Raw genomic sequence first — 144,179 nt, 5'->3', positions numbered from 1 at the left:
CCTCGCAACCAACGCGATAAAGGGGTTGTCAATCCCTTCACGGTCACTTACGAGAGTGAGATCTGATAGAGATTATAAGATAATATTTTTGGTATTTTTACGATAAGGAGTAAAAGTAAAGAAAGCAAGGTAAATAGTAATGGAAATAACGGGAGATTAATATGATGGAAAATAGACCCGGGGGCCATAGGTTTCACTAGTGGCTTCTCTCAAGATAGCATAAGTATTACGGTGGGTAAACGAATTACTGTCGAGCAATTGATAGGAAAGTGCATAATTATGAGAATATCTAGGTATGATCATGTATATAGGCATCATGTCCGTGACAAGTAGACCGAAACGATTCTGCATCTACTACTATTACTCCACACATCGACCGCTATCCAGCATGCATCTAGAGTATTAAGTTCATAAGAACGGAGTAACGCTTTAAGCAAGATGACATGATGTAGAGGGATAAACTCATGCAATATGATATAAACCCCATCTTTTTATCCTCGATGGCAACAATACAATACGTGCCTTGCTGCCCCTGCTGTCACTGGGAAAGGACACCGCAAGATTGAACCCAAAGCTAAGCACTTCTCCCATTGCAAGAAAGATCAATCTAGTAGGCCAAACCAAACTGATAATTCGAAGAGACTTGCAAAGATAACCAATCATACATAAAAGAATTCAGAGGAGATTCAAATATTGTTCATAGATAATCTTGATCATAAACCCACAATTCATCGGATCTCGGCAAACACACCGCAAAAAGAAGAGTTACATCAAATAGATCTCCAAGAGAATCGAGGAGAACTTTGTATTGAGATCCAAAGAGAGAGAAGAAGCCATCTAGCTAATAACTATGGACCCGAAGGTCTGAGGTAAACCACTCACACATCATCGGAGAGGCTATGGTGTTGATGTAGAAGCCCTCCGTGATCGATGCCCCCTCCGGCAGGACGCCGGAAAAGGCCCAAAGATAGGATCTCATGGATACAGAAGGTTGCGGTGGTGGAATTAGGTTTTCGTGGTCGCTTCTGATGGTTTGGGGGTACGTAGGTATATATAGGTGGAAGAAGTAGGTCGGTGGAGCCACGAGGGGCCCACGAGGGTGGAGGGCGCGCCTAGGGGGGTAGGCGCGCCCCCTACCTCGTGGCTTCCTCGTCTATTGCTTGACGTCCACTCCAAGTCCTTTGGATCACGTTTTTTCCGAAAATCACGTTCCCGAAGGTTTCATTCCGTTTGGACTCCGTTTGATATTCTTTTTCTGCGAAACACTGAAATAGGCCAAAAAACAGCAATTTGGGCTGGGCCTCCGGTTAATAGGTTAGTACCAAAAATAATATAAAAGTGTATAATCAAGCCCATTAATCATCCAAAACAGAATATAATATAGCATTGAACAATCAAAAAATATAGATACGTTGGAGACGTATCAAGCATCCCCAAGCTTAATTTCTGCTCGTCCTCGAGTAGGTAAATGATAAAAAGAGAATTTTTGATGTGGAATGCTACTTAGCATAATTTTCAATGTAATTCTCTTATTTGTGGTATGAATATTCAGATCCGAAAGATTCAAGATAAAAGTTTAATATTGACATAAAAGTAATCATACTTCAAGCATACTAACTAAGCAATTATGTCTTCTCAAAATAACATGGCCAAAGAAAGTTCATCCCTACAAAATGATATAGTTTGTTCATGCTCCATTTTCGTCACACAAGAATGTTCTCATCATGCACAACCCCGATGACAAGCCAAGCAATTGTTTCATACTTTAGTAATCTTAAAAAAAATTCAACTTTCACGCAATATATGAGCGTGAGCCATGGATATAGCACTATGGGTGGAATAGAGTATGATGATGGGGGTTATGTGGAGAAGACAAAAAAGGAGAAAATCTCACATTGACGCGGCTAATCAACAAGCTAGGGAGATGCCCATCGATTGATGTCAATGCAAGGAGTAGGGATTGCCATGCAACGGATGCACTAGAGCTATAAATGCATGCAAGCTCAACAAAAGAAACTAAGTGGGTGTGCATCCAACTTGCTTGCTCACGAAGACCTAGGGCATTTGAGGAAGCCCATTGTTGGAATATACAAGCCAAGTTCTATAATGAAAAATTCCCACTAGTATATGAAAGTGACAAAACAAGAGACTCTCTATCATAAAGACCATGGTGCTACTTTGAAGCACAAGTTTGGAAAAAGGATAGTAACATTCCCCCTTTTTATTCTTCTTTTTTTGGGCCTTTCTTTTTTTATTTGGCCTTTCTCTTCCTTTTTTTGGGAGAATGCTCTATGAATGATGATCATCACACTTCTATTTATTTACAACTCAATGATTACAACTCGATACTAGAACAAAGTTTGACTCTATATGAATGCCTCCGGCGATGTACCGGGATGGGCAATGAATCAAGAGTGACATGTATGAAAAATTATGAATGGTGGATTTGCCACAAATACGATGTCAACTACATGATCATGCAAGGAAATGTGACAATGATGAAACGTGTCATGATAAACGGAACGATGGAAAGTTGTATGGCAATATATCTCGAAATGGCTATGGAAATGCCATAATAGGTAGGTATGGTGGCTATTTTGAGGAGGATATAAGGAGGTTTATGTGTGATAGAGCGTATCGTATCACGAGGTTTGGATGCACCGGCGAAGTTTGCACCAACTCTCAAGGTGAGAAAGGGCAATGCACGGTACCGAAGAGGCTAGCAATGATGGAAGGTTGAGAGTGCGTATAATCCATGGACTCAACATTAGTCATAAAGAACTCACATACTTATTGCAAAAATCTACAATTCATCAAAAACCAAGCACTACGTGGATGCTCCTAGGGGGATAGATTGGTAGGAAAAGACCATCGCTCGTCCCCGACCGCCACTCATAAGGAGGACAATCAAAGAACACCTCATGTTTCAAATTTGTTACACAACGTTTACCATACGTGCATGCCACAGGACTTGCAAACTTCAACGCAAGTATTTCTCAAATTCACGACTACTCAACTAGCACAACTTTAATATCACTACCTCCATATCTCAAAACAATCATCAAGCATCAAACTTTTCTTAGTATTCAACGCACTTATAAGAAAGTTTTTACTAATCTTGGATGCCTATCATAGGACTAATTTCTCAATTTAAGCAAATTACCATGTTGTTTTGTAGGACTCTCGAAATGATATAAGTGAAGCATGAGAGAACAATAGTTTCTATAAAACAAAACCACCACCGTGCTCTAAAAGATATAAGTGAAGCACTAGAGCAAAAACTATATAGCTCAAAAGATATAAGTGAAGCACATAGAGTATTCAAATAAATTCCGAATCATGTGTGTCTCTCTCAAAAGGTGTGTACAGCAAGGATGATTGTGGTTAACTAAAAATCAAGGACTCAAATCATACAATACGCTCCAAGCAAAACACATATCATGTGGTGAATAAAAATATAGCTCCAAGTAAAGTTACCGATGGACGAAGACGAAAGAGGGGATGCCTTCCGGGGCATCCCCAAGCTTTGGATTTTTGGTGTCCTTAGATTTACCTTGGGGTGCCTTGGGCATCCCCAAGATTAGGCTTTTGCCACTCCTTGTTCCATAATCCATCAAATCCTTACCCAAAACTTGAAAACTTCACAACACAAAACTTAATAGAAAATCTCGTGAGCTCCGTTAGCTAAAGAAAACAAAACACCACTTCAAGATACTGTATTGAACTCATTGTTTATTTATACTGGTGTTAAACCTACTGTATTCCAACTTCTCTATGGTTTATAAACTCTTTTACTAGCCATAGAGTCATCAAAATAAGCAAACAACACACGAAAAACAGAATCTGTCAAAAACAGAACAGTCTGTAGTAATCTGTAACTAACGCAAACTTCTGGAACTCAGAAAAATCTCCAAAATAGGACGACCTAGATAATTTGTTTATTGATCTAATGCAATTGGAATCAGTATTTTATCATGTTCTGGTGATTTTTAACAATTGTTTTTTTGAACAGAAAGTTTCTGGAATTTTCAGCAAGATCAAATAACTATCATCCAAGAAGATCCTATAGGTTTAACTTGGCACAAACACTAATTAAAACATAAAAATAAATCTAACCAGAGGCTAGCTCAAAGATTTATTCCTAAACAGAAGCAAAAAATTAAAAACTAAAAATAAAATTGGGTTGCCTCCCAACAAGCGCTATCGTTTAACGCCCCTAGCTAGGCATAAAAGCGAGGATAGATCTAGGTATTGCCATCTTTAGTAGGCAATCCATAAGTGGCTCTCGTAATAGATTCATAAGGTAATTTAATCTTCTTTCTAGGAAAGTGTTACATGCCTTTCCTTAATGGAAATTGAAATCTAATATTCCCTTCCTTCATTTCAATAATTGCACCAATCGTTCTACGGAAAGGTTTACCAAGAATAATAGGACATGATGGATTGCAATCTATATCGAGAACAATAAAATCTACGGGCACATAGTTCCTATTTGCAACAATAAGAACATCATTAATTCTTTCCATAGGTTTCTTAATGGTAGAATCCGCAAGGTGTAAGTTTAGAGAACAATCATCAAATTCGCGGAAACCTAACAAATCACACAATGTTTTTGGAATCGTGGAAACACTAGCACCTAAATCACACAAAGCATAGCATTCATGATCTTTAATTTTAATTTTAATAGTAGGTTCCCATTCATCATAATGTTTTCTAGGGATAGAAACTTCCAACTCAAGTTTTTCTTCATAAGATTGCATCAAAGCATCAACGATATGTTTAGTAAAAGCTTTATTTTGACTATAAGCATGAGGAGAATTTAGCTAGGATTGCAACAAGGAAATACAATCTATCAAAGAGCAATTATCATAATTAATTTCCTTGAAATCCATGATAGTGGGTTCATTGATATCTAAAGTTTTGACCTCTTCAATCCCACTTTTACCAAATTTTGCATCAAGATCTAAAAACTCTGAATTTTTGGGATGCCTTTTAACTAAAGTTGACTCATCTCCAGTCCCATCATTATCAAGATTCATATTGCTAAACAAAGATTTAATAGGGGACACGTCAATAACTTTTAGATCTTCTTCTTTATTCTCATAAAAAATAGAAGAACACGCTTTTACAAAGAAATCTTTCTTAGCACGCATCCTAGCGGTTCTTTCTTTGCACTCATCAATGGAAATTCTCATAGCTTTGAGAGACTCATTGATATCATGCTTAGGTGGAATAGATCTAAGTTTCAAAGAATCAACATCAAGAGAAATTCTATCCACGTTCCTAGCCAATTCGTCAACTTTAAGCAATTTTTCTTCAAGCAAAGTATTGAAATTATTTTGCGAATTATTAAACTCTTTAACACTAGTCTCAAAATCAGAGGGAATCTTATTAAAATTTCCATAAGAATTGTTGTAGGAATTATCATAATTATTAGAGGAATTACTAGGGAACGGCCTAGGATTAAAGTTTCCTCTATACGCGTTGTTACCAAAATTATTCCTACCAAAAAAATTCACATCCATAGATTCATTATTATTCTCAATCAAAGTAGACAAAGGCATATCATTAGGATCAGAAGAGACACTCTTATTAGTAAACAATTTCATAAGTCCATCCATCTTTCCACTCAAAACATTAATTTCTTCTATCGCATGCACCTTTTTACTACTAGATCTTTCGGTGTGCCATTGGGAATAATTAACCATAATATTATCTAGGAGTTTAGTGGCTTATCCTAAGGTGATTTCCATAAAAGTGCCTCCCGCGGCCGAATCTAAAATATTTCTAGAAGCAAAATTCAATCCGGCATAATTTTTTTGTATAATCATCCACAAATTCAAACCATGAGTAGGGCAATTGCGTATCATTAATTTCATTCTCTCCCAGTGCAACATGTTCATGATTAAGTTGCTTAAAATTCATAATATCGTTTCTAAGAGAGATGATCTTAGCGGGAGGAAAATACTTAGAGATAAAAGCATCCTTGCACTTACTCCAAGAATCAATACTATTTTTAGGCAAAGACGAAAACCAAGTTTTAGCACGACCTCTAAGGGAAAATGGAAATAGCTTTAATTTAACAATATCATTGTCCACATATTTCTTCTTTTGCATGTCACACAAATCAACAAAGCTATTTAGAAGGGTAGCGGCATCTTCACTAGGAAGGCTGGCGAATTGATCTTTCATGACAAGATTCAGCAAAGCAGCATTAATTTCACAAGATTCAGCATCGGTAAGAGGAGCAATCGGAGTGCTAAGAATATCATTGTTGTTGTTATTGGTAAATTCACACAATTTAGTGTTATCTTGAGCCATCGCGACAAACAAGCAATTTAACACACGAGCAAACAAGAGCAAGCGAAAAAGAGGCGAACGGAAAAAAGGGCGAATAAAACGGCAAGGGTGAAGTGGGGGAGAGAAAAACGAGAGGCAAATGGCAAATAATGTAATGCGAGGGATAAGAGCTTGTGATGGGTACTTGGTATGTCTTGACTTGTGCGTAGACTCCCCGGCAACGGCGCCAGAAATGGCTCGTTGACGGGAAATCAAATCTTGACTTGACTTGGTGTGAGCCTCCCCGGCAACGGCACCAGAAATCCTTCCTGCTGCCTCTTAAGCACTGCGTTGGTTTTCCCTTGAAGAGGAAAGGGTGATGCAGTAAAGTAGTGTAAGTATTTCCATCAGTTTTTGAGAACCAAGATATAAATCCAGTAGGAGACTACGCTTGAGTCCCACGCACCTACACAAACAAATAAGAACCTCGCAACCAACGCGATAAAGGTGTTGTCAATCCCTTCACGGTCACTTACGAGAGTGAGATCTGATTGAGATGATAAGATAATATTTTTGGTATTTGTATGATAAAGAGTAAAACTAAAGAAAGCAAGGTAAATAGTAATGGAAATAACGGGAGATTAATATGATGGAAAATAGACCCGGGGGCCATAGGTTTCACTAGTGGCTTCTCTCAAGATAGCATAAGTATTACGGTGGGTAAACGAATTACTATCGAGCAATTGATAGAAAAGTGCATAATTATGAGAATATCTAGGTATGATCATGTATATAGGCATCACGTCCGTGACAAGTAGATCGAAACGATTCTGCATCTACTACTATTACTCCACACATTGACCGCTATCCAGCATGCATCTAGAGTATTAAGTTCATAAGAACGGAGTAACACTTTAAGCAAGATGACATGATGTAGAGGGATAAACTCATGAAATATGATATAAACCCCATCTTTTTATCCTCGATGGCAACAATACAATACGTGCCTTGCTGCCCCTGCTGTCACTGGGAAAGGACACCGCAAGATTGAACCCAAAGCTAAGCACTTCTCCCATTGCAAGAAAGATCAATCTAGTAGGCCAAACCAAACTGATAATTCGAAGAGACTTGCAAAGATAACCAATCATACATAGAAGAATTCAGAGGAGATTCAAATATTGTTCATAGATAATCTTGATCATAAACCCACAATTCATCGGATCTCGACAAACACACCGCAAAAAGAAGAGTTGCATCAAATAGATCTCCAAGAGAATCGAGGAGAACTTTGTACTGAGATCCAAAGAGAGAGAAGAAGCCATCTAGCTAATAACTATGGACCCGAAGGTCTGAGGTAAACTACTCACACATCATCGGAGAGGCTATGGTGTTGATGTAGAAGCCCTCCGTGATCGATGCGCCCTCCGGCAGGACGCCGGAAAAGGCCCCAGGATGGGATCTCATGGGAACAGAAGGTTGCGGCGGTGGAATTAGATTTTCGTGGTCGCTTCTGATAGTTTGGAGTACGTAGGTATATATAGGAGGAAGAAGTAGGTCGGTGGAGCCATGAGGGGCCCACGAGGGTGGAGGGCGCGCCCCCCCTACCACGTGGCTTCCTCGTCTGTTGCTTGACGTCCACTCCAAGTCCTCTGGATCACGTTTGTTTCAAAAATCACGTTCCCAAAGGTTTCATTCCGTTTGGACTCCGTTTGATATTCTTTTTCTGTGAAACACTAAAATAGGCAAAAAACAGTAATTTGGGCTGGGCCTCTGGTTAATAGGTTAGTCGCAAAAATAATATAAAAGTGTATAATAAAGCCCATTAATCATCCAAAACAGAATATAATATAGCATGGAGCAATCAAAAATTATAGATACGTTGGAGACGTATCATCCTCCACCGGCTACTGTTCAACCAGCCCTCCACGGGGTCCTGTTCATCCAGCCCTCCACGGGGCCCTGTTCATCCACCGGCTCGATCGATCGGGGTACTGTTCATCCAGCGGCAACGGCCTCTACTACCACGGGTTCCTGTTCATCCAACCCCCACCGGGAACTGTTCATCCAAACCCCCCAACAACGCTCACTGTTCATCCAGAGGCAGCATTGATCAGCTTCAGTTAGCAGCAGTAGCGAAGGAATCACTCGGGTTCAGTTAACAGCAAGGGATTGATCGATCGCTCGGGTTCAGTAACGTGTAGCCTGCAGTGCAATCGCTCGGGTTCAGTTAGAGCCCAACGCCTCGCACACACGCGTGTACGTACGAGAGAAACGCGCATCGCTCGGCCCCCGACCACCCACCGTAACCGGAAACTCCCCTATATTTTCCTCGCCCTCGCTTCTACCACGGTTTTTTCCGTCATGGACGGCCCAATGAATGTCATGCAGCTGCGTCTCCGGCCCGCCCATGACGAAAAGCCTATTTTCTGTCATGATTTTTTGTCATAGAAGTAGGACCCCACCACATCTATGATGATACCTGGTTTTGTCACAATTATCGTCATAAAAGTGTCATAAGCATGACAGGAAAAAAACTCGTTCAGCCCAAAATGTCACGGATGTGTCTTTTTTTTTGTAGTGCATTGATGTGTATTACAATTGTTTAAAGGATTTATTTTGAACATATTTCGTATTTTAAAAACATGATCTCGTTAATCTCACCTAAAGTGAGATACTATACTAGTCTCCCCTGATAGAAACCTCAATCCAAAGGGAAAATGCTAAAATGGCGCTAAAAGGGGCTAAAATGGGACCGCGTCTATGTTGTGACTGTGCTATCATCTAGTAACCCCCTAAACATCCACTTTCCTACATCGTAGTAGCACCCATTACGGTCTGCAGCCTTTGGTGATCGAGCTCCATGAAGCCTGGTTTTTTGAAAAAAAAATCAAAAATTGCATTTTAAGTTTCAAAAAAATCTGAACTTTTATTTGCATGGATATATGGATGTATACACATGCGTGCAGATTTTCAGGAGAAAATATATTGACATGCAAGCTACAAAAAAAATACAACTTTAAGATTTCAAAAACATGAACAGTGTATGTACTGTTCGCTAAAAAAAACAGTACTCCCTTGGGTCCAAATTAATTGATGCAGTTTTAGTATAGCTTTGTATTAAAGTTGTGCCTATTAGTTTGGATCAGATGAAGTATAAGTTATAACTTTTGTGTAAAAAAAGAAAGGTAAGCGGATAATCGATCATGCCAAAAGGGAGAACCAAACGACTGAACATGCATCACCTCATCAAGCTGGCCAGGAGACCCAAGGGACACATGGAGACAACGAAAGTGTGACTACACGGTCAACAGCGACGGCGATATCGACCGAGTCGACGATGAACTGTCCCAAAGCTGTGGCTCGGACATGCACACGCAGCTTCCACTGTATTAATCGTCATCCCTCCTCAGAGGTACTCTAAATGCGTAGATTGATCGCTCAGCGGGTCATAATTAAGATGGCCCTGGCATGAGCCCTAGGACGAGACCAGCTAGCTGTAGCTGATGCAACCAACCTCGGTGAGAAACACCAGGAATGCAGGGGCTGCATCTGCACAGCTAGCTAGGGCGTCGCTAGAGAACATCACGTAAGATTCCCGGCTCTGTCCCCCTCGTCGTCTCGGGCGTGACACGGACAATCCAACTTACACTATTTGCGCCCTCTAAAACTGAACTGCTGCGTACGCGGGTCGTGCACTGCGGTCTGGACCGATTTAAAATGCCATGTCCTGACCTACCTAACCTCTTCTCCGTCAGTGGATCGATCGTGCAAACGCGTGATGGGCAGCCGCGCATCACACTGCTCTGGCGATCGGAACGTTTCGATCGTGCCAAACCCCCGACGAACCGCGTACACTCTGAACAGAATGTACAGGATCTATCGCCGAATGGGCGCAAGCATATACGTAGTATACTAGCAAGCAAGATCGGTATGTAATGTACATACAACGGTGTCAGTTATCCACATGTACGTACGTGGAGGATCGTGTATACCATATGCACACGGACAGGGAGCAAAACGTATGGAACAGTCCTTGCCGTTGTCGAGCCTGGTACTTGGTACTGAGTAGTAAAGACCGAACGGCTAATCTTTGTGGGCCACACTCACATGCATGCATGCATGCATGCATGCAAGTATATAAGTCCCTGATTTGTTTTTGCACGCGATGCATGCATATCTTCAGCGCAGCGCCACATAATTCAAGCCTACCAACCTCTACCTTACATCGTCTCGATCTGTAGCTCAGGAGAAGGTACCTGGTGCCCATGTCGCCGTTGGCCTTTTGATCACAAAAGGCCATCAAGTGGATCGGCAAAGAATATATACACACAAAAAGCAGGCGCCAATCTTCTGCTCGCCCTCCGAAAGCGTTTAGATTCAGCGAGAAGCTTTGGCCGTGGCATGTGCACGGCTCATGGCGGCCACGGCCAGCGCGAGCGTCCGTACGCGCGCCCGCCGGCTTTGTTTATTAGAATGGCCACGGAATGGGGCGGTGATGGGGGGAGAGAGATAGAGAGCGATCGAGGCATCGGTTGAGATCACGTACACACATGCGAGCCTCAGCTAGCGACCATGATTTTGGCGATCACGGCGGCCATGATTCCTTCATGCGCCCGCACAAGAACCCTAATCATTATTCGAGCCGATCGATCGAAGGCGCGCGCAGAGGCTCACACACGCGAACCAAATCCCTTTATTCCCGAGAGATCCTGTCTTAGGCCTAGGAGATTTCGTTCCATATTCCCCATAAAGATTGAGGCCTTGAGCTTTACCAGTACACTAGCTGGTAGTACGTACTCAACTACTCACTACCCTCTTAGTCTTAACAATGGATATATGGACGTGTCAAGGATGATGATAGCAATATGCTTGACAACCATGCAGAGAGATAAGTGCCTGGTAGCTAGCTACCTAGTGTGGTATTGAAGCAACAAAGTGGCATGCATGCTGCTTGCTTTGGCACATGTAAGCCTGTGGTCCTGCCCAGTTTAGCGAGCCCATCATCTCTAGTTGCCTTTCTCCTAGCTGGTTCTGGTTCACTGTTACAACACACACTCACACACATACATGTGCGGCACTTAGCTTAGAGTGTTCTCTAGTGCAAGCTAGCTACAAAACAACGGCAAGAAATTGTCCCATGTACATGGCATGGCATATCATCATTGCCTCATGGACACATTTCCCTTGGATATGTATGTTGCAAACAAACTAATTGCCTTAGAATCTGACTAGGATCCACACGGGCTCGTACATTTCTGTCCCTGTCTTCCCCCGCCTTTCTCCGGCTGTCATTTACGCATGAGTTTGAACACTTCGGCTCCAAAAGAGTGAGAGAAATGATGCGTTATCTCGTCCTAGCTATTCCCATTTCTAGATAAGTGTCAACACTTCAATGGAGGACATGGGCATATATGTTGTTGCATGCATGATGCATCGTCCATCGGGATATCCCGTGCAATGATGATCTTGCTCTTGTAGCGGCTGCACGTTGGGCTGGCTTTGCTTTTGGTTAGGTCGGTGGTAGCACACCAGGCTTTTGTGTAGCAAGGATGGGATGGGCCTACAAACCGTAGGAGGGGGGGAGCCAACTTAATGCAACGGAGACAGACAAGAATGATCAAGCCCCTATCGCCTCTTTTTTATGCTACTCCTACACGGAGGACCACAAAGTTGTGGGGCAGTTGTACAAAGTTGAATTGTCAGGGCACGGAAAGAAATGGTGAATAGTCTCAAAATTACCCTCCCAGTAGGACCATTATTGCGGTTTTGCCACTCCCAAGAATTTGTGTTATGTCACCCACGGGTAAGTCTGAAATGCAGTACTACCGAGCATTTGACAACCTTTTTACTTGTGATAATTTTTAAGATGTCCCACTTACTAGGGCATAGGCGTAGCGAGTATAGCAATATTGAAAATATTCGGATTTTCTAATTCTCATCTAGAACAGAATTAACAAAGTCTCATCTAATCCTTGTGTCTTTGATTTTGCACGGAGATTCATGCTGACTTTCTCTCTTTTTTTCATACTAGTGTTATCTAGATGAGGCATAGTTCTTCTCAAATGAACTGCAAAAATGTTTTGTATTATAGGACGAAGGTAGTGTATGAGAGCTAGACATACCCGAAATTATTATATAGATTAAAGAGAGATTCTCTCTCTCTCTCTCTCTCTCTCTCTCTCTCTCAATATAAAGACTTCCACATAATCTATGCATGATCATTCGAGATGTAAATCTTCTTAGATTGCTAGAAAACCTAAAACCATACTTACTGAAGAAGAATATTCCTAAAATATGACAAACTTTTTTTGCAGGGGAAATATAAACAATCTTTGAAGGAACGGGTGGTGTAATGGAAGTGATTAGACCCAGCAGGGCCGCCGAATTTGTGCAGGTTCAGACATGCATGGAAGTGATTAGAAGGTCGCCTAAATATGGAAAGATGGCACCCCCGCCACTTGCCTTCACCATACAATCTAACCTACACTTCAGTTCACCGAGTGCCTAACTGATCATCATTTTCACTATGGTTTTGTGGGAGAACTTGAAGCCCCACACTTACAAAACATGAAGGAAAATGTGTCTCGTTGTTAGAGAAAAGTGGTTATTTATCTGTTGATTCTTTCTATGTAGCTCTCATATATTACTACTCATCAAGTGCATTCACCTTTTAAGAATATTTGAAAACACGAATATCCTTGGAAATATTAAAGCCAGATTTCATGTGACTAGTAGTGAAAAAAAATTAGTATGCTCACTAAGGACAATTTCCTGAAAATAGTACACCCACTAAGAATTGTTTTTTGTTGTAACATGGATGATTGTATTGCCCCATAGGGCGCGAGCAAAACACCAAAAACCAAAGATAATATGAGCATAAAAGAGAAAGGAAAAAAATATAAATCAAAGCCCATATGGAAGAAGGGAGCACATCAATCCCATGGCTCACTATGCCCATGGACCAAAACCTCTCCATCTCATGGATGAAGTGCTTAGACCAAATACCCTTGCCTTTATCCTTCCCTTGAGGATATTTTGGGTCTTTTGTAGGTAGACCAAGAGGCCCCTACTTTTCATTCCCCACAAAGGGTATTAGTGATCATTATACAAGTCCAAAGGCTTATATGAGGCACCCCATGGGTCATTTGTAGCTCATCTTTCATATGAATCAAGTGTTTGTTGGGGAACGTAGTATTTCAAAAAAATTGCCTACGATCACGCAAGATCTATCTAGGAGAGGCATAGCAACGAGCGGGGAGAGTGTGTCCACGTACCCTCGTAGACCGAAAGCAGAAGCGTTTATTAACGTGGTTGATGTAGTCGAACGTCTTCGCGATCCAACCAATCAAGTACCGAACGCACGGCACCTCCGCGATCTACACACGTTCAGCTCGGTGACGTCCCTCGAACTCTTGATCCAGCTGAGGCCGAGCAAGAGTTCCGTCAGCACGACGGCGTGGTGATGGTGATGATGAAGTTACCGGCGCAGGGCTTCGCCTCAGCACTACGACGATATGACCGAGGTGTAAAACTGTGGAGGGGGGCACCGCACACGGCTAAGAGATTGTCTGTTGTGCCTTTGCGTGCCCCCCTCCCCACGTATATAAAGGAGGGAGGGAGGAGGAGGCCGGCCAGGAGGAGGCGCGCCCAAGGGGGGGAGTCCTACACCAAGTAGGATTCGCCCCCCCCATCCTATTCCTACTAGGAGAAGGGGGAAAGAGGAGGAAGAGAGAAAGGAAAGGGGGGCTGCCCCCCCCCCCAACCCCTAGTCCAATTCGGTTTGGGCTTGGGGGGCGCCTCCCTGGCTGCTGCCTCCTCTCTTCCACTAGGGCCCATGAAGGCCCATCACTAGTAGAAAACGGAGCTTTATTACCGGTTCGTCTGCAACCGGCACTAAAGGGTGGAGACTAAAGCCCCCCTCCCTTTAGTACCGGTTCAGCACGAACCGCCACTAAAGGCCCACCACGTGGCGTGAGCTCACGCCGTGGTATGGGGGACCTTTAGTACCGGTTGGTAACACCAACCGGTACTAAATGTTTGTTTTGAATTTTTTTTATTTTCAATTTTCTGAATTATTTGATGATTTAGTCTCTAATCACCACTCTTAACTACTCAAGTGTGGATCACTCATTCCAAACCGTCTAACTTCCCAGCCGGTCACCCATCCTCTCACTACTCCAGCCTGAGCACGCTTAACTTCGGAGTTCTATTCCCCCTGGTTTCCAAGTATGCGCTTGTTGTTTTCCTGACAATAGTAAGCTGTCAATCCTATTAACCCTCAGGAGTTTAGCTTGAGCATTAGGTCACACGTTTCACCGTTTGAGTTTGAAACTATTATTCTAAAAAGTAACAATTATTTAGTAACACTAATATTTCTTGAATAAGTAGTTTGACCATAGTTTAACCACAGTTTGACCAGATTTCACCAAAATTCAAAAAACTGCAATAATTATTTAGTAACACTAATATTCTTGAATAATTATTTAGTAACACTAATATTTCTTGAATAAGTAGTTTGACCACAGTTTGACCAAAATTCAAAAAAACTGAAATTTGAGCATATCTTTTTTCCCTTTTGGAATTTGAGGATTCTAAAAATTTGCAAACAAGCCTGTGGCTGTCAAAATTGGATGCGGATTTTCGTGCTGAACATTTTGATATATTATACTTTTTTCCCGACATCGTATGCAAAAGATATAGTCGTTTTACTTTTTCATCGCACTTTTTTGCAAAACATGTCCAAATTTATTTATTTTTTAATTTCCCTAACTTGTAGATGTAGTAACATAACTACATCACGAAGGATTTCAATTTTTGAAGTTTTTATCGTTTTCATTTGTTTTATTCAAAACTGAAATGGCGATACACGGGGAGGGGGGTTAGAGTTTGAAAATTGCCCTATAGCCCCGATTTGTGTCTCCAACCGGGACTATAGGTTAGACCCCTTTAGTGCCGGTTCGTGGCACGAACCGTTACTAAAGGTTAGCCCTTTAGTACCGGTTTGTGCCACAAATCGGGACTAAAGGGGCTCGTGGGGCCCCGCCCTGACGCCAGCCTGCCACCACCCCTTTAGTACCGGTTCGTGGCACGAACCGGTACTAAAGGTTCAACACGAACCGGCACTAATGCATAGCCATTCGAACCGGGACTAATGGTACCATTAGTACCGGGCCAAAATCGAACCGGGACTAATGTGTCTCACATAAGGTCCTTTTTCTACTAGTGCATTAACCCCCCGGGGGGTTCCGGTAACCCCCCGATACTCCGGAAAATACCCGATACACTTTGGAACTATTCCGGTGTCCGAATATAACCTTCCAATATATCTATTTTTATGTCTCAACCATTTTGAGACTCCTCGTCATGTCCGTGATCTCTTCCGGGACTCCGAACAACCTTCGGTACATCAAAGCACATAAACTCATAATACGAATCGTCATCAAAATTTAAGCGTGTGGACCCTACGGGTTCGAGAACTATGTAGACATGACCGAGACACATCTCCGGTCAATAACCAATAGCAGAACCAGGATGCTCATATTGGCTCCTACATATTCTACGAAGATCTTTATCGGGTAAACTGCACAACAACATACGTTGTTCCCTTTGTCATCGGTATGTTACTTGCCCGAGATTCGATCGTCGGTATCACCATACCTACTTCAATCTTGTTACCGGCAAGTCTCTTTACTCGTTTCGTAATGCATCATCCCGCAACTAAGTCATTAGTCACATTGCTTGCAAGGCTTATAGTGATGTGCATTACCGAGAGGGCCTAGAGATACATCTCCGACAATCGGAGTGACAAATCCTAATTTCGATCTATGCCAACACAACAAATACCATCAAAGACACCTGTAGAGCATCTTTATAATCACCCAGTTATGTTGTGACGTTTGATAGCACACTAAGTTTTCCTCCGGTATTCGGGAGTTGCATAATCTCATAGTCATAGGAACATGTATAAGTCATGAAGAAAGCAATAGCAATAAACTAAACGATCATAGTGCTAAGCTAACGGATGGGTCTTGTCCATCACATCATTCTCTAATGATGTGATCCCGTTAATCAAATGACAACACATGTCTATGGCTAGGAAACTTAACCATGTTTGATTAATGAGCTAGTCTAGTAGAGGCATACTAGGGACACTCTGTTTGTCTATCTATCCACACATGTACTAAGTTTCTGGTTAATACAATTTTAGCATGAATAATAAAAATTTATCATGATATAAGGAAATATAAATAACAACTTTATTATTGCCTCTAGGGCATATTTCCTTCAGTCTCCCACTTGCACTAGAGTCAATAATCTAGATTACGTAGTAATGATTCTAACACCCATGGATTCTTGGTGCTGATCATGTTTTGCTCGTGAGAGAGGTTTAGCCAATGGGTCCGCAATATTCAGATCCGTATGTATCTTGCATATCTCTTTGTCTCCCTCCTTGACTTGATCGCGGATGGAATTGAAGCATCTCTTGATGTGCTTGGTTCTCTTGTGAAATCTAGATTCCTTTGCCAAGGCAATTGCACCAGTATTGTCACAAAATATTTTCATTGGACCCGATGCACTAGGTATGACACCTAGATCGGATATGAACTCCTTCATCCAGACTCCTTCATTTGCCGCTTCCGAAGCAGCTACGTACTCCGCTTCACACGTAGATCCCGCCACGACGCTTTGCTTGGAACTGCACCAACTAACAGCTCCACCGTTCAATATAAATACGTGTCCGGTTTGTGACTTAGAGTCATCTGGATCAGTGTCAAAGCTTGCATCGACGTAACCATTTACGACGAACTCTTTGTCACCTCCATAAACGAGAAACATATCCTTAATCCTCTTCAGGTATTTCAGGATGTTCTTGACCGCTGTCCAGTGATCCACTCCTAGATTACTTGGGTACCTCCATGCTAAACTAATAGCAAGGCACACATCAGGTCTGGTACACAGCATTGCATACATGATAGAACCTATGGCTGAAGCATAGGGAATGACTTTCATTTTCTCTCTATCTTCTGCAGTGGTCGGGCATTGAGTCTGACTCAACTTCACACCTTGTAACACAGGCAAGAACCCTTTGTTTGCTTGATCCATTTTGAACTTCTTCAAAACTTTATCAAGGTATGTGCTTTGTGAAAGTCCAATTAAGCGTCTTGATCTATCTCTATAGATATTGATGCCCAATATGTAAGTATCTTCACCGAGGTCTTTCATTGAAAAACTCTTATTCAAGTATCCTTTTATGCTATCCAGAAATTCTATATCATTTCCAATCAACAATATGTCATCCACATATAATATTAGAAATGCTACAGAGCTCCCACTCACTTTCTTGTAAATACAGGCTTCTCCAAAAGTCTGTATAAAACCATATGCTTTGATCACACTATCAAAACGTTTATTCCAACTCCGAGATGCTTGCACCAGTCCATAAATGGATCGCTGGAGCTTGCACACTTTGTTAGCATCCTTTGGATCGATAAAACCTTCTGGTTGCATCATATACAACTCTTCTTCCAGAAATCCATTCAGGAATGCAGTTTTTACATCCATTTGCCAAATTTCATAATCATAAAATGCGGCAATTGCTAACATGATTCGGACAGACTTAAGCATCGCTACGGGTGAGAAAAGGTCTCATCGTAGTCGACTCCTTGAACTTGTCGAAAACCTTTCGCAACAAGTTGAGCTCTGTAGACAGTAACATTACCGTCAGCGTCAGTCTTCTTCTTGAAGATCCATTTATTCTCTATGGCTTGCCGATCATCGGGCAAGTCAACCAAAGTTCACACTTTGTTCTCATACATGGATCCCATCTTAGATTTCATGGCCTCAAGCCATTTCGCGAAATCTGCGCTCATCATCGCTTCCTCATAGTTCGTAGGTTCATCATGGTCAAGTAACATGACTTCCAGAACAGGATTACCGTACCACTCAGGTGCGGATCTTACTCTAGTTGACCTACGAGGTTCGGTAGTAACTTGATCAGAAGTTTCATGATCATCATCATTAGCTTCCTCACTAATTGGTGTAGGAATCATTGGAACTGATTTCTGTCATAAACTACTTTCCAATAAGGGAGCAGGTACAATTACCTCATCAAGTTCTACTTTCCTCCCACTCACTTCTTTCGAGAGAAACTCCTTCTCTGGAAAGGATCCATTCTTAGCAAGGAATATCTTGCCTTCGGATCTGTGATAGAAGGTGTACCCAACAGTCTCCTTTTGGTATCCTATGAAGACACATTTCTATGATTTGGGTTTGAGCTTATCAGGTTGAAGTTTTTTCACATAAGCATCGCAGCCCCAAACTTTAAGAAACGACAACTTGGGTTTCTTGCCAAACCACAGTTCATATGGTGTCGTCTCAACGAATTTAGTTGGTGCCCTATTTAACGTGAATGTAGCCGTCTCTAAAGCATAACCCCAAAACGATAGCGGTAAATTAGTAAGAGACATCATAGATTGCACCATATCTAATAAAGTGCAGTTACGACGTTCGGATACACCATTACGCTGTGGTGTTCCGGGTGGCGTGAGTTGCGAAACTATTCCGCATTGTTTCAAATGAAGACCAAACTCGTAACTCAAATATTCTCCTCCACGATCAGATCGTAGAAACTTTATTTTCTTGTTACGATGATTTTCCACTTCATTCTGAAATTCTTTGAACTTTTCAAATGTTTCAGACTTATGTTTCATCAAGTAGATATACCCATATCTGCTCAAATCATCTGTGAAGGTCAAAAAATAACAATACCCGCCGTGAGCCTCAACACTCATCGGACCGCATACATCGGTAGATATACCCATAAGTCTGTTGCTCGCTCCATAGTTCCGGAGAACGGATTCTTAGTCATCTTGCCCATGAGGCATGGTTCGCAAGCATCAAGTGATTCATAATCAAGTGATTGCAAAAGCCCATCAGCATGGAATTTCTTCATGCGCTTTACACCAATATGACCTAAACGGGAGTGCCACAAATAAGTTGCACTATCATTATTGAACTTATATCTTTTGGCTTCAATACTACGAATATGTTTGTCACTACTATCGAGATTCAACAAAAATAGACCACTCATTAAGGGTGTATGACCATAAAAGATATTACTCATATAAATAGAACAACCATTATTCTTTGACTTAAATGAATAACCGTCTCGCGTCAAACAAGATCCAGATATAATGTTCATGCTTAAAGCTGGCACCAAATAACAATTATTCAAGTCTAAAACTAATCCCGAACGTAGATGTAGAGGTAGCGTGCCGACGGCGATCACATCGACTTTGGAACCATTTCCCACGCGCATCGTCACCTCGTCCTTTGCCAATCTTCGCTTAATCCGTAGTCCCTGTTTCGAGTTGCAAATATGAGCAACAGAACCAGTATCAAATACCCAGGCACTACTGCGAGCATTAGTAAGGTACACATCAATAACATGTATATCAAATATGAAGGAAATATGCCCTAGAGGCAATAATAAAGCATTATTTATTTCCTTATATCATGATAAATGTTTATTATTCATGCTAGAATTGTATTAACCGGAAACATAATACATGTGTGAATACATAGACAAACAGTGTGTCACTAGTATGCCTCTACTTGACTAGCTCGTTAGTTTCCTAGCCATAGACATGAGTTGTCATTTGATTAACGGGATCACCTCATTAGGAGAATGACGTGATTGACTTGACCCATTCCGTTAGCTTAGCACCCGATCGTTTAGTATGTTGCTATTGCTTTCTTCATGACTTATACATGTTCCTATGACTATGAGTTATGCAACTCCCGTTTACCGGAGGAACACTTTGTGTGCTACCAAATGTCACAACGTAAATGGGTGATTATAAAGGTGCTCTACAGGTGGCTCCAAAGGTACTTGTTGGGTTGGCGTATTTCGAGATTAGGATTTGTCACTCCGATTGTCGGAGAGGTATCTCTGGGCCCACTCGGTAATGCACATCACTATAAGCCTTGCAAGCATTGTGACTAATGAGTTAGTTGCGGGATGATGTATTACAGAACGAGTAAAGAGACTCGCCGGTAACGAGATTGAACTAGGTATCGAGATACCGACGATCGAATCTCGGGCAAGTAACATACCGATGACAAAGGGAAAAACGTATGTTGTTATGCGGTCTGACCGATAAAGATCTTCGTAGAATATGTGGGAACCAATATGAGCATCCAGGTTCCGCTATTGGTTATTGACCGGAGAGGTGTCTCGGTCATGTCTACATAGTTCTCGAACCCGTAGGGTCCGCACGCTTAAAGTTACGATGACAGTTATATTATGAGTTTATATGTTTTGATGTACCGAAGGTTGTTCGGAGTCCCGGATGTGATCACGGACATGACGAGGAGTCTCGAAATGGTCGAGACATAAAGATTGATATATTGGACGACTATATTCGGACACCGGAAGTGTTCCGGAGAAGTTTCGGATAAAACCGGAGTGCCGGAGGGGTTACCGGAACCCCCCGGGAAAGTATTGGGCCTTAGTGGGCCTTGAGGGGAGAGAGAGGGCAGCAGCCAGGAGGTGGCGCCCCCCCTCCCATGAGGAATCCTAGTTGGACTAGGAGAGGGGGGCGCAGCCCCTCTTTCCCTCTCCCTCTCCCTCTCTTTCCTTTCCCCCCTCTCTTCCTAGTTGGACTAGGAAAGGGGAGTCCTACTCCTACTAGGAGGAGGACTCCCCCCTCTCCTTGGCGCGCCTAGGGCAGCCGGCCTCCCCCTTGCTCCTTTATATATGGGGGCAGGGGGGCACCTCTATACACACTTGATATACGATATTTTAGCCGTGTGCGGTGCCCCCCTCCACCATATTACACCTCGATAATACCGTTGCGGAGCTTAGGCGAAGCCCTGCGTCGGTGGAACATCAACATCGTCACCACGCCGTCGTGCTGACGAAACTCTCCCTCAACACTCAGCTGGATCGGAGTTCGAGGGACGTCATCAAGCTGAATGTGTGCTGAACTCGGAGGTGCCGTGCGTTCGGTACTTGATCGGTCGGATCGTGAAGACGTACGACTACATCAACCGCGTTGTGATAACGCTTCCGCTGTCGGTCTACGAGGGTACGTGGACAACACTCTCCTCTCTCGTTGCTATGCATCACCATGATCTTGTGTGTGCGTAGGAAATTTTTGAAATTACTACGTTCCCCAACAGTGGCATCCGAGCCTGGTTTTATGCGTTGATGTTATGCACGAGTAGAACACAAGTGAGTTGTGGGCGATATAAGTCATACTGCTTACCAGCATGTCATACTTTGGTTCGGCGGTATTGTGAGATGAAGCGGCCCGGACCGACATTACGCGTACACTTACGCGAGACTGGTTTCACGGTTGCGAGCACTCGTTGCTTAAAGGTGACTGGCGGGTGTCTGTCTCTCTCACTTTAGTTGAACCGAGTGTGGCTACGCCCGGTCCTTGCGAAGGTTAAAACAGCACCAACTTGACAAACTATCGTTGTGGTTTTGATGCGTAGGTAAGAACGGTTCTTGCTAAGCCCGTAGCAGCCACGTAAAACTTGCAACAACAAAGTAGAGGACGTCTAACTTGTTTTTGCAGGGCATGCTGTGATGTGACATGGTCAAGACATGATGCTTTATTTTATTGTATGAGATGATCATTTTTTGTAACCGAGTTATCGGCAACTGGCAGGAGCCATATGGTTGTCGCTTTATTGTATGCAATGCAATCGCCATGTAATTGTTTTACTTTATCACTAAGCGGTAGCGATAGTCGTAAAAGCAATAGTTGGCGAGACGACGACGATGCTACGATGGAGATCAAGGTGTCGCGCCTGTGACGATGGTGATCATGACGGTGCTTCGGAGATGGAGATCACAAGCACAAGATGATGATGGCCATATCATATCACTTATATTGATTGCATGTGATGTTTATCTTTTATGCATCTTATCTTGCTTTGATTGACGGTAGCATTATAAGATGATCTCTCACTAAAATTTCAAGATAAAAGTGTTCTCCCTCAGTATGCACCATTGCGAAAGTTCTTCGTGCTGAGACACCACGTGATGATCGGGTGTGATAGGCTCTACGTTCAAATACAACGGGTGCAAAACAGTTGCACACGCGGAATACTCAGGTTAAACTTGACGAGCCTAGCATATGCAGATATGGCCTCGGAACACGGAGACCGAAAGGTCGAGCGTGAATCATATAGTAGATATGATCAACATAGTGATGTTCACCATTGAAACTACTCCATCTCACGTGATGATCGGACATGGTTTAGTTGATATGGATCACGTGATCACTTAGAGGATTAGAGGGATGTCTATCTAAGTGGGAGTTCTTAAGTAATATGATTAATTGAACTTAAATTTATCATGAACTTAGTCCTGATAGTATTTTGCAAATTATGTTGTAGATCAATAGCTCGCGTTGTTCCTTCCCTGTGTTTATTTTTGATATGTTCCTAGAGAAAAATTATGTTGAAAAATGTTAGTAGCAAAGATGCGGATTGGATCCGTGATCTGAGGATTATCCTCATTGCTGCACAGAAAAATTATGTCCTTGATGCACCGCTAGGTGACAGACCTATTGCAGGAGCAGATGCAGACGTTATGAACGTTTGGCTAGCTCAATATGATGACTACTTGATAGTTTAGTGCACCATGCTTAACGGCTTAGAATCGGGACTTCAAAGACGTTTTGAACGTCATGGACCATATGAGATGTTCCAGGAGTTGAAGTTAATATTTCAAGCAAATACCCGAGTTGAGAGATATGAAGTCTCCAACAAGTTCTATAGCTAAAAGATGGAGGAGAATAGCTCAAGCAGTGAGCATGTGCTCAGATTGTCTGGGTACTACAATCGCTTGAATCAAGTGGGAGTTAATCTTCCAGATAAAATAGTGATTGACAGAATTCTCTAGTCACCATCACCAAGTTAGTAGAACTTCGTGATGAACTATAGTATGCAAGGGATGACGAAAGTAATTCCCGAGCTCTTCGTGATGCTGAAATCGACGAAGGTAGAAATTAAGAAAAACATCAAGTGTTGATGGTTGACGAGACCACTAGTTTCAAGAAAAGGGCAAAGGGAAGAAGGGGAACTTCAAGAAGAACGGCAAGCAAGTTGCTGCTCAAGTGAAGAAGCCTAAAGTCTGGTCCTAAGCCTGAGACTAAGTGCTTCTACTGCAAAGGGACTAGTCACTGGAAGCGGAACTACCCCAAGTATTTGGTGGATAAGAAGGATGGCAAAGTGAACAAAGGTATATTGGATATACATGTTATTGATGTGTACTTTACTAGTGTTTATAGCAACCCCTCGGCATTTGATACTGGTTCAGTTGCTAAGAGTAGTAACTCGAAACGGGAGTTGCAGAATAAACAGAGACTAGTAAAAGGCGAGGTGACGATGTGTGTTGGAAGTAATTCCAAGATTGATATGATCATCATCGCACACTCCCTATACTTTCGGGATTAGTGCTGAAACTAAATAAGTGTTATTTGGTGTTTGCGTTGAGCATGAATATGATTTGATCATGTTTGTTGCAATACGGTTATTCATTTAAATTAGAGAATAATTGTTGTTCTGTTTACATGAATAAAACCTTCTATGGTCATACACCCAATAAAATGGTTTGTTGGATCTCGATCGTAGTGATACACATATTCATAATAATGAAGCCAAAAGATGCAAAGTTAATAATGATAGTGCAACTTATTTGTGGCACTGCCGTTTAGGTCATATTGGTGTAAAGCGCATGAAGAAACTCCATACTGATGGGATTTTGGAATCACTTGATTATGAATCACTTGATGCTTGCGAACCGTGCCTCATGGGCAAGATGACTAAAAACGCCGTTCTCCGGAACTATGGAGAGAGCAACAGATTTATTGGAAATCATACATACAGATGTATGTGGTCCGATGAATATTGAGGCTCGTAGCAGGTATTATTATTTTCTGACCTTCACAGATGATTTAAGCAGATATGCGTATATCTACTTAATGAAACAGAAGTCTGAAACATTTGAAAAGATCATATAATTTCAGAGTGAAGCGGAAAATCATCGTAACAAGAAAATAAAGTTTCTACGATCTGATCATGGAGAAGAGTATTTGAGTTACGAGTTTGGCCTTCAGTTAAAACAATGTGAAATAGTTTCAATACTCACGCCACCTGGAACACCACAGTGTAATGGTGTGTCCGAACATCGTAACCGTACTTTATTAGATATGGTGCGATATATGATGTCTCTTACCGATCTACCACTATCGTTTTGGGGTTATGCATTAGAGACGGCTGCATTCACGTTAAATAGGGTACCATCTAAATCCGTTGAGACGACATCTTATGAACTGTGGTTTGGCAAGAAACCAAAGTTGTCGTTTCTTAAAGTTTGGGGTTGCGATGCTTATGTGAAAAAGTTTCATCCTGATAAGATCAAACCCAAATCGGAAAAATGTGTCTTCATAGGATACCCAAAGGAGACAGTTGGGTACACCTTCTATCACAGATCCGAAGGCAAGACATTCGTTGCTAAAGAATGGATCTTTTCTAGAGAAGGAGTTTCTCTCGAAAGAAGTGAGTGGGAGGAAAGTAGAACTTGATGAGGTAATTGTACCTGCTCCCTTATTGGAAAGTAGTTCATCACAGAAACCAGTTTCTGTGACGCCTATACCAATTAGTGCGGAAGTTAACGATGATGATCATGAAACTTCAGATCAAGTTGTTACTGAACCTCGTAGGTCAACCAGAGTAAGATCCGCACCAGAGTGGTACGGTAATCCTGTTCTGGAAGTTATGTTACTAGACCATGACGAACCTACGAACTATGAAGAAGCGATGGTGAGCCCAGATTCCGGAAAATGGCTTGAGGCCATGAAATCTGAGATGAGATCCATGTATGAGAACAAAGAATGGACTTTGATTGACTTGCCCAATGATCGGCAAGCCATTGAGATTAAATGGATCTTCAAGAGGAAGACGGCCACTGATAGTAGTGTTACTATCTACAAAGCTAGAATTGTCGCAAAAGGTTTTCGACAAGTTTAAGGTGTTGACTACGATGAGAGTTTCTCACTCGTATCTATGCTTAAGTCTGTCCGAATCATGTTAGCAATTGCCACATTTTATGAAATCTGGCAAATGGATAAACAAAACTGCATTCCTTAATGGATTCATTAAAGAAGAGTTGTATATGATGCAACCAGAAGGTTTTGTCAATCCTAAAGGTGCTAACAAAATATGCAAACTCCAGCGATCCATCTATGGACTGGTGCAAGCATCTTGGAGTTGGAATATACACTTTGATAAGTTGATCAAAGCATATAGTTTTATACAGACTTGTGGTGAAGCCTGTATTTACAAGAAAGTGAGTGGGAGCACTACAGCATTTCTGATAAGTATATGTGAATGACATATTGTTGATCGGAAATAATGTAGAATTATTCTGCAAAGCATAAAGTTGTGTTTGAAAGGAGTTTTTCAAAGAAAGACCTCGGTGAAGCTGCTTACATATTGAGCATCAAGATCTATAGAGATAGATCAAGACGCTTGATAAGTTTTTTCAATGAGTACATACCTTAACAAGATTTTGAAGTAGTTCAAAATAGAACAGTCAAAGAAAGAGTTCTTGCCTGTGTTACAAGGTGTGAAATTGAGTAAGACTCAAAGCCCAACCACGGCAGAAGATAGAAAGAGAATGAAAGTCATTTCCTATGCCTTGGCCATAGGTTCTATAAAGTATGCCATGTTGTGTACCAGATCTATTGTATACCCTACACTGATTTTGGCAAGGGAGTACAATAGTGATCTAGGAGTAGATCACTGGACAGCGGTCAAAATTATCCTTAGTGGAATAAGGATATGTTTCTCGATTATGGAAGTGACAAAAAGTTCGTCGTAAAGGGTTATGTCAATGCAAGTTTTGACACTAATCTAGATGACTCTAAGTCTCGGTCTAGATACATATTGAAAGAGGGAGCAATTAGCTAGAGTAGCTCCGTGCAGAGCATTGTAGACATAGAAATTTGCAAAATACTTACGGATCGGAATATGACAGACCCGTTGACTAAAATTATCTCACAAGCAAAACATGATCACACCTTAGTACTCTTTGGGTGTTAATCACATAGCGATGTGAACTAGATTACTGACTCTAGTAAACCCTTTGGGTGTTGGTCACATGACGATGTGAACTATGGTTGTTAATCACATGGTGATGTGAACTATTGATGTTAAATCACATGGCGATGTGAACTAGATTATTGACTCTAGTGCAAGTGGGAGACTGAAGGAAATATGCCCTAGAGGCAATAATAAAGTATTATTTATTTCCTTATATCATGATAAATGTTTATTATTCATGCTAGAATTGTATTAACCGGAAACATAATACATGTGTGAATACATAGACAAACAGTGTGTCACTAGTATGCCTCTACTTGACTAGCTCGTTAATCAAAGATGGTTATGTTTCCTAGCCATAGACATGAGCTGTCATTTGATTAACGGGATCACCTCATTAGGAGAATGACGTGATTGACTTGACCCATTCCGTTAGCTTAGCACCCGATCGTTTGGTATGTTGCTATTGCTTTCTTCATGACTTATACATGTTCCTATGACTATGAGATTATGCAACTCCCGTTTACCGGAGGAACACTTTGTGTGCTACCAAACGTCACAACGTAAATGGGTGATTATAAAGGTGCTCTACAGGTGGCTCCAAAGGTACTTGTTGGGTTGGCGTATTTCGAGATTAGGATTTGTCACTCCGATTGTCGGAGAGGTATCTCTGGGCCCACTCGGTAATGCACATCACTATAAGCCTTGCAAGCATTGTGACTAATGAGTTAGTTGCGGGATGATGTATTACGGAACGAGTAAAGAGACTTGCCGGTAACGAGATTGAACTAGGTATCGAGATACCGATGATCAAATCTCGGGCAAGTAACATACCGATGACAAAGGGAACAACGTATGTTGTTATGCGGTCTGACCGATAAAGATCTTCGTAGAATATGTGGGAACCAATATGAGCATCCAGGTTCTGCTATTGGTTATTGACCGGAGAGGTGTCTCGGTCATGTCTACATACTTCTCGAACCCGTAGGGTCCGCACGCTTAAAGTTACGATGACAGTTATATTATGAGTTTATATGTTTTGATGTACTGAAGGTTGTTCGGAGTCCCGGATGTGATCACGGACATGACGAGGAGTCTCGAAATGGTCGAGACATAAAGATTGATATATTGGACGACTATATTCGGACACCGGAAGTGTTCCGCAGAAGTTTCGGATAAAACCGGAGTGCTGGAGGGGTTACCAGAACCCCCCGGGGAAGTATTGGGCCTTAGTGGGCCTTGAGGGGAGAGAGAGGGCAGCAGCCAGGAGGTGGCGCGCCCCCTCCCATGAGGAATCCTAGTTGGACTAGGAGAGGGGGGCGCAGCCCCTCTTTCCCTCTCCCTCTCCCTCTCTTTCCTTTCCCCCCTCTCTTCCTAGTTGGACTAGGAAAGGGGAGTCCTACTCCTACTAGGAGGAGGACTCCCCCCTCTCCTTGGCGCGCCTAGGGCAGCCGGCCTCCCCCTTGCTCCTTTATATACGGGGGCAGGGGGGCACCTCTATACACACTTGATATACGATATTTTAGCCGTGTGCGGTGCCCCCCTCCACCATATTACACCTCGATAATACCGTTGCGGAGCTTAGGCGAAGCCCTGCGTCGGTGGAACATCAACTTCGTCACCACGCCGTCATGCTGACAAAACTCTCCCTCAACACTCGGCTGGATCGGAGTTCGAGGGACGTCATCGAGCTGAACGTGTGCTGAACTCGGAGGTGCCGTGCGTTCGGTACTTGATCGGTCGGATCGTGAAGACGTACGACTACATCAACCGCGTTGTGATAACGCTTCCGCAGTCGGTCTACGAGGGTACGTGGACAACACTCTCCTCTCTCGTTGCTATGCATCACCATGATCTTGTGTGTGCGTAGGAAATTTTTGAAATTACTATGTTCCCCAACAAAATATACCTTCCACTTTGCCATCCTTCCTATACGCCAAATACTTGGGGCAATTCCGGTTCCAATGACCAGTCCCTTTGCAGTAGAAGCACTCAGTCTCAGGCTTAGGTCCAGACTTGGGCTTCTTCACTTGAGCAGCAACTTGCTTGCCGTTCTTCTTGAAGTTCCCTTTCTTCCCTTTGCCCTTTTTCTTGAAACTAGTGGTCTTGTTGACCATCAACACTTGATGCTCCTTCTTGGTTTCTACCTCCGCAGCCTTTAGCATCGCGAAGAGCTCGGGAATTGTCTTATCCATCCCTTGCATATTATAGTTCCTCACAAAGCTTGTGTAGCTTGGTGGTAGTGATTGAAGAACTCTGTCAATGACACTATCAACCGGAAGATTAACTCCCAGTTGAGTCAAGTGATTTTGGTACCCAGACATTTTGAGTATATGTTCACTGACAGAACTATTCTCCTCCATTTTGCAGTTGTAGAACTTATTGGAGATTTCATATCTCTCAATCCGGGCATTTGCTTGAAATATTAACTTCAACTCCTGGAACATCTCATATGCTCCATGACGTTCAAAACGTCGTTGAATTCCCGGTTCTAAGCCGTAAAGCATGGCACACTGAACTATCGAGTAGTCACCAGCTTTGCTCTGCCAGGCGTTCACAACGTCTGGTGTTGCTCCTACAGCGGGTCCTGCACCTAGCGGTGCTTCTAGGACATAATTCTTCTGTGCAGCAATGAGGATAATTCTCAAGTTACGAACCCAGTCCGTGTTGTTGCTACCATCATCTTTCAACTTAGCTTTCTCTAGGAACGCATTAAAATTCAAAGGAACAGTAGCACGGGCCATTGATCTACAATAGCATAGACATGCAAAATACTATCAGGTACTAAGTTCATGATAAATTAAAGTTCAATTAATCATATTACTTAAGAACTCCCACTTAGATCGACATCCCTCTAATCATCTAAGTGATCACGTGATCCATATCAACTAAACCATGTCCGATCATCACATGAGATGGAGTAGTTTTCAATGGTGAACATCACTATGTCGATCATATCTACTATATGATTCACGCTCGACCTTTCGGTCTCAGTGTTCCGAGGCCATATCTGCATATGCTAGGCTCGTCAAGTTTAACCCGAGTATTATGCGTGTGCAAAACTGGCTTGCACCTGTTGTATGTGAACGTAGAGCTTATCACATCCGATCATCACGTGGTGTCTCGGCATGACGAACTGTCGCAACGGTGCATACTCAGGGAGAACACTTATACCTTGAAATTTAGTGAGAGGTCATCTTATAATGCTACCGCCGTACTAAGCAAAATAAGATGCATAAAGGATAAACATCACATGCAATCAATATAAGTGATAGGATATGGCCATCATCATCTTGTGCCTTTGATCTCCATCTCCAAAGCACTGTCATGATCACCATCGTCACCGGCTTGACACCTTGATCTCCATCGAAGCATCGTTGTCGTCTCGCCAACTATTGCTTCTACGACTACCGCTATCGCTTAGTGATAAAGTAAAGCAATTACATGGCGATTGCATTTCATACAATAAAGAGACAACCATAAGGCTCCTGCCAGTTGCCGATTACTTTTACAAAACATGATCATCTCATACAACAATTTATATATCATCACGTCTTGACCATATCACATCACAACAAGCCCTGCAAAAACAAGTTAGACGTTCTCTACTTTGTTCTTGCAAGTTTTACGTGGCTGCTACGGGCTTAGCAAGAACCGTTCTTACCTACGCATCAAAACCACAATGATTTTTCATCAAGTGTGCTGTTTTAACCTTCAACAAGGATCGGGCGTAGTCACACTCGATTCAACTAAAGTTGGAGAAACAGACACCCACTAGCCACTTGTGTGCGAAGCACAGCGGTAGAACCAGTCTCATGAACGCGGTCATGTAATGTCGGTCTGGGCCGCTTCATCCAACAATACCGCCAAATCAAAGTATGACATGCTGGTAAGCAGTATGACTATTTTTGCCCACAACTCTTTGTGTTCTACTCGTGCATATAACATCTACGCATAGACCTGGCTCGGATGCCACTGTTGGGGAACGTAGTATTTCAAAAAAATTGCCTACGATCACGCAAGATATATCTAGGAGAGGCGTAGCAACGAGAGGGGAGAGTGTGTCCACGTACCCTCGTAGACCGAAAGCGAAATCGTTTATTAACGCGGTTGATGTAGTCGAACATCTTCGTGATCCAACCGATCAATTACCAAACGCACGGCACCTCCGCGATATGCACACGTTCAGCTCGGTGACGTCCCTCTAACTCTTGATCCAGCTGACGCCGAGGGAGAGTTCCGTCAGCACGACGGTGTGGTGACGGTGATGATGAAGTTACGGCGCAGGGCTTCGCCTAAGCACTATGACGATATGACCGAGGTGTAAAACTGTGGAGGGGGCACCGCACACGGCTAAGAGATTGTCTGTTGTGCCTTTGGGTGCCCCCCTCCCCACATATATAAAGGAGGGAGGGAGAAGGAGGCCGGCCAGGAGGAGGCGCCCAAGGGGGGGAGTCCTACTCCAAGTAGGATTCGCCCCCCTATCCTATTCCTACTAGGAGAAGGGGGAAAGAGTAAGAAGAGAGAAAGGAAAGGGGGGCACCCCCCAACCCCTAGTCCAATTAGATTTGGGCTTGGAGGGTGCGCGCCTCCCTGGCTGCTGCCTCCTCTCTTCCACTAGGGCCCATGAAGGCCCATTAACCCCCGGGGGGTTCCGGTAACCCCCAGGTACTCCAGAAAATAACCGATACACTTCGGAACTATTTCGGTGTCTGAATATAACCTTCCAATATATCAATCTTTATGTCTCGACCATTTCGAGACTCCTCGTCATGTCCGTGATCTCATTTGGGACTCCGAACAACCTTCGGTACATCAAATCACATAAACTCAAAATACGAATCGTCATCGAACGTTAAGCGTGCGGACCCTACGGGTTCGAGAACTATGTAGACATGACCAAGATGAAGGAAATGTGCCCTAGAGGCAATAATAAAGTTGTTATTTAAATTTCCTTATATCATGATAAATTTTTATTATTCGTGCTAGAATTTATTAACCGGAAACTTAGTACATGTGTGAATACATAGAAAAACAGAGTGTCCCTAGTATGCCTCTACTTGACTAGCTTGTTCATCAATGATGGTTATGTTTCCTAGCCATAGACATGTGTTGTCATTTGATGAACGGGATCACATTAATAGAGAATGATGTGATGGACAAGACCCATCCGTTAGCTTAGCACTATGATTGTTTAGTTTGTTGCTATTGCTTTCATCATGACTTATACATGTTCCTCTGACTACGAGATTATGCAACTCCCGAATACCGGAGGAACACTAAGTGTGCTATCAAACGTCACAACGTAACTGGGTGATTGTAAAGACGCTCTACAGGTGTCTCCGATGGTGTTTATTGGGTTGGCATAGATCGAGATTAGGATTTGTCACTCCGATTGTTGGAGAGGTATCTCTGGGCCCTCTCGGTAATGCACATCACTATAAGCCTTGCAAGCAATGTGACTAATGAGTTATTTGCAGGATGATGCATTACGGAACAAGTAAAGAGAGTTGCCGGTAACGAGATTGAACTAGGTATGGTGATACTGACGATCGAATCTCGGGCAAGTAACATACCGATGACAAAGGGAACAACATATGTTGTTCGGTTTGACCGATAAAGATCTTTGTAGAATATGTAGGAGCCAATATGAGTATCCAGGTTACGCTATTGGTTATTGACCGGAGAGGTTTCTCGGTCATGTCTACATAGTTCTCGAACCCGTAGGGTCCGCACGCTTAACGTTTGATGACGATTGGTATTATGAGTTTATGTGATTTGATGTACCGAAGGTTGTTCGGAGTCCTGTATGAGATCACGGACATGACGAGGAGTCTCGGAATGGTCGAGACATAAAGATTGATATATTGGAAGGTTATATTCGGACACCGGAATAGTTCCGAAGTGTATCGTGTATTTCCCGGAGTACCGGGGGGTTATCGGAATTCCCGGGGGGTTAATGGGCCTTCATGGGCCCTAGTGGAAGAGAGGAGGCAACAGCCAGGGAGGCGCCCCCCAAGCCCAAACCTAATTGGACTAGGGGTTGGGGGCGCCCCCCCCCCTTTCCTTTCTCTCCTCCTCCTCTTTCCCCTTCTCCTTGTGGAAGTAGGAAAGGGGGGTCTGAATCCTACTTGGAGTAGGACTCCCCCCCCTTGGGCGCGCCTCCTCTTGGCCGGCCTCCTCCTCCCTCCCTCCTTTATATAAGTGGGAGGGGGCACCCCATAGACACACAAGTTGATCTTTAGCCGTGTGCGGTGCCCCCCTCCACAGTTTTACACCTCGGTCATATCGTCATAGTGCTTAGGCGAAGCCCTGTGCCGGTAACTTCATCATCACCATCACCACACCGTCGTGCTGACGAAACTCTCCCTCGGCCTCAACTGGATCAAGAGTTCGAGGAACATCACCGAGCTGAACGTGTGCAGATCGCGGAGGTGCCGTGCGTTCGGTACTTGGATCGGTTGGATCGCGAAGACGTTCGACTACATCAACCGCGTTACTGAACGCTTCCGCTTTCGGTCTATGAGGGTATGTGGACACACTCTCCCCGCTCGTTGCTATGCTTCTCCTAGATAAATCTTGCGTGATCGTAGGAAATTTTTTGAATTACTACGTTCCCCAACAGTGGCATCCGAGCCAAGTCTATGCGTAGATGTTATATGCACGAGTAGAACACAAAGAGTTGTGGGCGATAATAGTAATACTGCTTACCAGGATGTCATACTTTGATTCGGCGGTATTGTTGAATGAAGCGGCCCAAACCGACATTACATGACCGCATTCATGAGACTGGTTCTACCGTCGTGCTTTGCACACAGGTGACTAGTGGGTGTCTGTTTCTCCAACTTTAGTTGAATCAAGTGTGACTACGCCCGGTCCTTGTTGAAGGTTAAAACAGCACACTTGACGAAAAATCGTTGTGGTTTTGATGTGTAGGTAAGAACGGTTCGTGCTAAGCCCGTAGCAGCCACGTAAAACTTGCAACAACAAAGTAGAGGACGTCTAACTTGTTTTTGCAGGGCTTGCTGTGATGTGATATGGTCAAGACGTGATGGTATATAAATTGTTGTATGAGATGATCATGTTTTTTAAAAGTTATCGGAAACTGGCAGGAGCCTTATGGTTGTCGCTTTATTGTATGAAATGCAATCGCCATGTAATTGCTTTACTTTATCACTAAGCGGTAGCGATAGTCGTAGAAGCAATAGTTGCCAAGACGACAATGATGCTTCGATGGAGATCAAGGTGTCAAGCCGGTGACGATGGTGATCATGTCGGTGCTTAATTTGGATATGGATATCAAAGGCACAAGATGACGATGGCCATATCATATCACTTATATTGATTGCATGTGATGTTTATCCTTTATGCATCTTATTTTGCTTAGTACGGCGGTAGCATTATAAGATGATCTCTCACTAAATTTCAAGGTACAAGTGTTCTCCCTGAGTATGCACCATTGCGACAGTTCGTCGTGCCGAGACACCACGTGATGATCGGGTGTGATGAGCTCTACGTTTACATACAATGGGTGCAAGCCAGTTTTGCACACGCAGAGTACTCGGGTTAAACTTGACGAGCCTAGCATATGCAGATATGGCCACGGAACACTGATATACATGTTATGAACGCCTGGCAGAGCAAAGCTGATGACTACTCGATAGTTCAGTGTGCCATGCTTTACGGCTTAGAACCGGGACTTCAACGACGTTTTGAACGTCATGGAGCATATGAGATGTTCCAGGAGTTGATGTTCAGCAAGACCACTAGTTTCAAGAAGAAGGGCAAAGGGAAGAAGGGGAACTTTAAGAAGAACGGCAAGCAAGTTGCTGCTCAAGTCAAGAAGCCCAAGTCTGGTCCTAAGCCTGAGACTAAGTGCTTCTACTGCAAAGGGACTGGTCACTGGAAGCGGAACTGCCCCAAGTATTTGGCGGATAAGAAGGATGGCAAAGTGAAAGGTATATTTGATATACATGTTATTGATGTGTACCTTACTAATGCTCGTAGTAGCGCCTGGGTATTTGATACTGGTTCTCTTGCTCATATCTGCAACTCGAAACAGGGGCTACGGATTAAGCAAAGATTGGCTAAGGACAAGATGACGATGCGCGTGGGAAATGGTTCCAAAGTCGATGTGATCGCCGTCGGCACGCTACCTATACATCTACCTTCGGGATTAGTTTTGGACCTGAATAATTTTTATTTGGTGCCAGCGTTAAGCATGAACATTATATCTAGATCTTGTTTGATGCGAGACGGTTATTCATTTAAATCAGAGAATAATTGTTCTTCTATTTATATGAGTAATATCTTTTATGGTCATGCACCCTTGATGAGTGGTCTATTTTTACTGAATCTCGATAGTAGTGATACACATATTCATAGTGTTGAAGCCAAAAGATATAAGTTTAATAATGATTGTGAAGCTTATTTGTGGCACTACCGTTTAGGTCATATTGGTGTAAAGCGCATGAAGAAACTCCATGCTGATGGGCTTTTGGAATCACTTGATTATGAATCACTTGATGCTTGCGAACCATGCCTCATGGGCAAGATGACTAAGACTCCGTTCTCCAGAACAATGGAGCGAGCAACAGACTTGTTGGAAATAATACATACTGATGTATGCGGTCCGATGAGTGTTGAGGCTCGCAGCGGGCATCGTTATTTTCTGACCTTCACAGATGATTTGAGCAGATATGGGTATATCTACTTGATGAAACATAAGTCTAAAACATTTGAAACGTTAAAAAGAATTTTAGAGTGAAGTGGAAAATCATAGTAACAAGAAAATAAAGTTTCTACGATCTGATCATGGAGGTGAATATTTGAGTTACGAGTTTGGTCTTCATTTGAAACAATGCGGAATAGTTTCGCAACTCACGCCACCTGGAACACCACAGCGTAACGGCGTGTCCGAACGTCATAACCGCACTTTATTAGATATGGTGCGATCTATGATGTCTCTTACTGATTTACCGCTATCGTTTTGGGGTTATGCTTTAGAGAGGGCTGCATTCACGTTAAATAGGGCACCATCTAAATCCGTTGAGACGACACCATAGGAATTGTGGTTTGGAAAGAAACCCAAGTTGTCGTTTCTTAAAGTTTGGGGCTGCGATGCTTATGTGAAAAAGCTTCAACCTGATAAGCTCGAACCCAAATCGGAGAAATGTGTCTTCATAGGATACCCAAAGGAAACTGTTAGGTACACCTTCTATCACAGATCCAACGGCAAGGTTTTTGTTGCTATGAATGGATCCTTTCTAGAGAAGGGGTTTCTCTCGAAAGAAGTGAGTGGGAGGAAAGTAGAACTTGATGAGGTAATTGTACCTGCTCCCTCATTGGAAAGTAGTTCATCACATAAATCAGTTCCAGTGATTCCTACACCAATTAGTGAGGAAGCTAATGATGATGATCATGAAGCTTTTGATCAAGTTACTACCAAACCTCATAGGTCAACCAGAGTAAGATCCGCACCAGAGTGGTACGGTAATCCGGTTTTGGACATCATGTTACTTGACCATGACGAACCTAAGAACTATAAGGAAGCGATGATGAGCCCAGATTCCGCGAAATGGCTTGAGGCCCTGAAATCTGAGATGGGATCCATGTATGAGAACAAAGTGTGGACTTTGGTTGAATTGCCCGATGATCGGCAAGCAATAGAGAATAAATGGATCTTCAAGAAGAAGACTGACGATGACGGTAATGTTACTATCTACAAAGCTCAACTTGTTGCGAAAGGTTTTCGACAAGTTCAAGGAGTTGACTACGATGAGACTTTCGCACCCGTAGGGATGCTTAAGTCTGTCTGAATCATGTTAGCAATTGCCGCGTTTTCCGATTATGAAATTGATATGTCTCCATCGTATCTACTTTTCCAAACACTTTTGCCCTTGTTTTGGACTCTAACTTGCATGATTTGAATGGAACTAACCCGGGCTGACGCTGTTTTCGGCAGAATTGCCATGGTGTTATTTTTTTTGCAGAAATAGAAGTTCTCAGAATGACCTAAAACTTCACGGAGAATATTTTTGGAATTAATAAAAAATACTGGCGAAAGAATCAACACCAGGGGGCCCACACCCTGTCCACGAGGGTGGAGGGCGAGCCCACCCCCCTGGGGCGCGCCCCTGCCTCGTGGGCCCCCTGAGGCTCCACCGACCTTAGATCTGAACCTGTTATGTTTTCATGAATATATGTGAGTTCTTGATCCTATCTTGCAAGTCATTAGTCACCTACTATGTGTTATGATCCGGCAACCCCAAAGTGACAATAATCGGGACCACTCCCAGTGATGACCGTAGTTTGAGGAGTTCATGTATTCATTAAGTGTTAATGATTTGGTCTGGTACTCTGTTAAAAGGAGGCCTTAATATCCCTTAGTTTCCAATAGTACCCCGCTGCCACGGGAGGGTAGGACAAATGATGTCATGCAAGTTCTTTTCCATAAGCACGTATGACTATATTCGGAATACATGCCTACATTACATTGGTCAACTGGAGCTAGTTCTGTGTCACCCTAGGTTATAACTGTTGCATGAGGAATCGCATCCGACATAATTATCCATCACTTATCCAATGCCTACGAGCTTTTCACATATTGATCTTTGCTTAGTTACTTTACCGTTGCCACTGTTACAATTACTACAAAACTGCTACTGTTACCTTTGCCACCGTTACCGTTACTTCCATACTACTTTGCTACTAAATACTTTGCTGCAGATATTAAGTCTTTCATCTGTGGTTGGATTGACAACTCAACTGCTAATACTTGAGATAATTCTTTGGCTCCCCTTGTGTCAAATCAATAAATTTGGGTTGAATACTCTACCCTCGAAAACTGTTGCGATCCCCTATACTTGTGGGTTATCAAGACTATTTTCTAGGGCCGTTGCCGGGGAGCATAGCTCTATTCTTTGAGTCACTCGGGATTTATATCTGTTGATCACTATGAGGAACTTGAAAGACGAAAAAATCAAGATTTATCCCTCAACTACGAGGGGAGGTAAGAATCTGCCATCTAGCTCTGCACTTGATTCACCTTCCGTTATGAGTAAACTTGCTTCCCCTACTCCTGCTATTGATTCTGATATGTCGCATGTTATTGATGATGCCACTTCTGCTTTGCATGATACTTATGATGAAACTACTTCTATGCTTGATAATACTGTGCCATTAGGTGAATTTCTTGATGAACAACTTGCTAGGGTTAGAGAGAATGAAATTATTGAAACTGATAATATCGATGAAAGTGATGATGAAGATTCTCCCCCTAGATATGAATTGCCTGATGTGCCTGAGGGTTATGTTATGGATGAAGAAACTCCTAGAGACCTTTTTGCTTGCAAAGATAGATATGATCTTAAGAAACTGTTAGCTAAGCTGAAAGAAAAGTCTTTGAATGCTAGAATGAAATATGACCCTACTTTTGCTACTTCACCTATCTGTATTTCTGATAAGGATTATGATTTCTCTGTCGATCCTGAGTTAATTACTTTGGTTGAATCTGATCCTTTTTATGGCTATGAATCTGAAACTATTGTGGCACACATCTTACTAAATTAAATCATATAGCCACCTATTCACTCATGAGGAAAAAATTCATTACTACTATATCCTTAAGTTATTTCCGTTCTCATTAAAGGCTGATGCTAAAGCATGGTTTAATTCTCTTACTCCTAGTTGTGTGCGTAGTCCCCAGGATATGATTTATTACTTCTCTGCTAAATATTTCCCCGCTCATAAGAAACAAGCTGCCTTAAGGGAAATATATAATTTTGTGCAAATTGAAGAAGAGAGTCTCCCACAAGCTTCGGGGAGGCTTCTCCGATTACTTAATGCTTTGCCTGATCATCCTCTCAAGAAAAATGAAATACTTGATATCTTTTATAATGGACTAACTGATGCTTCCAGAGACCACTGGATAGTTGTGCTGGTTGTGTTTTCAGGGAAAGAACTGTTGATCAAGCTGAATTGCTATTGAATAATATGTTGAGTAATGATAATAATTGGACAATTCCTGAACCAACTCCTAAACCAACTCCGAAGAAAAGGGGTATTCTATTTCTCAGTCCTGAAGATATGCAAGAGGCAAAGAAATATATGAAAGAAAAGGGTATTAAAGTTGAAGATGTCAAGAATTTACCACCTATTGAAGAAATACATGGTCTTGATAACCCGACACAGGTAGTAAAGGTAAATTCTCTCTGTAGATTTGATGAAGGTGATATTCCTCGTTATAAGTCTGCTAGCCAATGCTTGGATGAGTTTGATAATTTTACTGTTAAACAAGAAAACTTCAATGCTTATGTTGGTAGACAATTGAAACGAATTGCTTATATGATTGATCACTTGGGTGATTATATGTCTAGAGTTAAAGGTGAACTTAAACTTATTAGTAAACATGCTTCTATGGTTACCACTCAGGTAGACCAAGTGCTTAAAGCTCAGAATGATTTGCTCAACGAATTAAATAATAAGCGTCGGATTTCGGGTTCCGGCAAAACCTTCGAGGTTCGAACACTGGGGTGTGCACGAAGATCTCTCCTCCCCCTAGCACTCTCTCTCACCGCGGTCTCAAGGCTCAGCGCAATGAACTCTCAGAACAAAGGGACACAAAATTTATACTGGTTCGGGCCACCGATGTGGTGTAATACCCTACTCCAGTGTGGTGTGGTGGATTGCCTCTTGGGCTGAGGATGAACAGTTACAAGGGAAGAACAGCCTCATGAGGAGAGGTGCTATTGTGCTTGGTGAGTTTGTGTGGATGAGGATGATCTGAATGGTCCTCGGATCCGTTGCCCCCTCCCCTCCTACTTTGGTGGCTAGCCCTATTTATAGAGGCCCTGGTCCTCTTCCCAAATGCTGGCGGGAAGGGATGCCACAACGGCCAAATTTGAAGGGAGACAACTAGTACAAGTTATCCTAACTAAAGGTGGTCTTCGCCTGCCAAAGGCTCTGGTGGTGACGCCGTCTTGGGCTCCACGGTGACCTCCATCCTCTCGTCCTGCTGATTTTGGTCTCGTTGCACCGATATGGAAACCTTTGCCTGATGCCTCAGGACTCCTCGCCTGCGCTTGCCTCTTTAACACCAAAGAGGAAATGAGCTACGCGCGCTAGCGCCCACCTGGCCCCGGTCGTCATGGCTTGCGTCACAGGAACCTCGCGAGGTGCCCCTTGCCTTGATCTCTCTGCCCCTCGCGAGCCAGCCTGGTGAGACCGCCCCCAAGGAGGTCTTGCGTCGTCCGCCTCGCGAGCCTTGGCCCCTCGCGAGGGTCTTGAGTGTTTGCTGGTGAATATGGGTCGTACAGGGCTGCTGATCGAGCCACGCCGTGGGCCGCAGGCATGCAAGTCTAGGGACCCCCGTTGTTGGGGAACGTAGCAGAAATTCAAAATTTTCTACGCATCACCAAGATCAATCTATGGAGTTTACTAGCAACGAGAGGGAAGGAGTGCATCTACATACCCTTGTAGATTGCGAGCGGAAGCGTTCAAGAGAACGGGGTTGATGGAGTCGTACTCGTCGTGATCCAAATCACTGATGATCCTAGCGCCGAACGGACGGCACCTCCGCGTTCAACACACGTACGGAGCAGCGATGTCTCCTCCTTCTTGATCCAGCAAGGGGGGAGGAGAGGTTGATGGAGATCCAGTAGCACGACAGCGTGGTGGTGGAAGTAGCGGGATTCCAACAGGGCTTCGCCAAGCGCTGCGGGAGGACGGAGATGTGTCACGGGAGGGAGAGGGAGGCGCCAGGGCTTAGGTATTGCTGCCCTCCCTTCCCCCCACTATATATAGGGCCAAGGGAGAGGGGGGGCGCAGCCTTGGCCCTTCCTCCAAGGAAGGGTGCGGCCAGGGAGGAGTCCTTCCCCCCAAGGCACCTCGGAGGTGCCTTCCCCCTTTAGGACTCTCCCTTTTCCTTATCTCTTGGCGCATGGGCCTCTTGGGGCTGGTGCCCTTGGCCCATATAGGCCAAGGTGCACCCCCTACAGCCCTTGTGGCCCCCCGGGGCTGGTGGACCCCCTTGGTGGACCCCCGAACCCCTTTCGGCACTCCCGGTACAATACCGATAATGCGCGAAACTTTTCCGGCGACCAAAATAAGACTTCCCATATATAAATCTTTACCTCCGGACCATTCCGGAACTCCTCGTGACGTCCGGGATCTCATCCGGGACTTCGAACAACTTTCGGGTTACCGCATACTAATATCTCTACAACCCTAGCGTCACCGAACCTTAAGTGTGTAGACCCTACGGGTTCGGGAGACACGCAGACATGACCGAGACGACTCTCCGGTCAATAACCAACAGCGGGATCTGGATACCCATGTTGGCTCCCACATGCTCCTCGATGATCTCATTGGATGAACCACGATGTCGAGGATTCAATCAATCCCGTATACAATTCCCTTTGTCTATCGATATGTTACTTGCCCGAGATTTGATCGTCGGTATCCCGATACCTTGTTCAATCTCGTTACCGGCAAGTCTCTTTACTCGTTCCGTAACACATCATCCCGTGATCAACTCCTTGGTCACATTGTGCACATTATGATGATGTCCTACCGAGTGGGCCCAGAGATACCTCTCCATTTACACGGAGTGACAAATCCTAGTCTCGATTCGTGCCAACCCAACAGACACTTTCGGAGATACCTGTAGTGCACCTTTATAGTCACCCAGTTACGTTGTGACGTTTGGTACACCCAAAGCATTCCTACGGTATCCAGGAGTTGCACAATCTCATGGTCTAAGGAAATGATACTTGACATTAAAAAAACTCTTAGCAAATGAACTACACGATCTTGTGCTAGGCTTAGGATTGGGTCTTGTCCATCACATCATTCTCCTAATGATGTGATCCCGTTATCAACGACATCCAATGTCCATGGTCAGGAAACCGTAACCATCTATTGATCAACGAGCTAGTCAACTAGAGGCTTACTAGGGACATGGTGTTGTCTATGTATCCACACATGTATCTGAGTTTCCTATCAATACAATTCTAGCATGGATAATAAACGATTATCATGAACAAGGAAATATAATAATAACCAATTTATTATTGCCTCTAGGGCATATTTCCAACAGTCTCCCACTTGCACCAGAGTCAATAATCTAGTCCACATCACCATGTGATTAACACTCATAGGTCACATCACCATGTGACCAACATCCAAAGAGTTTACTAGAGTCAACAATCTAGTTCACCTCACTATGTGATTAACACTCCATGTGTTCTGGTTTGATCATGTTATGCTTGTGAGAGAGGTTATTAGTCAACGGGTCTGAACCTTTCAGAACCATGTGTGCTTTACGAATATCTATGTCATCTTGTGGATGCTACCACACGCTACTTGGAGCCATTTCAAGTATCTGCTCTACTATACGAATCCGGTTTACTACTCAGAGTCATCCGGATTAGTGTCAAAGTTTGCATCGACGTAACCCTTTACGACGAACTCCTTTTCACCTCCATAATCGAGAAAATTCCTTAGTCCACTAGATACCAAGGATAAGTTCGACCGCTGTCATGTGATCCTTTCCCGGATCGCTATTGTACCCCTTGACCAACTCATGGCAAGGCAGACTTCATGTGCGGTACACAGCATAGCATACTGTAGAGCCTACGTCTGAAGCATAGGGGACGACCTTCGTCCTTTCTCTCTCTTCTGCTGTGGTCAGGTCTTGAGTCTTACTCAATACTCACACCTTGTAATACAGCCAAGAACTCCTTCTTTGCTGATCTATTTTGAACTCTTTCAAAATCATGTCAAGGTGTGCGTTCTTTGAAAGTATCATCAGGCATCTTGATCTATCTCTATAGATCTTGATGCCCAATATGTAAGCAGCTTTATCCAGAAATTCCTTTATGCTTTCCAGAAATTCTACATCATTTCGGATCAACAATATGTCATTCACATATACTTATCAGAAATGTTGTAGCGCTCCCACTCACTTTATTGTAAATACAAGTTTCTAACAAACTTTGTATAAACCCAAAAACTTTGATCACTCTATCAAAGCGTATATTCTGACTCCGAGATGCTTGCTCTAATCCATGGAAGGATCGCTGGAGCTAGCATACCTTTTAGCATCCTTAGGATCGACAAAACCTTTCTGATTGTATCACATACAACCTTTCCTTACGAAAACTGGTAAGGAAACTTGTTTTTGACATCCATCTGCCAGATTTCATAAATGCAGCTAATGCTAACATGATTCCGATGGACTTAAGCATCGCTACGGATGAGAAAATCTCATCGTAGTCAACTCCTTGAACTTGTGGAAATACTCTTTGCCACAAGTCGAGCTTCATAGACGATAACATTACCGTCCACGTCCGTCTTCTTCTTAAAGATCCATTTATCTCGGATTTCATGGCTTCTAACCATTTGTCAGAATATGGGCCCACCATCGCTTCTCCATAGCTCGTAGGTTCAATATTGTCCAACAACATGATATCTCAGACAGGATCACGTACCACTCTGAAGTAGCACGCATCCTCGTCGTCCTACGAGGTTTGGTAGTGACTTGATTCGAAGTTTCATGATCACTATCATAAGCTTCCACTTCAATTGGTGTAGGTGCCACAGGAACAACTTCCTGTGCCCTGCTACACACTAGTTGAAGTGACGGTTCAATAACCTTATCAAGTCTCCACCATCCTCCCACTCAATTCTTTCGAGAGAAACTTTTCCTCGAGAAAGGACCTGTCTCTAGAAGCAATTACTTTTGCTTCCAGATCTGAAATAGGAGGTATACCCAACTCTTTTGGGTTTTCTATGAAGATGCATTTATCCGCTTTAGGTTCGAGCTTATCAGCCTGAAACTTTTTCACATAAGCATCGCAACCCCAAACTTTTAAGAAACGACAACTTAGGTTTCTCTAAACGGTGTCGTCTCAACGGAATTGCGTGGTGCCCCTTTTAAAGTGAATGCGGTTGTCTCTAATGCCTAACCCATAAACGATAGTGGTAATTCGATAAGAGACATCATAGTATGCACCATATCCAATAGGGTGCAGTTATGATGTTCGGACACACCATCACACTGTGGTGTTCCAGGCGGTATTAATTGTGAAACACTTTCCACAATGTCTTAATTGTGTGCCAAACTCGTAACTCAGATACTCATCTCTATGATCATATCACAGACATTTTATCCTCTTGTCACGACGATCTTCAACTTCACTCTGAAATTACTTGAACCTTTCAATAATTCAGACTTGTGTTTCATCAAGTAAATACACTCAGCATCTACTCAAATCATCTATGAAGTATAACGATATCCACTGCATGCCTCAGCACTCATTGGACTGCATACATCAAAATGTATTACTTCCAATAAGTTGCTCTCTTGTTCCATCTTACTGAAAAATGAGGCCTTTCAGTCATCTTGCCCATGTGGTATGATTTGCATGTCTCAAGTGATTCAAAATCAAGTGAGTCCAAATGATCCATCTGCATGGAGTTTCTTTATGCATATATACCAATAGACATGGTTCGCATGTCTCAATCTTTTCAAAAACGAGTGAGTCCAAAGATCCATCTACATGGAGCTTCTTCATGCGTTCTATACCAATATGACTCAAATGGCAGTGCCAGAAGTATGTGGTACTATCATTACTATTTTATATCTTTTGGCACGAACATGTGTATCACTGCGATCGAGATTCATTTTAGGTGCAAGACCATTGAAGGTATTATTCAAATAAACAGAGTAACCATTATTCTCCTTAAATGAATAACCGTATTGCGATAAACATAATCCAATCATGCTCAACGCAAACACCAAATCTCGATAGTATAGGGAGCATGCGATGCTTGATCACATCAACCTTGGAAACACTTCCAACACACATCGTCATCTCACTTTTAGCCAGTCTCCATTTATTTCGCAGCTTTTATTTCGAGTTACTAACACTTAGCAACCGAACCGGTATCTAATACCCTGGTGCTGCTCGGAGTACTAGTAAAGTACACATTCATATAATGTATATCCAATATACTTTGTCGACCTTGCTTGCCTTCTCATCTACCAAGTATCTAGGGTAGCTCTGCTTCAGTGACCGTTCCCCTTATTACAGAAGCACTTAGTCTCGGGTTTGGGTTCAACCTTGGGATTCTTCACTAGAGCAGCTAATGATTTGCTGTTTCATGAAGTATCCCTTTTGCCCTTGCCCTTCTTGAAACTAGTGGTTTTATTAACCATCAACAATTGATGCTCCTACTTGATTTCTACTTTCGCGGTGTCAAATATCGCGAGTTGCTCAAGGATCATCATGTCTATCCCTGATATGTTATAGTTCATCACGAAGCTCTAATAGCTTGGTGGCAGTGACTATGGAGAACCATCACTATCTCATCTGGAAGATTAACTCCCACTCGATTCAAGTGATTGTAGTACTCAGACAATCTGAGCATATGCTCAACGATTGAGCTTTTCTCCCTTAGTTTGCAGGCTTAAGAAACTTGTCAGAGGTCTCATACCTCTTGACGTGGGCACTAGTCCGAAATCCCAATTTCAGTCTTCGGAACATCTCATATGTTCTGCGACGTTTCAAAAACCGTCTTTGGTGCCACAATTCTAAACCGTTAGCATTACGCACTGAACTATCACGTAGTCATCAAAACGTGTATGTTAGATGGTTCGCAACATCTACAGACGACGCTGAGGTTCAGCACACCGAGCGGTGCATTAAGGACATAAGCCTTCTGTGCAGCAATGAGGACAATCCTCAGCTTACGGACCCAGTCCGCATAATTGCTACTACCAACTTTCAACTAAATTTTCTCTAGGAACATATCTTAAATAGTAGAACTAAAGCGCATGACATAATTTGCAAAGACCTTTTGACTATGTTCATGATAATTGAGTTCATCTGATTCATGAACTCCCACTCAGATAGACATCCCTCTAGTCATCTAAGTGATACATGATCCGAGTCAAACTAGGCCGTGTCCGATCATCATGTGAGACGGACTAGTCATCATCGGTGAACATCTCCATGTTGATCGTATCTGCTATACGACTCATGTTCGACCTTTCGGTCTCTTGTGTTCCGAGGCCATGTCTGTACATGCTAGGCTCGTCAAGTCAACCTAAGTGTTTCGCATGTGTTCCGAGGCCATGTCTGTACATGCTAGGCTCGTCAACACCCGTTGTATTCGAACGTTAGAATCTATCACACCCGATCATCATGTGGTGCTTCGAAACAACGAACCTTCGCAACGGTGCACAGTTAGGGGGAACACGTCTCTTGAAATTTTTAGTGAGGGATCATCTTATTTAAGCTACCGTCGTTCTAAGCAAATAAGATGTAAACATGATAAACATCACATGCAATCAAATAGTGACATGATATGGCCAATATCATTTTGCTCCTTTGATCTCCATCTTCGGGGCACCATGATCATCTTTGTCACCGGCATGACACCATGATCTCCATCATTGTGTCTTCATGAAGTTGTCACGCCAATTACTTCTACTTCTATGGCTAACGCGCTTAGCAATAAAGTAAAGTAATTTACATGGCGTTATTCAATGACACGCAGGTCATACAAAAAATAAAGACAACTCCTATGGCTCCTGCCGGTTGTCATACTCATCGACATGCAAGTCGTGATTCCTATTACAAGAATATGATCAATCTCATACATCACATATATCATTCATCACATCTTCTGGCCATATCACATCACATAGCACATGCTGCAAAAACAGGTTAGACGTCCTCTAATTGTTGTTGCAAGTTTTTTTTGTGGCTTGTATAGGTTTCTAGCAAGAACGTTTCTTACCTACGTAAAACCACAACGTGATATGGCAATTTCTATTTACCCTTCATAAGGACCCTTTTCATCGAATCCGTTCCGACTAAAGTGGGAGAGACAGACACCCGCTAGCCACCTTATGCAACTAGTGCATGTCAGTCGGTGGAACCTGTCTCACGTAAGCGTACGTGTAAGGTCGGTCCGGGCCGCTTCATCCCACAATGCTGCCGAAACAAGATAAGACTAGTAGCGGCAAGAAGAATTGGCAACATCGACGCCCACAACTACTTTGTGTTCTACTCGTGCATAGAAACTACGCATAGACCTAGCTCATGATGCCACTGTTGGGGAACGTAGCAGAAATTCAAAATTTTCTACGCATCACCAAGATCAATCTATGGAGTTTACTAGCAACGAGAGGGAAGGAGTGCATCTACATACCCTTGTAGATCGCGAGCGGAAGCGTTCAAGAGAACGGGGTTGATGGAGTCGTACTCGTTGTGATCCAAATCACCGATGATCCTAGCGCCGAACGGACGGCACCTCCGCGTTCAACACACGTACGGAGCAGTGACGCCTCCTCCTTCTTGATCCAGCAAGGGGGGAGGAGAGGTTGATGAAGATCCAGCAGCACGACGGTGTGGTGGTGGAAGTAGCGGGATTCCAACAGGGCTTCGCCAAGCGCTGCGGGAGGAGGGAGATGTGTCACGGGAGGGAAAGGGAGGCGCCAGGGCTTAGGTATTGCTGCCCTCCCTTCCCCCCACTATATATAGGGCCAAGGGAGAGGGGGGGCGCGCAGCCTTGGCCCTTCCTCCAAGGAAGGGTGCGGCCAGGGAGGAGTCCTTCCCCCCCAAGGCACCTCGGAGGTGCCTTCCCCCTTTAGGACTCTCCCTTTTCCTTATCTCTTGGCGCATGGGCCTCTTGGGGCTGGTGCCCTTGGCCCATATAGGCCAAGGCGCACCCCCTACAGCCCATGTGGCCCCCCGGGGCTGGTGGACCCCCTTGGTGGACCCCCGGACCCCTTTGGCACTCCCGGTACAATACCGATAATGCGCGAAACTTTTCCGGCGACCAAAATAAGACTTCCCATATATAAATCTTTACCTCCGGACAATTCCGGAACTCCTCGTGACGTCCGGGATCTCATCCGGGACTTCGAACAACTTTCGGGTTACCGCATACTAATATCTCTACAACCCTAGTGTCACCGAACCTTAAGTGTGTACACCCTACGGGTTCGGGAGACACGCAGACATGACCGAGACGACTCTCCGGTCAAGAACCAACAGCGGGATCTGGATACCCATGTTGGCTCCCACATGCTCCTCGATGATCTCATCGGATGAACCACGATGTCGAGGATTCAATCAATCCCGTATACAATTCCCTTTGTCTATCGATATGTTACTTGCCCGAGATTCGATCGTCGGTATCCCGATACCTTGTTCAATCTCGTCACCGTCAAGTCTCTTTACTCGTTCCATAACACATCATCCCGTGATCAACTCCTTGGTCACATTGTGCACATTATGATGATGTCCTACCGAGTGGGCCCAGAGATACCTCTCCGTTTACACGGAGTGACAAATCCTAGTCTCGATTCGTGCCAACCCAACAGACACTTTCGGAGATACCTGTAGTGCACCTTTATAGTCACCCAGTTACGTTGTGACGTTTGGTACACCCAAAGAATTCCTACGGTATCCGGGAGTTGCACAATCTCATGGTCTAAGGAAATGATACTTGACATTAGAAAAACTCTTAGCAAACGAACTACAAGATCTTGTGCTAGGCTTAGGATTGGGTCTTGTCCATCACATCATTCTCCTAATGATGTGATCCCGTTATCAACGACATCCAATGTCCATGGTCAGGAAACCGTAACCATCTATTGATCAACGAGCTAGTCAACTAGAGGCTTACTAGGGACATGGTGTTGTCTATGTATCCACACATGTATCTGAGTTTCCTATCAATACAATTCTAGCATGGATAATAAACGATTATCATGAACAAGGAAATATAATAATAACCAATTTATTATTTCCTCTAGGGCATATTTCCAACACCCGTTCCCAAGACGCCGACAGTAGCCCCCGGGCCCAAGGCGCGCTCGGACTTGGCTTCGAGCCGAAGCCAAGGGGCAAGTGCGAAGCGTCGCGGGCCCCAACAGCATGCGGCCTTGGTTGACGTGTGACGATTAATGAGACGTGGGCGTCTCCGCTTCCCTACGCAGCCTTGATATCTGCCTGGATAGGCGGCCACTGTGACTTACATAGTTAACCCCCATTGCTGGTGACGCGCCCCTCCAACTCTCCTGCCTTTCCGAAACAATAACCTCTTCTTCCAATCTGTCCCGAGCTCGGCCCTCCTTGTTGCCATGGCGCCCCGGCGAATGGAGAAGGGAAAGAAGAAGTCTCAGTCTTCAGTCAGGCCACCCCCGGCCGTTGAACCCACCGTGGGCCGGTCGTTGGTGCTCAACCAGGAAGCCATGGACAGGGTGTGCCCTGCGCTCGCCGCTGACTTCAATAAATGGGGGAGGATGGCGGCCTGGCCCGCATCCCTGGCCTCCGTTGACAGGACAACCACCGAGGTCCAATTCTTCATCGACGCCCTGTGGGCTGCCCTGGTTCCTTCCTTCTCCGCCTTCCTCTACGCCGTGCTCTCCCACTATCAGATCCATATGTTGCACCTGGATCCCCAATCAGTCTCCCTTCTTGCCGTTTTTGCTTTCGTATGCGAGGCCATGGTGGGCATTCCCCCTTCCGTGGCCCTATTGCGCCATTTCTTCTCGCTGCACCTGACTAGCCCTTGGCAGTGCTCGGGATGCTTGAGCTTCCAGACCGTGGCTGCGATGCTCGGGGATTGATTTTGAGATTCCACCATCCACAAGCGAGTTTCGGACACGGTGGGTGTGGTGGACGTCGGTGTGCTCAGCCCCTTGCTCTCGCCCCCATTGGCGCCCGCCATTCCCAGCTCCGGCTGGGGCCACAAGATGCTCGCGGACCCCCGCCTTGCCTTCGTCTGGCTCCGGTTGAAGAGGCTAAAAGATCTCAGCATGACTGCGCCCATGGTGGTGAAGGAGTTCCTCCAATGCCGCGTCGCCCCACTCCAGCGCCATTCTCGGCCGATGTGGGCCCTGTCCGGCGGCCAGGATCGCATGAGGCTTCAGGAATCGGGGCTTCCGCCCGAGGCACGAAGAATGGTGCTCGAGGTCCTGACGGGTGACCCCTCGCCAGACGATATGCCATAGGAGAGCTGTATTTTGTACTGCTGCTCAAACAGGGTGGAGTTTGCGGGGCAGATGCCCCGCTTCGATGAATGGGGGCTGCGTCCAGTCGGCCTTGAGGGGCCCTGCGAGAACCCTATCTCCATGGTCCCCCTCCTTGCCGCTAGTGCCAAACTTGCCCCAAGAGTGGATGCAGGGGGGCGAGCACCGCTGGAGGCCAGAGGTGCGGGTGCTGAGGCATCGACACCGCTCGAGGCTCCCGAGGTGCCATTCCCAGGAACCCGTGACTCTTGCCTTGGGGTGACAGCTGAGGGGGCGATGCAATCCGCTGCTCCTGAGGCCGAAGCCTCCGAGGTCTCAGCGGGTCATCATGAGTCAGAGCCCGAGGGCTCTCCTCAGCCCAGCACTCCCGAGGTCGTCTCCTCGGGCGGCTCACCAACCGCGCCCCGCGTTGGTTGCCGCGTCCAACGCTTCGGCCGGCTCCATCTGGACTTCGATGCCCTTCGCAAGAGGAAAGGGTCTCCAAGCTGCAGCAGTGATGCCTTCCGGCCATTGAAGCAGAGGAAGTATATCGCCATAGACGAGTGAGTACCTTATCTTTCTAATTTCTCGAGTGCTGCTTCCCCTCCTGACAGTGGCTCCTCAGGGTCCCTTCTGCTAAGGCCGCGAAGTCTCCGGGGAAGCAACCTCCTCCTGCCTCGAATCCCCCGCTGGCCTTGAGCGCCCCAAGCCAGCATGCCGCCGGCGCGAGGTTGGCCGGAGAGGCAAACTCGCTAGCCTGGCGCCTCGAGCCCGCGCCTTTGCCGTCTCTCCTTCGTGGCCTCGCCTCGGGTGTGGCAAGCATGTCGAGAGCTCCTCCTCTGGTTATGGATGGCGGCTGGATGGCTTCAATCCTGGCTTCTTCTTCGAGCAACGGGCCTCAACCCATCTGGGCCCCTGCCAAAGCCTGGTCGGTGACCCAGGAGGCGCCAGCCCCCAGCCCCTGCTGAAAGGGGGTGAGCCGCTTCGGATCCCGTCGGGAACCCCCGTGGTGGAGGACGGACCCGGTCGCGTGCTTAAGTTCGCGCACGAGTGGAGTGTCGTCCGCCACGAGCTCTTTCAGGAGGCAATGGGCGCGATGAGCCGGCTTGGCGGAGAACTCGTAGATGTTGACGCGCGCCTTGAAGCCGAGGGTCTCCGGCTGGTGGAGGAGTGGCATCAACTGAAGGTGGCTATCAACCTTGGGCGCCTTCAGCGTGAGCACGCCAATGCGAAGGCTGAGGCATCCCTGGCAACCTCATGCGAGGCCAGCGCCCGAGCCTTGGAGGAGGCCAGGGAGGCAGACTGTCGCCGCGCGATCGCTGAGGAGCGCAGGCGGGAGCTCCTGGCCTTGAACGCCTCCTTGGAGCAGCAGGTGGAGGCGCGCAAAGCCGCCTTAGCGTCGATGAAGGGCGCACCGTCCGACGAGGAGGAGATCTTGAGGCACGAAGAAGCACTGCTGCTGGAGGCCACGGAGCGCAGCCTCGAGCTCGAGCGGTCGGAGATGAGGGAGCGCCAAGTCGACCAAGCAGAGGATGTCGTCGGTGCGTGTGAGGCCAAGGCTCAGGAGGAGGTCAACCGCCGGGTGGCCGAGGCTCACGTGGCCCTCGCGGGCAGGTACAACCTGAAGCTGGCGCTCGTGGAAGCCGAAGCTATGGGCAGGACCACTGCCCTCAAGTCAGCACTGGCTGAAGCGGAACAGCGCGAGAAGGCTGCCTCGGCCGCCCTGACCTCTGTGCAGGCCGAGCTGGCCTCCGCCCATGCCGAGCTGCTCTCTCTTCAGCAGCGGGTTGCCAGCGCCGAGTCCTTCACGCAGCAGAGCAGGGAGGAGGCACTTCGCCGGCAGACGCTACTGTGCGAGCACGCTCCCATGCTCCGGGACCTCAGGACGAAGGCCAACCAGGCACTTGATACCATCTGCGATGAGCATGCCCCTCATCCCCATGCCAAGGATTACGCCAGCCATCTCCGCTTCTTCACTGATGTTGTGGCGCGCCTGGAGAGCCGTGCTGAGAGGGCTCACGAGCTTGTGGACGAAAAGAGCCGAGGCCTTCTCGGGCGCGCATTCTCCTGCGTCTTCAGCCATCTCGTGAACACCAATCCTGACTTTGACTTTGACGCCGCTATTGCCCCAGTGCCTGAGGCCATGCGGGGCAACCTAGCGTGCTGGGTGGACGACAACGTGGACGCTCTGGTTAGGGCCTTTGCTTCTGATGACGACGCGGTGGTGGTCGCGGCAGACGAGGGCGCCGTGGTTGATGACAGCGAAGATAACGTCGGCGATGGCGCCAGCAGTCTATCCGGGAGCGGTTCGGGAGATGAGGTGGGCGCCATGTCCGACTGAGCCCGCACTCCTTTGTTTTGAACCTGCACGCGAAAGCTTGGGACCGGCCCTTCACATTGTAAGAGAGTTTTGGAAAGGGGGAGCCCCTTATGTAAAATAGACTACCATTTTACTCCTTAGGCCAGGTTAAAAAACACATTTTTGTGTGCTTGCGAGCCCCCTTGCAGGTTTGCCGCTTTAACTTACTGTTGTGACTTACTTTGGTCCGGTCGGGCTTCAGGCTGACTCGGTAGCTGCGAACTTCTCCTAGGGGGAGTCCCCTTGCGAGCTAATGAAGTTTTAGTTTTCAAAGGGGGTCCGCCAGCCAACCCGAGAGGGCCTCGCGAGGAACGAGCGCCAGTGAGGGCAGGACGCGCGCATGGTGCGTGTACGTTGCTGTCAGCCCCCGCTCGCGAGGCGCTCGGAGGGGGGGGACAACTGATACGTCTTCGTCGTATCTATAATTTTTGATTGTTCCATGCCAATATTCTACAACTTTCATATACTTTTGGCAACTTTTTATACTATTTTTGGGACTAACATATTGATATAGTGCCAGTTCCTGTTTGTTGCATGTTTTATGTTTCGCAGAAACCCCATATCAAATGGGATCCAAACGGGATAAAAACTGATGGAGAATATTTTTGGAATATTTGGGAAATATGGGAGGAAGAATCAACGCAAGACGGTGCCCGAGGGGGCACGAGGCAGGGGGGACGCGCCCCACCCCCCTGGGCGTGCCCCTGACCCTCGTGGGCCCCCTGTAAGGCGGTTGCTGCTCTTCTTTGGCCGCAAGAAAGCTAATTTTCGGAGAAAAATCTGGGCCAAGGTTTCAATCCAATCGGAGTTACGGATCTCCATATATATACGAAACGGTGAAAGGGCAGAAGCCAGGAGCGCAGAAACAGAGATAGACAGAGAGATAGATCCAATCTCGGAGGGGCTCTCGCCCCTCCTATGCCATGGAGGCCAAGGACCAGAGGGGAAACCCTTGTCCCATCTAGGGAGGAGGTCAAGGAAGAAGAAGAAGAAGAAGAAGAAGAAGGGGCCCCCTCTCCCCTTCTCTTCCGGTGGCGTCGGAACGCTGTCGTGGCCACCATCATCATCACCGCGATCTTCACCAACACCTCCGCCATCTTCACCAACATCTCCATCACCTTCCCCCCTCTATCTACAGCGGTCCACTCTCCCGCAACCCGCTGTACCCTCTACTTGAACATGCTGCTTTATGCTTCATATTATTATCCAATGATGTGTTGCCATCCTATGATGTCTGAGTAGATTTTCGTTGTCCTATCAGTGGTTGATGAATTGCTATGATTGATTTAATTTGCTTGTGGTTATGTTGTTATCCTTTGGTGCCCATCATATGAGCGCGCGCGTGGATCACACCATAGGGTTAGTTGTATGTTGATAGGACTATGTATTGGAGGGCAAGAGTGACAGAAGCTTCAACCTAGCATAGAATTGATGCATACGGGATTGAAGGGGGACCAATATATCTTAATGCTATGGTTGGGTTTTACCTTAATAAATGTTAGTAGTTGCGGATGCTTGCTAATAGTTCCAATCATAAGTGCATAGAATTCCAAGTCAGGGATGACATGCTAGCAGTGGTCTCTCCCACATAAAACTTGCTATCGGTCTAGTAAAGTAGTCAATTGCTTAGGGACAATTTCGCAACTCCTACCACCACTTTTCCACACTCGCTATACTAACTTTATTGTGCCTTCATCTAAACAGCCCCTAGTTTTTATTTACGTTCTCTTTATTATCTTGCAAACCTATCCAAAAACACCTACAAAGTACTTCTAGTTTCATACTTGTTCTAGGTAAGGCGAACGTCAAGCGTGCGTAGAGTTGTATCGGTGGTCGATAGAACTTGAGGGAATATTTGTTCTACCTTTAGCTCCTCGTTGGGTTCGACACTCTTACTTATGGAAAGAGGCTACAATTGATCCCCTATACTTGTGGGTTATCAAGACCTTTTTCTGGCGCCGTTGCCGGGGAGTCATAGCATGGGGTGAATATTCTCGTGTGTGCTTGTTTGCTTTATCACTAAGTAATTTTTTATTGCTGTTCTTGGTTGTTCTTTTTCTTTAGTTATGGATATCGAACACGAAATAAAAAAATTAGGTGTACTTCTACTCATGGAGATGGGGAACCTCCTAAAACCCTCGATGATCATTATGTGAAAAATATTATGTACTACTTTGATAATCCTGAGAAAACCTCATTCAATTATGTAATGGGAGACACGTTGGATCAACGTGAATACTTTAGGGATTATCGCTTGACTCGAAAAGGGAAACTATTATGGGATCAAATTTATATGTTGAAGTGGTATGCTAGGCAACTATGCTTGAGATATGATTATACTTGTTGCTCTAGGATGAAGTCTCCACACCTTACCTTTTCATGCAAATTTAATGATAATGAAACCTTGGCTTCTTATGCTAGAGGTATATATGATTACTATGATGTGGAACAAATATAAGAATTTGTTGCTTTTATGGGTGCTTATGAAATTGAATCTATGTTCAAAGAGTTGAAAATCTTTATGATGCTGTTTATAGACCTGAAATTTTAGCTATCCTTAAATATTGCTATGAGAATTATGAATACAATGCCGATATTGATGCGTATATTGAGGAATCCTCCGCTGTCCAAGAAGAGACTAATATTTTGCAGGAGTTTATGGAAGAAGAAATTGGTGAAAGTGTGAGCTCATTGGATGAAAAAGATGATGAGGAATACCAAAAAGAAGTAGATCAGTTTTTTTCATTCTTCAAGAACTTCATATCTTGCCGAGATCTTCATCCCTAAAGATACTTTACAATAGTATTATTGGAGTGGATACACAACTCACAAAAAATACAAGAAGTCGACTAGGCGGACTGGTCTGAGTGAAGAGAAAAAAAAGCCCAGCGAAGAACAAAAGGAGGAAGAGCGGATTAGCTACCCGTGCCCGCCTTCTAATGAGAGTAACTCTTCAACTCACACATTGTTTAATTTCCCTTCGTGCTTACCGAAGGATGATTGCTATGATGATTGTTATGATCCCTTGAATTCGTTTGAAATGTCCGTTTTTGATGAACTTGATGCTTGCTATGCTTGTGGCAAAGATCCCAATATGAATGATGCTTATGGAGATGAACTTGCTATAGTTCCTTATGTTAAACATGAAATTGTTGCTATTGCACCCACACATGATAGTCCTATTATCTTTTTGAATTCTCCAAACTACACTATATCGGAGAAGTTTGTGCTTATTAAGGATTATATTGATGGGTTGCCTTTTACTGTTGCACATGATGATTTTGATGAATATAATATGCATGTGCTTGCTGCTCCTACTTGCAATTATTATGAGAGAGGAACTATATCTCCACCTCTCTATGTTCCCAATATGATAAAATTGCAAGAAACTGTTTATACTATGCATTGGCCTTTACTAGGTGTGTATGAATTGCTCTTTTATGACATGCCGATGCATAGGAAGAGAGTTAGGCTTCGTCTTTTCTTGATATATGTTGCTTTGTGCTCACTACTAAATGCTAAATCATTGATAATTAAAATTGGCTTTGATATACCTTGGGATCCGGGTGGATTCACTACTTGAGCACTATATGCCTAGCTTAATGGCTTTAAAGAAAGCGCTGCCAGGGAGACAACCTGGAAGTTTTAGAGAGTCATTTATTTCTATTGTGTGCTTTTATAAAGTTCAAAAATAAAAATAATGTGCCAAGGTTTGCCTTTAGGATGTTTACAATGCTTGTTGGTTTGTGCGGTGTAGGACAGAAAATTTGGCTGTAGTGCATGATTTTTAATTTTTTTACTCGAACATCAAATGGTTCTGATTCTTCTTGTACTGTCTTTCTATACAAATTTTTTATTTGTCCTAATTTTGGCAGAATTTTTCAAGTATCAGAAGTATGGTGAATGTTCAGATTATTACAGACTGTTCTGTTTTAGACAGATTCTGTTTTTGATGCATAGTTTGCTTGTTTTGATGAAACTATCAATTTATATCAGAGGATTAAGCCATGGAAAAGTTATATTACAGAAGCTATAATGCAAAAACAAAATATGAATTGGTTTGCAACAGTACTTAGAGTAGTGATTTGCTTTATTATACTAACGGATCTTACCGAGTTTTCTGGTGAAGTTTTGTGTGGATGAAGTGTTCGATGATCGAGAAGGTCTCGATGTGAGGAGAAGAAGGAGAGGCAAGAGCTCAAGCTTGGGGATGCCTGCACCCCAAGTATATTCAAGGACACCCAAGCGTCTAAGCTTGGGGATGCCCCGGAAGGCATCCCCTCTTTCTTCAACAAGTATCGGTATGTTTTCGGATTCGTTTCGTTCATGCAATATGTAAGTCTTGGAGCGTCTTTTGCATTTAGTTTTTATTTTTATTTTATGCACCATGCTGGTATGAGGTAGTCCTTGGTTGATTTATAGAATGCTCATTGCACTTCACTTATATGAGTATGGCTTTATAGAATGCTTCATGTGCTTCACTTATATCATTTGAAGTTTGGATTGCCTGTTTCTCTTCACATAGAAAACCGCCATTTGTAGAATGCTCTTTTGCTTCACTTATACTTGTTAGATCGTGGGCATATCTTTTGTAGAAAGAATTAAACTCTCTTGCTTCACTTCTATTTATTTAGAGAGTTGACGGGAATTGGTCATTCACATGGTTAGTCTTAAAATCCTACATAAAACTTGTAGATCACTGAATATGATATGTTTGATTCCTTGCAATAGTTTTGCGATATAAAGATGGTGATATTAGAGTCATGCTAATGGGTAGTTGTGGATTAGTAGAAATACTTGTGTTGAGGTTTGTGATTCCCGTAGCATGCACGTATGGCGAACCGTTATGTAACGAAGTCGGAGCATGAGGTATTTATTTATTGTCTTCCTTATGAGTGGCGGTCGGGGACGAGCGATGGTATTTTCCTACCAATCTATCCCCCTAGGGGCATGCGTAGTAGTACTTTGCTTTGAGGGCTAATAAACTTTTGCAATAAGTATATGAGTTCTTTATGACTAATGTTGATTCCATGGATTATACGCACTCTCACCCTTCCATCATTGCTAGCCTCTTCGGTAGCGTGCATTGCCCTTTCTCACCTCGAGAGTTGGTGCAAACTTCGCCAGTGCATCCAAACCCTTGATACGATACGCTCTGTCACACATAAACCTCATTATATCTTCCTCAAAACAGCCACCATACCTACCTATCATGGCATTTCCATAGCCATTCCGAGATATATTGCCATGCAACTTCCATCATCATCATATACATGACTTGAGCATTTATTGTCATATTGCTTTGCATGATCGTAAGATAGCTAGCATGATGTTTTCATGGCTTGTCCGTTTTTTGATGTCATTGCTATGCTAGATCATTGCACATCCCGGTATACCGCCGGAGGCATTCATATAGAGTCATATCTTTGTTCTAGTATCGAGTTGTAATATTGAGTTGTAAGTAAATAAAAGTGTGATGATCATCATTATTAGAGCATTGCCACATCATAAAAAAATAGGCCAAAGAAGCCTAAATAAAAAAAAGGGCCAAAGAAGCCCGCAAAAAAAGAAAAAAAAAGAAAAAGGGGAAATGTTACTATCCTTTTACCACACTTATGCTTCAAAGTAGCACCATGTTCTTCATGATAGAGAGTCTCTTATTTTGTCACTTTCATATACTAGTGGGAATTTTCATTATAGAACTTGGCTTGTATATTCCGATGATGGGCTTCCTCAAATGCCCGAGGTCTTCATGAGCAAGCAAGTTGGATGCACACCCACTTAGTTTCCAGTTTGAGCTTTCATACACTTATAGCTCTAGTGCATCCGTTGCATGACAATCCCTACTCCTCACATTGACATCAATTGATGGGCATCTCCATAGCCCGTTGATTAGCCGCGTCGATGTGAGACTTTCTTCTTTTTTGTCTTCTCCACATAACCCCCATCATCATATTCTATTCCACCTATAGTGCTATATCCATGGCTCAAGCTCATGTATTGCGTGAGGGTTGAAAAGGTTGAAGCGCGTTAAAAAGTTTGAACCAATTGCTCGGCTTGTCATCGGGGTTGTGCATGATGTGAATATTTTGTGTGGTGAAGATGGAGCATAGCCAGACTATATGATTTTGTAGGGATAACTTTCTTTGGCCTTGTTATTTTGAAAAGACATGATTGCTTTATTAGTATGCTCGAAGTATTATTGTCTTAATGTCAAATGATAGACTATTGCTTTGAATCACTCGCGTCTTAATATTCATGCCATGATTAGATTATGTGATAAAGATTATGCTAGGTACCATTCCACATCAAAAATTATTATTTTTATCATTTACCTACTCGAGGACGAGCAGGAATTAAGCTTGGGGATGCTGATACGTCTCCGTCGTATCTATAATTTTTGATTGTTCCATGCCAATATTCTACAACTTTCATATACTTTTGGCAACTTTTTATACTATTTTTGGGACTAACATATTGATCCAGTGCCCAGTTCCTGTTTGTTGCATGTTTTATGTTTCGCAGAAACCCCATATCAAATGGAATCCAAACGGGATAAAAATGGACGGAGAATATTTTTGGAATATTTGGGAAATATAGGAGGAAGAATCAATCCAAGGGGGCACGAGGCAGGGGGCGCGCCCCTGACCCTCGTGGGCCACCCGTAAGGCGGTTGCTGCTCTTCTTTGGCTGTAAGAAAGCTAATTTTCGGAGAAAAATCTGGGCAAAGGTTTCAATCCAATCGGAGTTACGGATCTCCATATATATACGAAACGGTGGAAGGGTAGAAGCCAGGAGCGCAGAAACAGAGAGAGACAGAGAGATAGATCCAATCTCGGAGGGGCTCTCGCCCCTCCCATGCCATGGAGGCCAAGGACCAAAGGGGAAACCCTTCTCCCATCTAGGGAGGAGGTCAAGGAAGAAGAAGAAGAAGAAGAAGGGGCCCCCTCTCCCCTTCTCTTCCGGTGGCGCCGGAACGCTGCCGTGGCCACCATCATCATCAGCGCGATCTTCACAAACACCTCCGCCATCTTCACCAACATCTCCATCACCTTCCCCTCTATCTACAGCGGTCCACTCTCCCGCAATCCGCTGTACCCTCTACTTGAACATGCTGCTTTATGCTTCATATTATTATCCAATGATGTGTTGCCGTCCTATGATGTCTGAGTAGATTTTCGTTGTCCTATCGATGGTTGATGAATTGCTATGATTGATTTAATTTGCTTATGGTTATGTTGCTGTCCTTTGGTGCCCATCATATGAGCGCGCACGTGGATCACACAACAGGGTTAGTTGTATGTTGATAGGACTATGTATTGGAGGGCAAGAGTGACAGAAGCTTCAACCTAGCATAGAAATTGATGCATACGGGATTGAAGGGGGACCAATATATCTTAATGCTATGGTTGGGTTTTACCTTAATGAACGTTGGTAGTTGCGGACGCTTGCTAATAGTTCCAATCATAAGTGCATAGAATTCCAAGTCGGGGATGACATGCTAGCAGTGGCCTCTCCCACATAAAACTTGCTATCGGTTTAGTAAAGTAGTCAATTGCATAGGGACAATTTCGCAACTCCTACCACTACTTTTCCACACTCGCTATACTAACTTTATTGTGTCTTCATCTAAACAGCCCCTAGTTTTTATTTACATTCTCTTTATTATCTTGCAAACCTATCCAAAAACACCTACAAAGTACTTCTAGTTTCATACTTGTTCTAGGTAAGGCGAACGTCAAGCGTGCGTAGAGTTGTATCAGTGGCCGATAGAACTTGAGGGAATATTTTTTCTACCTTTAGCTCCTCGTTGGGTTCGACACTCTTACTTATCGAAAGAGGCTACAATTGATCCCCTATACTTGTGGGTTATCAACAACAGACGCAAAATCTCAAAACAAAGCGCGAATCCAGAAACTCACTGAGTTGACACAAGCGAAAAAGGATGCTCCCCACAAAATCGAAATGCAACTTTAAATCCAAGATCGAAAGGCTGCAAATTCAAGCTTCAAAAAAGAAAGAGAAGCCAGAAGCAAATAGCCGCGTCCGGCACCTAGCTAGTCTTCTTGTCTTCGAGTCTTCTCACCAGCACGGAGCTAAGTGCTTTCACAGGCCGTGAGCATAGTCATTGGGGGACAGTGTCGACGGCCAGCGCGGAGCATGGTGCTTCCACTAGGACGTGGGCGGGAGCCCCCGAGGCCCGAGGGCGGCACTCCGGAAACTCCGCGGCGTGTAAAGCCCCACTCATTATTATGTGAGAGTGTCACGAGCGGAGACCTCCATAGGCGTGAGCCTTGCTTCATATCGCCAGACGAGGGCCCCGCCTTGCGCCACCCTCGACCACCGTTCGGGCGTCCGGAAACCAGGACGATGCCAAGGGGCAAAGGGGACGCTAGCGGCGCCCTCGGCGACCACGGGCCCTCTGTCGGGCCCTCTGTAGAGGGCCTACCCCCGGGCGACGCCTTGCTCCGTGCGATGCGGGGAGGGGCCTTGCTACCGGCTCCTCCCACGCAGCCCCCATTGCGCTTCCCTGGTGAAAGGGGGGCTGCCGTGCTGGGGCCGTCGTCCACCGTTGTGACCTGATTCACTTGCAACCCATGGTTAGCGTAAGCCTGCTCCTGAGAGATTAGTGGTACCCTGTAGCTGTTGTCGCCGGCATGGTCGGCGAGGTTCCCAGGTGGCTCCTAGAAGGCCTCAACTTCCAGCGTCTCCTCTTCCCAACTCGGCTCAAGGAACGTGCCGGGGTCATCTTTCGGCGTGTGCTCCTGGTCCATCATGCGGGGCACATAGGCCTCCGGAGCCGTCGCCCCGGAAACCTCGCTGAAGTGCCCCGCGCTCCACGTCGCCCGGCCCGGCGCGCTGCTCCGAGGGTAGTAGGGCGGCATCCTACCGGGACCGTGGGTGGCAATGCTCACGCCTGCGCCCATCAGGGGAGGCACAGGTGCGATTGGGTGTCCGGCGCCGTTGGTCGCGTCGATGCCGACGAAACCTCCTGGTGCGCCCGGGAGCACGCTGGTGTGACGAGGCCCACCGTGCGATCCGGCCGCAGCCTGAGGCGTATGCAAGGAGCAGAAAAGTGGCGTACCCCTGGTTGCGGCGTCCAACAGCTCGGCAACGTGCTCCAGCAATGCATCTCGGCCGCTCTCCATCAGTCGGCATCGCAGCAGCTCCCGCGCCACTGTGAGCGCGGCCCTCATGTTCGCTTGTTCCCGTCGGGTGTGCGGCGCCATCGCCGCAGCGTAGCTTGAGGCCCTTGCGGGGGCCCGCGCGTACCGTGGAGTAAGGGTGGACGGCGTCAGACCGCGCCGCCCGCGCCCCACAGCGTTTGGCGGCGCGCATGCCGCCTGGAGTGCGGGTTGAGGTATTCTTGGGCGGACGACGCCGCCCTGCCCAGTGGTCGGCGTCGGCCCTCAGGTTGCCGGACATCGGCGCTGCAGAGTGCTGGCGGGTCTGCTAATGGAAGAGAGGCTTTGGCGCACCCCTACCTGGGGCGCCAAATGTCGGATTTCTGGTTCCGGCAAAACCCTCGAGGTTCAAACACTGGGGTGCACACGAAGATCTCTCCTCCCCCTAGCACTCTCTCTCACCGCGATCTCAAGGCTCAGCGCGACGAACTCGCAGAACAAAGGGACACAAGATTTATACTGGTTTGGGCCACCGATGTGGTGTAATACCCTACTCCAGTGTGGTGTGGTGGATTGCCTCTTGGGCTGAGGATGAACAGTTACAAGGGAAGAACAACCTCCTGAGGAGAGGTGCTCTTGTGCTTGGTGAGTTTGTGTGGATAAGGATGATCTGAATGGTCCTCGGATCTGTTGCCCCCTCCCCTCCTACTAGGGTGGCTTGCCCTATTTATAGAGGCCCTAGTCCTCTTCCCAAATGCTGGCAGGAAGGGATGCCACAACGGCCAAATTTGAAGGGAGACAACTAGTACAAGTTATCCTGACTAAAGGTGGTCTTCGCCTGCCAAGGGCTCTGGTGGTGACACCGTCTTGGGCTCCACGGTGACCTACATCCTGTCGTCCTGCTGATTTTGGTCTCGTTGCACCGATATGGAAACCTTTGCCTGATGCCTGAGGACTCCTCGCCTGCGCTTGCCTCTTTAACACCAAAGAGGAAACAAGGACACTGCGCGCGCTGGCACCCTCCTGCCCCGATCGTCATGGCTTGCGTCACAGGAACCTCGCGAGCCAGCCTGGTGAGGCCACCCCCGAGGAGGTCTTGCACCATCCGCCTCGCGAGGGTCTTGAGTGTTTGCTGGTGAAGATGGGCCGTACAGGGCTGCTGGTGGGGCCATGCCATGGGCCGCAGGCAGGCAAGTCTAGGGACCCCCGTTCCCAAGACGCCGACAATAAGAAAAATGATAATGCTGTTAGAGTTGTGACTAGAGGGGTAGAATGACTCAGGAACCTTTGTATCCTGAGGGCCACCCTAAGAGAATTGAGCAAGATTCTCAGAGAACTAATGTGGATGCACCTAGTCCTTCTAAAAAGAAGAAAAAGAAAAATGATAGGACTTTGCATGCTTCTAGTGAACCTGTCGTTGACACACCTGATAATCCAATGAGATTTCTATTTCTGATGCTGAAACACAATCTGGTAATGAACATGAACCTAGTGATCATATTAATGATGATGTTCATGATGATGCTCAACCTAGCAATAACAATGATGTAGAGATTGAACCTGATGTTGATCTTGATAACCCACAATCAAAGAATCAACGTTATGATAAGAGAGACTTCGTTGCTAGGAAGCATGGTAAAGAAAGAGAACCATGGGTTCAGAAACCCATGCATTTTCCTCCTAAACCATCCAAGAAAAACGATGATGAGGATTTTGAGCGCTTTGCTGGAATGATTAGACCTATCTTTTTGCGTATGCGTTTGACTGATATGCTTAAAATGAATCCTTATGCTAAGTACATGAAAGATATTGTTAAAATGAAAGAAAGATACTGGAAGATGAAATTTCCACCATGCTTGCTAATTATACTTTTAAGGGTGGAATACCTAAGAAACTAGGAGATCCAGGAGTACCAACTATACCATGCTCCATTAAAAGAAACTATATTAAAACCGCTTTATGTGATCTTGGAGCCTGTGTTAGTGTTATGCCTCTCTCTTTATATCGTAGACTTGATTTGAATAGGTTGACACCTACTGAAATATCTTTGCAAATGGCTGATAAATCAGCTGCTATACCTGCCGGTATTTGTGAGGATGTGCCTGTTGTGGTTGCAAACGTTACTATTTTAATGGACTTTGTTATTCTTGATATTCCCGAGGACGATAGTATGTCGATTATCCTTGGTAGACCCTTTTTGAATATTGTAGGGGCTGTTATTGATTGCAACAAAGGCAATGTCACTTTTCATGTTAATGGTAATGAGCATACGGTACGTTTTTCGAGGAAACAACCTCAAGTCCACAGTATCAATTCTATTGGAAAAATTCCAACGATTATTATTGGAGGTTTTGAATTTCCTCTTCCCACTGTCAAGAAGAAATATGATATTCTTATTGTTGGGGACATACATATCCCCGTTGAGGTAACCTAGCGTGCTATTCGAAAATTCTCCGGTTTCATGTTATTCGAAAAGAGTTTGTTAACAAGACTTGATCAACCTTGTTAGTGGATTCCTTTTGATGAGCATGAGGTGGATGAAGTTAGAAAGCACTCCTTTTACTTTCTATTATTTAGATTAAATAAAGCAAAATTAGTATTTTCTGTCTGTTTTCTGAATTATCCTTGCAACAAAAAATACCCCGAAAATAAAAGTTCTCCGAATGTCCTGAAAATGAAGTATGATTTTTTGTAGAATATTTAAGAATATCTGGCACTGAGAACACACCAGGGGGACCCATCATATGGCCACGAGGGTCCAGGGCGCGCCCCCTGCCTCGTGAACCCCACGTGGCCCCCCTCCACTTATTCCTGCACCCACACATTTCGTCTTCCTCCAGAAAAAATCCCCACACAGCTCAAACCCGTGGTCTAGCTCTTCTTGCTGCGATTTTCGATCTCCTTGCTCAAAGCTCCACTCACAAAACTGCTTTGGGGGATTGTTCTTCGGTATGTGACTCCTCCAATGATCCAATTAGTTTTTGTTCTAGTGCTTTATTTATTGCAAATTTTTGCTGCTTTGGTGACTTTGTTCTTGAGCTTGCATGTCAAATTTATATGGTCCAAAGTAGTTTTAATGCATGATATAGCCTCTAGGCACTTGTGGGAGTAGTTGCTATCAATCTTTTTGAGTTTGGTTCACTTTTATTTTGAGTCACTAAATTTTTTAGAAATTTTTTAGAGGAAGAAATATGTTTAGGAAAATGTACCAAGGTGGTTCCTCAAAGAAGCAAGGACCCAGGCTCGCGATACGTGAGCCGGACAATGAACTACCAAGGGAAGCTCAAGTGCGGCCTTGTGAATGGCCGTCAGAAGATTTTATGGTCCAAGCAGGCATCAAGGAAGAATTTGACGCGTATGTGCGTAATGCAGATCTTGATGGTTTCGTGTCAGATAAGTGCCCCCAATACTATTACCTAACTGATTCCTCTGTGAGAAGGTTTAAATTTACATCCTCGCGCAATTCTCACACTATTCTATTTGATCTCTATGATAAATCATATACCATGGACCTACAAGATTTTAATACTTCTTGTAAACTCCCGCAGTGGGGCAATGTTAGTGAGTCTCGTAAATCTGAATATAAATACTTTCTTGCTAGTATCACTGTGGGGGAATCTAGGGAAATCACGCAAGCCACCATAGGGAGCATTCATTTTCCTGCTATACATTATTTTGCTCTCTTTATAGGCAGATGCATTAACGGTAAGGATGAGGCATGTCACTTGTGCGTCCCCGATCTTAGTGTTCTCAAGAGTGTTGTATTAGGAGATAAACAATATAACTTGGGGGCTATTATTGCACGAAGGTTGCATCATAATAGTATTAGCGGAGATTTGTTTGGTGGAATTTATGCAACTCGTGTAGCTAATTATCTTGATGTACCTATACATGAAAATGATATGGAATTGCCTCCTGCTTATCTCGATTATAATGATATGGTTCTTCATCAGTTTGTTGACAGGAATGAACAGTCCCTCCAATATCGACTAATCTTTGACAGACGTCGAACTGTCCATGTTGTTCTTCCCGCGCCTGCTTTCTTTGACTTTCAGGCAAAAAGGAGATATGTTATAACCAGGGAGGAGGCAAACGAGTATGAGAGGAGGACGGAGGCAGCTCGCCTCCAAGCTGCAGCTCGTCAGGCAATAGCCGCTGCATCTCAGTACGACCCCAGTTACAACTTCGGATATCCGCCAGGCCAGTCGTGGCCATAGACCAACTTAGGCCAAAAGCCTAAGCTTGGGGGAGTACGTATTTCTCACCGACATTACATTCATGTTCACACACTCATGCTAGTTGTCGATGCTCATACCTTTTCATTGTACTATCCATGTTAGTTTGTTTTCTTTCTAAGTCTTCTTCTTGTGTGTTTGTAAAACCTTAAGAAAAAAACCAAAAAAATTAGTTGTAGCTTTTAGCTAGTTTACTTTCCATGCCTGTAGTAGTAATAATTAAAAGAAAACCCAAAAAGATTTTTTGTTCTTCTTTTGCTTGTTGGGAGCTTTCCCGTGTAAATAGTTTTATTTCTTTTCTTTTCTTTGGGGGTCGAGAGGAGAAGACCATGATGAAAATGTTGAGTGGATCTTATATGCATTATTGTTGATTTAACCAAGAGCCCAGTTACCTTGCCTTCTCCCTTGTATTGAATGCTTGTAGATTCCAGCTTAGTCCAATGCACGTGCACTATTATTATTATCCACACCGTTCGATCGTGGAAGTGAAAGGCAATAATGACGATATATGATGGACTTATTGAGATGAGAGAAGCTGGTATGAACTCGACCTATCTTGTTTTTGTAAATATGATTAGTTCATCGTTCCTGATTCAGCCTATTATGAATGAAACATATTTGCAATGACAATTAGAGATTATAGTTGCTCATGCCATGCTTAATTTGCTAGGAGTTTATAATGGTTTGCCTTGCGTGCCAACATGCTATTAAAATGGTTGTGATGTGGTATGATGGGATGGTATCCTCCTTTGAACGATTCGAGTGGCTTGACTTGGCACATGTTCATGCATGTAGTTGAAACAAAATCAACATAGCCTCCATGATATTTATGTTCATGTGAATTATATCCTACTCATGCTTGCACTCAGTGTTGATTAATTTTAATGCATGTTCATGACTGTTGTCGCTCTCTAGTTGGTCGCTTCCCAGTCTTTTTCTAGCCTTCACTTGTACTAAGCGGGAATACTGCTTGTGCATCCACTTCCATAAACCCCAAAGTTATTCCATATGAGTCCACCATACCTTCCTATATGCGGTATCTACCTGCCGTTCCAAGTAAATTTGTATGTGCCAAACTCTAAACCTTGAAATGAAATTCTGCTTTGTATGCTCGAATAGCTCATGTATCAACTAGGGTTGTCTGTATCTTCCATGCTAGGCGGGTTATTCTCAAGAGTAGTGGACTCCGCTCCTCACTCACGAGAAAATGGTTGGTCACCGGGATGCCCAGTCCCATGCTTAAACCAAATCAAAATAATTGCAAACAAAACTCTCCCAGGACTGTTGTTAGTTGGAGGCAACCGTTGTTTCGGGCAAGCCATGGATTGATGCTTGTTGGTGGAGGGGGAGTATAAACTTTACCATTCAGTTTGGGAACCGCCTATAATGTGTGTAGCATGGAAGATATCGAGATCTCTCGGTTGTTATGTTGACAATGAAAGTATGCCACTCAAAATATTATTTATCTCTATTTCAAAACTCAAGCTCTAGCACCTCTACAAATCCCTGCTTCCCTCTACGAAGGGTCTATCTATTTACTTTTTTGTTGAGTCATCATCCTGTTATTAGAAAGCACCAGTTGGAAAGCACCGCTGTCATTTGCATGCATTACTATTAGTTTACATTGAGTATGACTGTGACTGGATCTCTTTTACCATGAATTACAATGTCTAGTCAGTCCTTGATCTTCAGAGGTGCTCTGCATCTATGTTTTGCGGTCTCGGAAAGGGCTAGCGAGATACCATCTTGTTATATCCTATTATGATTGTTTTGAGAAAGTGTTGTCATCCAAGATTTATTATTATTGCTCGCTAGTTGATTATGCCATTGATATGAGTAAACAGGAGACCTAAGTGTTATTGTGAATATGGTTAGTTCATAATCTTTGCTGAAAACTTGAATGCTGGCTTTACATATTTACAACAACAAGAGCAAACAGAGTTTGTAGAAGTTTTTCTTTATCACTTTTAGTTTGTCAACTGAATTGCGTGAGGACAAGCAAAGGTTTAAGCTTGGGGGAGTTGATACGTCTCCATCGTATCTACTTTCCAAACACTTTTGCCCTTGTTTTGGACTCTAACTTGCATGATTTGAATGGAACTAACCCAGACTGGCGCTGTTTTCAGCAGAATTGCCATGGTGTTGTTTTTGTGCAGAAATAAAAGTTCTCGGAATGACCTGAAACTTCACGGAGAATATTTTTGGAATTAATAAAAAATACTGGCGAAAGAATCAACACCATGGGGCCCACACCCTGTCCACGAGGGTGGAGGGCGCGCCCACCCCCTGGGGCGTGCCCCTGCCTCGAGGGCCCCCTGAGGCTCCACTGACCTCAACTCCAACTCTATATATTCACGTTCGGGGAGAAAAAAATCAGAGAGAAGGATTCATCGCGTTTTACGATACGGAGCCGCCGCCAAGCCCTAATCTCTCTCGGGAAGGGCTGATCTGGAGTCCGTTTGGGGCTCCGGAGAGGGAAATCCATCGTCGTCGTCATCATCAACCTTCCTCCATCACCAATTTCATGATGCTCACCGTCATGCGTGAGTAATTCCATCGTAGGCTTGCTGGACGGTGATGGGTTGGATGAGATTTATCATGTAATCGAGTTAGTTTTGTTAGGGTTTGATCCCTAGTATCCATTATGTTCTGAGGTTGATGTTGCTATGACTTTGCTAGGCTTAATGCTTGTCACTAGGGCCCGAGTGCCATGAATTCAAATCTGAACCTGTTATGTTTTCATGAATATATGTGAGTTCTTGATCCTATCTTGCAAGTCATTAGTCACCTACTATGTGTTATGATCCGGCAACCCCGAAGTGACAATAATCGGGACCACTCCCGGTGATGACCGTAGTTTGAGGAGTTCATGTATTCATTAAGTGTTAATGCTTTGGTCCGGTACTCTATTAAAAGGAGGCCTTAATATCCCTTAGTTTCCAATAGTACCCCGCTGCCACGGGAGGGTAGGACAAAAGATTCCATGCAAGTTCTTTTCCATAAGCACGTATGACTATATTCGGAATACATGCCTACATTACATTGATGAACTAGAGCTAGTTCTGTGTCACCCTAGGTTATAACTATTGCATGAGGAATCGCATCCGACATAATTATCCATCACTGATCCAATGCCTACGAGCTTTTCACATATTGATCTTTGCTTAGTTACTTTACCGTTGCCACTATTACAATTACTACAAAACTGCTACTGTTACCTTTGCCACCGTTACCGTTACTTCCATACTACTTTGCTACTAAATACTTTGCTGCAAATATTAAGTCTTTCAGGTGTGGTTGAATTGACAACTCAACTGCTAATACTTGATAATATTCTTTGGCTTCCCTTGTGTCGAATCAATAAATTTGGGTTGAATACTCTACCCTCGAAAATTGTTGCGATCCCCTATACTTGTGGGTTATCAGAAATCTGGCAAATGGATGTCAAAACTGCATTCCAGAATGGATTTCTGGAAGAAGAGTTGTATATGATGCAACCAGAAGGTTTTATCGATCCAAAGGGTGCTAACAAAGTGTGCAAGCTCCAGCGATCCATTTATGGACTGGTGCAAGCATCTCGGAGTTGGAGTAAACATTTTGACAGTGTGATCAAAGCATATGGTTTTATACAAACTTTTGGAGAAGCTTGTATTTACAAGAAAGTGAGTGGGAGAGCTCTGTAGCATTTCTAATATTATATGTGGATGACATATTGTTGATTGGAAATGATATAGAATTTCTGGATAGCATAAAAGGATACTTGAACAAGAGTTTTTCTATGAAAGACCTCGGTGAAGCTGCTTACATATTGGGCATCAAGATCTATAGAGATAGATCAAGACACTTAATTGGACTTTCACAAAGCACATACCTTGATAAGATTTTGAAGAAGTTCAAAATGGATCAGTCCAAGAAAGGGTTCTTACCTGTGTTACAAGGTGTGAAGTTGAGTGAGACTCAATGCCCGACCACTGCAGAAGATAGAGAGAAAATGAAAGTCATTCCCTATGCCTCAGCCATAGGTTCTATCATGTATGCAATGTTGTGTACCAGACCTGATGTGTGCCTTGCTATAAGTATAGTAGGGAGGTACCAAAGTAATCCAGGAGTGGATCACTGGACAGCGGTCAAGAACATCCTGAAATACCTGAAAAGAACTAAGGATATGTTTCTTGTTTATGGAGGTGACAAAGAGCTCGTTGTAAATGGTTACATCGATGCAAGCTTTGACACTGATCCGGATGACTCTAAGTCACAAACCGAATACGTATTTATATTGAATGGTGGAGCTGTCAGTTGGTGCAGTTCCAAACAGAGCGTCGTGGTGGGATCTACGTGTGAAGCGGAGTACATAGCTGCTTCGGAAGCAGCAAATGAAGGAGTCTGGATGAAGGAGTTCATATCTGATCTAGGTGGCATACCTAGTGCACCGGGTCCAATGCAAATCTTTTGTGACAATACTGGTGCAATTGCCTTGGCAAAGGAATCCAGATTTCACAAGAAGACCAAGCACATCAAGAGACGATTCAATTCCATCCGTCATCAAGTGTCGGAAGGGGACATAGAGATTTGTAAGATACATAAGGATCTGAATGTTGCAGACCCGTTGACTAAGCCTCTCTCACGAGCAAAACATGATCAGCACCAAGACTCCATGGGTGTTAGAATCATTACTTATACATATCTCCGGTCAATAACCAATAGCGGAACCTGGATGCTCAGATTCACTAGTAGAAAAAGGGTCAAATGTCAAGCACATTAGTGCCGGTTTGCTTTTGAGCTGGCACTAATGTGTGCATTAGTGCCGGTTCCAACGGCTAGCCAGCCGCTTTCATTAGTACCGGTTCGTGGCCGACCTTTAGCACCGGTTCGTGCCACGGACCGGTACTAAAGTGAGTGGTGGCAGGATGTTGTCAGTCCGGGGCCCCTCCAGCATCTTTAGTACCGGTTCATGGCACGAACCGGTGCTAAAGGTCGTCCTACATAAACCCTTCGTCCACCCGAGCTCGCTCTGTTCTTTCCCTTTCCCCTCTCCTCTCTATTCTTCCCCTCTTCCTCTCGAGCTCATCACACATTTTGCCCAAAATTTGTCAAGATTTGAAGGCCCCCGTCCATTCAAATGATCACAAAGGTTAGCAACTTTTTCCTTTCATCTCTCATTGCTAGATTAGTTCTTGCAATGCTTTGTATAGTGATTAATTTATGAGTTTGGTAATTTGGTAGAAAATATATGTGCTAGTATTTGATTTATATGCAATTTGTGGTCAAAACTAACACTTAGTTTGCATATGTAGGTGTGGTTTACTTAGTGCCTTCTAAATCTCCGTCGTAACCACAGTCGATCGCCCGCACCGTTCCGTCGCCGGCACCACCTTGTGGTGAGCCTCTTGTTCATGAATGTTTTACATTACCAAATTAATATTTGTGTGATTTGGATATATAGTTACTCGTATAATTATCTTACTCGTACGTTGTTTGTTATACATAGTGCCATGGTTTTGATATCCGTCCCCGTCGGCCCTCGTCCTTGTTATGATTCGGATGTGGTATATTCTCTTTTAAAACTAGTTGTTGCATTTCGTGTTTATGACAAATTATGCCTATCAAGTTGACATAGATATTTTTGTCTAGGAGGTTTGTGAACCGGAAATTCCAACCGACCCTATTGTCGAGAGGTTAAATTTAGTTGAAAGAGAAAACGAGTATTTGAAAGAAAAATTGAAAAGAATTGAGGGGAAGAAGATGGAATTGGAGTTGCATGTTGCCGATGTCGTCGATGATCACAAGATCAAGATGGAGAAAATGCGAGAAAGATTAGAAAATATGCCATTGATAGTGAGGCTTGGTATCATTATGCTGTTGGATCAATTGTTACCTTAGTTGCGATCTTGATCGCATTTGTTGTTGCATTTAAATTCTTTAGTTAGAGAGTTATTTGTTTGTTGCATTTAAGTCTTGTATGAACTTTATGTATGAACTTGTATTAATTTGGTCTATTCGATGTTGTGTAATGAAGATGAGCCGACAATGGATGTATGATGACCGATGCTCTCCCGAGTTCATTAATGGCATGCAAACTTTTCTGCTTGCGGCTGAGGCAAACAAGCGGGCGGATGGTTTTATGCCTTGTCCATGTTTAGTCTGTAAGAATGATCACAATTACTCTACGTCAAGAACCATTCACGTCCACCTGTTTAAGTCTGGTTTCATGCCCCACTATAATGTTTGGACCAAGCACGGAGAAAGAGGGGTTATGATGGAAGACAATGAAGAAGAAGAGGACGACGACAGCTATCCTGGCCATGGTTTCCCTGAATATGATGATACAACAATGGGGGAAGAAGCTAAGCTGGCAATGCGGGAAGAAGCTGAAGAAGAGGCATCAGATGAGCCGGCTGATGATCTAGGTCGGGCCATTGCCAATGCAGAGAGAAACTGCGCAAGTGATTTGGAGAAGAAGAAGTTGCAGCGCATGTTAGAGGATCACAAGAAATTGTTGTACCCGAATTGCGAAGCTGACAAGAAAAAGTTGGGCACCACACTGGAATTGCTGCAATGGAAGGCAGAGAATGGTGTATCTGACAAGGGATTTGAAAAGTTGCTGGTAATGATAAAGAATATGCTTCCAAAGGACAACGAATTGCCCGAGAGTACGTACGAAGCAAAGAAGGTTGTCCGCCCTCTAGGGTTAGAGGTGCAGAAGATACATGCACGCCCTAATGACTGCATCCTCTACCGCGGTGAGTACGAGGATTTGAACGCTTGCCCGGTATGCGGTGCATTGCGCTATAAGATCAGGCGGGATGACCCTGGTGATGTCGAGGGCGAGCGCCCCAGGAAGAAGATTCCTGCCAAGGTGATGTGGTATGCTCCTATAATACCACGGTTGAAACGTTTGTTCCAAAACAAAGAGCATGCCAAGGCGATGCGATGGCACAGAGAAGACCGTAAGAAAGACGGAAAGTTGAGAGTACCCGCTGACGGGTCGCAGTGGAGAAAAATTGAGAGAAAGTACGGGAAGGAGTTTGCAGATGACGCAAGGAACGTATGGTTTGGTCTAAGCGCAGATGGCATTAATCCTTTTGGGGAGCATAGCAGCAACCATAGCACCTGGCCTGTGACTCTATGTTTGTATAACCTTCCTCCTTGGTTGTGCATGAAGCGGAAGTTCATTATGATGCCAGTGCTCATCCAAGGCCCTAAGCAACCCGGCAACGACATTGATGTGTACCTAAGGCCATTAGTTGAAGAACTCTTACAGCTGTGGAATGGAACAGGTGTACGTGCGTGGGATGAGCACATGGGGGAAGAATTTGACCTAAAGGCCTTGCTGTTCGTGACCATCAATGATTGGCCTGCTCTCAGTAACCTTTCAGGACAGACAAACAAGGGATACCGTGCATGCACGCACTGTTTGGACGATACCGACAGTATATATTTGGACAATTGTAGGAAGAATGTGTACCTGGGACATCGTCAATTTGTTCCGAGCTGGCATCCCGTAAGAAAGAAAGGCAAGCATTTCAAAGGTGAGGCGGATCACCGGACGATGCCTCGCCACCGTACTAGTGCTGATGTACATGATATGGTCAAGGATTTGAAGGTAGTCTTTGGAAAGGGTCCTGGCGGACAACCTGTTCCGAATGACGCTGACGGACATGCACCCATGTGGAAGAAGAAATCTATATTTCGGGACCTGCCCTATTGGAAAGATCTAGAGGTCCGCTCTGCAATCGACGTGATGCACGTGACGAAGAATCTTTGTGTGACCCTGCTTGGCTTCTTGGGCGTGTATGGGAAGACAAAAGATACACCTGAGGCACGGGAGGACCAGCAATGTATGCATGGAAAAGACGGCATACATCAGGGTCATGCCAGCTATGCTCTTACCAAAGAAGAGAAGGAAATCTTCTTTGAATGCCTGCTCGGTATTAAGGTACTGTCTGGCTTCTCGTCGAATATAAAGGGAATAATAAACATGGCAGAGAAAAAGTTCCAGAACCTAAAGTCTCATGACTGCCACGTGATTATGACGCAACTGCTTCCGGTTGCATTGAGGGGGCTTCTACCCGATAACGTTCGATTAGCCATTGTGAAGCTATGTGCATTCCTCAATGCAATCTCTCAAAAGGTAATCGATCCAGAAATCATACCAAGGTTAGAGAATGATTTGGTGCAATGTCTTGTCAGTTTTGAGTTGGTGTTCCCACCATCCTTCTTCAACATCATGACGCACGTCCTAGTTCACCTATGCGAAGAGATTAATGTTTTGGGTCCTATATTTCTACACAATATGTTCCCCTTTGAGAGGTTCATGGAAGTCTTAAAGAAATATGTTCATAACCGTGCTAGGCCAGAAGGAAGCATCTCCAAGGGCCATGAAAATGAGGAGGTCATTGAGTTTTGTATTGACTTTATTCCTGACCTTAAGCCGATTGGTGTTCCTGAATCACGGCATAAGGGCAGACTGGATGGAAAAGGCACGCTAGGAGGGAATCAAAAAATATGTATGGACGGACATTCTCTCACTGAAGCACACTACACAGTTATACATAATTCCGCCTTGGTGGCTCCGTATATGGACGAACACAAGAATTTTCTACGCTCCAAACACCCGGAGCAGTCTGATGACTGGATTACACGTGAACAAACCAGGAGTTTCGCCGGCTGGTTGCAGACACGTACCATGCATGACGCCTCTATTGAAGATGACCTGTACTCGTTGTCCCAGTTACCATCTTCGAATATAATGACTTTCAAAGGGTACGAGATAAATGGTAATACATTTTACACGATCGCCCAAGATAAGAAGAGCACCAACCAAAATAGTGGTGTCCGCTTTGATGCAACAACCAAGACGGGAAAGGAAACATATTATGGTTACATAGAGGACATATGGGAACTTGACTATGGACGTGGTTTGAAGGTCCCTTTGTTTCGGTGCAAATGGGTCAATATGACACGATATGGGGTAACGGAAGACCCGCAGTATGGAATGACAACAGTGGATCTCAACAATCTTGCGTATGCAGACGAACCATTCGTCCTAGCTAATGATGTGGCACAGGTTTTCTATGTGAAGGATATGTCTACCAAGCCGAGAAAAAGAAAAGATAAGGAAGCGAATGCATCATACGATGAGCCAAAGCGCCACATAGTTCTTTCTGGGAAGAGAAACATCGTGGGAGTGGATGACAAGACAGACATGTCAGAAGATTATGAAAAGTTTGATGAAATTGCTCCACTCACAGTGAATATTGACCCGAGCATCCAGTTAAATGATGAAGATTTTCCATGGCTACGGCGCAAAGGGACATACGCGAAGAAAAAGTTTCACACCCAAAGATCTGGGATGTGATCGGCTTCACTATCATCACTTTCTTCTGTGTTTCACACCCAGGAGGGAATCTCTGTAATAGTTAGGGTAGTTATGTGTTTTCGCATTTGAAACGCGAAGAAATTTTATGTGCAAACAAATTCTTTCATGCATTTACTGATTTTTTCAGCTAAATGACCCTGAAATTGAAAAGCATTTCAGATGAACTCAGAAAAGGTTGAAAGTTGGCATGGTATCATAATTTCACCCACGTAGCATGTGCAAAAAAGTAGAGAGGGTTACCGCAAAAGCTGGATGCACTTCGTGTATAAAATGGACAATCTCTTTCGAAGTATCAGGGTTTCGGACGAAAACTCATCCGTTACAAAGGCATTTCATTTTTTAAATAACCTAAGCATTACCAAATTGAATATAATGATAAAACACACTAATATTAAACATAAGAGAAAAGAATCACTGAAAATCTATTTTCAAAGTTAAGTTATTCACAAACTACAAAATAATTCAAAATGTAAACTATTCAAATTTGTAAACTACCGGCACTAATAGAAAGTTTGTAATTTTTTGTACCTAAAGCAAAAATATTCACAAAGAAACTCTAAATACAGCAAAAAAACAACTCAAAAATAAATAAAACAAAAATAAATAAATAAAGCAAAAATAAATAAAGCAAAAATAAATAAAGCAAAAAAAATAAGAAAATAAAAAAGCCCGCCTACTGCGCCACAACGGCCTGCATACGACTAGAAACCCGACCTGTTGTTGGGCCAGGATGCAGGCCCGCAAAGGCCCAATAGGCCCACAGGGCAGCATAGAACAGGTAGGCCCACAAGGCCTGCAATAGAGAGGAGCTCGAGACAGCTGCCGCAGCGGGGCTTATAAGCAGGTGCGGGCGCCCTTCGGCTAGCGAGGTGGGACTAAACTTGCCCGCACCGCACCTGCGCCACCGCACCCCTTTAGTACTGGGTCGTTGCTCCAACCGGTACTAAAGGAGGGTCTTTAGTACCGGTTGGTGCCACCACCCGGTACTAAAGGTGTGCGCTTCCCGCCGCTTCGCCTGGCCAAAACAGACCTTTAGTACCGGTTGGTGGCTCCAACCGGTACTAAAGGTGGGTTCTATATAAGAAAACACTTCAAAAAAATTGGCAGTTCATTCTCCTCTGCTTCTTCTCCTCTGCCCCGTCGCCGCCGCCCCTCGTCGCCGTCCCCGTCGCCGTCCCCTCTGCCTCGCCGTCACCCGCGCTGTGAGCCCCTCTCCCCGGCCCCTCCCCTCCCTCCAATCGAAGCCACCGCGCCGCCGGCGCCGTAGGGTGCACATGCGCACGCGCGCGCGCACACACACACAGGCACACACAATTCTGTTTTTTATACAAATGTTTTAGATGAATTAATTAATTAATTAGATTAATGTCAAATAGTATATAGAAATGTTAGTTTTATCTAGATGAATTCGATTAATTTCAAATTGTTATAGAAATGTTATAGAAATGGTAGTTTTTAGTTTCTTATAATTTTAGTTATAGAAATGTTAGCAATTTTTCTGTTTTTTGGTTATAGATATATTAGAAATGTTAGTTATATATATAGAAATGTTAGAAATTTTAGAGTTAGTTTTAGCTAGATGAATTAGATTAATGTCAAATTGTTAGACGATGATCGATGTTTTTTCAGTTTCTTATAATTTTAGTTATCACAATCCAATCATTTAAAAAATGTTACTTTTTGCGGGCATATAGTATTTGTTCTCGACGATGCCCGGCCCGCATCCTCGCCGTCGACCCGTTCGCGACGATGTCCGGCTGACCCATGTCCAGGATTGGGCTCCGCCGGGCTGGCACTGGGAGGTGCTACCTGGAGGGGCGCGCCGCTTGGTGAGGAACCCGGCCTCGGGTCCCGTCGTCGACCCTGATCTCCTTTGGTGGCGTTCGCGTGGGCCACATTCGGTGCAGAGGGAGCCGGCCCCGACGGAGGTGGTGCGTCGTCGTGTCAGGGAGGAGGACGAGCACGTCCATCGCTACATGGCTGCTATGGACGTCAGGTTCTCCAATACCTGGCAGGTTCTTTGGGCAGATGACCGGAGATATGATCCTGTGATGGTTCCTTGTCTTTGGGTGTCCACCGCCCGCGCCCCAGGAACCACGAGTGGCCTAGATTCTTCTATAGTATTCGATCTTTATTAGCTACCTAGCCAGTGATGTATTCGAGATTATATATTATTCGAGACGATGTATTCAAGATTATATATTATTTGAGACGATGTATTCGAGATTATATATTATTCGAGACGATGCATATTATGTACTATATGATTCAGTTTTTCCTTATTGATTGCATCCATGCATTGTAATTTGAATACTAATTTTTTTTATATTTCTTCGGTATTAGTTAAATAAAAGCTATGGCGGACAATACCGGCAGAGAGGGAGAAGAGGCCCTGTTCGAGATCATACGCAGCCCTAGCAGGCCAGATGATCTGAATGAAGCAAATGACGGCTCCCAATATCTGAACAATACCGGGGAGGGTGATGATAAGATATCCGATCTCGACGACCGAGCTGATGAAGTCATGAACTATGATTATGATTATGATGGCGCAGACAATGATTATGATGACGAATACAATGTTGATCTTGAAATAACAAAGACTACCGGCGAGGTATATTTATATAAGCAGGCATCTAGTGATCATCACATGTTTTTTTATTTGAAGATATATTAACGAATCGATCTTTCTTCTTTCAGCCCTCCGGATCAAACAAATCTGCTTCTACAGACAGCAGGACAAAGCGCGGCCCGGGCAAAAAGTTGAAGGAGGGTGTAAAGTACAACATCGATTCCATCAAAGCTAGTGGCGAACCCCTCACGCCTAAGAACATTGCGAACAAGTTCGTTCGTCAGTGCGGAGTTCTTGTGAAGGACCAACTCCCGATCTCCATTCAAGAATGGAAAGAGCCAAAAACTAAACGCCCAGATGTTACTTGGGTCAACGACAAAGCAAAACAAAAGCTTTGGGAATCTCTGATGGAACATTTCACCCTACCAGATTATTTCACTGATGCAAATGTGCAGAAAGTCAAGGACGCTGCTCTTAAGAAGATGGCAATTGCATTCAACACCCACAAGAAAACTGTATGGGCCAACTACCTCGCTGCAGAAAGGAAGACTCCAGAATTCAAGGGAACACTGGAGAAGCAAAGAGAACACTGGCCCACTTTCATGAAATTCATGGAATCAGAATTATCTAAGGAACGGTCGAGAAAAAACAAGGCCAATGCCGCAAAAAAGACGCAGTTCCATAGGCTGGGTCCAGGTGGCTACGCGGTGGCAATGCCTAAGTGGGATAAGTCTGAGCAAGAGATGGAGGATGCAGGGGTCACTCCGGTTACTAGGAGCTGGCCCCCCAGGTGCAGAACTTGGTTCTATGCGCATGGGGGGCGTTGGACCCGAAGACAGGCCTGGTTTCAAAGAAGGCAAGTCTAAAAGGAGCAGAACAAAAGTTACTTGACGCAATAGAAGATGCTCGAAAGGGGGTGTTCACGCCCAAAAGAGAGAACGACGAGCTTACGCGCGCCCTGGGAAATCCTGAACACGCGGGAAGAACACGAGGCAAGGGCGTTATTCCCTGGTATGAGGGCTTTTCAGAATGGAACGACGACTACAGGACCCGTGGAAGAAATAAGATGGAGGAGGAGAAGAAGAGGAAGCTGGAGGAGGAGCAGAGGAAGCAGGACGCGGAACGCCTTCAAGGCCTAGAAGCAAGGCACGCGGACTTGGCACTCAAATTCCAGCAGCAGCAGCAGCAGATCGACTCACTTAGCCAGGAAAGGGGGTCTCAGCAGCGGCAGCAGCAAGCGGATGATCATCCAGCATTGGATAGCACCGTCCCATCCATGCCGAGAAGCAGCGTTGGTTCTGCCCCGGGCGACGCACTGCTGGATACATACCCTGTGGATGACATCATAGAGAACACTAACTGTGAGCTACACTTCAAAATGAAGAACATATCCATGAAGGTGGCGGACGCCGTTGCTTTTACAATTACCCCCGAAGCAACCTTCCATTGCACCCTGATTCCAGAGGGCTATGCTCGTGTCTTGGTTGATGAGGTGGTGGACCCATATTCGGGGCTAGATCTTGACATTCCTGGAGGTGATGACGAGCACACACTGGGAGAGGCCATACATCGTATCATCCTATGGAGAAAGGATTGCATCATCTTTCGAAGTCCACCGACACCGCGTCTGCCGACTCCTCCTCGAAGTCCGCCACCGTGTCAGCAGACTCCCGCTCCTCCAAGTCCACGAACGCGTGAGCAGACTCCTGCTTTAAGTCCGGCACAGCGTCAGGCCACTCCTCCTGTTTCAAGTCTGACACCGTGTCAGGCCACACCTCCTGCTTCAAGTCCGGCACAGCGTCAGGCCACACCTCCTGCTTCAAGTCCGACACCGTGTCAGGCCACACCTCCTGCTTCAAGTCCGGCACAGTGTTAGGCCACTCCTCCTGCTCCAACTAAGCCACGTCAGCGGTCTCCGCCGCCTAAGCAATCGCAGAAGAGACACGCCGCAGCTATGGTGCGTAGCGGTACGAGTCGAGGTAGTACAGAAAGTACAGGCGGAGACAAGCGATATAAATATGGTCCAAGCAGCCTCGCTCCTCTTCCTCAGAGGCCTTACGACATGACCGAGGAGCAAAACGATGCAATAGTGCAGGCCGAAGTGGACGCTCATTTTCTACCGAAACCGGCAACGCCACCGAGGGAGAAAGTGCCTGAGGAAAAGATTGACCACTTCATTCGTATGGCTAGACCACCAGCTCCCAAGCCTGTTGACTTGGACTATGAGCGCCAAATCAGGAAGGCACATCGAGCACGACTACAGAAAGAAGCGAGCTCGAGCTCGAGCCAACAAGCAGCTGTCAAAAAATGCGGGAAAACCGTTCCCCAGCTGGGAGAACAGGCGGCGCAATCGACCCCCCCCCCCCGCTTGTTGTGCCAACAACACATGAGAGTACGTGCGCCCAATATTATTGTGGGCAAACCGTTTATGTTCCCGAGCTGGGCAATGTGGTAATAACCGAGGAGCATATAATGCAGGCTGAAATGCTCAAGATCACTGTTGGACAACTCATCGAGATCGAGCCCATGTCTCCGCTTAGAGAGGAGGAAATAAAACGGAAATATGTCCGGGACCAACCTTTGGTCGAGCCCGAGGAGGTCAAGAACCTCCCAACGAGAATGTATGAATTGCATGATTGGTACATGAAAATTACCAAGATTTCCAATCGAGAGTCCCTCATGGTGCAAGTCGAGGAAGATCATTACTTCAATAAGAAAGCTCTGTCCGTTGAGTATTCAGAACTATTTCAGTTATTCAATCAAGATGCACTCGACAAATCTATCGCCAGTTGCTATTGTCTGTAAGTGATTTCTTTCTATAATTTAAGTCTCAAGCTAGCTCTAGTGCTCATTGATTGATCATTAATTACCTGTAATTACATATCCTCACTATATATTCTTTTCTCTGGTATTATGCAGGATGAAGATGTATGAAATGAAAAAAGCTGGACGCTATGGCATTGGGTTCATTGACCCAAATACCGTTAATGAATACACATGAAAATTGGAATGGTGTAGACAAGATGTAGAGAAATGCATGCTAGAGTTCTTGAAGCGCCTCAATAGCAATGAAGATATACTACTTCCTTACAACTTCGAGTGAGTCACACTGTCTTGTACTACAAATTCTGTTTTTGCTTACTAGCTAGATGTTAATAAGTGTATAGGGTTTAGGGTTATAGTTGATTGGTGTTATGCACATGCCCGCTTAATTTGTACATGCAAACGTATGCGCATGCAGCTTCCACTGGATCTTGTTAGACATTAAAGTTGATGAAGGAAAAGTTGAAGTACTGGACTCACTACTTAAAAAGGATAGTGACTACAGCATCGTGAAGGGGATAGTCGACAGGTTATTTCAATCATTATTAACTATATCTCGGCCTATTTAGTTCTTCATTTCCTGATATGAACTATTTTTAATAACCCCTTTATTAATTTTCTTTGCCGGCGGGCAGGGCTTGGGCAAAGTACATCAAGGTGACTCCAGGAAAATGGCGACAAAAGCTATGTTGGTATCGACCCAAGGTAAGTAATTAAGTAGTACTAGCTAGCTAGCTACCATCTCTTTAATTCTTGTTTCAATACCATTAATTAATTAACATGCTTGATTAATAATTATCTGATTAAATTCTATTCTCGTAAAGGCCCTGAAGCAGGCGTCGGGGACTGAAGTGTGTGCATACTACGTTTGCGAGAACATTCGCATGATGGCGTCCGAAAGGAGCAGATCTGATAGACAGGACTGGGTACGTTTGCCAGAACACTATTCAAAATCTTACATGATTGTCGATATCTAGTCACACAACTAATACACATGCATATTGATCTCCTTCTTAACAGTTCAAAGAGGTGCGGGAGCAGCTCCTATCAACAGAGCGCATATGAGCACTTCAAGAGGAAATAGCGGGATTTTTGCTCGACCAAGTCATAGATCCCAAAGGAGAATACTATTACCCGCTACCGCCCCCATGAACCACTTGTCATCGTGCTCCGAAGGCACCAAGGCAACATGTAGGAGAAATTGTATATATATATATATATATATATATATATATATATATATATATATATATATATATATATATATATACATGTGTATGTGTGAATAATTAATGATGGTTGTGAGACATTCGATTATATATATATATGATCGGTTCTACGAGAAAATCTATTTATATATATGCATAACGTGTACAATATGTAGTATCGTAAAATACCAACAAACAAAAAAGAATTAAATGGAAAACACAACCCCCCCCCCCCCCAAACATTTAGTACCGGTTGGTGCAACCAACCGGTACTAATGGTCTACCAGCACCCGGGCCTGGCTCGTGCCACGTGGTGGCACTTTAGCGCCGGTTCGTGCCGAACCGGTAGTAAAGGGGGGGGGGCTTTAGTCTCCACTCTTTAGTGACCGGCGCTAAAGCCCGGTTCTGCACTAGTGATTGGCTCCTACATATTCTACGAAGATCTTTATCGGTCAAACCGCATAACAACATACGTTGTTCCCTTTGTCATCGGTATGTTACTTGCCCAAGATTCGATTGTCGGTATCACCATACCTAGTTCAATCTCGTTACCGGCAAGTCTCTTTACTCGTTCCGTAATGCATCATCCCGCAACTAACTCATTAGTCACATTGCTTGCAAGGCTTATAGTGATGTGCATTACCGAGAGGGCCCAGAGATACCTCTCCGACAATCGGAGTGACAAATCCTAATCTCGATCTATGCCAACTCAACAAATACCATCGGAGACACCTGTAGAGCATCTTTATAATCACCCAGTTACGTTGTGACGTTTGATAGCACACTAAGTGTTCCTCCGGTATTCGGGAGTTGCATAATCTCATAGTCATAGGAACATGTATAAGTCATGAAGAAAGCAATAGCAATAAACTAAACGATCATAGTGCTAAGCTAACGGATGAGTCTTGTCCATCACATCATTCTCTAATGATGTGATCATGTTAATCAAATGACAACACATGTCTATGGCTAGGAAACTTAACCATCTTTGATTAACGAGCTAGTCTAGTAGAGGCATACTAGGGACACTCTGTTTGTCTATGTATTCACACATGTACTAAGTTTCCGGTTAATACAATTCTAGCATGAATAACAAATATTTATCATGATATAAGGGAATATAAATAACAACTTTATTATTGCCTCTAGGGCATATTTCCTTCAGCGTTCTCACTTATGGTGTGGTTAAAGCTTCTTTGAGGTGATCCATACATACAATCGGGTTCGAGGAAAATTTCTCCCACGCATTGCGGTGAGAAAATAATTTCTAACAAAATCACTTTGTGCCGATGGGTTTGCCACCGACACGTCTCTGGATTAACATATCATACCCAAGGCCACACCCCTGTTATATCGGGACTACGCGCTCTCACTAATGAGTCTTGACTGGACCAAATTACTAAAAACCATATACTTAATCAACGATGTTGCATACCCCCACTTCATGTTGTTGCTCATTACAACAATAATTTAAATGTTTTTTTCTAAATATGTGTGGAGTGTAGTTTATGTAGCATTGAATCATGTGTCGGTACCACAGCCTATGCGTCACCTCAAATGTTTGGGTGTATTAATCCCCTTTTAGAGAACGGATGTGATTCATGCAGGAGTGGGTGCTATGTTTCAGTCTATATGGGAAACAAGGAGGATATCTTGTTTTCAAGGTGTTCATCCTAATGAGCCTACTGACTTGATTTACTTTTATGTGTTGCAGGTTGGAATATTGGGGGGAAAGCCGAAGAGAGAGTTGCAAACCAAATGCACATGGGAGCAAGGCTACTATGGAAGGTTGTGTGTGTGAAGCTTATCACGGTGGACATGGTTGGATGCTTTAGAAGAGTCGAGTGACTTTATGTATCAGGCGGTTAGTTGTATCGTAATTTGGGCTTGCTTCTTTCTCTTCAAAAAATAGCTGATGTTTTCTACCACCAAAATTTTAGGTGACCAAGAAATAGGAAATCTCTTAAACACTACATGTTTGGGTGTGTTTCTCCATTGGGCGTAGTCATATAAGGACACTCCGATTGTTAAATGTTTAGGCACACCTATATCATAATGTATTGTATCTTCGATAGGGTTGATATTTGGAATTGCAGATCCCACTTGTAATGGATTGTTTGAGTGTATGATGATAACACACGATCTAATTATCGATGCATCATGTTGCATGTTGAGAGGGTTTCATCCTGTCCCTAGTCTCAAACAAGTTGGGGTAGGCTAGAGGTGAAACCCATAAGATCTCGCAACCAACTCATGGCTCTGGCACATAGATAGCAAGCTTCCACGCACCCCTGTCCATAGCTAGCTCTTTGGTGATACTCCAATCCTTCAGGTCTCTCTTAACGGACTCCTCCCATGTCAAATTCGGTCTACCCCGCCCTCTCTTGATATTCTCCGCACACTTTAGCCGTCCGCTATGCACTGGAGCTTCTGGAGACCTGCGCTGAATATGCCCAAACCATCTCAGACGATGTTGGACAAGCTTCTCTTCAATTGGAGCTACCCCAACTCTATCTCGTATATCATCATTCCGAACTCGATTCTTCCTCGTGTGGCCATACCCTAGGTAAAAATCTGACGCAACAAGCTATGAGACGGCGCCATGGTGTAACACTGAGAGTGCCTAAAAACCTATCCATTGACTGTTGGTCACGATTGCACTGCTTGAACATGAAAATTGTGTGACAGAGAACAGGGTGTCCGGTGTCACCATGTTGGCTAGGCATGCAAGGAGCACTCTAGGCCACCAGCGTTCGAGCCCTGAGTGGCGCTGGTGCTTAGAGATTTTCTTCTGCAAAAATATACCTCCATGAGCTAGTATTTGATATTCGCAAAAAAAGGCAAGTCGTTTTTTCAAGAAAAAAACTGTGTGACGATGGTAGGGTCATCCTGCAAGAAGAACGGTATAAGCACGTGTACCCATTGGCTCTGCTTATCTTTCCCGCTTAAATTAGCACGGCTTATCTGCGCTCTACTAGTCTCATTTCTGTACCGCATGCTGGCCGTACATAGTCTGCCGCACAGTCCCGAGGGCCGAGGCAGAGCCTGTACGGGAGCAGCCCCCGGGCGCGACCTGGCAGTCGCAGCGAGCACGAACCAACATGGGATGATCGGCGCAGCGAGACATTCGGGCTGGGCTAGCGACGGCCGGCACGCTGGCCGCTCCAATTCCCAACGCGCTTCTTGCCACCCCCTAGGCACGCACCGCACGGGACGCCTCGGCGGACGTACCGCTGCCCCCCTCGCTGCCGCGCGCGAACCGATCGAGATGCACGCACGTACGGCGACACAGGCGGGGGCCGATCCATCGGTGCCGCGCGCTGACACGCACCACGCCGACCCTGCCGGCGTGCTGCTCCGCCGCGTGGGCCGCCGGCTGCCTGGCTTCGCTGTAGCTTGGTTTAGTGCGGCTTTAACCCCGTTTTCTGTCCTCGATCGCCCGCAGTGACACTTCAGGCACTGTACCGCGCCGTGGCAAACTGTCGTCCGGGGCTAGTACTACAGGAGACTGTTGTAGTCGATCAAACGCAAGTACTACAGTGTGAGTAATTGATTTTCTTTTCTTGAAGTGGATTGTTATTTGAACAGCGTGTTCATCTCCAATGCGGAGACGCTCTTCGACTACAACGTAGCTCCGTTTGACCGTGTGTATGTAGGGGTAAAGTCAGTAAAGCATCTTTCACGGTCTCGGCCATGCATTAATGGCATTGCCCATTGGTGAAGCTTTGGCAGCATGGTAGGTGACTGGCCGGAGTGCTTTCACCCTGAGCTAAGCTAGCAGTAGGAGTAGCTCTTGACTGCCCCGCCCTGCTCACCCATTTGTCCTCACTCGTCCTCAGAGAAAGAAAGAGACAGGCAGCCGTGTAAAGCGTATCGTCTTTTTGTTCGCTTTAACTTTTCCTCCCTCCTCCTCCTCCTCCTCCTCCCCACCCATCCACCCCTCTGAAAATGTACTACAGTACTACCCCATATGTCATGTGGTGAAAAAAAAACGGAGGCTCAGGCTCTGATCGTCGTCCCTCTCCACGGATCATTCACCGCCACCGCGCGCGCTTGTACGTACGTACTCGATCGCGCGACGGCGTGGCAGCTACGTACGCACGTGCCGCACTGGCCGTAGAGAGTGCGGGGAGGGGCTGGGCACGCAGTACGCATCTTCTCTGATATCTATGTCTCCGTCAGTCCGTGTCCGTCCGTCCGTCCGTCGCGACGGCGATCGGAGACCCGATGAGGAGCACGTACGTTGTCGTAGTTTCTCTCTCCATCCGATCGATACGGGAATCACACTCGATCACACACACGACACATGCATGCATGCCATGTATACATGCATGCGCGGGCAGAAATTTGAAGCGACGGCTTTGATGCATTGTAATTGCATGCACTCCTCGCTTCGTGCCCTCTGTCGTCCGCATGTGCGGGTCACCGTGGGATTGGATTCCGGCAGGCAAAGCGATCGATCGAGCCGTGGGATTCAGGCAGGCAGGCAGGCAGGGGAAGCAAGCGCCAAACGTGCACGACCATGTCTAGCCGCTGCTACTCAGACTGCAGGTTGATGCGACCGGCGATGCGACCGGCCGGTTGTCGCGTGGGTTAGCTGCTCAGCCCAGAATTTCTCTGTTCGATGGTGATAAACACAAAAGGAAAGGCGAGCTAGCTATGCGGCTACTGCTTAGAGATTCCCGGCCAGCCGGTGAGATGACTAGATGGCCAGTACATGCATCTTGCATGTGGATAGCTCCGATTTCCGGCCGTTTGCACGATGCGCTCGCGAGATTTGATTCGTCAACAAATTACACCGCTCGTTCCAGCGGGTCAAGCTTGAGAGAACTGCATTTGTTAGTTTGGTTTCCAGCATGAACCGCACGCAACTCCATGGTGGTCGTGGTCGGGATCACCCGGCGATGGGGAGGGGAGCCGCGATGGTGCCGGTGCCGGTGCCGCGATCCCAACACAGACAGTACCAGTGATGAACAAACGGCCGGTCCGCACATCACAGCCTGACAGTAATAAGCGGTCGATAATTAATTGAGGAATGAGCAATGTTTTTTTTTTTCGGTTGAATGAGCAATGTTGCTCTTCGCGTTGCGCCCACCACCGGACACACCGGTGGCCGGCCGCGGCCTGCTACTGCTACTGCTATGCGCGTCGTAGGAAACAGATCGATCAGGAATGGGCAGAAAGACAACACATGGTCCATGGGAAGGTATGATGAAACGCTTGTATTATTGCCGATCATAATCCAGTTAGTTAGTTGCCTCTGTGATTCGAGGCTCCAAATACTAGCAAGGCATAGTCCATAGTGCCGATACAATGATTTGGCCCTTGACTCAAAAGACGCATGTGGTACACGTCGTATATCGCAAAGCCAAGAGCCGCCAACGGCAACAAGACGGTACGCCGTACGCCCACTGCTGCCATATATCCTGCAATGATCGTTCGTGCATTTACCTCATCGCGTTTGCGCTTTGCATGCAGCCTAGCTTGGACCGGGTTTGTCCCGTCTGGGCTACAACGGGACAAAACGATATGGGATACACGTGGCGTGCGTACCACCTACGGGCCCTCCTAGCTCCGGGGCCCCGCCTGTCATCTCCGAGGAGCGAGCGTTTACTTCTAGACTAGATGCCTTCCCATGCATGCAATGCAATGCATCGATGCGGGTATGCATGCTGCATGGACCGGGCTAGCTAGCTAGTGGTGGTGGATAGATAGTGGACGTGCCCAGCGATGGCTCTACCTCGCCCACTGTCCACCCAGGGCGATACCCCGCCATCGGCTTGCCAGCTCGGGTGATATTCTTCTTGGGCATAACACGACGAGGAGACCAAGTAGGTTAGCGCGGGACATTTGCTGGTGCCTCACTGTGCTGCTAGCCGCTAGTCTGCTGCGCACTGTACGTCTGTACTCGATCGCCGAACTTCTCGTCCAGACTCGAGAGCCTCTCTCTGATAGGACCGGGTGGAGAATGGCACAGGCACACTCGCGCAGCCTGAAGGAAATGACCGCCACGCGTGTAGTTTATCATCTTATGGCGTTCATGGTGTTTTGATGTTTTCATCTAATGGACAGTAAGAGCAACTCCAAGAGAGCGACCCCCGTTTGGTTCGCTGGACAAAAATGCCCGCCCAACCCGCCGATCCAAACTCAAAATACGTCTGCTTCGTGTCTGCGCCGACACATTTCAAGCCCAATCGTGTCCGCGCCGCGGACACAAAGCGGATGCGTCGCGCGTCCATTCACTGTCCACTGCTGCACCACATGTCGGCCGGCCAACAACCGCACGCGGTCATATTTAATGCGGCCACCTACCGCGGGCCCATGCGTCAGCGAAAGGAAGCTACGGGGGCGTCCTTTTTTAATCCATGTGTGCGGGGCGGGGGGCAATCCACTTCCGCTTCGGCTACCCGTCCACATCTAGCCGCGTGCTCCCTCGCCAGCGACACAACAAACCCTAGCCATGGGCTTCTTCGGCGGCACCGGCAAGAACAAGGGGAAGCTCACCCCCAGCGCTTCCTCCTCCGCCGGCGCCGGCGCCTGTCCGCCTTGCCAGGCAGCGTCTGCACATTCCGGTGCACCAAGCGCGGTGGCACTGGCAATACAGGCAGCTGCTGCCGTACCCGGACGTGAACCTGCCTCACAACTAGCATCTAGATCTGCAGTGGATCCTGGTGCCAGCGGTGCCGCGGCCCCAGCCGGCGCGGAGGAGGTGCACATCGGCGAGAGCTGCTCACGCCGGAGCAGCGTTGGATGCCGGAGTACGCGTCAGACTCTCCCAATTGTGAGGTCTAGTTTTCCATCGAGCACGAGGAGCAACGGCGTCGCGGCATGCAGCACCACCACACCAACCCCCCGCCGTCCCCAATCGTCAAGCCAGAGGAGGAGGAGAAGGCTTCCTACGAGGCGGCGCTGGCGGCTGCCATGCATACCTCCATCGAGAAGGAGCGGCGCAAGGCGGAGGCGGAGAAGGCGAACTACCAGGCGCGGCTGGCGGAGGCCCTCGCCCTCTCTACCGTAGGCGACTGCATGGTGCCGCCGTTGCCGCCGAGGCTCACTCCCCCGATGCCCTTGGCTAGGTCTCATTTCCCCTTGCTATCACCCATCAGTTGCTACTTGCCCCATCCTTTCGGTTGTTGAGTCCCTTTTTAGCCGAGCCACCACACCATGTGCCCCCATCGCCCTCACACCGTAGTGGTGGATCACCTCAACATGTCAGAGATCGACAGATTAATGAAACAAAAAGAGAGCGCGCAGGAAAAAGATGGAGATGGGGTAGGACAGGAAAGAGAAGTGGCATCTCAATCTCAGGGCTAAAACTGCCCTACCAAGGTCCTTGCAACGCAAAAAAACAGAAAGCGCGAAAAGAAAGGCTAGCTGGGTTGTCTCACTAGGGACGCAGGACAAATGGTGCTCGTCTACTGGCACAGAGATAAAGCGAGCCAACTTTTTTATCCTTTTGTTCGCTTCAATGATAAGTCACTTGTTTCTTGCCATCTTTTCTTCAAAACAGGAAATTTTCGGTTCGGACTAATTATGGGCTATATATGGCTGAACTGCTAACTTCAAGTTTCAGACTAGCTACCACGTGAGTGCTACATATATTTTGGCATTTGTGTGCATGAACAACAGTGTGATTCACTCCATTATTTCATCCGGCGACAAATAATAAACTCATGAAAGAATGATAAGGACTTCTCCTTTACTGTGACCATGGTCGATGCTTTATATTACAAAAAACGGCAGATTCGTGAACGATCGTGTTATTTGTACTTTATCCTATATCGGTAACATATGTATATAATCAAAAATTGCATCCTGAGTTTTGGTGGGGCGTTAGTTCATGACATCAGATTGGTTTATGACATAAAAGTTCAAATGGTGAGAGCTAGACATCCGATCATTTGTAGCCGACCTGGTGGTTGTGCAAGATAAACCATATCAGTGCACAAACTGAAGTTCAAAACACAGGACAATCGATCATTTGTAATGCAATATTATAAGCTTCCACCAATTGTTAAATGGTGACGACTAATTTAATGAGGGGATGCACATGTACAACCATCTTGAAATAAATTCAATAGCACTAACCTATATTTATCATCAGATGGTAAATACGGAATGTGTACACTAGTAGAAAAAGGGGCTTTCGTTCGGGCCTGGCCAGCCCATTAGTCCCGGTTCTGTCACGAACCGGGACCAATGGTGGCATTTGTCCCGGTTCGTGAGCCCAGGGGGCCGGCCGGGGCCTCGTGGGCATTGGTCCCGGTTCGTCTGGGCCCATTTGTCCCGGCTCTTGGCACGAACCGGGACCAATGGGCTCGCTCCTGGCCCACAACCATTGGTCCCGGTTCGTGGTAGGAACCGGGACAGAAGGATGGCCTTTAGTCCCAGTTCCAGCCAGGAACCGGGACAAATGAGTTGCCTATATATACCACATCACCGGCAAGCAGAGCACTCCACAGTGCTCTGGTTTTGCTGGCCGGCGAGGAAGGGCATTTGGGTGCTCTAGCTCGCCTCTTATGCATGTGAGGTGTTCGATGAAATGCCCGAGCCACACTAGTTAAGCTTTCTCCTCTTGAAGCTCGACCTCCGAGCTCCATTTTTTTCGAGATTTGTCTAGGTTTAGCGGTCCGTCACGCCCCGTCCTCGTCTTCACCGCCGTTGATCACCCGCGCCGATCTCGTCGCCGGCACCACCGTGGTGAGCCTCTTGTTCTTATCTTCTTTCTGAAAAAAAAATCTTACTTTAGATAGATACTTGTCTAATTTTCTCACTTTTGACACACATAATTATATATAATGCACGCAGATGAACCGGCAATGGATGTACGGTGACAGACACACCTCCGAGTACATTAAGGGCGTGCATAATTTTCTCGAAGTGGCTGAGGCAAACAAGCAGAATGGTTTTATGTGTTGTCCATGCCCTAATTGTGGGAATACGAGGTCTTACTCTGACAAGAAAATCCTTCACACCCACCTGCTTTATAAGGGTTTCATGCCACACTATAATGTTTGGACGAAGCACGGAGAAATAGGGATTATGATGGAAGACAACAAAGAACAAGAGGACGATGACAACTATGTGCCCCCTGAATATGGTGATGCTGCAACGGGGGAAGCTGAAGATCAAGAGGAAACAGACGTTGTGCCCGATGATGATCTCCGCCGGGTCATTGTTGATGCAAGGGAAAAGTGCGAAAGTGAAAAGGAGAAGCTGAAGTTCGATCGCATGTTAGAGGATCACAAAAAAGGGTTGTACCCCAATTGCGAAGATGGCAACACAAAGCTCGGTACCGTACTGGAATTGCTGCAGTGGAAAGCAGAGAATGATGTGCCTGACAAAGGATTTGAGAAGCTACTAAAAATATTGAAGAAGAAGCTTCCAAAGGATAACGAATTGCCCGACAGTACGTACGCAGCAAAGAAGGTCGTATGCCCTCTAGGATTGGAGGTGGAGAAGATACATGCATGCCCTAATGACTGCATCCTCTACCGCGGTGCGTACAAGGATTTGAACGCATGCCCGGTATGCGGTGCTTGCGGTATAAGATCAGACGAGATGACCTTGGTGATGTTGAGGGCGAGCCCCGCAGGAAGAGGGTTCCTGCGAAGGTGATGTGGTATGCTCCTATAATACCACGGTTGAAACGACTGTTCAGAAACAAAGAGCATGCCAAGTTGATGCGATGGCACAGTGAGGACCGTAAGAAAGATGGAAAGTTGAGAGCACCCGCTGACGGGTCGCAGTGGAGAAAAATCGAGAGAAAGTACTGGGCTCAGTTTGCAAGTGACCCAAGGAACGTATGGTTTGCTTTAAGCGCGGATGGCATTAATCCTTTCGGGGAGCAGAGCAGCAATCACAGCACCTGGTCCGTGACTCTATGTATGTATAACCTTCCTCCTTGGTAAGTACTCTTTTTTTTGATCTTCTCCTCTATTCCTTTCTTCTTCTCCTCTTTTTTTTCTTCTTCCTCTTCTTATTTTTTATCGGGTATGTCGTTGTCGATATACCCCCTCCCCGATAACTTCGACATGAGGGGGGGGGGGTCGATAAATAATAGAACTAGTTAAACTAGTTTATTTTTAGTAAGTACTACTTTATTTTATTTATAGTAAGTGCTTAGTAGTTGAACTAGTTGATTTAATAAAACTACTTTATTTTACTATATATAGAAGTAGTTTATTTTTAGTAAGTACTACTTTATTTTATTTGTAGTAAGTGCTTAGTAGTTGAACTAGTTGATTTAATAAAACTACTTTATTTTACTATATATAGAAGTAGTTTATTTTTAGTAAGTACTACTTTATTTTATTTATAGTAAGTGCTTAATTAGTAGTTGAACTAGTTGATTTAATAAACTACTTTATTCTACTATAGAAGTAGTTTATTTTTAGCAAGAAAATTAATAGAACTAGTTTATTTTTTTAGTTCAAGCAATTATTCCCGCATCGACGTCGACGATGCCTATCCCGCATCCTCGTCATCGACTCGGCGGAGGAGGCCGGCTTGATCAGAGGGGCCATGTCCGGGACTGGGCTCCGTCGGGCTGGTATTGGGAGGTGCTACCTTCCGGGGGGCGCAGGTTGGTGAGGAGCCAGCCCGTCGTTGACCCGATCCTTGTTTGGTGGCGGTCGCGTGGGCCAGTGACGGTGCCTAGGCTTCCGGACACCGCGGAGGTGGTACGTCACCGTGTCAGCGAGGAGGACGAGCACGTCCATCGCTACATGGTTGCGTTGGAGGGCAGGTTCGACAATACCTGGCAGGTTCTTCAGGGATCTCACTGGAGCTATGATCTTGTGATGGTTCCTTCCCTTTGGGTGTCCACCGCCCACGCCGATACCCGTCGAGCGCTACGGTTCTAGCTGTACTAGCGATGCTATATATATGTATGATAGTATTCGAGGTGTATTAGTGATAATATTTGACGATGTACGGATGGAAGAGATGATGTAGTTTTGCTTATAATTGAATGCATGCTAATTTGAATTCTACTTTATTTTTCGATTTGGTTTTGCTTATTGAATGCTCAAATTGGAAAACTACTCCTACTTTGAATGCTAAAATTGGAGAGCACTATGCAAGGCGTATGCATATGATTAGTTGATAGCTTATAGGGTTTTTGTTGTCGCAGAAATCTAGGAGCCCCCCTCCATCATCCCCGCCGTCGTCCCCGTCACCGACCCCCTCCGACCTCGAGGTGAGACCTGCCAAATCCTTTTTTAGAAAGATAATTAAATGATATTTCGGGTTGACTTTAAGTCTGTCGAGTCTCCACCATATATGAGAGGACGAAGAATCCCGACTGTTGTCATGGGGTAGCTTCTCCTTCGTTCCCATGTGCTAGACAATTTGGTGTAATGCACTCGGGAACGAAAGGAGGAGCTACCATCACCGACGGTCACAAATGTCAGAGAGGAATCAGTGAGGGAGAGTTCCACCATATATATATGAGAGGACGAAGAATCCCGACTGTTGTCGTGGGGGTCGCTTCTCCTTCATTCCCGTGTGCTAGACATTTTGGTGTAATGCACTCGGGGACGAATGGAGGAGCGACCATCACCAACGGTCGAATGTATACACCACGTGAGCTGATAGTTTTCAAGAAAAGACTCGACAGACCGATAGTCAACCCGTGATGAATAATAATGATCTAATTTAGTTTTTGTAGTATATATATTTAATTGTACAAGTTTAATCTTTGAATTATGAACGTAGGAAATGTCGTCATCGGACGACGAAAGTCTCCCGGGGGAGTGCGGCTGGTGCCACGACGATCGAGGTTTGTGCGACAGGCCTCACCTGGACGATGATCGGCGCTTCAGCATTAAGCTCGAGGAGACCTTCGATGTTGAAACGGTACGCAACGACGACAAGTGTTTTTTTGTAATTAAGCATGACTTCAACTATTTCAACGTGTAATTTTCATCTTTTACAATTCGAGTATAGCTTATCCCATGCCATGCAAGACGCTATGTCTTGGAGAGGATGGATTTTGAAGACCATGAAAATTTTGAAATGAAGAAAATTCACCTAAGGACCCATCATGATGTGGATTTTGAAGTAAATCTGTATAATGCTGAGAGCGTAACCCATTTTGGTTGCAAAAATTGGGAAGCATTTTGCAAGATGTATGGTTTTGATGAGGGTATGCTTGTCACCATGGATCTTGGTGATCCTGACATCGACCAAGACAATATGGACATTTGGGTCCTTGTTGATACGCCTCTAGTTCTACCGCTATGTGAGTTTCTCAAACATAGTTAATTATTAACTAATTTATATTGTTTATTTCAAAATAGTTGACAGCTTATTTTGATTGTTCAAACAATGTGCGGAACATGGTAGACAAAACCCACTACACCGATGGCTCCGAGTTAACTTATCAGGAGAAAAATCATCTGGTCGGATTTTGTACTGATCTTGAGAATTACAATATCTACAATCAAACCCCTCAACATTATGGTCAATACGTGCCACTAGTGCACGTGTTGAACTACGGTAACTACCATGGAGATACCCTGGTAAGATTTTTTACTACTACGACATCCGTGCATCTTTTGCATACTTCTAAAACTAGTACATCATTGCTAACTATGAAGTTATTACTATGTTTTTCAACAGAGAATCCCAAAGGATTGTGTGCCTCATTTGATGTATCAGAATGGCAGCCTTTGTGTTTTGAACATATATCCAGGTCATCCTACGAATCTCAACTGTCCATACCGGATTTCTAAAAGAAGTGGAGACATGCTAATCAGAGAATGGAAAAAATGTATGGACAGTCGTAAGGAGGTTCTTGGAAGCAAAAGGAAGCGCCACGCAAGAATTGGAGACATGATGATCTCCATTCTCCATAATGGAGAGTCAGGGTCTATATTGTTTTATGCTATTTTACCTTAAATAGGGTATTTAGGTCCTGCCTAATACTGATGATCATGTGCTAAGAACAATTAAGTAGGGTTGGTTCGATGACTATCATGATGATGATCGTATGACTTGTTATTAATAACGAGTAGAAGTTGTATGATGATGATTAGTAGGACTTGTTATTATGATGATGCATGATGCGAGCATGAAGAGTTATTATATATCTGTGGGTGAAATAAACATGGATTGGATTGAAGTGAAGGCAACATGCATGTGGTGCATGTCGAAAGTAATACAATCCAAACTTGATCAAGTTAGGATTAGTATTACTTTCGACATGCACCACATGTTGCCTCATTTCAATCTAAGTCATGTTTAGGCATAGCAGTAGCGGTAGCACGGAGATAAGAGAGGACACATCTCTCTATTAGCTACCTATAACAACCTAAATTGGTGCCATTTATCAAAACCGGGATTTATATGAGATATGACATAGAGATCTGGTATTATAGCATTCAACGACCATTTGGTTGTATGTAAAATTAAAATAGTACACATAATTTTTATTTGGCAACTTTCTTATTCTTGTATAATGCACTTGCACAAAACAAGTGCGTAGATCTGCCATGATCATACCAAATAAGTCATGTCAAAATTATTTTTTGAGACTAATGTATGTATTCTATTTTTTAATAAGCAATTTGCCATGGTAAAGAACAATTATTCAATGCATAGTTTTTTATCATATTGCCAATTCACTCACTATATCCTTGTGTGCATTACATGGAATTACTGATGATGTACCGGGAAGCATATAAAAAAGAACTCATGTATATGTGATTATCTAAAAATTTCAATTTTGAAGAACCATTGTTGGATTATTATTAACAATCACTCATTGTTTACCACTAGCAAAAAGGCCCTTGCGTTGCAACGGGAGAAAAAAAATTCTCCCATATCTCTATCTGGGTCAGTTGGACAAACTATGTGTGGCCGGTTGACAGATCATGAGATCGGACCCTCCCATCGGCAATTTTATTTTTTGCTAGCTCTCCGGACCTGGGCCACAGTGCGCCGCAAGAAGGGTTTCTTCCGTTGGGCCAAAATAGGTGACAAGTAACGAAACCAAATAGTGTACATGAAATTAATTGAAGCGAGACCAAACGAAGCGGGACGAAACTAAGAATATCACCTCCCTTTAATAGTAGGTATAGATATAGATATATATATGTTTTCCCTTACCCACAATTGGATCCACATGGTAAGGTAATCACGAGTTGCTTGTGGTTTCAAATGTCAACACAAAAGCAAATTCTTGAAATAACCTTCATAGGTTAGCATATGTATGCACGTTGCTTTAACTTTTTACATGTTTGCCCTACTTGGGTAAATATGTCTTTGTGGTTTTCTAAGCATTTGTGTTTCTTCTATATATTTTTGGCATGGTGCACATGTTTTCTAGGCTAGAAGATCGTGTGCCCTTAAGAACACCTATTTAAATATCCAACACATGTGTTTTGTTTATACATAATTATAACAATCTAGAGATTGTGATGCGTTGATGTATGAGAATACAAAGATTGTGATATATTTAAGTACAAATATAAAGATGGAAGGGTCGTGATTCGTCTAGGTGCCGATACGAAGATGAACTAAGGGTCATAATCGTTTAGGTACAATTATGAAAATTCAAGGGCCACGATATGTTTAGATGCCGTTCTCACAAAAAAGAAACGATATGTTTAGATACAGTTATAAAATCTAAGAGTTGTGATCCATGGTCGTAATTTGTTTTTTATAAGGATCTAACAAATGTGATATTCCCTCCGATCCAAAATAAGTAACTCGATTTTGAACTAAAGTTGAACTAATCTTAGTTCAAACCTATGACACTTTTTTGGATCGGAGGGAGTACATGAGATATAAAATGGTCCACTAAGACAATAGCCGGATGTTTTACTGTTGTGTCAGAATTTCTAGTGATGTCTCTATTTCTAGAGATTTTTTACGACACATCGTACTATTTATATCGTATGGTGGTTTTAGCATTAGACCGAAAAAAGAGAGAAGGATTTCAAGCATCTAAAAGTATACATGCATGCACATGTACATGCACAATACTCCACAGCAGTTCAGTTAGCTTTTGTGATGGTGGGCTAATGCATGTTTCTTCGCATGAAAGATATATAGGCCATACATGATCATTCAGGATGTTAGTTGGATCCTTCCGACTGGGTTGGCTAGCTAGCTACTCACCCAAGAGTAGGGTAGCTACAGTGTGCAGCAAAGGCCTTTTCCTGAAAGGCCTTCTCACGAGACCACCAGGTGGCCCCAAACACACAAACAGGCCATGTGAGCGCCTCATCGTAATGTCAAACGATATGGAATCTGTAGGTAGGTTTGTTTGGCCACCTAGCGAGATAAAAAGGAGCCCCATCCTCTGGTGGTCACTCGCCAGTTTAGTTACAGTCATTACTTGCTGGCTACTTAACTTATCAATAGGTGCGGACCTTAATTAGCTGGAAATCCAGCTGCTCTGAAGTGATCCTTCGTACTACCATCCGGCCAATCAATTGCACGCTCCAAGTGAAGTGCAAAATCATCTACTCCTAGCTTTCTTTTTCTCTTGTTTTTGAGGCATGCCTTTTGACGGGAAAGTAAACACTTCCGGATTCGTGCTTCTTGTTTAGTTGCTTCCTTTTATTGAGTGATGAATGAACTTGGTGTTTCTTGTGAAGCTGCGATCTTTATCTGGCCAGTTCAGCATTTTGGTCTTTTTCGATTTACCGGTTCATCATTTGAAGCCGTTCACTTTTTATTTATTTGAAAGGATTGAACCCGTTCAGATTTGCAAAAAAGCATCGAAGCCGTTCATTTTTATTGAGTTCTTTTTAGAGAAACGATAAGCTGGATATATTAGATAACAATCAGGTTCATCGTGGACCTGCGAAGAGACTGATTCAAAGCCAATAAGACGAAAGAAGTTGCCATGGTGGCCATGGTGACCTCAGGGGCCAGTCCTATTTGGCGCACAGGTACCCCCTCACGCGTCGGGTCCTCTGTTTGGGCCAGGCCAATTCCAGGTTTCTTCCCCCATCGATTTTGGGAAGACTCTAGAACCTTCCTGGAACCTTTTTTTCTTTTTCCTGTGATTTTTCTTCTGGTTGCCTTTATTATTATTTTATTTTTTTTAATTCTTTGATTTTTTTTTCTTTTTTTTCCTATTTTTATTTTTTATTTTGCGAACACCTATCAAATTTGTGAATTTGCTTTTACATCGTGAACATTTTTGAAATCATGATTTTTTCAAATTCACAATGTTTTTTTACAAATTTCCGAATAGGAGGTCTCATGCGGGACGATGTTTCAAATAGGCGAGGCGGTGCCGGCGGGTGAGCCGAGTTGGGCCGGCCCAGTAGGAGCCGACTGGGGGGTTGCAGGCTACTATTTCGTTTGACACTGTATAAGTTTTTTTTATTTTTCTTCTTTGTTTTGCTCTTTTGGGGGTTTTCTATTTTGGTTCTTTTTTACTTTTTCATTTATTTTTGATTTGGTTTTTTTTTCTAGTTTTTCCCGTCCATATTTCTATATACTCTCAATATATTTTTATATATGGTGAAATTTTTCAAAATACATATTTATTATTATTTTTAATGTAAAGTGATTTATTTTTCTATAAATAGTGAAGATGTTTAATATACAATACACTTTTTAAAATACACTCTTAACATTTTTATTGAAAGATCTACAAATCCAACAACTGTTTTTTTTAACAATTAGGAAACGAAATAGGGTAAAACAAAAACAGAAGTAAGCAGACTGCAAACTAGGCCGACAGCTTCGTCCCGTGCTCCTGTTCCGCAGAAAGTGCCGCTCCGGACAGGATCTCGGGCGCTGATATGACTAGAGCAAGTCTTGCTGAAGGGCGAAGGCGAGGTCCATATTGGGCCAGCCATCATGTCGCTGACAATAGGTCAAAGGCCATATTCTCTTTTTTTCATTCTTTTTACGATTTTAGTTTTAGTTTTTTATTTTACTTTATCTATATTTCCAGATATTCTATATTACAAAAATTACCCAACAAAAAACATTTGAAAAATGTTGACCACGCATTTGACCATGTTTTTGAAAAAAGACGACCACAAAAGATTTTTCAAACATTTGATCACAACAGTGTGTGATTGTATAGGAAAATGTGATCATGTATTTAAAACAAATGTTAACCAAGCATTTCTAAATTTTTTGAAAAAGTATTGGATAAATTTTAATCAAGCATTTGAAAAACCTTAAATTTGTATAGAAAAATGTTGACCATGTAGTAAAAAATTATGAAAAATTTGATCATGTATATTAAAATGCTAATCAAGCACTTGAAAAAATATTGATCAACTAATTCAAAAATATTAATCAAGCATTTGGAAAATGTTAGGTGTGTATAGAGAAAATGGTGACCATGTATTTAAAAATGATAATAAATTTTGGTCATGTATATAAAAATGTTAATAAAGCATTTGAGAAAATGTTGAAAAAGTGTTTGAAACATGTTAATCAATCATTTAGAAAATTTTAAATGTGTATAAAAAAATGTTGACCATGTATTCAGAAAATGTTGATCTTCTATTGAAATTTTTTTAACCAAGCATTTGAAAAAGGTTGAATGCGTATACAGAAAATGTTGACAAGGTATTCAAAAAATGTTCATCTTATATATTAAAAATATTAAACATGTATTGGAAAAATGTATTAAATTTATACCCAAAATGTGTATAGAAAAATAGTGAAAACCTGAGAGAGAGAAAACCCTATGAAAAACGAGAAAGAAACAAAAAAATGTGAAGAAAAATTAAAGAAAAAAAGGCAAGGAAACCTGAAAAAAGAAACAAAGAAAACCAAAGAAAAAGGTAGAGGAAAGAAAAAACAAATGAAAACAAACAAAACCGGTGAAAAAACAAAAACAACAAAAAGGAAAATTGGTGGAGAAAAACAACTATTTTTGCTCCAGTATGTCTCGCCCTACAGTTTGATCACGAACTCGACACAGACCCTGGGTTCCATTCCCGCTTTTGCTCCATTTTTCTCCACTATTTCTCTTATTAATTATGTGATAATGGGTTGGCCCAGTTACTACGCGACACACAGAAGTCCATCAGCGAGAGATCCCTCCAACTCGCTTAATGCGAGCTATAGACACCATGGCTTATACGGGACTTCCTAACTGTTGCATTCTGCGGCAGAATATCGACAGTTCGCACAGGTTACTCCCCCGACTGGGCCGGCCCATGTAGGCAGCGAACGGTGTAAAAAAAGCAACATAAAACTCAGAGCGACAACTGGGATTCGTCATCACCACCGTGCTCTTCTATACAAACCTACCTAGCCACTACGACTTATTCATGTTTGGGGTGAAATGGCAATGCGAATACTTTAGCTCTGGTCACATCGGCAGATTCGCATTATTTTTCCTTTTTTAATCTTTTCTTGTAAATTCTGAATATATTTTTTAAAGCCCAAACATTTTTGGTAAAAATACATATGAGTTTTAAAAAAATGTTTGAAATTATTCGAATTTGTAAGAAAATTTTAAAAACAGAAACAATTTTGAAGTTGTGGACAATTTTGAAAAGGGAGATATTTTATCCGCAGCAAAATAAAAAAAGGGAATATTTTCTAAAATTCCGACCAAGTTTTATAAACACAAACAATTTTTTGAAGTTTTAAAAATGTGAATTTGTTTTGAATTGTGAACAAAATTTAAAACGTAAATAATTCTCAAATTTCTAAACAAATCTTTAAAAACGGGAACATTTTTTGCAAATTCTGAACAATTTTGACAATCATGAACAAGTTTTGACAAAACGCAAACAGTTTTTGAATTTTTGAATACTTTTTTAAAAAGGAACATTTTTTAGTTTGTGAACAAATTTTGAGAACGGGAACTTGTTTGAATTTGTGAGTTTTTCCTTTAAAAAAAGGGTACATTTTTTGAGAATCACGAACAAGTTTTAAAGATGTGAACAATTTTTGAATCTGCGAACAATATAAAATGGAAATTTTTTGTATTTGTGAACAAATTTTGAGAATGTTTTAAAGATGTGAACAATTTTTGAATGCGCGAACAAATTTGAAAAAATGGGATTTTCTGAATTTGTGAACAAATTTTGAAAAAACATGAACTTTTTTAATATTAATTTTTTTGGAAAAAGTGGACATTTTTGCATATGCGAACAAATTTCGAAACTCTGAACGAAATTTGGAAAAAGTGAACATTACTTGTAATTGTGAACAACATTTTGAAACAGGAACATTTATTGAACTTATTAACATTTTTGAAGTGCTGGATATTTTTTCGAATATGCGAAGATTTTTGAAAAATGAAGAACCTTTTTAATTTGTGAACAAAAATTATAAAGAAGAACATTTTCTTAAATTCTAAACATTTTTTTGAAAAATGATTTTTTTTAATTCTGAAAACAAGAAAGAGAAGGAAAAAGAAAAAGAAAATGAAATAAGGAAAAATGAAAAATAAATATAAAGAATGAAGCAGAAAAAATGAGATTGAAAGAAAAATAAAATGGAAACAAAAAAATCAGTGAAAACCGGTTCAGGAACCTTCTAGAGAGTCCCCAAAACCGCTCAGGAACCTCCTAGATTCCCAAAACCGGAGACTGTAGCGGATATGTGGTTTCTTAATTGGCCGGCCCATCTCGGGTCTGTGCGAGACAGGGACAACTTGACGCAAAGTGTGTCCGTTAGGAAATTCCGGATTATACTGAGGGAGCCTTCGCTGCCGCACGAGCCTAGTGCGCAGGGAGGCCACTGCCTCGTTTTTGTCTGTTTCTTTCACGTTTTCTTCTTCTTTCGTTTATACTTCCAAATATATTACAAAAAGCATTTTACATAAAAGATTTCAAAAAATGTTAACCAAGCATCTGAAAATGTTAAATGTACACAGATAAAATGTTTCTCATGTATATGGAAAATGTATACAAAAAATATATAATGAGTAGTGAAAAGGGGCCTTTTATTCAAAACTGTTAATCCAACCATTTAAAAAAATGTTGAATAGGTATTTGAAAATGTTAATCAAGCGTTTCAAAAATGTTGAATGTCCATAAAAAAATGTTGACCATGTATTAAAAAAAAGTTAAACTTGTATTTGAAAAATGGTAATCAAGCATTTGAAAAATCTTTAATATGTATAGAAAAAAAAGTTGACCATGTATTCAAATACTGTTAAACTTGTACTAGGAAAATGTTTATCAAGTATTTAAAAAAATTAAATGTGTATATAAAATGTTGACCATGTATTAAAAAAAGGTTAAACTAGCTGCCCTACGCTGCAAATGGGAGATCCCGGGTTCGACTCCCGCACGGCCCCTTTTTTTCTCTAGTTTGTTTCTGATAACTATGCGCGAACGGGCGATCATACTTGTCACATCCCTAGCTTCTGGCAATGCACTAGGCTAGCTTCATGTGTGCATCATGTTTAAATTTAAATGAATATGAAATGGGGATGACAGAACCCCCAACACCCCCCGTGAAAACAACTAGGGTTTACTAAAATTATTTTCAATGAACCTGAAATGCCCTTCTAAAAAGTCCACCCTTTTTTTCTTGGGTTATGATCTCTGACAAAATGGGTTCACAATTTTCTAGGTCATCACAAGATCATTGGATTAAATCATATGTACCTTGCATTTGGGCATTTAAATGCTAGTAAATATTTTAAATGCCTAAATAATTCTGGAAATAAGTGTGGGCTGTTGGAAATAATCTAAACAGAGTCCCTGATTATTTCCAGGATTTTTGAAAGTGCCTAACTATTTTAAATAAAGCCACACTGTTACAGAAAATAGAAAAAAAAACAAAGCAGAATAAAGAGAGGGAGGGAATCCTACCTGGCAGCCCACTGGCCGGCCCAGCACTGTGCAGGCCCGTGCCAGCCAACTGCTTCCTCTCGCCACAGCAGGCAGAGAGGTGACGTCGGCGTGCGCGAGCTCGCCACGACACCACCTGCTTGCCGCCCGCGCCTCTGGACGCGCTGGTCGACCTCCACGTCGCCCGCTCGACCGCCCCGACACCCCATTCGCCCCCTGCACCTCTCCCTCGCCTCTCCTCGCCATGGCCGACACTGCCGCGCTCGCGCCGACGTGAACACCGCAGCCACCGTGCTCCCCTCGTCTCCCCGTGCTGTCCACGAACTCCGCCTCCATTCCCCGCGCCTCTCCGTCAACCCGCGCGACGCCGAACGCCCTGCATCAACCTCTGCACCGCCATCTTCGCCGCCTCTTCCCCGAGATCGCCGGCGACCCCCCGACGTCGTCAGCCCCTCCCCGAGCTCACCAAGACCACCGTCGACTCCGCCGTGAGCTCCTCAATCGACCCCCCCTCTCCTCCGGTTCATTTGCACGCCGTAGCCGCCGCCCCCTTGCTGACCGTAGCGCGCCGCTGCCCGCGCTCGTCGTCGGTGGTGCTCCGGTGACCATATGGTCCCGGGCTTGTGCCCATTGCACTCCCCGCATCGCGTAGGAGTCGTAGGGGCTAGCGCCGCCACGCTAGGCCACTGCAGCAACGAGCCCGAGCTCGACCGAGCTTCGGCCGCCGCCGAGCTCGTCGCTGGCGCCACTCCGGCCACTCCCCGGCCGCGCCACCACCACGGTTCGATGCGGACGAGCGTCCGCATCCCGTAGCTGTGCTCCGCGTGCCAAACGGCGCTCTGTAGGCGAATCCCGCAGCGCACCGCCGCGTCTGGACTCGCCGACGGCTAAACGCCGGCGACCGCTGACCCGTTGACCGGCGTGGGTTGACCCCACTGCCCGGTTTGACTTCACCCCCCTCTCTCACTGACTTGCGGGCCCCGCACGACTAATTACTCTAGTTAGCACTAATTAACTAGTTAGGTTAGTTACTACAGTCACTGACTAGTGGGCCCTGCCTAGTTAGTTAGGGCTAACTAACTTAGTTAGTTGACTGGGTCACTGACCAGTGGGTCCCACTGGTCAGGTTTGACCTGGTCGACGCCTTTGACCTGCTGATGTCACCCTGACGCAATGCTGACACGGTAAATCATTTACTGGAATTATTCTTATACAGGAAATTCCAGAAATTACTTCAAACTTGAAAAAATCATAGAAATTAATCTGTAACTCCAGATGCAAAGATTTATTTATGAATTTTGATCAGAAAAATTCAATCTTTCCATCTGTACTCGTTTCATGCATGTCAGAACACCTTAACCTTGCTGTTTAGGTGAATCAAGCTAATGCACTAATATCACCTCTTATTTTGGGTTAGCATTTGAATCCTTGATTCAAATGAACTCAAACCAATCTGTCCTAGTTGCATTAGCCCAAAACACACTCATTTTGCCATGTCATTGCATGCATCATATTGTTGCAGATTGCCTTGGGATTATTGTCTTTCGATGTGTTCTTCGTGGTAGGTTCTGCCTCCGAGGATATTCACGAGTATCCAACTGAAGGGCAGTACTCCACTACCACTCTGCCAGGCAAGCAACCCATTGATCATTTTGATACAAACCCAACTTCTCGCTTCTGCTCTCGTTTACTACATTAAGACAACGCGTTTCAAACTGCTATGTGTTGCGCTAGTTGAACCCACTTCCTCTGCATGACCTGTCATTGCCACAGTAACTAGATGAAACCCACTAGCATGTGTAGGAGTTGATTGAGCCATGTTTGTGTTCCTACCTTGCTATGCTTAGAGTCGTGTCAGGTCTGGCTCATCGGGGTGATGAACTAGAGTGAAAGGTTGTGTCGGTAATAAGAGTGAAGTGTTGAATATGATTTGGTAAAGGTATCGATGAGAGGCCATGTAGGAGTACATGGTGGGTTGTTTCATTGAGGCCGTCCTTAAGAACTGAGATCTGTATGTGTGATTTAAGATCAGCTACTACCACGCGTTGGGCCCGAAACCAATGGACCCTCTCGGCTTATTAATCACTCTTGTCCTCTGTCCAGGAGTTACAAGTAGTTTCTGGTGTTTGTAGTTGCTGGAGGCCGTGCGCAGCGCTGACCCGAGGGGTGGGCTGTGATGCGGTAGGCACGTGGCCGGGCATGCCGGGCGCCCGTTTGGTGTCTCGGAACCCTGTAGACATCGTTCGGGGCCGTATGTGGAAACCTCGGCCGGACTCCCTGCGGATGGAACCTGAATAGGCGATAAACCTGGACTAGAGACCTAAGTGTTTAGGTAGGCCGTGGCCGACACCCTCGCTGGGCTTCCGCTTGAAGGTTGCCGAGTACATGTCGTGTAAACGGCGATAAGTGGTGAGAGCGTGTGTGAAGAAGTACACCCCTGCAGGGTTAACATCATCTATTCGAATAGCCGCGTCCGCAGTAAAGGACTACTTGGTTGCCTATACAGTTCATAGATAACTTGAAGTGGATACTCTAAAATGCGCAAGATAAGCGTGAGTGCTATGGATGGCGTTCTCGTAGGTAGACGGGAGCGGATCCATAGTGGTGTATTGATTGGTGAATATGTGGACTCGTGTGCGCCACCTCAAAAGAGTTGCTTACAGTCGTAGTTCAGGTTAGCCACTGAGTCAAAGCTGGCTTGCTGCAGTTAAACTCCACTACCCCCTTTGTTGATACCGATGCATATGTAGTTAGTTCTGATGTAAGTCTTGCTGGGTATATTTGTACTCACGTTTGCCTATTTTATGTTTTTGCAGAGGGACGTCAGTCTCGCTAGTAGTTTCGCGTGGACTTCGACGTTTAGCTTGTTACCTCAGCTACGATCTTGTGCCCTCGGCAGGGTCTTGTAGATAGTCAGGCTTCTCAGCCCTCTTCATTTGTAGTTGTCTGTACTCAGACAAGTTAAGCTTCCGCATGTGCTTGTTGTTTGCATGCTCTGTATGTTGGGGTCATGAGACCCATGTTTGTAACACTTGGCTCCTCGGAGCCTTATGAATAAATACTTTGAATCGTAGAGTTTTGTTGTGATGCCATGTTGTATTTACACATATCGAGCATATTGTGTGTATGATTGAAATGCCTGGTATGTGTGGGATCCGACAACCTAGTTGTTTATCCTTGGTAGCCTCTCTTATGGGGAAATGTAGTCTTGTGCTTCCATGAGCCATAGTAGTCCGCTACAGCCTGGTTCACCGGAGTCCTGCTAGCCCAGCACTACTGCTCCGGAACACTTGACTGGCCGGCATGTGATTCACTTCGTTCCTGTGTCTGTCCCTTCGGGGAAATGTCACGCGGTGACATCCGGAGTCCTGCCTAGCCTGCTACAGCCCGGGTTCCCGGAGTCCTGTTAGCCCAGTGCTACAGCCCGGATTCGCACACTGCTGACCGACATGCTCGATGTTGATTCATGTATGCCTGACCCCGTAAGTTAGTGCCACTTTGGGTTCATGACTAGTCATGTCGGCCCGGGTTCTTTCTCATATGGATGCTAGCGACACCATCATATACGTGAGCCAAAAGGCGCAAACGGTCCCGGGCCATGGTACGGCGACACCCGTGGGAATACCGTGCGTGAGGCCGCAAAGTGATATGAGGTGTTACAGGCTGGATCGGTGTGACTTAGAATCGGGGTCCTGACAACGTTGGTATCAGAGCCGGACTGCCTGTAGGTGCGTCAAGCCAAACTGGTCGATGTCGAGTCTAGAAATGCTTTAGTTATATGTAGGGGAATTGATTGTGGGAGGGAACGTAAGGCTCTTTTTACTCCTTTACCTTATGCCCTCTGATCTGAGTCATTCTCTTCTCATTCTACGTGGGTTAAGGACTAGGCTCTCTTCTCTCTATCAGGTTCACGTGTTACTAATCCGTAGTAACTTATAGGATTGTTGGTTACAAGCCGCAGTTCAGTTTCTACTACTTTTAGTATGTTGTCAGTTGAACCAGAACCTTGATATGATGTTGTTAAGTGACTATGCAAATCCTTGTGAATGTCTCAAATTTTTTTCTGAGCATTTACAACCGTTATGCTATCCGAGTCATCCCAGGTTTCTAAATAGTCTGATGCATTTGCAAATCTCTTCTTCCCGTTTCCGGTGTCCTTTTAGGCCAGATTAAGCACACCAAACGGTCTGTTGAGGTACTCCGTTGCCTCGGCGTATATGTCGAAGCCACTATTATGACCCCACTCGTCTTAGAGAACTACTAAGTAATCTAAAAATGCTTTGCATCCCCAGTGTGATGATTCTGGCCATTACTCTCGAAAGCATCCCGTGATGCTACTTAGTAGTAGGTATTCTACTCATGGGTTTTTGAGCCCAAAATTCACCCTACTTACTTCATGTTGATAGTGTTTGCTAGTTCCTTAGGATATTAGTAACCTTTGCGATAGTCCTCAAGGTCCGTGGTAAATCCTTCTTCCAATACCATGAACCATTATGGTAGAAGTTCTTAGAACCAAAAGATCACAACCAGTGTGCTCTTGAGGAGTACTCCATTCAAAATTTGTGACTCTACCAGTTCTACCTTTTTGCATGGGTTATCCGGAAGAAATATGTTGAACTCGTTCGACATGCTAATCTGTGCATCCACAACTCAGAAAATCGTATGTTTCTTTGAGTTGTCCCTCTTTAGCTGTTTGCTGACCTTCGTCTATCAATTGATAGTCAAGAGTATGCGTGCATTCGTTCATCGATGTCTATTATTTTTGTGGTCTGTCAAGCCATTCTATTCCAGAATGACTAGGAGAAACAAACTCCCGCACCTCATCCATTTCTTGGACTGGTCAAGGTAGTTGTATTCCGCAGATCAAAATGCCAATCCAGTTTTGTTCTGTTCTGCCTCGAAGTATTACCCCCTTTATGTCAGGATTGTCATGGGAATTGCACCACCTCCTATGAACTCTTGATATAGTGATACCTCTGACCATCATTGTTCATTCCTCGGTCCCGTGTTGTTGCAACCGGAATGCCGACAAGTGAACCATGATATGTGAAATCAATACTCCTAGCAACCCCGTTGCTTGGTAGTTAAAGGACAATAATTTAATTCTTAGCGTGTTGGTTGTTGAATCATCATCCTAAGATTTATCATGTGACCTTTTCCTTATTTCCGGCGCACTTTTCGATCAATGAGTTAAGTTAGTGTCAATCCTTGCTTATTTGATCATATCGTCTTGCCTCGAAAGCAAGATTGCTCCCGAGCTTAATAACATATCGGTGGTTCGTGACTTTCCGAATATCTTCTCGGAAGTGCTACCAGGTTGTCACCTGACCGCTATGTTAAGTTCGTGATCAAGTTGGTTTCTTGTAAACCACCCCTTCTCCAAGAATCCGTGTTGGATATCCCTGAGCTGGTTGGTTAAGCTAAACAACAACTTGAAGAGTTGGAAGATAAAAGCTTTGCCGAATTTAGTTCATTCTGAAGGGATACCTTTGCGTTTGTGTGTGTGTTGAAGAAAGATGATGTCTTCATCGATTGGTCCTCGTGATCAGTTGTTGAACCTATTGTCTTATCAAAACTTTGATTTGAGTATGGGCTATCGTCAAACCAAATCAGAACCAACGGTATTCGTAATGTTGTCTTACTCGCGGTTGTCCCTCGGGCATACACCATTATATCTTTTGGTCTGACCAATGCTATCACTGTGTCACATGATGGTGGAAGTCCAGTGATATGGAAATTCCGATGAGTTGTTGTTGAACCCATCAGCAGCATTTTGTTTCCCCCATGATTCATGTTGAACATCAACCTAGAGTTGAAAACTTTGTAAGCAATGCCTTCGTGTTCCGTTCATGAAGCTTATGCTTGGATGAAAGAAGTGACTTTCTCCAAGTTCACGCGCTTTAGGTGTAAGTTGCCGCCATGAATTTGAGAAAGGTTTGTTTTGCTTCCTTTGGAATCATCCCAAGTCAGTCATGCATTCGTGCGAGGTATTCTATGGTTTGGTAGATTAATTACCTCCACTCCATTCGTATTCCCTAGCACACCAAGCCACTGATTGATTTGTTCAAGGAGAAGAAGTTCCTTCTTAAGAGCATGCCTTATGCAAGGACTTCAATATCCTCGTTGATGGTTCCCAACCAGAACTCGGTAGTGTTTCATTGTAAGACTACCATGTGGTCATGCTTGTCTGGGACAGCGTGTTCACATGTTTGTAGCGGAACCCGCTCATGTTTTGGAGCTTGCTATCGTAGTTCATTTCCAGAGAATCTCGCAACGCCATCTCATCGATTTGTGTTGCAAACTTTCATTTTCCTTTCCAGACCTGCTGTCTGAAATATTCTATTACCAACCAGATCTGAATCTCAGGCAGATATGATGGTTGGAACTTTTCCAAGATCTATTATTGTAGCATTTTGACTGGTCAATTTGACCATCCTCTCCGTGAGGATGTTGTGCGACTTATTTTAGAAGTTGCTCCTTGGGGATTCTTGTGCTATTAGTATTCCTCGATTATGCTATAACCATTCAAACGGTGGAACTGCTCTCGACTGTTGAGTTATCCCCCAGTTACCAGAATCATTCCCAGCAATTGCATTTTGTTCCCAGCTTGCACCGCCATTGTGCCATTCTACTTTGGGTCCCATCCATTTCCGATGATAAGCAAAATCATTCCTTGCGTTGCCTTCAACAAGGTAGTCCACATCATCCATTCTGGTCCGGGTATGTCATTCTTCCGTACTCCGCGAAACGATTGTTGTGATTTTCCTTAGGCTGGTATAAGGAGTTTCAATGATCTCCCAATCAAAAGTAATTCATTTTTCCACTTAAGGGAATATTTCTTCGAGTCACCTTCCTTAAGATGTCTCGTTATGGTATCATGGCAACTCAACTCCTCGCTATGTTGACAACCGTTCACCACCTTCTTAAGTGTGGAATTGTGTCTACGTAGTGAACCTTCGTCATCTGTTACACTCCATCCCTCTGGATGTATGTTTCATGTCTCAACTCGAGAAATGTGCAATGTCTCATTTCGTGCGTTGATCGTCGGTTGTCCGATCTTTGAGAAGATCGATCCTTATAGAGTTTTCCCTTTCCTCTCGTTGTCATGATAGCTGGAGTTCTCAGAGCAAGACGTCGAGACAAAGATGGTGATCGAATCAACGTTCTTATGAGATGCAACCTGGATGGTGAAGATTGTGTTAGTTTGCCCTCCCCCTTCATCTTACCCTACGCTTGAATCTCGGGACGAGATTCTTGTTTAGTGGGGGTGAGTTGTCACATCCCTAGCTTCTGGCAATGCGCTAGGCTAGCTTCATGTGTGCATCATGTTTAAATTCAAATGAATATGAAATGGGGATGACAGAACCCCCAGCACCCCCCTGAAAACAACTAGGGTTTACTAAATTATTTTCAATGAACCTGAAATGCCCTTCTAAAAAGTCCACCCTTTTTGTCTTGGGTTAGGACCTCTGACAAAATGGGTTCACAATTTTCTAGGTCATCACAAGATCATTGGATTAAATCATATGTACCTTGCATTTGGGCATTTAAATGCTAGTAAATATTTTAAATGCCCAAATAATTCTGGAAATAAGTGTGGGCTGTTGGAAATAATCTAAACAGAGTCCCTGATTATTTCCAGGACTTTTGAAAGTGCCTAACTATTTTAAATAAAGCCACACAGTTACAGAAAAATAGAAAAAAACAAAGCAGAATAAAGAGAGGGAGGGAATCCTACCTGGCAGCCCACTGGCCGGCCCAGCACTGTGCTGGCCCGTGCCAGCCAGCTGCTTCCTCTCGCCAGAGCAGGCAGAGAGGTGACGCCGGCGTGCGCGAGCTCGCCACGACACCACCTGCTTGCCGCCCGTGCCTCTGGACGCGCTGGTCGACCTCCACGTCGCCCGCTCGACCGCCCCGACACCCCATTCGCCCCCTGCACCTCTCCCTCGCCTCTCCTCGCCATGGCCGACGCTGCCGCGCTCGCGCCGACGTGAACACCGCAGCCACCATGCTCCCCTCATCTTCCCGTGCTGTCCACGAGCTCCTCCTCCATTCCCCGCGCCTCTCCGTCAACCCGCGCGACGCCGAACGCCCTGCATCAACCTCTGCACCGCCATCTTCGCCGCCTCTGCCCCGAGATCGCCGGTGACCCCCCGACGTCGTCAGCCCCTCCCCGAGCTCGCCAAGACCACCGTCGACTCCGCCGTGAGCTCCTCAATTGACCCCCCTCTCCTCCGGCTCATTTGCACGCCGTAGCCGCCGCCCCCTTGCTGACCGTAGCGCGCCGCCGCCCGCGCTCGTCGCCGGTGGTGCTCCGATGACCATATGGTCCTGGGCTTGTGCCCATTGCACACCCCGCATCGCGTAGGAGTCGTAGGGGCTAGCGCCGCCCCGCCTAGGCCACTGCAGCAACGAGCCTGAGCTCGACCGAGCTTCGGCCGCCGCCGAGCTCATCGCCGGCGCCACTCCGGCCACTCCCCGGCCGCGCCGCCACCACGGTTCGATGCAGACGAGCGTCTGCATCCCATAGCTGTGCTCCGCGCGCCAAACGGCGCTCTGTAGGCGAATTTCGTAGCGCACCGCCGCGTCTGGACTCGCCGGCGACCGCTGACCCATTGACCGGCGTGGGTTGACCCCACTGCCCGGTTTGAGTTCACCCCCCTCTCTCACTTACTTGCGGGCCCCGCCCGACTAATTACTCTAGTTAGCACTAATTAACTAGTTAGGTTAGTTACTACAATCACTGACTAGTGGGCCCTGCCCAGTTAGTTAGGGCTAACTAACTTAGTTAGTTGACTGGGTCACTGACCAGTGGGTCCCACTGGTCAGGTTTGACCTGGTTGACGCCTTTGACCTGCTGACATCACCCTGACGCAATGCTGACACAGTAAATCATTTACTGGAATTATTCTTATACAGGAAATTCCAGAAATTACTTCAAACTTCAAAAAATCATAGAAATTAATCTGTAACTCCAAATGCAAAGATTTATATATGAATTTTGATCAAAAAAATTCAATCTTTCCATCTGTACTTGTTTGATGCATGTCAGAACACCTTAATCTTGCTGTTTAGGTGAAACAAGCTAATGCACTAATATCACCTCTTATTTTGGGTTAGCATTTGAATCCTTGATTCAAATGAACTCAAACCAATCTGTCCTAGTTGCATTAGCCCAAAACACACTCATTTTGCCATGTCATTGCATGCATCATATTGTTGCATATTGCCTTGGGATGATTGTGTTTCGATGTGTTCTTCGTGGTAGGTTCTGCCTCCGAGGATATTCACGAGTATCCAACTAAAGGGCAGTACTCCACTACCACTCTGCCAGGCAAGCAACCCATTGGTCATTTCGATACAAACCCAACTTCTCGCTTCTGCTCTCGTTTACTACATTAAGACAACGCGTTTCAAACTGCTATGTGTTGCGCTAGTTGAACCCACTTCCTCTGCATGACCTGTCATTGCCACAGTAACTAGATGAAACCCACTAGCATGTGTAGGAGTTGATTGAGCCATGTTTGTGTTCCTACCTTGCTATGCTTAGAGTCGTGTCAGGTCTGGCTCATCGGGGTGATGAACTAGAGTGAAAGGTTGTGTCGGTAATAAGAGTGAAGTGTTGAATATGATTTGGTAAAGGTATCGATGAGAGGCCATGTAGGAGTACATGGTGGGTTGTTTCATTGAGGCCGTCCTTAAGAACTGAGATCTGTATGTGTGATTTAAGATCAGCTACTACCACGCGTTGGGCCCGAAACCAATGGACCCTCTCGGCTTATTAATCACTCTTGTCCTCTGTCCAGGAGTTGCAAGTAGTTTCTGGTGTTTGTAGTTGCTGGAGGCCGTGCGCAGCGCTGACCCGAGGGGTGGGCTGTGATGCGGTAGGCACGTGGCCGGGCATGCCGGGCGCCCGTTTGGTGTCTCGGAACCCTGTAGACATCGTTCGGGGCCGTATGTGGAAACCTCGGCCGGACTCCCTGCGGATGGAACCTGAATAGGCGATAAACCTGGACTAGAGACCTAAGTGTTTAGGTAGGCCGTGGCCGACACCCTCGCTGGGCTTCCGCTTGAAGGTTGCCGAGTACATGTCGTGTAAACGGCGATAAGTGGTGAGAGCGTGTGTGAAGAAGTACACCCCTGCAGGGTTAACATCATCTATTCGAATAGCCGCGTCCGCAGTAAAGGACTACTTGGTTGCCTATACAGTTCATAGATAACTTGAAGTGGATACTCTAAAATGCGCAAGATAAGCGTGAGTGCTATGGATGGCGTTCTCGTAGGTAGACGGGAGCGAATCCATAGTGGTGGTGAATATGTGGACTCGTGTGCGCCACCTCAAAAGAGTTGCTTGCAGTCGTAGTTTAGGTTAGCCACTGAGTCAAAGCTGGCTTGCTGCAGTTAAACTCCACTACCCCCTTTGTTGATACCGATGCATATGTAGTTAGTTCTGATGTAAGTCTTGCTGGGTACATTTGTACTCACGTTTGCCTATTTTATGTTTTTGCAGAGAGACGTCAGTCTCGCTAGTAGTTTCGCGTGGACTTCGACGTTTAGCTTGTTACCTCAGCTACGATCTTGTGCCCTCGGCAGGGTCTTGTAGATATTCAGGCTTCTCAGCCCTCTTCATTTGTAGTTGTCTGTACTCAGACAAGTTAAGCTTCCGCATGTGCTTGTTGTTTGCATGCTCTGTATGTTGGGGTCATGAGACCCATGTTTGTAATACTTGGCTCCTCGGAACCTTATGAATAAATAATTTGAATCGTAGAGTTTTGTTGTGATGCCATGTTGTATTTACACATATCGAGCATATTGTGTGTATGATTGAAATGCCTGGTATGTGTGGGATCCGACAACCTAGTTGTTTATCCTTGGTAGCCTCTCTTATGGGGAAATGTAGTCTTGTGCTTCCATGAGCCATAGTAGTCCGCTACAGCCCGGTTCACCGGAGTCCTGCTAGCCCAGCACTACTGCTCCAGAACACTTGACTGGACGGCATGTGATTCACTTCGTTCGTGTGTCTGTCCCTTCGGGGAAATGTCACGCGGTGACATCCATAGTCCTTCCTAGCCTGCTACAGCCCGGGTTCCCGGAGTCCTGTTAGCCCAGTGCTACAGCCCGGATTCGCACGCTGTTGACCGACATGCTCGATGTTGATTCATGTATGCCTGTCCCCGTAAGTTAGTGCCACTTTGGGTTCACGACTAGTCATGTCGGCCCGGGTTCTTTGTCATATGGATGTTAGCGACACCATCATATACGTGAGCCAAAAGGTGCAAACGGTCCCGGACCATGGTAAGGCGACACCCGTGGGAATACCGTGCGTGAGGCCGCAAAATGATATGAGGTGTTACAGGCTGGATCGGTGTGACTTAGAATCGGGGTCCTGACAACGTTGGTATCAGAGCCGGACTGCCTGTAGGTGCGTCAAGCCAAACTGGTCGATGTCGAGTCTAGAAATGCTTTAGTTATATGTAGGGGAATTGATTGTGGGAGGGAATGTAAGGCTCTTTTTACTCCTTTACCTTATGCCCTCTGATCTGAGTCATTCTCTTCTCATTCTACGTGGGTTAAGGACTAGGCTCTCTTCTCTCTATCAGGTTCACGTGTTACTAATCCGTAGTAACTTATAGGATTGTTGGTTACAAGCCTCAGTTCAGTTTCTACTACTTTTAGTATGTTGTCAGTTGAACCAGAACCTTGATATGATGTTGTTAAGTGACTATGCAAATCCTTGTGAATGTCTCAAATCTTTTTCTGAGTATTTACAGCCGTTATGCTATCCGAGTCATCCTAGGTTTCTAAATAGTCTAATGCATTTGCAAATCTCTTCTTCCCGTTTCCGGTGTCCTTTTAGGCCAGATTAAGCACACCAAACGGTCTGTTGAGGTACTCCGTTACCTCGGCGTATATGTCGAAGCAACTATTATGACCCCACTCTTCTTAGAGAACTACTAAGTAATCTAAAAATGCTTTGCATCACCAGTGTGATGATTCTGGCCATTACTCTCGAAAGCATCCCGTGATGCTACTTAGTAGTAGGTATTCTACTCCTGGGTTTTTGAGCCCAAAATTCACCCTACTTACTTCATGTTGATAGTGTTAGCTAGTTCCTTAGGATATTAATAACCTTTGCGATAGTCCTCAAGGTCCGTGGTAAATCCTTCTTCCAATACCATGAACCATTATGGTAGAAGTTCTTTGAACCAAAAGATCACAACCAGGGTGCTCTTGAGGAGTACTCCATTCAAAATTTGTGACTCTACCAGTTCTACCTTTTTGCATGGGTTATCCGGAAGAAATATGTTGAACTCGTTCGACATGCTAATCTGTGCATCCACAACTCAGAAAATCGTATGTTTCTTTGAGTTGTCCCTCTTTAGCTGTTTGCTGACCTTCGTCTATCAATTGATAGTCAAGAGTATGCGTGCATTCGTTCATCGATGTCTATTATTTTTGTGGTCCGTCAAGCCATTCTATTCCAGAATGACTAGGAGAAACAAACTCCAGCACCTCATCCATTTCTTGGACTGGTCAAGGTAGTTGTATTCCGCAGATCAAAATGCCAATCCAGTTTTGCTTTGTTCTGCCTCGGAGTATTACCCCCTTTATGTCAGGATTGTCATGGGAATTGCACCACCTCCTATGAACTCTTGATATAGTGATACCTCTCGCCATCATTGTTCATTCCTCGGTCCCGTGTTGTTGCAACCGGAATGCCGACAAGTGAACCATGATGTGTGAAATCAATACTCCTAGCAACCCCGTTGCTTGGTAGTTAAAGGACAATAATTTATTTCTTAGCGTGTTGGTTGTTGAGTCATCATCCTAAGATTTATCGTGCGACTAGTCCTTATTTCCGGTGCACTTTTCAATCAATGAGTTAAGTTAGTGTCAATCCTTGCTTATTTGATCATATCGTCTTGCCTCGAAAGCAAGATTTCTCCCGAGCTTAATAACATATCGGTGGTTCGTGACTTTCCGAATATCTTCTCGGAAGTGCTACCAGGTTGTCACCTGACCGCTATGTTAAGTTCGTGATCAAGTTGGTTTCTTGTAAACCACCCCTTCTCCAAGAATTCGTGTTGGATATCCCTGAGCTGGTTGGTTAAGCTAAACAACAACTTGGAGAGTTGGAAGACAAAAGCTTTGCCGAATTTAGTTCATTCTGAAGGGATACCTTTGCGTTTGTGTGTGTGTTGAAGAAAGATGATATCTTCATCGATTGGTCCTCGTGATCAGTTGTTGAACCTGTTGTCTTATCAAAACTTTGATTTGAGTATGGGCTATCGTCAAACCAAATCAGAACCAACGGTATTCGTAATGTTGTCTTACTCGCGGTTGACCCTCGGGCATACACCATTATATCTTTTGGTCTGGCCAATGCTATCACCGTGTTCACATGATGGTGGAAGTCCAGTGATATGGAAATTCCGATGAGTTGTTGTTGAACCCATCAGCAGCATTTTGTTTCCCCCATGATTCATGTTGAACATCAACCTAGAGTTGAAAACTTTGTAAGAAATGCCTTCGTGTTCCGTTCATGAAGCTTATGCTTGGATGAAAGAAGTGACTTTCTCCAAGTTCACGCGCTTTAGGTGTAAGTTGCCGCCATGAATTTGAGAAAGGTTTGTTTTGCTTCCTTTGGAATCATCCCAAGTCAGTCATGCATTCGTGCGAGGTATTCTATGGTTTGGTAGATTAATTACCTCCACTCCATTCATATTCCCTAGCACACCAAGCCACTGATTGATTTGTTCGAGAAGAAGTTCCTTCTTAAGAGCATGCCTTATGCAAGGACTTCAATATCCTCGTTGATGGTTCCCAACCAGAACTCGGTAGTGTTTCATTGTAAGACTACCATGTGGTCATGCTTGTCTGGGACAACGTGTTCACATGTTTGGAGCGGAACCCGCTCATGTTTTGGAGCTTGCTATCGTAGTTCATTTCCCGAGAATATCGCAACGCCATCTCATCGATTTGTGTTGCAAACTTTCATTTTCTTTTCCAGACCTGCTGTCTGAAATATTCTGTTACCAACCAGATCTAAATCTCAGGCAGATATGATGGTTGGAACTTTTCCAAGATCTATTATTGTAGCATTTTGACTGGTCAATTTGACCATCCTCTTCGTGAGGATGTTGTGCGACTTATTTTAGAAGTTGCTCCTTGGGGATTCTTGTGCTATTAGTATTCCTTGATTATGCTATAACCATTCAAACGGCGGAACTGCTCTCGACTGTTGAGTTATCCCCCAGTTACTAGAATCATTCCCAGCAATTGCATTTTGTTCCCAGCTTGCACCGCCATTGTGCCATTCTACTTTGGGTCCCATCCATTTCCGATGATAAGCAAAATCATTCCTTGCGTTGCCTTCAACAAGGTAGTCCACATCATCCATTCTGGTCCGGGTATGTCATTCTTCCGTACTCCGCGAAACGATTGTTGTGATTTTCCTTAGGCTGGTATAAGGAGTTTCAATGATCTCCCAATCAAAAGTAATTCTTTTTGCCACTTAAGGGAATATTTCTGCGAGTCACCTTCCTTAAGATGTCTCGTTATGGTATCATGGCAACTCAACTCCTCGCTATGTTGACAACCGTTCACCACCTTCTTAAGTGTGGAATTGTGTCTACGTAGTGAACTTTCGTCATCTGTTACACTCCATCCCTCTGGATGTATGTTTCATGTCTCAGCTCGAGAAATGTGCAATGTCTCATTTCGTGCGTTGATCGTCGGTTGTCCGATCTTCGAGAAGATCGATCCTTCTAGAGTTTTCCCTTTCCTCTCGTTGTCATGATAGCTGGAGTTCTCAGAGCAAGACGTCGAGACAAAGATGGTGATCGAATCAACGTTCTTATGAGATGCAACCTGGATGGTGAAGATTGTGTTAGTTTGCCCTCCCCCTTCATCTTACCCTACGCTTGAATCTCGGGACGAGATTCTTGTGTAGTGGGGGTGAGTTGTCACATCCCTAGCTTCTGGCAATGCGCTAGGCTAGCTTCATGTGTGCATCATGTTTAAATTCAAATGAATATGAAATGGGGATGACAGAACCCCCAGCACCCCCCTGAAAACAACTAGGGTTTACTAAAATTATTTTCAATGAACCTGAAATGCCCTTCTAAAAAGTCCACCCTTTTTTGTCTTGGGTTAGGACCTCTGACAAAATGGGTTCACAATTTTCTAGGTCATCACAAGATCATTGGATTAAATCATATGTACCTTGCATTTAGGCATTTAAATGCTTGTAAATATTTTAAATGCCCAAATAATTCTGGAAATAAGTGTGGGCTGTTGGAAATAATCTAAACAGAGTCCCTGATTATTTCCAGGATTTTTGAAAGTGCCTAACTATTTTAAATAAAGCCACACAGTTACGGAAAAATAGAAAAAAAACAAAGCAGAATAAAGAGAGGGAGGGAATCCTACCTGGCAGCCCACTGGCCGGCCCAGCACTGTGTTGGCCCGTGCCAGCCAGCTGCTTCCTCTCGCCAGAGCAGGCAGAGAGGTGACGCCGGCGTGCGCGAGCTCGCCACGGCGCCACCTGTTTGCCGCCCATGCCTCTGGACGCGCTGGTCGACCTCCACGTCGCCCGCTCGACCGCCCCGACACCCCATTCGCCCCCTGCACCTCTCCCTCGCCTCTCCTCGCCATGGCCGACGCTGCCGCGCTCGTGCCGACGTGAACACCGCAGCCACCGTGCTCCCCTCGTCTCCCTGTGCTGTCCACGAGCTCCGCCTCCATTCCCCGCGCCTCTCCGTTAACCCGCGCGACGCCGAACGCCCTGCATCAACCTCTGCACCGCCATCTTCGCCGCCTCTTCCCCGAGATCGCCGGCGACCCCCCGACGTCGTCAGCCCCTCCCCGAGCTCGCCAAGACCACCGTCGACTCGACCGTGAGCTCCTCAATCGACCCCCCTCTCCTCCGGCTCATTTGCACGCCATAGCCGCCGCCCCCTTGCTGACTGTAGCGCGCCGCCGCCCGCGCTCGTCGCCGGTGGTGCTCCGGTGACCATATGGTCCCGGGCTTGTGCCCATTGCACTCCCCGCATCGCGTAGGAGTCGTAGGGGCTAGCGCCGCCCCGCCTAGGCCACTGCGGCAACGAGCCCGAGCTCGACCGAGCTTCGACCGCCGCCGAGCTCGTCGCCGGCGCCACTCCGGCCACTCCCCGGCCGCGCCACCACCACGGTTCGATGCGGAGGAGCGTCCGCATCCCGTAGCTATGCTCCGCGCGCCAAACGGCGCTCTGTAGACCAATCCCGCAGCGCACCGCCGCGTCTGGACTCGCTGGCGGCTAAACGCCAGCGACCACTGACCCGTTGACCGGCCTGGGTTGACCCCACTGCCCGGTTTGACTTCACCCCCCTCTCTCACTTACTTGCGGGCCCCGCCCGACTAATTACTCTAGTTAGCACTAATTAACTAGTTAGGTTAGTTACTACAGTCACTGACTAGTGGGCCCTGCCGAGTTAGTTAGGGCTATCTAACTTAGTTAGTTGACTGGGTCACTGACTAGTGGGTCCCATTGGTCAGGTTTGACCTGGTCGATGCCTTTGACCTGCTGACATCACCCTGACGCAATGCTGACACAGTAAATCATTTACTGGAATTATTCTTATACAGGAAATTCTAGAAATTACTTCAAACTTCAAAAAATCATAGAAATTAATCTGTAACTCCAAATGCAAAGATTTATATATGCATTTTGATCAGAAAAATTCAATCTTTCCATCTGTACTTGTTTCATGCATGTCAGAACACCTTAACCTTGCTGTTTAGGTGAAACAAGCTAATGCACTAATATCACCTCTTATTTTGGGTTAGCATTTGAATCCTTGATTCAAATGAACTCAAACCAATCTGTCCTAGTTGCATTAGGCCAAAACACACTCATTTTGCCATGTCATTGCATGCATCATATTGTTGCATATTGCCTTGGGATGATTGTGTTTCGATGTGTTCTTCGTGGTAGGTTCTGCCTCCGAGGATATTCACGAGTATCCAACTGAAGGGCAGTACTCCACTATCACTCTGCCAGGCAAGCAACCCATTGATCATTTTGATACAAACCCAACTTCTCGCTTCTGCTCTCGTTTACTGCATTAAGACAACGCGGTTCAAACTGCTGTGTGTTGCGGTAGTTGAACCCACTTCCTCTGCATGATCTGTCATTGCTACAGTAACTAGATGAAACCCACTAGCATGTGTAGGAATTGATTGAGCCATGTTTGTGTTCCTACCATGCTATGCTTGCTATGCTTAGAGTCGTGTCAGGTCTGGCTCATCGGGGTGATGAACTAGAGTGAAAGGTTGTGCGGTAATAAGAGTGAAGTGTTGAATATGATTTGGTAAAGGTATCAATGAGAAGCCATGTAGGAGTACATGGTGGGTTGTTTCATTGAGGCCGTCCTTAAGAACTGAGATCTGTATGTGTGTTTTAAGATCAGCACTACCACGCGTTGGGCCCGAAACCAATGGACCCTCTTGGCTTATTAATCACTCTTGTCCTCTGTCGAGGAGTTGCAAGTAGTTTCTGGTGTTTGTAGTTGCTGGAGGCCGTGCGCAGCGCTGACCCGAGGGGTGGGCTGTGATGCGGTAGGCACGTGGCCGGGCATGCCGGGCGCCCGTTTGGTGTCTCGGAACCCTGTACACATCGTTCGGGGACGTATGTGGAAACCTCGGCCGGACTCCCTGCGGATGGAACCTGAATAGGCGATAAACATGGACTAGAGACCTGAGTGTTTAGGTAGGCCGTGGCCGACACCCTCGCTGGGCTTCCGCTTGAAGGTTGCCGAGTACATGTCGTGTAAACGGCGATAAGTGGTGAGAGCGTGTGTGAAGAAGTACACCCCTGCAGGGTTAACATCATCTATTCGAATAGCCGCGTCCGCGGTAAAGGATTACTTGGTTGCCTATACAGTTCATAGATAACTTGAAATGGATACTCCAAAATGCGCAAGATAAGCGTGAGTGCTATGGATGGCGTTCTCGTAGGTAGACGGGAGCGGATCCATAGTGGTGTATTGATTGGTGAATATGTGGACTTGTGTGCGCCACCTCAAAAGAGTTGCTTGCAGTCGTAGTTCAGGTTAGCCACTGAGTCAAAGCTGGCTTGCTGCAGTTAAACTCCACTACCCCCTTTGTTGATACCGATGCATATGTAGTTAGTTCTGATGTAAGTCTTGCTGGGTACATTTGTACTCACGTTTGCCTATTTTATGTTTTTGCAGAGAGACGTCAGTCTCGCTAGTAGTTCCGCGTGGACTTCGACGTTTAGCTTGTTACCTCAGCTACGATCTTGTGCCCTCGGCAGGGTCTTGTAGATAGTCAGGCTTCTCAGCCCTCTTCATTTGTAGTTGTCTGTACTCAGACAAGTTAAGCTTCCGCATGTGCTTGTTGTTTGCATGCTCTGTATGTTGGGGTCATGAGACCCATGTTTGTAATACTTGGCTCCTCGGAGCCTTATGAATAAATACTTTGAATCGTAGAGTTTTGTTGTGATGCCATGTTGTATTTACACATATCGAGCATATTGTGTGTATGATTGAAATGCCTGGTATGTGTGGGATCCGACAACCTAGTTGTTTATCCTTGGTAGCCTCTCTTATGGGGAAATGTAGTCTTGTGCTTCCATGAGCCATAGTAGTCCGCTACAGCCCGGTTCACCGGAGTCCTGCTAGCCCAGCACTACTGCTCCGGAGACTGGCCGGCATGTGATTCACTTCGTTCCTGTGTCTGTCCCTTCGGGGAAATGTCACGCGGTGACATCCGGAGTCCTGCCTAGCCTGCTACAGCCCGGGTTCCCGGAGTCCTGTTAGCCTTGTGCTACAGCCCGGATTCACACACTGCTGACCGACATGCTCGATGTTGATTCATGTATGCATGTCCCCGTAAGTTAGTGCCACTTTGGGTTCACGACTAGTCATGTCGGCCCGGATTCTTTGTCATATGGATGCTAGCGACACCATCATATACGTGAGCCAAAAGGCGCAAACGGTCCCGGGCCATGGTAAGGCAACACCCGTGGGAATACCGTGCGTGAGGCAGCAAAGTGATACGAGGTGTTACAGGCTGGATCGGTGTGACTTAGAATCGGGGTGCTGACAATACTGTTGACGCTTCAGGAGAAACCGAAGGAAGCCTCACACTCGCCTCGCTATTAGCGAGAGATAGCCTTTGTGCAAGATCACCTATGTCCCGCTCGTAGCAAGACCGACATGGATCTCGCCTGCATCGCACGCCACATTAGCCTGGCCTAATACTGCAAGCGGTCGCTGATTTTATTTCCTATTCACAACATGCATGCTTTTATCTGGTTTTTTCTTTGTGTTCTGCAGGGTGGGGTGGTATCCTATGGTAATTCGTTTCTTTTTTCAATTAACATATTTTCGTTTTTAAATGTTGTTTCCATTCTTTGTTGATGTTTATTAGTTTTCTTTTCTTATTCTTATTGCATTTTCCATTTTCCCTCGTTTTCTCTTTTCCTTCTTCTGGTTCAAATATTTTTGTTCGTCGGGGATTTAAAAAATATTCAATTTTCCTTAAAAAAATTCCTAAAAATTTTTAAAAATGCTACTCATGTTTTAAGACAATATGCTTCATGTATTCCCCATTAGGGAATGTTCAGAGTAATTCCAAGAAAGGTTTAACATGTACTGAAGAAATTCATCATGATTTTTTATTAAACATTTTTGTATATTCAAAAAGTGCTCGAGCATTTTGAAATAGGTTGATGTATTTTGAAAACAGAAAAAAGATAGGAAGTGAAAAAAGGAGCAAAAGAAATTCAACGCATAATGTAAAAAATGTTCTCCATGTATTTAAAAAAGTTAACCAAGCGTTTCTAAAAAATTTGAACAAGTATTGGATAAATTTTAATCAATTATTTGAAAAATGTTAAATTTGTATTGAAAATTGTTGACAAGGTAGTAAAAAATTATGAAAAAAAAATGATCATGTATATAAAAATGTGAATCAAGCACTTGAAAAACTATTGAACAAGTTTTGCAAAAAAATTAATCAAGCATTTGGATAATGCTAAATGTGTACAGAGAAAATGGTGACCATGTATTTAAAAATGATGATAAATTTTGATCATGTATATGAAAATGTTAATCAAGCATTTGAAAAAATGTTGAACAAATGTTTGAAACATGTTAATCAATCATTTGGAAAATTTTAAATGTGTATAGAAAAAATGTGGAACGTGTATTTAGAAAATTTTGATCTTGTATTTGAATTTTTTTAACCAAACAAAATATTCAAAAAATGTATATTTTAAAAATATTAAAAGTGTATTGGAAAACCGTATTAAATTTATACCAAAAATCTGTATAGAAAAACAGTGAAAAAACCAATAGAGAAAAAACCAGATGAAAAAGAGAAAGAAACAAAAAATCTTAAGAAAAAATAAAGAAAAGAACAAAAGCCAACGAAAACTGAAAAAAAATAAAGAAAACCAAAGAAAAAAGAGAAAAGGGTAGAGGAAAGAAAATACAAATGAAAACAAAGCAAACCGGTGAAAAAGAAGAAGAAAGGAAAATCGGTGGAGGAAAACGACTATTTTTCCTCAAGTATGTCTCGCCCTACAGCTTGACCACGAACTCGACACAGAGGCTGGGTTCCATTCCCACTTTTGCTCCCCTTTTCTCCACTATTTCTCTTATTAAGTATGTCACAATGGGTCGGCCCAGTTACTACGCGACACACAGAAGTCCTTCAGCGAGAGATCCCTCCAACTCGCTTAATGCAAGCTATAGACGTCGTCGCTTATACTGGGGCAGCCTTCCGACTCGTTGAAGCGCGTCGCTGTCGCACGAGCATATGGGCTGGCCTAGTACGCAGGGAGGCCATTGCCTCGTTTTTGTCTGTTCCTTTCACATTTTTGAATGTTTCTCATGTATGTGGAAAATGTATACAAAAAATATATGGTAGATAGGTAAAAGGGGCCTGTTATTCAAAACTGTTAATCCAACCATTTTAAAAAATGTCGAACTGGTATTTGAAAATGTTAATCAAGCCTTTAAAAAATGTTGAATGTGTATAAAAAAATGTTGACCATGTATTCAAAAAATGTTAAACTTGTATTTGAAAAATGGTAATCAAGCATTTGAAAAATCTTTAATATATATAGAAAAAAAGTTGACCATGTATTGAAATAATGTTAAACTTGTACTAGGAAAATGTTAATCAATCATTTCAAAAAATTAAATGTGTATAAAAAATGTTAAACTAGTATTAAAAATGTTAATCAAAGTTTTTTTTAGAAAAAATGTAAAATGTGTATAGAAGAAGTATTGACCATATATTGAAAAATGTTAATCTAGTATTTGAAAAATGTTAAATGTATGTAGAAAAAAATGTTGACTCTGTATTCAATATACGTGAAACTTGTATTTGGGAAAAAATGTATTAGATATGTACCAAAAATGTGTATAAGAAAATGAAAACCTGAGAAAAAACAGAAAAACAAAAGAAAAAATAAAGGAAAGAAAAACGCTAGTGAAAAATGAAAAAGAAAAACCAATAATAAGGAGAAAGAAACGAAGAAAAATAGATGAAAAAATTAAAAGGCCAGAAAAATAACAATGGGAACCGGCTCTTTTTCTTTAACAATGTCGCGACCAATTAATCTAACACGGAACTGATGGCGGCCTTTGTCGCTGGCTGCCCTACGCTACAACCGGGAGATCCCGGATTCGACTCCGGCGTGACCCCTTTTTTCTCAAGTGTGTTTCCGTTAACTATGCGTCAATGGGCCGATCATACTGTTGACGCTTCAGGCGAGACCAAAGGAAGCATCACACTCGCCTCGCTATAAGCAAGAGATAGCCTTTGTGCAGGATCACCTATGTCTCGCTCGTAGCAAGACCAACATGGATCTTGCCTGCATCACACGCCACATTGGCCAGGCCTAATACTGCGAGCGTTCGCTGATTTTATTTCCTATTCACAACATGCATGCTTTTATCCGGTTTTTTCTGTGTTCTGCAACGTGGGGGTGGTATCCTATGGTAGTTCTTTTATTTTTTTAATTATTAGCATATTTTTGTTTTTAAATTTTGTTTCCTTTCTAAGTTGATGTTTATTAGTTTTCTTATCTTATTCTTATTTCATTTTCCATTTTTGCTCCTTTTCTCTTTTCTTTCTTCTGGTTCAAATATTTTTGTTTGTCAGCCATTTAAAAAATATTCAATTTTCCTTCAGAAAATTCCTAGTATATTTTAAGAAAGTTAATCGTGTTTTGAGACAATATTCTTCATGTATTCGCCATTAGGGAATGTTCAGAGTGATTTAAAAAAGGTTTAACACGTACTGAAAAATTCATCATGATATTTTATTAAACATTTTTGTGTATTCACAAAGTGCTCGAGCATTTTGAAAAAGGTTGATATATTTTTAAAACAGAAAAATGATAGGAAATGAAAAAAGGAGCAAAAGACATTCAACGCGTAATTTAAAAATATTCTCCATGTATTTTAAAAATGTTTTGCGAAAGAAATGTTTTAAAAAAAATGTTCAACGTGTAATTAAAGTATGTTCAGCCTACATTTTTTCAATATTTATAATTAAATAAAACACTATTCGCTGTGACTTTTAAAAATCATCCTGCATTAAAAATCTTAAGCCTATATTTGAAAAATGTTCTCTGCGTGTATCAAAACAAGTTCTTTGGTCATCTATTAAATAGATCATTATGTATTAAAAATGTTCCTTGTGTATTTTAATATTATACATATTGTATATTAAAGAATGTTTACCACATATTTTTAATAAGTCAACATGTATTAAAAACTTGTCGTGTATTTTAAGAATATTCATGTTCTATTAAAAACAATTCAATGTGTATACAAAATAAGTCCATCATGTATTAGAAATGTTCAACATGTATTGAAGCAAGCTCATCATGTGTCTAGAAAATAGTGCATCATGTATTCTTAAAATGTCCATCTTATATTAGAATATAGGGATTATATATTTCAAAGAATGTTCATCATGTATAAAAAAAGTGTTCAGAACCTAGTATAAAACTACCCATCATGTATTGAAACAATATTTACCGTGTACATAAAATTGTTCATCGTGGATTAAAAACTATTTACCACATTTTTAAAAAAATTTCATCATGCATATTAAAATATTAGTCTTGTATTTAAAGAGATCATCTTGTATCTGAAAAGTTCATAAAATATAAATGTTTATATACTTTCAGAAAAGTTTTATGTATTTTAGAAAACATTCATGGAAATATGAAGGACCAAAACACACACATAATATGTCATGTAAATTTCAAGAGGTTTAGGATTTTTTCATGTAATTTTACGAAGTGTCCACATATATTTTCAACACACGATGAAATTTTGAAAGTACACAATAAATATTTGTTGAACATATTTTGAAATGCATAATTAACCTTTTCTAAATACATGATGATTTGTTTAATGTTGTGCCTTTTTTAGAAATCGTCGATGAATATTTTTTAGAATAGAAGATGAATATACTTTAAACATGATGAACATTTTTAAGTACATGATGTACATTTTTTAAATGTACGATGGAAAGTTGTTACTGCAGCCTTAAAACATTTTGCAATATGCAATGAACAAATTTTCAAGCACGAAGAATTTATTTTAAAACTTGATAGAAATAAGAATTGTATATTTGAAATAAAGGAATGAAAACAAAACAAGAAAATAAAAATGAAATATATTAAAAACTGATGAACATGTAAATTAAATAGAAAAGAAAAAAGATAATGAAAATGGGAAATGTATTTGTATTAAATTAACACGGTTGTAACATACGTTTTGAAAATAAAATTTAATACATTATGAAAAGATAAAAGGAAAAAAGGGATTACAAATGAAGAGAGAAAAGGAAAATATGTGTCGGTGTCAAAACCGGTAGACCTCGAATAGGAGGGCCCGAGCTGTGGGATCGGATCGATGGGTAACAAGAGACAAGGGACACAATGTTTTACCCAGGTTCGGGTCCTCTTGCAGAGGTAAAACCCTACATCCTGCTCTTGCTTATATTGTGGGTATATCAAAGTATAGAGTTGATCTATCTCGAGATCGTAAGTCGTGGCCCAAACCCTAAGGCTAAGGAGTGATAATCGATCTCCCTCTACGGGCTAAACCCTCCGGTTTAAATAGGCACCGGGGGTATCTAGGGTTACACATTGTCGGTTGCCATCTAAGGGTACATGGCGGCGGCCGAAGTAATGCTTGGAGTACACGTCAAGTCTTCGGCAGAGTCCCCCTTGATTACGCCAAAGTGCAAAGCTTCTGGAATCCTTCCTTTATGAGAACGGTGGGCCATAAGCCCGGTCCATGGACTGCGGGTCAACTAGGTTTGTACCCCCTAGTCCAGGACACTGTCAGTAGCCCCTGAACTAGTCTTCGATGCCGAGGACGACAATCTTCTTCGGATGTACGACTTCGGCTTTGGAGTCTTCGGCTTGACAGGCGAGTTCCTATTCATAATTTGAGTTCGGCTTTGAAGTCTTCAGCTTGACAGGCGAGTTCTCCTCGGGCCCTGGTCCCACCGTGCGATGTCTTCACTCGTTTACCTCGATTGTCGCTCTATCCGGGGAAGCGGGCCGCTTTACGGCCAGACGTCGAAGCGTCACCCTTTTTTGCTTTATTTAATGGGTACCTAGTCCAAACTTACGGCAAAGCGCATCTTAACCTTCCCCTTCCATAGCTCAACACATATTTCTTCTCCCAAAGTCCAGCTTCGAGAGCTCCAGCAATGGCGAACAACGTGGGTTCTTCTAAGCAACCCCATGGTCCCCTCAAGGGTGACTGGGGAAGCTGCTCCATCACGCGTCTTCAGCTGGATCGGTTCGCCACCCAAGGCTATCTGCCTTATCCGGATTTAGCCCCCACCCGTCCGGGCTTAAAATACGGGGGTCAGACGCATGCCGACAACCATCCCATCCCTCACGTGGATGAGGGGTATGCTTTGTTTCTTTTCTCCTCCGTGGCCTGGGATTTCCTATCCATCCCTTACTCCGGGGCTTGCTTGAATTTTATGGGATCCAACACCACCACATGACCCCCAATTCAATCCTACACATCGCGGGGTTTGTCGTCCTTTGCGAAATGTACCTCGGATGCGTGGCACATTTTGGGCTATGGAGGAAGTACTTTTGCGTGATGCCCTGCTCCCGAGACGGGAAACTACACGAAGTGGAAGCGGCCAAGGTTTGCCGAATAGCCAGGACTGGCTACCCCATAGGCACCCCTCGAGAGGATGCCGATACACGGGCGTCCGAGTGGTTTTTTATGGCTGATGTCCCACTGCATGACCCAGTTCGGCCCGGGCTCCCGTCTTTCTCCTTGGATCATCAAAAGGACGATACCGATGTGGCTCGCCTTGTAGCTCAGGTGAGATGTTTGACAAACACTGGTCTCACTATCATAGAGGTGATAGCGACGGCCATCGACCGAAAAGTTCAGCCTCTTCGTCAGCGCCAACATCTGATATGGATGTATAATGGAACCGACGACGCAACCCGATCAATTCGGAAGGGCTTCAAGGACAACGCGGCCTTTGGCGCAGCCCTAGCTGGCATATACAAGGGAGAAGTAGCGGATTTCGCAAAGCAAAAGTTCATACACGGTTTGTCTTACTACAATCCTGCCGAAATAGTAAGTCTCCTCGGACTTCCTCGTCCATCTGAGCAGTTCCTTTTATTCTTTCTAAATGGTTGTTCGATGTATCTGAACAAAGGTGGAGGTGCTGGGTCGAGACATTGAGCTGCCCCGCGCCCGAGCCGGGGACGTATTATCGGGACAACGATCCTGTATTTCGTGAAGATGAGGAAATATCCACTGTATACGAGGAAGGGACATTTTATCAAGAGAGCCTTGATGGCTCGAAAGTGGCTATCACTCCCGATCTACGGGGGATGCAACCATCCTCATCGGTAAAACCTCTTCCTGCCTCTTCTCGAAAGAGAACCTCAACTCGTGAAGACCCGAGCACCCTGACTCCTCTTCCTAAGGGTCGACGCTTGAAGCGTTCGTGAGGTGGTACGGCCCCTCAAGGGGCCCTTCGATAGTCGCGCAGGATGCCTCTCTACAGACAACGACCATGGAGGCAGAGCCTGATGCCCCTCCCCCGAACAGGTAGTTCCATCAGCATTATGCGTTTCAAAAGTTATTCATTGTGTGCCTAATTATCTAGTCTCCCGTACAGGCGATCCGCCCAAGTGACATTAGCCGAGGAGGTGAACACCTTAGCCCCAAGGACCGACGGAGAGCCGATCACTGCCTCAGGGGATGTTCCCGAAGTACCTCAACCGGTAACTTCGGGGACCTGCTCGGCTACCACCTCTGAGGTCAAAAAGCGTGATGAACCACCGGCAGAGGAGTGCTTATGTAAGGAATCCCGCCTTTTCTAGCCAAGAGTTCAATGCCCTCAGCTTGGTGGATGCCTACCTCGGCGCAACCCGCTCCGTCTTTGAAAAGGTGGTAGATATCTTGTGGAAAGGTTTGCAGGTAAGTTGTTTCTGAATTCACTTTCCTTGGGAGCGAATTACGTTCAACCTTAGATATCCGTACGCCGATGACTTTTTTGGAGGATAGACCAAACTGCCTAACAGGCAGTAGCCCCTAAGACACTTGTCGGATGGTACATCTAACGGGTGGATTCCATGTGTCAAGAGAGGGTGTTGGCATGAGCGCGAAAGCCATTAGCCCCCAAGCCTTGATGTGGGCACGGGGTGGCCATATAAAGGCTTGATAAGAACATGTTTTTAATTTTGCAGTCATCTCGGGAGAAAAACAAGAATCTGTCTGAGGTGCTGACACAGACTAGGACGAAGTTGGATGCCGCGTAGGCTGAGGTGGAGCACATGCTACTTGTGAGCTGCGTTGGGATTTCCTCGAAGAGGGGAGGATGAAGCAATACAGTAGAGATAAATATTTCCCTCAGTTAACAACCAAGGTTATAAATCCAGTAGGAGAACCACACAAAACCTCGTTAGCAGCACCTGCACACACAAAAGCAAATACTTGCACCCAACGGAAACAAGAGGATTGTCATTCCTCTTGGCAGCTATTTGCAAGGATCAAATCTCGTAGTGGTAGATAGATAAAGTAATTTGCAAAATAAAATAAAATAGAAAAAGTGCGTCAAGGTATTTTTGGAATTTATATATGATAAAAGTAGACCTAGGAGCCATAGTTTTCACTAGAGGCTTCTCTCTCAAACACACAACATACGGTGAGTAAACAAATTACTGTTGGGCAATTGACATAAAAACACATAGTTATGATGATATTCAAGGCAATGATCATGTATATAAGTATCACGTCTGAGACAAGTAGATCGACTCTTGCCTGGATCTACTACTATTACTCCACCCATCGACCGCTATCCAGCATTCATCTAGGGTATCAAGTTATAAAAACAAAGTAACGTCTTAAGCAAGATGACATGATGTGGACAAACTAAATCCAAGCAATATGAATAAACCCCATATTTTTATCCTTAATGGAAACAATAAAAATACGTGTCCTTTCCCTTTCTGTCACTGGGATGGAGCACCGCAAGATTAAACCCATCACAAAGCACCTATCCCATTGCAAGATGAATCAATCTAGTTGGCCAAACCAAACAGATAGATCAGAGAGAAATACAAAGCTATAACAATCATGCATAAAAAAGTTCAGAGAAGTCTCAGTTAACATTCATAAATATTTAGATCATAAATCCACAATTCATCGGATCCCAACAAACACACTGCAAAACAAGACCACATTGGATAGAACTCCAAGAAGATCGAGGAGAACATGGTATTGAAGATCAAAGAGGGAGAAAAAGACATCTAGCTACTAGCTATGGACCCGTAGGTCTATGGTGAACTACTCATGCATCATCGGTAGGCAACATGGATGGTGTAGAAGCCCTCCGTGATCGTTTCCCCCTCCGGCAGAGTATCGAAAAAGGCCTCCAGATGGGATCGCGGAAGAACAGAAGCTTTCGGCGGCGGAGAAAGTGTTTTGGGTGGCTCTCTGGTATATTAGGAATATTGGAGAATTTATAGAGGTGGAATTAGGTCAAGATGTGCCACAAGGGCCCACAAGCTCAGGGGGCGTGCCCTCCCCTAGGACACGTGTGGTGAGCTTGTCGCTCCCTCGTGGTTCATCTGGTCTTCTCCCGAACCTTCTACGGTCTCTCTTGGTCCAGAAAAAATCGTCAAAAAGTTTCATAGTGTTTGGACTCTGTTTGGTACTGATTTTCTGAAAAGCCAAAAACAAGCAAAAACAACAACTAGCACTGGGCACTAGGTTAATAGGTTAGTCCCAAAAAATGATATATAATTGCATATAAAACATCCAAGATTGATATTATAATAGCATGGAACAATAAAAAATTATAGATACGTTGGAGACGTATCAAGCATCCCCAAGCTTAATTCCTGCTCGTCCTCGAGTAGGTAAATGATAAAAACAGAATTTTTGATGTGGAATGCTACCTAACATGTTCAACATGTAATCTTTCTTTTATGGTATGAATATTAAGATCCAAATGATTCATTGCAATAGTCTATAATTTGATATGAAGACATCAATACTCAGGCATACTAACAAACAATCATGTCTTTCAAAATAAAAATGCTAAAGAATTTTATCCCTACAAAATCATATAGTATTGTCATGCTCCATCTTCTTAACACAAAGTATTTATCATGCATAACCCCGATGACAAGTCGAGCAATTGGTTCATATTTTTTAACGCGCTTCAGCTTTTTCAACCCCCACGCAATACATGAGCATAAGCCATGGATATAGCACTATGGGTGGAATAGAATGCGGTGATAGAGATTAATAAGGAGAAGTCAAAAAGGAAGAAAGTCTCACATCAACACGGCTAATCAATGTGCTATGGAGATGCCCATCAATTGGTGTCAATGCAAGGAGTAGGGATTGCCATGGAACGGATGCACTAAGAGCTATAAGTGTATGAAAGCTCAAACTGAAAACTAAGTGGGCGTGCATCCAACTTGCTTGCTCATGAATACCTCAGGCATTTGAGGAAGCCCATCATCGGAATATACAAGCCAAGTTCTATAATGAAAAATTCCCACGACTATATGAAAATAATAACATAGGAGACTCTCTATATGAAAAACATGGTGCTACTTTGAAGCACAAGTGTGGAAAAGGATAGTAACATTGCCCCTTCTCTCTTTTTCTCTCATTTTTTGTGGGCTCTTTTTCTCTCTCTTTTTTATTTGTTACCTCACTGGGATAATGATCTAATAATGATGATCATCACACTTCTATTTACTTACAACTCAAAATTACAACTCGATACTAGAAGAAATATGACTCTATATGAATGCCTCTGGCAGTGTACCAGGATGCGCAATGATCTAGCGTAACATGTATAAAAAATGATGAACGGTGGCTAAGGCACAAATACTATGTCAACTATATGATCATGCAAAGCAATATGACAATGATGATGTGTGTCATATAAACGGGACGGTGGAAGTTGCATGGCAATATATCTCGGAATGGCTATGGAAATTCCATAATAGGTAGGTATGGTGGCTATTTTGAGGAAGATATAAGGAGGATTATGTGTGATAGAGAGTATCATATCATGGGGTTTGGATGCACCGGCAAAGTTTGCACCAACTCTCGAGGTGAGAAAAGGCAATGCACGGTATCGAAGAGGCTAGCAAATTGCGAAAAGGTGAGAGTGCGTATAATCCATGGACTCACATTAGTCATAAAGAACGCATACACTTATTAGCCCTCGAAGAAAAGTACTACTACGCATGCCCCTAGGGGGATAGATTGGCAGGAAAAGACCATCGCTCGTCCCTGACCGCCACTCATAAGGAAGACGATCAATAATAAATCATGCTCCAACTTCTTAGCATAATGGGAGACTATACGTGCATGCTTTGGGAATCACAAACCTTAACACAAATATTCTTACTAAACCACAACTATTCATTAGTACCTCCCACATATTACCATCTTAATATCGCAAAACTATTGCAAGGAATCAAACTTATCATATTCAGTGATCTACATGAAAGTTTTTATTATATCCCTCTTGAATACCTATGATATTAGGACCAATTTCATAACTCGTGCATATTGCCATTAGTATTTATTAGACTCTCAAAATGATATAAGTGAAGTATGATAGTGCAACTATTTCTTTGAAATATAACCACCACCGTGCTCTAAAAGATATAAGTGAAGACTAGAGCAACTACCTAGCTCAAAAGATATAAGTTAAGCACATAGAGTATTCTAACAAATCATGAATAAATGTGTGTCCCTATCAAAAGGTGTGTCCAACAAAGATGATTGTGGCAAACTAAAAAGCAAACAAAGAAAATACTACTATAATACATGACGCTCCAAGCAAAACTAATATCATGTGATGAATAAAAATATAGCTCCAAGTAATTTACTAATGGATTGTAGAGGAAAGAGGGGATGCCTTCCGGGCATCCCCAAGCTTAGACGCTTGGGTCTTCCTTGAATATTACCTTGGGGTGCCTTGGGAATCCCCAATCTTAGGGTCTTGCCACTCCTTATTCCTTCATCCATCGCGGTCTCACTCAAAACTTGAAAACTTCAGCACACAAAACTCAACAGAAACCTCGTGAGATCCGTTAGTATAACAAGCAAATCATAAACTTTAGGTACTGTTATGAACCCATTAATATTTTATTATTGCATAATACCTACTATATTCCAACTTCTGTATGACTTAGACCCCCCGATATAATCAATAGATTCGTTAAAATGCAAACTATGCAACGAAAATAGAATCTGTCTAAAACAGAACAGTCTGTAAAGATCTGAACAATGACTATACTTCTGTAACTCCACAAATTTTAAAAAATTAGGAACGTGGGAAATTTCTATATCAATAATGTGTAAAAAAATCAGAATTTTATCACGTTTTAGTAAGCCATAGTAATTCAGGTACTGGACACAAAAGTTTCTATTTTGTTCACAGAATCAAGTCAACTATCAGCCAAATCAGCCCAAAGGCTTTACTTGGCACAAACACTAACAAAAACACAAAAACACAATTATAACAGTAGCATAATTGTGTGCACACTCAAAAATATATATAAATGATAACTATTGTGTTGTCTCCCAACAAGCTCTTCCTTTATAGGCATTAAGATAGGCTTTGAGATTTCAGTGATGCTCACATGAAAGACAAGAATTGAAGCACAAAAGGAGCATCACAATACATGTGAAAAACACATTTAAGTCTAACATACTTCCTATGCATAGGAATTTTATGAGCAAACAAATTATCAAGACAAGAAATATCTAGCATATGCAAGAGAGAAGAATAAAACATTGACAATCTCAACATATGAGAGGTAATTTAGTAACATGAAGATCTCTAAAACCATATTTGCTTCTCTGATAATAATTACATGTAGGATCATATTCAAAGTCAATAATATAGCTATCATTTAAAATATTCTCTTCATGATCCACATGCATAAAGGTCTTATAATCTTCCAAGGTAGTGGGGTTAACATCACTGAAAGTCATGACCTCTCCAAACCCACTATTATAAAAAAATTCATAAGATTGAATATCTTTGAATATGTGGGATTATTTTTACCTAAAGTTGACACTCTTCCAAACCCACTTTCAATATTATTGCAAACCTTATTGTGTATAACATATTCATCATGAGGCTTAAATAAATTTTCAAGATCATAAGAAGCATCACCCCAATCATGATCATTACAACGAGTAACGGAAATCACAAAAACGTCATCCCCAAGCTTGTAGTTTTTCATATCATTAACACAATTGACATTAATATAATTTATAATAACATCATTGCAATCATGCTTTTCATTCAAGGAGCCATCAAGTGTAGGTGCAACAACAACAATTTCATTTTTAGTGTAAGGAACTATAGCAAGTTCATCTCCATAAGCATTATTGGCATCATGGCCACAAGCATCGCAAGTATCAAATTCATCAAAAAGGGATATTTCAAGCGAATCAATGGGATCATAATTATCTATAGATTCCCGCATATCATTATTCTCTTCCGAAGCAGCAGACATTCTCCAAATGAATTCACTAACATAGGCATTAGAAGCATAGTTTTCATAGCAATATTTAAGTATGGCAAAATTTTCAGATTTGTAGAGAGTAGTGTCATACTTTTCAATCAAAGAAGAAACTTCATAGGTACCCTCAAAAGCAGCAAATTCTTCAATTTGTTCGATATCATAGTAACTATAAACACCCTTGGCATAAGAAGGTAAGATTTCATCATCATTAAACTCACATAGGTAGGGAAGGTGTTTTTAGGGTCCTCAAAGCAACAAGTAAAATCATGAATTTCACATAGATTCCAAGCATAGCATAGCAAACAATTTATTTGATTCCATAAGAGTCTCCCTTTTTGAGACAAACGGTAACGCACAAAATGAGCATGCTCATCTAATGATTTTCCCTCAACTAAACTAGTTGGGGTTTCAGCACGAGCACAAATGACTCGAAGATGATCCAAGTAGAAAAATTTAAGTGGATCCATAGTCATCTTAAATTTTTCTGCTTTCATTTACTGTTTTTTGAGTGTTCACATGAATGAAAAAACATGCAAGCAAGCAAACAAAAATATTTTTGTGTTTTTGTAAAATTGTTTTAGAAGCAGAGGAGATGAAAACGAGAGGAAAAGGCAAATAAAAAGCCAAATAAAAAGAAGAGCAAGTAGACAATAGTTTGTGCGAAGGTACTTGATAGGTTTTGGTGATGTCTCCCCGGAAACGGCACCAGAAATTCTTCCTGCTACTTGTGAGCTGCGTTGGGGTTTCCTCGAAGAGGAGAGGATGAAGCAGTACAACAGAGATAAGTATTTCCCTCAGTTAAGAACCAAGGTTATCAATCCAGTAGGAGAACCACATAGAACCTCATTAGCAGCACCTGCACACACAAAAGCAAATATTTGCACCCAACGCAAACAAGAGGGTTGCTAATCCTCTTGGCGGTTATTCGCAAGGATCAAATCTCGTAGTGGTGGATAGATAAAGTAAATTGCAAAATAAATAAATTAGAAAAAGTGCAGCAAGGTATTTTTGGATTTTATATATAATAAAAGTAGACCCCGGGGCCATAGTTTTCACTAGAGGCTTCTCCCTCGAACACATAGCATACGGTGGGTAAACAAATTACTGTTGGGCAATTGACAGAAATGCGCATAGTTATGACGATATTCAAGGCAATGATCATGTATATAGGCATCACGTCCGAGACAAGTAGACCGACTCCTGCCTACATCTACTACTATTACTCCACCCATCAACCACTATCCAACATGCATCTAGGGTATTAATAAGCTATAAAAACAGAGTAAAGCCTTAAGCAAGATGACATGATGTAGACAAAGTAAATCCAAGCAATATGAATAAACCCCATCTTTTTATCCTCAATGGCAACAATACCAATACATGTCCTTTCCCTTTCAGTCACTTGGATGGAGCACCGCAACATTGAACCCATCACAAAGCACCTGTCCCATTGCAAGATAAATCAATCTAGTTGTCCAAACCTAACAGATAGATCAGAGAGAAATATAAAGCTATGACAATCATGCATCAAAGAGTTCAGAGAAGACTCAATTAATATTCATAAATATTCAGATCATAAACCCACAATTCATCGGATCCCAACAAACACATTGCAAAAAAAAGATTACATCGGATAGAACTCCAAGAAGATCGAGGAGAACATGATATTGAAGGTCGGAGGGAGAGAAGAAGCCATCTAGCTACTAGCTATGGACCCGTAAGTCTGTGGTGAACTAATCACGCATCATTGGTAGGGCAGCAAGGATGATGTGAAGCCCTCCATGATCGATTCCCCCTCTGGTAGAGTACCAAAAAAGGACTCAAGATGGGATCACGGAAGAACATAACCTTGCGGCGGCGGAAAAATTGTTTTGGGTGGCTCTCTGGTATATTGGGAATATTTGAGAATTTATAGAGGTGGAATTAGGTCAAGATGTGCCACGAGGAGCCCACAAGCTCAGAGGGCGCACCCCCTAGGGTGCACCTAGTGAGTTTGTCGCTCCCTTGTGGCTTGTCTGGTCTTCTCCCAAACCTTCCAGGTTCTCTCTTGGTCCAAAAAATCGTCAAAAAGTTTTGTAGCATTTGGACTCTGTTTGGTACTGATTTTCTGAAAAGCCAAAAACAAGCAAACAACAACAACTGGTACTGGGCACTAGGTTAATAGGTTAGTCCCAAAAAAAATGATATATAATTGCATATAAAACATCCAAGATTGATACTATAATAGCATGGAACAATAAAAAATTATAGATACGTTGGAGACGTATCAGCACATCGAAATGTTTAACAGAGAAATGCACGATAAGTGCATCTGGTCTATGATGTTTTGTTGTAGAGGACTCTAGGCCCATGTTTATGTTGTATATTTCCAAAGCACCGGAAGCCATTGGTCAACTGGAAAAGGACCTGAAGCAGGCCCATGATGACCTGCTGTATGTCGAATCACAATGACAAGCCGAGCATAATGTTTTAACCCGAAGCAAGGAAGACATGAATGCGCTGAAGGCAAAAAAATGACCAGCAGGCCAAAGAGATTGACCGGTCGAAGGCTCAACTGGCTGCTGCTGAGGCAAAGAACCAGAAAATGAGTGGCGCTATGTCCAATGAGTGTTCCTAGCCTTTCAAAAAATAGCTTTTCACACGAAAGCTTGACTATTGTAGACTAATTTGTGCTTCATACAGTTTTACTGACAGGTCGGCCTAGAGAGGCCTGAAGCCCTTCATCCGAGGACGTCTTGATCCAGCTGACCAAGGTGCATGAGAAAGCTTGGAAGGCTATGAAAGTTATTTTTAAAGCTCTATGGCCCGAGGAAGAGAATGTGCCCGAGGGTATGCCCAAGCTCGCCGAGTGTCTCAACGGGGCTCAGTGTCGAATACAAGCCTGGAAAGTATCAGCCTGTTGGGAGGGAGCGAGGGAGGCATGGGCGATGGTCAAGACCTGCTACACTGGCGTAGATACGGAACACCTTGCCAAGGTGGGCCCTTTCGGGGCTGACAGGAAGGAGGTGCCGACCTTCCTGGTGTATGACAATGTGATGCCTGCCGCACATCTTTCTCGACGGGACCGTACCATGTACAAATATATGCGATTCTTTGATAGGCAGGCTTGATGAAGTGTAATAAATATATATGTAATGACTTGATGTATCCATGTACTTTACGTCATTACAATCACATCTGTTATACGAACATTGTTAGCCAACCTTAGGCTTCTCCCTCCTTGACCATTGGCCGAGGAGTGTTTCGTACTGCCGATCCAACGAAGTGGACCAGATACTTCGGACAACAAGGCAATCCGGCTATAGGGCTCAAAAACAAAGTGAACTAGAGCTTATGTTATATTATGTTTAGGCGTAAGAAACATTTTTTGAGAAAAATAGTTCCTCTATCGGTTCCTTTTCTCAGGTCATCATGTTTAACCATGCCTGCTTGTATAAACACGTCGAAATATATATATCCGAGGTGAGCATGAAGCCCCCAGTTATGGTTTTTTCTTTTTGTTTTTCTAATATAGTATTTTTCATTTCCATCAAAGCCGACCAACTGTATTCTTAAGAACGCTAGCTTTTGGCTTCACCAGTCTGAGGTACTGATCCGATTGACTCAGTAGTAACATTGTAGGGGTGCTCCCTTTACCCCCTAGCCGAACTATCGGGAACGTAGGGGGTAAGCACACAAGCCAGGAAACCCCAACTTGGCCAAAACTTAAGTCAAGTCGATGCATATTATGGCGTGAAATGATTAAATTGGAAGGAGGCACCTAGATATATTCGGCTTTGATTAAACAAAAGCCCCCGACGTAGTGTATGTTATACATATAGTATGCGTCCGAAGGAATCATATCACTTCGGCTTTTCTGATCATAAGTAGAAAAAGTTTCGACAACTTAAAAGGAGAATTTTTTTTTATAGCTACTAGATGCTAATGGGAAAAATAACTGAGAAGGTAGAGTAGAGTTGGCTGCGATTAACCGTAAAAGCGTCGAAGCAGGGCAGCATTCCATGGGTTCGGCTCCAGCCAGTTATCTTCGGGATCTCAGATACGACATGCACCGCCAGTGAGCACTTGGTCAATTATAAATGGTCTGTCCCATTTTGGGGAGAGTTTATGCTTCTATTTTTCCGGATGGAATCTCATGACCAGGTTGAATGCTTTCGTCCGAACTTCCCTGCTCTGGTAGTGCCACACCTGTTGTTGGTAAAAGGTGGAACGTGCCCGAGCCACATCCCATTCTTCTTCAAGGGCGCCAAGGTCGTCCTGCCGATCTAGCTCGGCCTCTCTCTCTTCATACATGCGCACTCGAGGTGCATCGTGAATGAGGTCACATCGTAAGATGGCCTCAGCTGCATAAACCATGAAGAAAGGTGTGTAACCTGTGGACCAGTTGGGTGTATTGCGTAAGCCCCATAATACGGAGTCGAGCTCCTCTACCCAATGACAGTCGGCCACCTTTAAGGAGCAGACTAATCATGGCTTGATACCAGTTAACACGAGTCCATTGGCGCGTTCGACCTGCCCATTGGTCTGGGGATGATAAACGGAAGCATAGTCGAGTTGAATGCCCATTTTTGCGCACCACACCATGACCACTTTGGCGGTGAAATTAGTGCCATTGTCCGTAATTATGCTATGATGGACACCATAATGGTGAACTACGCCAGAGATAAATTCTAGGACCTACGTTGCCTCGGCTGTTGTGACCGGCTTTGCTTCGATCCATTTTGTGAATTTATCTACCATGACAAGTAAATATTTCTTTTTGTGCGAGCCCCCTTTTAGAGGGCCCACCATGTCCAGCCCCCATAGCGCAAAAGGCCAAGTGATCGGGATAGTCCGAAGAGCTGTTGGGGGCATGTGACTTTGGTTGGCAAAAACCTGGCAGCCGGGGCACCATTGAACCAAGGTTTTCACGTCTTCCTTGGTTGTAGGCCAATAAAATCCAACTCGGAAGGCTTTACTAACCAAGGCCTGAGCTTCAGCGTGATGGCCGCTCATGCAGGAGTGTATGTCCGCAAGGAGTTCTCGTCCTTCCTCTTCGGCTATACATCGCTGGAGGACACCCGTGACACTTCTTTTATATAGTCACCCTTGTAGACCTGACAGGCGTTTGATTGGCGAATTATTCTTCGTGCTTCAGTTTGGTCATCGGGTAGCTCCTTGCGGAGCAAGTATGCGAGGATGGGATCGGTCCATGGTGCGATAACTACCATGACTTCATGAGCCGAGGATGTTTTTTCAACAACTGAGCCTCCAATTATTCCCTCGTCTTTATCGGCTACCGAAGAGCTGACCTTTCCGGAGTTTGGGGGTGCCAGTACGATGTTCTCATCTTGCCAGACCATGGAAGGCTTGAAGAGCCATTCTAAAAACGTGTTTTCCAGAACTCGATCACGTTTAGCGCCCATCCTAGTGAGAACATCGGCAGCCTGATTGCTATCTCGTGGGATATGTTGGAATTCCAGACCTTCGAAGCGGGCTGAAATAGCCAGGATGGCATTCCATTATGCTGTCATCTTTGAGTCCTTGGTGTCAAATTCTCCATTCACCTGTGATATCGCGAGGTTGGAGTCACCTCGGACCTCCAGATGCTAGAGTCCCATAGACACGACTATCCGTAGTCCGTGTAGCAGAGCCTCGTATTCGGCTACATTATTTGAGTCGGTATACATGATTTGTAATACATATCGTGTATTGTCACCAGTGCATGAGGTGAGAACTACCGCTTCCCCTAGCCTGACCAGCATCTTGGAGCTGTCAAAGTACATTGTCCAATGTGAATATGTATTGTACTCTCTAGGGAGTTCGGCATCCGTCCATTCGACCACGACATCTGCCAATGTAGGGCCCATGGGACTAGGGTACCTAGGCCCGTCTGCCTGCGGCCTAGTGTGTAGCACCAGCAGAGGGCCCAAGTTAGCCCAATGTCAAGGCTTCGTGAGCAAGGCTCTCGCGAGGACCCCCTCCCCGCGAGGCGCGCACCGTCAAGCTTCATCGGCGGCCTCGCGATGCTCTCTCGTGGGACGGCTTCCCGAGACTGCCTCCCAAGGCCCCTCGTGGAGGCGTGCAGGTCAAGGGTCAGATGGAGGAGTCATGCGGCCCCGCGTCCTCATGTGGGTGACGCGCGTGGCGACGAGCGGATCCAGAGAGGCGTCAGTAGGCACGGATATGGAGGCTTTCCACTTTCGTGCTAAGGGAGCATGGACGGCGCGTCGGTTCCCGAAGCAATCCCCAAAGGTTGCCGCTTTGGTGCAAGAAGACCAGGACAGTGGGCTCGCCAGGACGGAGGTCATCACTGAGCCCACTAGTGCGTCATGGCAGGGAGCTTTGGCAGGCGAATACCACCTTTAGTCAATATAAGTTGTGCTCTTGTTCCCCTTCGAAATTGGCCGTTATGGCAACCCTTCCTGCCTAGAGTTTTTGGGGGAAGAGGACCAGGGCCAATATAAGTATAGACTCGATTCCACCAGAGAAAGGGAGAGAAAGGGTGAGAAAGGGAGAGAAAGGGGAGGAGGAGAGAGAAAAAGAGAGAGGGACGGAGTCCTGGGATCCCTCGAGCCATCCGAGCCTCCCGAGGCATTTCGTCCTCCTTGTACACTCACACCTAGCCTCCTTCGCGAGGCAATCAAACCACAAAGCAGGAGCAGGGTTTTACACCGCAAGGTGGCCCAAACCTGGGTAAATTGTCGTGTATGCGTTCTTCTTTCATTTGGCTCGAGCACGCCGGAGCATCGCCGTGAGGTAGTGGGCAGCGAGCTGGAGCTTAGTGAAGTTCTGTGAGCACACCCCAGAGTTTGAACCTTCCTTGGGTCCCCGGAGCCCCGATTCTGAAATTTGGCGCGCCAGGTAGGGGTGTGCCGAAGTTCTTCCGTTTCGCTCCAGTTCCTGCTCCACTGTCCCCATGGACGATGCTTGCCATGTGCGTGCTGAGCACCGGGCAACTCACGTCGCCCATATGGAGCCTGCAGGCCATGGCGACCGCCGCCGCTCCGCCTCGGCCAACGTTGCCACCGACTCCGCTGCTCATGAGCAGCAGGATCCCTCCATGCACCCTTCTGTGCAACCCAACGGCCATACCACCGTGCCTTCCCTCACCCCAGCTACAGCTTCATCCTCCCATGCCCATCGTGGGCTGGCGAATGCGCAGGTTGCGCCACTCATGGCATGCGAGATGCTACGCTACCGCCCGGCCAACGAAGGCTATGACGCCTGGCTTGGCCGCATCACCGAGCTCGTCAACGCCGTGGGCGAGGCCCCGGTGCCTCCCCACACGCTTCGTCCTCCGCCATCTCGTGCTGGTGACGTGGCGCACGGGGCCCCTCCGCCTCCCCCCTGAGGCGGTGACAACGCCGAGCTCCGGCATGACGCACGGTCGCGCGACCCGCCGCGCGGAGTGCATGCGCCGGCCCGAGATGAGACCAGCCGTCAGATCATGCACCGTGCGCCACTTGATGCGCATGCGTCCCTCAAGCGGCAACACCAGCGCCTGGACTGGGTCGCCCAAGAGGTCACGGCGGTAGGGCGCCAAGACCACGCCGCCCATGCGAGGAGTGCGCCCACAAGCATCGCTGGCTGCCGGGCTTTCACTCGCGAGCTGCTCCGGGTGCTTTGGCCGGTCAAGTTCAAGCCGGAGCAGCTCCCACGCTACGCTGGCATCCCCAACCCTACGGAGTTTCTCCAGCTCTACGTGCTAAGCATCGAGGCGGCAAACAGCGACGACAAAGTTATGGTGAACTGGTTTCGCATGGCTCTCAAGGATGGCGCGCGTTCCTGGCTCATGAACCTGCCCGAGGAGTCAATCTCTTCGTGGGATGAACTTCGCAGACAGTTCATCGCCAACATCCAAGGCACTCGCGACCGCGCCCTTGAAAGCGCAGGTTTACTCCCAGAGGGGGGGGGGTGAATGGGAGATTTTTAGAAATTCATCACTCTAATAAACTTGACAAAGATCAGAGTGAAGAAATAGACACACAATGGAAACTAAGTCATCACAGAATCAAAGTACATGCAATCAGGATACGTAAGGGTGAAGAACATGCAATCATACATTCATACACGCATGAAGAAAATGAACTGAGGAAATAAAGATAGCACGATGAAATTCTTCAGTTCAAATTTGTCAGAGCACAGATCACAAATTCATCAGCAGGGAATAAAGTAAGAGAGGGTTGAGGAATTTGAAAGTAGGTTGGCTCGGTGAAGACAATAGAATTTGGTAGACCAGTTCCAGTTGTTGCATCAACTATACGTCTGGTTGAGGCGGCTGAGTCGCAACTCAGAGGACACACAGTCCTCACCGTATTCCTCTTGATCTAAAGTCACTTAGTCCTCGCCCAATCACTCATGGTAAGTCTTCAAGGTAGACTTCCAAAACCTTCACAAACTTGTTCACCGGCACACCACAATGACTCTTGGTGCACTCATAACTTGATGCCTAAACGTTTGGAAGAATGACAATCTTCAAAGGTAGTAGGCGTCGGATCACACAGATCAATCTCTTCAGTGATGCTCAATCACATTGGCTCTGGGTTTTTCCTCACTTAGGATTCTCTCAAAGTCGTTAGAGGATGGGTTGCTCTCTTATGACAAGTGTCAGGTTCTCTCGGAGCAGCCAACCAACAAGTGGTTGTGGGGGGCGGCTATTTATAGCCAGGGGGCAACCAAACATGAAATTTCATAAATGCCCTTCTTTGATTTGACTGTTGTCAGGATAAGGATGCACTCAACAGCTGGCACGCAGCGCAGCAACGATCAGAATTTGAACTCTCAAATTCGCCGGGGCACTCAATTTCCTCACTTTTAGGAAGAATGTACTGGCAAACTCCTAACTCCTTAGCGTGACCAAATTCGTCAACGACCAGATGAACCTCGTCACTGTCGCTAGCAATTGCGTCATCTGTACTAGAGATTTCCAAAGGCTTCACTCGAAATGGCTTTTGTGTATAGGTTTGAGTAGGTTTGAGCATCACTTTGAAAATGTGAAATATGATTCACTTAGACCCCCTTTAATAGTATGGTTTTCCCTATGAATCAAAAAAGAAGAAAAGAAACTATGAAAACAAAAGTCTTCAAGCTTCAAAGTCTTCACATCAATTTCTTCAAAGGCCGTACCAATTTCATCACCAATTTCTTCACTTGAAGAAATATACTTCTAGGGGTCATCTTCCATGTGTTAAACCAAATATTCTGTGACTCTGTCACCTGTGTATACTCACAAACTCATTAGTTTCTCAACCTATTTGTCGTCGATACTCCAAAACCACTAAGGGGGCACTTGACGCACTTACAATCTCCCCCTTTTGGTGATTGATGACAAATTGGTTAGGTTTCCACGGGAATATAAATAATTGAAGTTTAAGTACAAAGTTTGAAGAAATTGGTTACAAGATATTGAGGAACTCCCCTAAAGATGTGCATATGAGGAATTTGCTTTGGATTGCAAATGCACATGGCAGGTTGAATTTGTGAAGATCTCCCCCTATATCTGGGAAACCAATCATGCATGCATGATCATAAGATATCTGAAGAATATGAATGCATGATGAAAATTGGTGTCTGATGAAATTGTGCATGCATGAGCAGATATATATTGAAGAATAAAGCATGCACATCAAATGAAGCATAAGAGTCAGACAACCAACAGTTATTAAGTTACAACTCATCAAGAGCACAATCAGAAAAGTTCAAGAGATGTAACTTAAGCAAAAAACAACCCATATAATGTCTACTTGAAGACTAACTCAAACTTCTCCCCCTTTGTCATCAAATTACCAAAAGATGAGGAATTTGAGAACTAGCGCTCATGAAGAAAATCATCAAGGAGAGGACGAAGAAGCACCAGCATTGTTGGGGTTGCGCGGTGCAGAGGGTGCAACAGCAATGTCTTCGACGGCTTCATTTTCATCAGCTGAGCGCAATGAAGACTCAGAGCTTGGCATCAGCGGAGGAACTTTCGTGTTCTTGAATTTCTTCCTTGGCGGTTCAGCCCAGACGAAATTCATCTGAAAGTCATCAGCAACAAGTTCTTCCTCTGTTTTAAGATGTGAACGAGTGGCCCAACTGCGATCAAATATCTCATGGAGATAATATCTGTTCTTGTGGATGACGTTATGCGTCACTGTCATATTTGCTTGCACAGTTGCAAATTGACACTTAACCCATCGATGATGCTTGTCAAGCTTCTGATGAAGACTAATGAGC

Source organism: Aegilops tauschii, chromosome 5 (assembly GCF_002575655.3).
Source record: "Aegilops tauschii subsp. strangulata cultivar AL8/78 chromosome 5, Aet v6.0, whole genome shotgun sequence".
NCBI lineage: Eukaryota > Viridiplantae > Streptophyta > Magnoliopsida > Poales > Poaceae > Aegilops > Aegilops tauschii.
The sequence above is the reverse complement of the archived record's forward strand: the minus strand, read 5'-3'. Positions refer to the sequence as shown.